Below are 144,179 nucleotides of genomic sequence, written 5' to 3' on the forward strand. Positions count from 1 at the left end.
CCTCTTGATCTTCTACCGTATTCCTCTTCTAACCTCGGACGTTGTGTGGGCAACGATCTTCCGAGATGAGAACCACCAAGCACCTTCTTCTTCCTTCTAGGTTTCGGCCACCAAAATTCTCCAAGAGAAGTAGAGGTCCGGCCACCACCACCAAGCTCCAAGGGATGCAAGAAAACAAAACCTCCTGTCTCTCTTTCTTCTTCTAGCTAGAACCGGCCACCATCAAGAGCTCCAAGAGGGATTGCCACCGGCCACAAGAAAAGAGAAGAGAAAGAAGCTAGGGCCGGCCACCAAGGAGGAAAAGAGAGGAAGAATAAAATAGAGTTGATCACCCATGAAGGCACCTCTACCCCCTCTTTTATAATCCTTGGTCTTGGCAAATAAGAAAATTTAATTAAAAACTTCCTTAATTCTTTTGCCATTAAAAAGGAAATTTTATTTAATTAAAAATAAATTTTCTTTTCTATTTGTAATGGCCGGCCACCTTAATCCCTTTAATCAAGGAAATTTTAATTCACACAAGAATTAAAACTTCCTTATTTGCTTTCGGAAATTTATAAAAATTTCTCAAATAATTTTTCCTTCATGGTGGTTAATAAAAGGAAATTTAATAAATTAAAATCTTTCTTTTAAACATGTGGATAAAAGAAAGTTATCTCTAAAAATTAAAATCTCTCTTAATTTGCAAATAAGGAAAGATATCAAATCTTTTCTTAATCTTTTGTAGAAACTAATAAAAGAGAATATTTAATTTTTAAACTTCTCTTTTAAATTATTATCATGGTTAAAAAGGAAAGTTTTTCTTAAAAATAAAATCTCCTTTCAATCTACAAATAAGGAAAGATTTCAAATCTTTTCTTAATCTTTTGTAGAAAGCTTTAAAAGGAAAGATTTAATTTTTAAACTCTCTTTTAAAACTATAATATCCACATAAGAAATAATTTTAATAAAAAATCCTTTTTAATATGATGTGGCCGGCCACCTAAGCTTGGGCTCCAAGCTATTGGCCGGCCACCTTAAGACCAACCTTTAGGCTTGGCCGGCCCTAAGCTTGAGCTTCAAGCTTAGCTTGGCCGACCCCTATTGGTTGGGTAAGAAGGTGGGTATGTGGTGGGTATAAATCTCTATATACAAGAGGCTACGATAGGGACCGAGAGGAGGAATTGGTTTTGGTCTCCCGATAAAATTAAGCATCCCGTGCTCGCCCCGAACACACAACTTAATTTTATCAATAATAATTCATTCCACTAGAGAACTATTATTGAACTACCGCACCAATCCCAAATTACATTTTGGGCTCCTTCTTATCATGAGTGTGTTAGTCTCCCTGTGTTTAAGATATCGAATGTCCACTAATTAAGTGAGTTACTGACAACTCATTTAATTAATATCTTAGTCCAAGAGTAGTACCACTCAACCTTATCATCATGTCGGACTAGGTCCACCTGCAAGGTTTAACATGACAATCCTTATGAGCTCCTTTTGAGGACATTATCAACCTAGTATCTCTAGGACACAGTTTCCTTCTATAATCAACAACACACACTATAAGTGATACCATTTCCCAACTTATCGGGCTTATTGATTCATCGAACTAAATCTCACCCATTGATAAATTAAAGAAATAAATATCAAATATATGTGCTTGTTATTATATTAGGATTAAGAGCACACACTTCCATAATAACCGAGGTCTTTGTTTCTTTATAAAATCAGTATAAAAGAAACGACCTCAAATGGTCCTACTCAATACACTCTAAGTGTACTAGTGTAATTATACAGTCAAAATAAACTGATACCTAATTACACTACGACCTTCTAATGGTTTGTTCCTTTCCATTTTGGTCGTGAGCTACTGTTTATAATTTATAAGGTACTGATAACATGATCCTCTGTGTGTGACACCACACACCATGTTATCTACAATATAAATTAATTGAACAACTACATTTATCATAAATGTAGACATTTGACCAATGTGATTCTTATTACTAAATAAATGTTTATACCAAAAGCTAGGCATTTAGTATACACCGTAACAAAATCATCCATGTTGAAATTAGCCTTGAAGACCGTCAAGCACTGACGTTAAAAATCGAGAGTCGCGCCGGCGACTATAAACTCTCCGGTCGGAAGAATCGTCGAGCTCCGACTTTTAAAAATCGAGAGTCGCGCCGGCGACTATAAACCCTCCGGTCGGAAGAACCGTCAAGCTCCAACGTTAAAAATCGAGAGTCGCGCCGGCAACTATAAACACTCCGGCCGGAAGACCGTCGAGCTCCGACGTTAAAAATCGAGAGTCGCGCCGACGACTATAAACCCTCCGATCGGAAGAACCGTCGAGCTCCGACGTTAAAAATCGAGAGTCGCGCCGGCGACTATAAACCCTCCGGCCGGAAGACCGTCGAGCTCCGACGTTAAATATCTAGAGTCGCACCGGCGACTTTAAACCCTCCGACCGGAAGACCGTCGAGCTTTGACGTTAAAAATCGACAGTCGCGCCGGCGACTATAAACCCTCCGGCCAGAAGACCGTCGAGCTCCGACGTTAAAAATCGAGAGTCGCGCCGGCGACTATAAACCCTCCGGCCGGAAGAACCGTCGTGCACCGACGTTAAATATCGAGAGTCTCACCGGCGACTATAAACCCTCCGGCCGGAAGACCGTCGAGCTCCGACGTTAAATATCGAGAGTCGCGCCGGGGACTATAAACCCTCCGGCCGGAAGACCGTCGAGCTCCGACGTTAAAAATCGAGAGTCGCGCCGGTGACTATAAACCCTCCGGTCGGAAGAACCGTCGAGCTCCGACGTTAAAAACCGAGAGTCGCGCCGGCAACTATAAACCCTCCTGTTGGAAGACCGTCGAGCTCCGACATTAAAAATTGAGAGTCGCGCCGGCGACTATAAACCCTCCGGCCGGAAGAACCGTTGAGCTCCGACATTAAATATCGAGAGTCGCACTGGCGACTATAAACCCTCCGGCCGGAAGACCGTCGAGCTCCGACGTTAAATATCGAGAGTCGCGCCGGCGACTATAAACCATCCGACCGGAAGACCGTCGAGCTCAGACGTTAAAAATCGAGAGTCGCGCCGGCGACTATAAACCCTCCGGTCGGAAGACCGTCGAGCTCCGACGTTAGAAATCGAGAGTCGCGCCAGCGACTATAAACCCTCCGACCGGAAGACCGTCGAGCTCCGACGTTAAAAATCGAGAGTCGCGCCGGTGACTATAAACCCTCTAGCCGGAAGACCGTCGAGCTCCGACTTTAAAAATTGAGAGTCGCGTCGGCGACTATAAACCCTCTGGTCGGAAGACCGTCGAGCTCCGACGTTAAATATCAAGAGTCGCGCCAACGACTATAAACCCTCCGGCCGGAAGACCGTCGAGCTCCGACGTTAAAAATCGAGAGTCGCGCCGGCGACTATAAACCCTCCGGCCGGAACACCGTCGGGCTCCGACGTTAAAAATCGATAGTCGCCGTATAAACCCTCGGTGGGAAGACCGTCGAGCTCGGCGTTAAAATCGAGTCGCCGGCAACTATAAACCCTCCGGCTGGAAGACCGTCGAGCTCCGTCGTTAAAAATCGAGAGTCGCACCGGCGACTATAAACCCTCCGGCCGGAAGACCGTTGTGCTCCGACGTTAAAAATCGAGAGTCGAACCAGCGACTATAAACCCTCCGGTCGGAAAACCGTCGGGCTCCGACGTTAAGTATCGATAGTCGCACCGGCGACTATAAACCCTCCGGCCAGAAGACCGTCGAGCTCCAACGTTAAAATCGAGAGTCGCGCCGGCGACTATAAACCCTCCGGCCGGAAGACCGTCGAGCTCCGACGTTAAAAATTGAGAGTCGAACCGGCGACTATAAACCCTTCAGTCGGAAAACCATCGAGCTCCGACGTTAAATATCGAGAGTTGTACCGACGACTATAAACCCCCTGGCCTGAAGACCGTCGAGCGGCGACGTTAAACGCTAGAGTCGTACCGGCGACTATAAACCTTCCAGCCTGACGAAAATACTAAAGAGGTCGGCTTATAAGTCGTTTGGCCGATTGGCCAAGTAACCAAAGGTACTTCGTGAACATTTATCGGGAATCCCATTTAAAGATGTGGGGGGCGTTCAGACGAGCGACCCGGTTATGTAGAATACTTCGTAAAACGATTAACGAAGATTAAAGAAGAGGGAGACGTGAACAGCAGTAATTTGCAAGCTGATCATAAGACACAAGAAAAAGATTAAGTTGCTGAAAATACGGCATATCTTCATTACGATTTAGGCCATTATGGCCGATCGAAAGGGTTACAAGGAGCACTACTCGAAAAAATCATAAACGGTCTTGGGAATGGAGGAGAGAAGCGCCACATAGTCTTCGACCGGGATAGTTGTGGAGTCGGGAAGCTGAGCCTTGGACTTCAGGTAGTCCATTGTGGCGGTGATGGCAAGCTCAAAAGCATTATACATCCGCTCGCATACTTTTTCTGAGAATTCGACCGAACGAATGTAATTTAGCCTCAAGGCGGCGACCCGGCCCGACTCAACCTCCTGGTATTCTTTGAGGGCCGCTCGGGAGGCGTCGGCGGCGACCTGGTGTTCTTGCAAGGTAGCTTCCAGCTTCATCACCACGTCCGATCGGGTCGCCTTCTCGCCGGCCAGCTGATCCATCGGCAAGAAGGCGACCCGATCTTCGACATTCTTCTTCTCCAGGTCGGCGATGGCCGTCTTCTTCCGATCGGTAGCCAGGCTAATTTTTCGGTCAAGTGATTTGACCTGTTGATCGAGTTCGGACAGAGTATGCGCCTGGTCGGCCATTTTCTTTTGCTCAGTCACCAACAGAGCTTGGGTCTTCTTGAGCTCTTTCTACAGCTCGGCGTAGGAAGGACCATGAGAAGGCGCGCCGCCCGAATTCCTAAACCACTTTAGCTCCTCGTCCACCATGGCCAGACGATTGGAGACACCGATCTCCTCCACCCATCTCTGACATAGGAAAGATTGTTAATAACCGATCGGAAAGAATGCGTAAAATACTTCATAGAAAACATACTTACCCCAGTGGCCTGCTGCATGTGGCTGTTGGCCAGATTGCTTAGTGGAATCATTGTGACGTGTGCCCGAGCGTCGGACCACATTTTGGCTAGGGGTCCCTTCATGGTGATCATGTGCTCGGGCGCGGTTGGCCGATCGGACTCGGGCATCAGCTCTTCGGTGGGGTGATGCAGGGAGACCCTGATGGTACGGTGCCGACCAGGAGTCGTCTGAGCGGAAGCTGGTGAAGGATCGGAGGCCGGCGCAAAGAACTGGGACAAAATGGCCGAACATTGGACTTAACGGGGAGCGGGCGGAAGGGCGCTGACAGGAATGGCCTCGAGAGGGTTCGCGGACGCATCCAGCTGAGATGGGGTCCGATCGGACGAAATCGCCTCAACTGCTGGGGCTTTGCCGCGAGAATCGACGGTGGTCCGCTCGGACGGCTGGAACGCGAAAGTAGCCGAGCGAAGTGGCGTCTCCGTTCGGTGCCTCTTTTGTCGAAGAAGGCGCTCTTCCTCCTGAGCGGAGCCTCCCTCCCAGACGGAAGGCCCTCAGCTGGAAGTTATGCCAATCGCCGGCTCCGGGAGAGAAGCTTGAGCGGCCGATTCCTCGTGAGTCCCGCTCTCCCCTTCGTGTGAGCCGACCGGCTCAATGCCAAGCGCCTCCATCTCCTTGGCAGCTGCGGCCTCGACCGCCGTCGCTTTCCTCTTCAAAATTTCGGCCATCACGGACTCCATGACAATGTCCACTCCAAAGGAAAAAGGAGAAAATTAGTTAGCAATCAAAATGAATGCACAAGTAAAATTCTTACCGAAGCCGCTCAGGAGGGGGGTCCTGATCGGAATCGGGCCAAATATGTACATCACCCCTTCAGGCAAGAACTTAGTGATGTCAAACTTCAGACCGGCTAGCATGTTGGCAGCGTGAAGATAGTCCGGTCGGGTCTTGAACCTCTTCAACTCAGGGGAGATTGGCGGTCCGACCTGCCACTGGTTTCGGAAAGCGCCCCGTTCGGGAAGACGAAGATAGAAGTAGAACTCTTTCCAATGTTTATTGGAAGAGGGCAGTTTATTGAAGAAAACTAAACCGGGCCGAGCCTGGAACATGTAAGTGCCTAGCTTGGAATGTTTAGGATAATAAAAATAATAGAAGACCTCCAGTCGGAGGGGAATGTTGTGGATTTTGAACAAGACGACAACGTTGCATAGAAGGCGGAAAGTGTTAGGGACTAACCTTCCGAGCGGAATGCCGAAAAAGTTACAAACTTCTACGATGAAGGGATGGATTGGAAAGCGCAGACCGGCTATGAACTGGTCACGGAAAACACAGAAAGCTCCGCGCGGCGGTTTGTGTGGTCGAGCGGAGGGGGAGGGTAAGATAATTTTAAAATCAGAGGGGATGTCAAAATTGTCCATCAGAATATCGACATCGCGCCGATCGAAGCGCGACTCCATGGTAGTATACCACGGGCCGAGGGCTTGGTCTTGAGGCTGAGAGGAACTGGCCATTGTCCGAACGGATGAAATCACAAAAGGCGAGAAGAAATGCAGATGATAGAAGGAAGAGGATGACAAACGAAACAGTGCCCAGAGGACCAAAACACGGGAAAGAAACGCAAAGAAAACACAAGAACCAAAGATAGAAAAGAAGAAGAACCTTACAGAGAAGAATGAAGATCGACGAGGAACACGGAATCGTCGGAAAGAGGAGAACCGAAGCTGCCGGAGCACTGAAGCACCAAAGGAGTTTACGGGACACGCGAAAGCACAAATGCGGCGAGGAGGGGGAGAAGGCGAAGGCTTTATAGGGTTGAGCCCGAGCGGCCTCCACCGTCGGATGCAGGTCACGGGAACCGAAGCACGCATCGGGTCGTCCATTTCAAACCGCCTCGGTCTCGTCGCTCGCGACGCCGCCGCCGTACGATGACGGCAGCAGCACCACATGACATTCGACCACTGGAGAGCATTTAATGAGCGCCTTCACGAGGCGCAGAACGCATGCCCAGCCTTAATGTCGAAGATTGGCACAAATTTTGAAAAGATCCGAGGAATGTCGGCATTGACTGAGGTCATAGCTATCCTCGTGGGGGTCGAGCGGAAGATAGTTTCGCAGACGCCGCTCAGCGTGACTGGCGGTCCAGTCAGTCGGACTAATCGCCTCCTTCGACTAGACTTGAAGGTCGGCGGTGGTCAACGACACGTGGGGTAGGGTCAACCGGCCGAACGGGTCCAAGCGGAATCAAAGACAACCCGACGGGGAGTCGGGTTTCCGACGCTCATGGTGAACAGGGTCGCTGGGCTGAGCGGGTGGCCCGCTCGGCCGAGGCGTAAAGCATCAATGCTGTGAAGGAACAGTCTCAGCCGAGCACCCGGTCGGACCGATACCTACGCCTGGTCGGATCGATGCCTGCCGAGCGGACGAACGCTCGGCTCAGGGAAAAAGGAGACAAGGACAAGGGGACATTGGGGAACATCATCTTCTGACAGCAGGCATATTCAACGACCAGGCCATACGTAGAATCGTACGACGGAAGGTTCTACTGTCCCATAAGAGAGGTGCTCAGACTGTAGCAGTATGGTGTCAGACATGCTCCTCTGGCAAACCCATGCTAAGGTATGGTACAGGACACGTGTACGCCTCAGTAGGTGTGCACAAGCCTCTCCACAGCTCTATATAAGAGCCCTCAGACTTCGCCGGAGGTACGCGATCTCACATCCTTGGAGCCACTTCATAGTTTTCCTCTTGCCTGATTTGAGCGTCGGAGGGTCATCGCCGGGAACCCCTTCCCGGTCCAACTTCCTTGTAGGTTCGCCGGAGTTCCATACGGCCGGTCGGAGATCCACATCACCAGTTCGGAGAGCGCCACGTGCCCAGCGTCCATCGATTCAGCATTCGGACAGGATCAATTATAGTTCTCGAATCATTTGAATTAGATACATGTGATTCATGTTTAAAAGGAAAGATGACAAAGTTACCTTTTTCTCGAAAGGGTGAACGAGTTGATGAGTTACTTGGGCTCATACATTCGATGTATGTGGACCAATGACAACTCATGCATTAGGAGGTTATAGCTACTTCATTACTTTCATTGATGATCACTCTCATTATGGGTATGTGTACCTAATGAAACACAAGTCTGAAGCCTTTGAAAAGTTTAGAGAATTCAGAAGTGAAGTAGAGAAACAACTTGGTAAAAATATTAAGATACTTTGATCCGATCGAGGTGGTGAATATTTAAGCCAAGAGTTTTTAGATTATCTAAGGGATATGGTATATTGTCTTAATGGACTCCACCTTATGCGCCACAACATAATGGTGTATCAGAAAGGAATAATCGAACCTTGTTAGACATGGTTAGATCAATGATGGATTGTGCAGATCTTCCCAAGACCTTTTGGGCTTATGCACTCATGATAGCTGTTTACTTGCTAAACAGAGTCCCAACGAAGGTAATCTCAACTACTCTATATGAGGTATAGACTAGAAAAAACCCCTTATATCTTATTTAAAGATATGGGGATATCCTGCTTATGTGAAGAGGACTATATCAGACAAGTTGGACGTCAAGTTTGATAAGTATTTATTTATTAGATACCCTAAGGAAACTAAGGGTTACCAATTCTATCACCCCTTGGAACAAAAAGTGTTTGTTTCAAAGCATGCTACCTTTCTAGAGAAAGAATGTCTCTTACAGGAAGCAAGTGGGAGTATGGTTGAACTTGATGAAGTTTAAGAGACTCTAATAAATACTAATGAGATGCCTAGTCAAGAATCATAACCGATTATGGCACAAACTCCTCCTAGATTAGGTAGGACATGCAATATTCCTGATAGATATGGATCTCTTGTAAGAAAATCGAATGATGTGTTACTCATTGAGGATGAGGAACCTACTGATTATGAAGAGGCTCTGAATAGCTCAGAAAAGGGCAAGTGACTTACATCCATGAAGTCGAAAATGGATTCCATGTACGAAAACCAAGTTTGAAACTTGGTGGATCATCCTGAAGGCATTACGCCTTTAGGGTGGAAATGGGTTTTCAAAAAGAAAACCAACATAGATGGTAATATTATTACCTACAAGGTAAGGTTGGTGGCAAAAGGCTATCGTCAAAGGCAAAGCATTAACTATGATGAAACTTTCTCACAAGTAGCCATACTTAAATCCATTCGGATACTCCTGGCCATATTAGCTCATCATGATTATAAGATATGACAAATGAATGTGAAAATAACTTTTCTTAATGGAAATCTGCTCGAGGATGTGTATATGACATAGCTCGAAGGCTTCACATCTGTCAACAAGAATAAAGTATGCAAGTTTTAATGGTCCATTTATGGACTAAAGTAAGCATCTAGGAGTTGGAATATCCATTTTGATGAGGTGATCAAATAGTTTGATTTCTCACAAAATCTAGACAAACCTTGTGTGTATCAAAAAGTTAGTGGGAGTGTAGTCATATTCCTAATATTACAAGTTGATGACATATTGCTTATAGGAAACGATGTGTCAGTTCTACAGTCAGTTGAAATTTGGTTGTCCAATATGTTCTCCATGAAAGACATAGAAGAAGTAACTTACATCCTCGAGATGAAAATCTATAGAGATAGATCGAAAAGGTTGCTTGGTCTTCCATAGTCGACATATATAGACAGAGTGCTAAAACAGTTTAGCATGTCTGAATCCAAGAAAGGTTTCATACCTATGAGGCATGGAATTCAACTTTCGAAGTCTATGTGCCCACACAGAAAAGATGAGAGGATTTGCATGGATAAGATACCTTATGTATCCGCAATATGATCTATCATGTATGTTATGTTATGTACAAGACCCGATGCATCATATGCTCTAAGTGTTACGAGCGGATACCAATCTAAACCAGGAATAGATCATTGGGTTGCTATCAAGATAATCCTTAAGTACTTAAGAAGAACTAAGGTTATGTTCTTAGTTTATGGAGATGGTGATATGACCATACATGGATATACAGATGCTAGTTTCCAAATGGATAAGGATGACTCCAAGTCCTAGTTTGGATTCATATTTATATTAAATGAAGGCGCAGTTAGTTGGAAAAGTTCCAAGCAAGACACTGTTGCATATTCTACCTATGAGGCAGAATATATTCTAGCTTCAGAAGCAGCAAAGAAAGTAGTTTAGATCAATAAGTTTATTACTGAACTTGGAATGGTTCCATCCATTGTTGAAGCATTACATGTTTACTGCGACAACATTGGAGCCATTGCACAAGCAAAGGAACCGAGGTCTCATCAGTAATCAAAACATGTGCTTCGCCGTTATCATCTGATCAGAGAAATCATTAGTAGGAAATAAATACAACTTGAGAAAATTCTCACTGAAAGGAATCTAGCGGATTCTTTAACAAAGGCTCTACCACAAAGCAAGTTTAAGAGTCATGTCTATGTTTACGATTTAGGACGCGGTGGCGATTGACTTTAGGTCAAGTGGGAGTATTAGAATTTGAGAGATATCCTAAGACAATCACTTTACAATTTTTATTTATTTATTTGATAAGTATAAATTTAATATTTGAGTGTATATTATATGTTTGATTGTCTTAAACACATTTAATGAATGTCTATAATATAATTCATAGTATGAGAGAATTTGTGATTATATCGCAACTAGTGATTATCTAAACATGTGTAAATAAGAATATATTGAAATTTTCCTAGTCATCAAATTGATGCATTCGGACATCTTCAATTCTGTAAGACTAGCACGAGTTATACATCTTGGTTCAGTCAAACAGTTGTTTTCTCACTGGCTAGAGACATTGGGATGTTGAGAGTTAAACATGAATGTTGGTTATGGTAACTAGTTCATTGGAGTGATTCACTGTAAGACTTCATATGGTTCTCTACATATATATAGATATGTCTATGAAATTCTTATTGTAGCATGAGTGCAAGTTTCCTTCGACTTGAGGTATACAAGTCATTTTGGTCATGGAGACTTATACTTTAACATCTTAACCAAGCATCTCATTGAAGTGTGAACCAGAGATGATTGGGTATAAGTTGAAGTGCCCAAAGGTGTTTGGATAGGCCACAGAGGTTTCACCGTTCCTTTCAAGGAGACGTATATCCTATCCACTCGTTAGGCTTATTACTCAAAGTCTTTGTCTAAGGCATCACATGTTAAGAGTGTGAGACTCTTGTACACATGTATGAGTAATTTGAATCCGTAGAATAAAGAAGCATTACTTGGGCTAGGTGTGACGTAGTCAGCCTAGAGGGGACAAGACACATAGACCATGTCTTGAACAAAGTGGGTATAAGATGAGTGAAAGGAACGAGGAACGACTCACTGTAGTTGCTAAAGATTTTAGAATTAATTCTAAGATCAACTATGATTTTTTGACTAATTGGGGATCATAATGTACTACTAGGTGTCACTCATGATCGTTCTATAATTAAGTAGTTAATTATGGATGACCAAGATAAATCAGAAACCTATTGGGTCACACACACTAACGAGTCTCTAAAAGACGTAAAACAAGTTAAAGAATAGGATTCTTAGATCAAGAGATAAATGGTTGGTTGGATCATACATAAGATAAATATGGAAATATTTATCGCAATGCAAGTGCTGATGTGCCACATCTCATATGGAAGAGTTGAACCATATTTGGTTTAATCATGAATTAGTCATGAATCAACTGTTAGTTAGAGCACTAGAGCCAATCATTTGATGATTGTATTATGGACTTATTGTATCATATTCTTATATATATAAAGGCATGTGTTTTGGTTATTATACTTACTTGTATTGGTGCCAAATAAACTAAGTATAATAGCGTCCTTGAGTAGACGGTTCTCACCAATATCAATCGATTAGTTGAACCGATAGTGAGATGATATACGGAACACTACTCTTAATCATTCCTAGTCGAGTATTAACATTCAGGGACAATGTTAATGCAATAAGACTAGCATGTAGGTCAACTCGATGACTTGATCTCACAAGTCATGGATATAGAGATATCAAGTTGACACATGGGTATGCTTTGGAGAATGTATACTGAATGACCCGCCATGAGAAAGTATCATGGATCGTTATATGAGTGACATATACTTTCTCATGTGGCTATTAGTATGACTACTAGTCCTTAGACTTGAAGTCACCATGGATCCCTACATAAGGAGTTATGTACTTTGGTTTCGTCAAACGTCACCCGTAACTGGGTGGACTATAAAGGCGATTACTGGGTATGTAACGAATTATGTAGAGGGATGTGAGTGATTTAGATGAGATATATCCCTCCTATATGACGGGAGAGACATCGATATTCTTGATAGAGTGAGATCACGAAGTGCATGGCCATGCCCAAACGAGTCAATATGAGATATTGAGCTCATTTGATTTAGTGTATCTACTTGGAGTTCAAGATTTAGATTGGTCAGAGGATGACACGGTCTATGCCTCACATTGATCAATCTAGATGTCTAGGATAGAAGGACACTTGTCATATATTGTGAGGAGTCACAATTAGTAGTCACAAGGTGATGTTGGATCTCAACATTCTTGTAACTTGGTAGTAATGATGTGTTGCTAGATACTGCTCATTACTTATGCTCCTAAATAGGTTTAGGGGCATTGCCAACATTACAAGAACCTATAGGGTCACACACTAAGGACAATTAGATGGAGATTAGGTTCATATGATGAACCAAGAGGATTAGATTCATTTGATGAATCAAATTGGATTAAGAGTAATCCTAATTGGGATAATTGAGTTAGACTCAAGTTAATTCATGTGTTCAATGAGTCTAATTTAGATTATGACTCATTGAATCAATTTAATTAAATGAATTAGATTCATTATATTAAATTGGCTTGAATAAATGGTTGGATTAGATCAACCATGAGAGAGATTAAGTCAAGTTTGACTTGACTTTATGCCACCTCATTGGTGAGTTGGCAAGATGTGGACCAATGATGATGCTCCACATCATCATGGTTACTTAAGTGTGTGCCACATCATGGAGGTTACAAGCCTCCTTTCCTTTTAATGTGGCCGGCCACATTAATTGTAAAGGAGTTACAATTGTGGCCGGCCACACATAGAGAAGGAAATTCATTTTTCCTCATTCAAGGCTATTCACTTCTTCTTCCTCCTTGAGCTCTCTCTTCTTGCTCTCCCTCTCCTATCTTGGCCGAACACCCTAGGTGCTAGCACACCTTGTTTGGTCCTTCTCCATCTAGTGTGTGCGTGTGGATACGTGTAGAGGATTGTCTACGTTGACAATCTTGAGATCCGACAAGCCGTTGGACTAGCGGGATAGCGAAGGGCATCGCATCGAGGGTAATACTCTTATCTATTGTAGATCTAGAGTTTGTAAACTTGTACTCGTATTTTATTTTATTTTTCTTTGCACGGATCCGGTGGCTGGGGCTTTTGGGGTTTCCGCGACGCGAAAAAGCGGTTTTCGCGGCCCGAAGAACACAACAGTGGTATCAGAGCCACGTGCAAAGACTTGTACGAGTTTATTTTTGATTTTTATGAAAAATATAGCTTCTGTGATTTTCTATAAATTTAGTTTTTTTATAGTTTTTATGGGTAATTTTCTCATAGAAGAGAAGTAGGCTTCCGCTACCGGGAAGATTTTTCCAAAACGGCTTGGTTTCGCCCCAAATCCTTTTGGGACAGCGGGCTAAGGCGCTGTAGGATCGCTAAAGAACCCTTACGATGGTTAGATCACGGGTAGGGGCGCTGCCCCTGGCCCCGCAAGGGGATTCGTTCCGTGATTGCGCCCGAAAATTGCTAAACGAGACCGTTGGGAATTTGTGATAGTCATGGCCCAAAAGACCCAATTGGATTGGAATAAATGTGTTGTAATTCATAATACGGCCTGCGTGCCGTGATGCGATGTGATTGTTGTACTTTTATTCGCGACCTGTGCGTCGTGCCTTTCTCTATTTTATATTCTTGTTGTAAATTAGTTTAGACTCGAATGTAACTCAAGTTTCAAAATTGTAATGTACAAAATTGAAGCCGTGGAAGGTCCACTCGAGACGGAGTTACGAGTAGGGCGCGAGCAACACAAGGTGGTCAAAGGGAGGAGCTTGAGAAGCTGTTGACCCTAGGTTGATCATCCGATCTTCTCATTGGCTTGAGAAGATCGTAGTAGGGCCATGACTAATCACGAATTAATTTAATTAATTTCTTGTGTATATGTGATGCATGATTAAGTAATTAATTAGTGCCTAACGATTAGATTAGATCTAAGTCGTGCACATGATGCACCCTTCGATTAGATTAGATCTATCGAGTATATCATACGCATCATCGTTTAGATTAGATCTAAATCACATCAACTCTAATGCCTATCATGCCGTGATACCTATCACTACCTCGATCACATGTGTTGTTGAATCTGCCAAAGCAGAGCAACACATATTATCTTGGTAGGGTACGGAGGGACAATCTTGGTCCCGCTTATCAACGCATGGGCGAATACAAACTCAATTAGATTGAGTATTCCTAGTTAACTCAGTTGGATCGAGTACAACTATAGGCATTCTTCCAATGGTTGGAAAGATAGGACATAAATCACATTTATATTAATTCTTGGGGGTATTAGCCAAAGCTAACTCAAGTTTTAATATAACTGCGGATAATTATCCTATAAACAAGAGTTGCATAGAGATGTAATTGGTAAATCGTTACCTACCGATTATACTAAGTCTTGGAGGTATTAGCCAAAGCTAACTCAAGGGTTAGTATGATGCGGATCTTGTCCCACATGAATTATAGAATTCAGTGGGAGCATCATTTAGTTAAAGGCCTAATAAAATGATTTAAAGAATATGATATTTATTTTCTGCATTTTTCTATTGTAGATAAACCATGACGTCGAATACGAACACCTTCTCTCTGCGTTCTGTCCTTGTGAAGGACAAGCTCAACGGAGCAAATTTCCTGGACTGGTACAGGAACTTGAGAATTGTTCTCACCCAGGAACGTAAACTGTACGTTCTGGAGCAGCCCATTCCAGAGGCTCCTCCTGCCAATGCCCCGCGAGCTGACAAAGATGCTTATAAGAAGCATCAAGATGATGCATTAGATGTGTTCTGTCTAATGCTTGCAACCATGAACTCTGAGCTTCAGAAGCAACACGAGTTAATGGGCGCTTACGATATGGTTGAACATCTTCGTCAACTGTATCAAGGACAAGCGCGGCATGAGAGATTTGAGATATCAAGGGCACTATTTCAGTGCAAGATGTCAGACGGGGCTCCCGTAGGCCCATATGTACTCAAAATGATTGGGTACATAGAAAACCTATAGAGGTTGAGATTCCCGCTTGGCCAAGAGCTGGCCACTGACCTGATCTTGCAATCCTTGCCGGATAGCTATAGTCAGTTCGTTATAAACTACAATATGAATGAAATTGACAAGCCACTGCCCGAGCTGCTTAGCATGTTAAGATCTGCTGAGCTGAACTTTAAGAAGGCAAAACCCCACTCTGTTATGATGGTTCAAAAACACAAGGGCAAGGGCAAGCCCAAAGGCAAAGGAAAGTCCCAAGCAAAGGGCAAAGGCAAGGCACTGAAGCCTAAAGGAGGAGTCGCCAAGGATGCTACCTGCTTCCACTGCGGTCAGACCGGGCACTGGAAGAGGAATTGCAAGGTGTACCTGGAAGATCTTAAGAAGAAGCGAAGTGAGACTTCCACTTCAGGTATATATATTATAGAAGTCAATCTATCTATTTCTTCATCATGGGTATTAGATACCAGATGTGCATCTCACATTTGTACTAATGTGCAGGCGCTGAGAAATAGCAGGGCATTGGCGAAGGGCGAGGTGGACCTACGCGTAGGCAATGGAGCACGGGTTGCTGCTGTTGCTGTAGGGACTTATCATCTATCTCTGCCCTCTGGGCTTGTATTAGAATTAAATGAATGTTGGTATGTGCCTGCATTAACTAAGAACATAATTTCAGTTTCTTGTTTGGACAAGAAAGGTTTCTCTTTTATTATAAAGGACAAATGTTGTTCAGTTTATTTAAAAGATATGTTCTATTGTAGTGCACCTCTGATGAACGGACTCTACATTCTAGATCTTGAAAGCCCTATCTATAACATAAATACCAAGAGGTTCAAGTCAAATGACCTGAACCAAACCTATCTCTGGCACTGTCGCTTAGGTCATATAAATGACAAGCGCTTATCCCAGCTCCATAAGGATGGTTTGCTGGACTCATTTGATTTTGAATCTTATGAGACATGCGAGTCATGCCTACTAAGCAAGATGACCAAGACTCCCTTTAGTGGGCACAGCGAAAGAGCGACTGATTTGTTAGGACTCATACATAGTGATGTATGTGGCCCTTTCAATGTCGCTGCTAGAGGCAGTTATAGGTACTTCATCACATTTACTGATGACTTCAGTAGATATGGTTATGTGTACTTTATGACACATAAGTCAGAATTATTTGAAAAGTTCAAAGAATTCAAGAATGAAGTACAGAACCAGCTTGGCAAGAGTATTAAGATACTTCGATCAGATCGAGGTGGAGAATACCTTAGCCATGAGTTTCGTGTTGGGTTTTTCGGGCCGCGAAAACCGCTTTTCGCGTCGCGGAAACCCCGAATCACCCAAAGCCGTAGATCCGTGCAAGGAAAACCGAACGAAATACAAATACGAGTTTCAAAATCTTTAGATCTACTCCTAGATCTATGTGTTGAGAACTTTACCCTTGTTGCGTGCCCTTTCGCGTTCCCGCTCTTCCAAGGAGTTGCCGGATCTCAAGACCGTCAAGTGCCAGTCCTCTAGAAGTATCCATACGGACACGTAGGTGGAGAAACCTCACACAAAAGGTGTGCTAGCACCTTGGTGAGATTCGGCCAAGCAAAGAGGAGAGGGAGAGGGAGAGCTTGAGGAAGAAGAAAGGAGTAAATGAGGAGTTTAATCAAAAATTCATTTCCTTTCCCTCACTAAAGTGGCCGGCCACATTTGGTTGTGTAACCCCCATTTCCACTTAATTACAATTAAGTGGAGGCCATTAAGAGGTGTCTTGTAACTCCCATGAGGTGGCACACCATGAAGATGTGGACCATTACCATTGGTCCACCTCTTGCCACCTCACAATGATGTGGCAAATGAGTAACCTCCACTCATTTAATGTGGCCAACCCACATTAAATGCAATGGAGGCTTGTAACCTCCATGAGGTGGCAAAACAAGATGATGTGGAACAATACTATTGGTCCACATCTTGCCACCTCACTCATGATGTGGCAAAGAGTCAAGTCAAACTTGACTCTTCCTCTTCCTCTCTAGTCAAGTCAAACTTGACTCAATCTCTCTCATGGTTGATCTAATCTAACCATTTGATTCAAGCCAACTTAATATAATGAATCTAATTCATTAAATTAAATTGATCTAATGAGTCATAATCTAAATTAGACTCATTAAATACATGAATCAACTTGAGTCTAACTCAATTAGCCCAATTTGGATTACTCTTAATCCAATTTGATTCATCAAATGAATCTAATCCTCTTGGTTCATCATATGAACCAAATCTCCATCTAAATGTCCTAAGTGTGTGACCCTATAGGTTCTTGTAACGTTGGCAATGCCCTAACCCATTTAGGAGCATAAGTAATGAGCGGTATCTAGCAACACATCATTACTACCCAAGTTACAAGAAATGTCGAGATCCAACATCACCTTGTGACTACTAATTGTGACTCCTCACAATATGTGACATTGTCCTTCTATCCTAGATATCTAGATTGATCAATGTGAGGCATAGACCGTGTCATCCTCTAATCAATCTAAATCTTGAACTCCAAGTAGACTCACTCGATCAAACGAGCTCAACATGTAATGTTGACTCATTTAGGCATGGCCATGCACTTAGTGGTCTAACTCTATCAAGAATATTGATGTCGCTCCCGTCATATGGGAGGGATAGATCCCATCTACATCACTCACATCCCTCTGCATAATTTGTTACATACCCAGTAATTGCCTTTATAGTCCACCCTGTTACGGGTGACGTTTGACGAAACCAAAGTACATAACTCCTTATGTAGGGATCCATGGTGACTTCAGGTCAAAGGACTAATAGTCATACTAATAGCCACATGAGAAAGTATATGACACTCATATAACGATCCATGATACTTTCTTATGGCGGGTCATTCAGTATACATTCTCTAATGCATACCCATGTGTTAGCTTGATATCTCTATATCCATGACTTGTGAGATCAAGTCATCGAGCTGACCTACATGCTAGTCTTATTGTATTAACATTGTCCCTAAATGTTAATACTCGACTAGGAATGATTTAGAGTAGTGTTCCCTATATCATCTCACTATCGATTCAACCAATCGATTGATATAGGTAAGAACCTTCTACTCAAGGACATTACTATACTTATTTTATCTGGCACTAATAAAAATAAGCATAATAACCAAAAACCAAATGCCTTAATATATATACAAGAATATGATATACATGAGTCCATATAATCATCAAATGATTGGCTCTAGGGCTCTAACTAACATTTCGTGACTACCTAGCTGAGTGTGGGATTCTATCCCAACTCACTCCTCCTGGAACACCACAGTGGAATGGTGTATCCGAAAGGAGGAATCGTACCCTATTAGATATGGTACGATCTATGATGAGTCATACAGATCTTCCGACATACCTTTGGAGCTATGCTCTAGACACGACAGCTTTTGTACTCAACCGAGTTCCATCCAAGGCCATGATAAAGACACCATATAGGATATGGACTGGGAGAGATGCCCAGGTATCTTTCATGAGGATTTGGGGTTGTGAGGCTTACGTTCGACGTCAAGTCTCAAACAAGTTATGACCCAAATTCGACAAGTGCTACTTTATTAGATATCCCAAGGAAACTAAGGGATATTACTTCTACATTCCCAGTCAGCACAAGGTAGTTGTGGCAAAGACTGGGGTCTTTCTAGTAAGGGACTTTGTTTTTAGAAAGACTAGTGGGAGTACGTTCGATCTTGAAGAAGTTCAAGATGCGAACAATAGCACTAAAGCCTCGATAGAAGTTGAACTGGAACCACAAAGTGTTGTGGATGATGTTGTTCCACAAAGAGTTGAGGAACAACAACCAGTTCAAGTAGATATACCTCTTCGCAGGTCTGATAGGGTACGTCGTCAGCCTGAGAGATACTCATTTCTCTTATCTGACCATGATGACGTTGTGCTCATAGATGATGAGCCTACCACCTATCAGGAAGCTGTGATGAGACCAGATTCTGAGAAATGGCTAGAGGCCATGAGATCCGAAATGAAATCCATGTACACCAACCAAGTATGGACTTTGGTTGATCCACCTGAAGGGGTAAAACCCATAGGGTGTAAGTGGGTCTTTAAGAGAAAGACTGACATGGATGGACTTATTTATAAGGGTCGCTTGGTAGCTAAAGGTTTCAAGCAGATTCATGGTATTAACTATGATGAAACATTTTCTCCAGTAGCGATGTTTAAGTCCATTCGGATCATGCTTGCTATTGCAGCTTACCATAACTATGAGATATGATAGATGGATGTCAAAACCGCGTTTCTGAATAGAAACCTACTCGAGGATGTGTACATGACACAACCTGAGGGGTTTGTAGATCCACAGCATACTAGCAGAGTATGCAAGCTGCATAGGTCCATTTATGGACTAAAGCAAGCTTCTCGGAGCTGGAATCTTCGATTCGATGATGCAATCAAATAGTTTGGTTTGATCAAGAATGAAGATGAGCCTTGTATCTACAAGAAGGTTGTAGGGGATATAGTTGTCTTCCTCATATTGTATGTGGATGACATACTACTCATTGGGAAGGATATCCTTTAGCTTCAGTCTATCAAGACCTGGCTAGGGAGTTGCTTCTCAATGAAGGACTTAGGTGAGGCATCCCGCATTTTAGGGATACAGATCTATAGAGATAGATCTAAGAGATTGCTTGGCCTAAGTCAGAGTACATATATTGACAAGGTACTCCTTTGGTTTGCCATGCAGAACTCCAAGAAGGGATTTCTGCCGATGTCACATGGCATGAGTCTTTCGAAGACTCAAGGTCCCTCTTCTAGAGAGGAGAGTGACCGCATGGATCAAATCCCTTATGCCTCAGCCATAGGATCTATCATGTATGCCATGCTATGTACTCAACCTGATGTCTCGTATGCTTTGAGCATGACGAGCAGATACCAGTCACATCCAGGTGAAAGTCACTGGATAGCGGTCAAGAATATTCTTAAGTACTTAAGAAGGACTAAAGAATATTTCTTAATATATGGAGGCAATGATGAGCTAGCTGTAAAGGGTTATAGTGACGTTAACTTCCAGACCGACCAGGATGATTATCGATCGCAGTCAGGGTTCGCATTTTGCATTAATGGTGGTGCTGTGAGCTGGAAGAGTTCAAAGCAGGACACAGTAGCTGATTCTACGACAGAGGTCGAGTACATTGCTGCATTAGAGGCAGCAAAGGAAACAGTTTGGATCCGCAAGTTCATCACTGAACTTAGGGTGGTTCCCAGTATCGCTGACCCTATTGAGCTCTATTGTGACAACAATGGAGCTATAGCACAGACGAAGGAACCTCGCTCACACCAGCGGACCAAACACATACTACGGCGCTTCCATCTCATTCGAGAGATTATCGAGAGAGGAGATGTGAAGATATGCAGAGTACCTACAGAGGCTAACATCGCAGATCCCTTGACCAAGGCTTTGGCACAGAGGAAGCATGATGGTCACACTAGGTCATTAGGGCTTAGAGCCTACACTGATTGGCACTAGTGCTAGTAGGAGATTGTTAGTTAAAGCCTTAGAGCCAATCATTTGATGATTGTATTATGGACTTATTGTATCATATTCTTATATAAATAAAGGCATGTGTTTTTGTTATTATACTTACTTGTATTGGTGCCAAATAAACTAAGTATAATAGCATCATTGAGTAGACGGTTCTCACCTATATCAATCGGTTAGTTGAACCGATAGTGAGATGATATACGGAACACTACTCTTAATCATTCCTAGTCGAGTATTAACATTCAGGGACAATGTTAATGCAATAAGACTAGCATGTAGGTCAACTCGATGACTTGATCTCACAAGTCATGGATATAGAGATATCAAGTTGACACATGGGTATGCTTTGGAGAATGTAATGAATGACCCGCCATGAGAAAGTATCATGGATCGTTAAATGAGTATCATATACTTTCTCATGTGCCTATTAGTATGACTACTAGTCCTTAGACTTGAAGTCACCATGGATCCCTACATAAGGAGTTATGTACTTTGGTTTCGTCAAACGTCACTCGTAACTGGGTGGACTATAAAGGTGATTACTGGGTATGTGACGAATTATGCAGAGGGATGTGAGTGATGTAGATGGGATCTATCCCTCCTATATGACGGGAGAGACATCGATATTCTTGATAGAGTGAGACCACGAAGTGCATGGCCATGCCCAAATGAGTCAATATGAGATATTGAGCTCATTTGATTTAGTGTGTCTACTTGGAGTTCAAGATTTAGATTGATCAGAGGATGACACGGTCTATGCCTCACATTGATCAATATAGATGTCTAGGATAGAAGGACACTTGTCATATATTGTGAGGAGTCACAATTAGTAGTCACAAGGTGATGTTGGATCTCAACATTCTTGTAACTTGGGTAGTAATAATATGTTGCTAGATACTTCTCATTACTTATGCTCCTAAATAGGTTTAGGGGCATTGCCAACGTTACAAGAACCTATAGGGTCACACACTAAGGAAAATTAGATGGAGATTAGGTTCATATGATGAACCAAGAGGATTAGATTCATTTGATGAATCAAATTGGATTAAGAGTAATCCTAATTGGGCTAATTGAGTTGGACTCAAGTTAATTCATATGTTCAATGAGTCTAATTTAGATTATGACTCATTGAATCAATTTAATTAAATGAATTAGATTCATTATATTAAATTGGCTTGAATTAAATGGTTGGATTAGATCAACCATGAGAGAGATTAAGTCAAGTTTGACTTGACTTGAGAGGAAGATGAAGAGTCAAGTTTGACTTGACTTTATGTCACCTCATTGGTGAGTTGGCAAGATGTGGACCAATGATGATGCTCCACATCATCATGGTTACTTAAGTGTGTGCCACATCATGGAGGTTACAAGCCTCCTTTCCTTTTAATGTGGCTGGCCACATTAATTGTAAAGGAGTTACAATTGTGGTCGGCCACACATAGAGAAGGAAATTCATTTTTCCTCATTCAAGGCTATTCACTTCTTCTTCCTCCTTGAGCTCTCGCTTCTTGCTCTCCCTCTCCTATCTTGGCCGAACACCCTAGGTGCTAGCACACCTTGTTTGGTCCTTCTCCATCTAGTGTGTTCGTGTGGATACGTGTAGAGGATTGTCTACGTTGACAATCTTAAGATCCGGCAAGCCGTTGGACTAGCGGGATAGCGAAGGGCATCGCATCGAGGGTAATACTCTTATTTACTATAGATCTAGAGTTTGTAAACTCGTACTCGTATTTTATTTTATTTTTCTTTGCACAGATCCGGTGGCTGGGGCTTTCGGGGTTTCCGCGACGCGAAAAAGTGGTTTTCGCGGCCCAAAGAACCCAACATCAATTTGGTTTAGTTATGAACCAAACTAAGGGGTTAATTGGCTAATTTCTGGTTAAGGGATAATGGATTGGATTTAAGCTTTCTAATCCAACTCATTACTGAGGATTATATATATAGGTGTAATTGGGAGAGAATTTGATATAAGTTTCATTATTTGGTTGATTAGGTTTTGGAAACCCAATCCTCCTCTCCCTCTTCCCTTCTCTTTTCCACCGGCCACACAACAACAAGGAGAAGTTTTCTCTTTGTTTCCATGACCATCACAAGGAAGAAATATCTTCCTTGTGTGCTTCTTTTCCTCTTCATCTTGATCCCTCTTCTTCACTTGTGGCTAGTAACTTCCGAAGGAGAGGCTTGTACTCAAGGAGTTATCTTGAGGAGCTCGGCGTATATACAAATAGAGACAAGGTTCGACTACAGTTGATTCCCTTCTTGTTACAGGTCATCCGTAAGGTACACCCAGCATAAAGATACTTTCCGTAAAAATTTAATTATGCGATCATGTTTGGCATATTATATCCTTATATGTGTGTGGTGCGTGTGATGTAATAATTTAGGAATTATTATTGTTTTATTTTTCACTACGTATGTTTACAAAACATGTTTTAGCATACATTGCATCGGGCATATCTCAACACATTGGTCCTACAGAAGCTCCCAAAAAGCACAACAAAGTGTATGTCATACATTATGCTAGAAAAACCTTAGATGATGCTCAGATCAACTATGCTACCATAGAAAAAAGAATTATTAGCAATTGTTTTTGCATTTTACAAGTTCAGATTATATTTGGTGGGATCAAAAGTGAGAATTTATACAGATTATGCAGCCATTCAATATTTGCTCAGTAAGAAGGATACTAAACCATGGCTTATCAGATGGATACTGCTACTTTAGGAATTTGATTTGGAAATTTGAAATAAGAAAGGGGCAGAAAATATGGTAGTAAATCATTTATCTAGAATGTGTCAAGATGTGCAAGGAAATATAAATGATCACTTGCCCATTGATGCCCCCTTTCTAGATTAACAGCTTTTATTAGTCAATAGCATGAATGTTACATGGTATGTAGATTTTGTGAATTATCTTGCTTGTAGAGTTCTCCCATCAAATCTCACCTCTCAACAGAAAAAGAAATTCTTAACTGATGTTAAATATTATGTGTGGGACTTACTCTACAAGAAGTGTGGGGATATAATCTACTGAAGATGTATACCTAAGGATGAAACTAAGAAAATCTTGCATCATTGTCACTCATCATCTTATGGATGACACCTTATAATTTTAAATATGACAATTAAAATTCTTCAAGCTGGGATCTTTTAGCCCTATTTGTTAAAGGATACATGGGAATTTGTGTTATCTTGTGATCGCTGTCAAAGAATAGGCATCTAAGTGACATGAAATGCCTTGAATTATATCCTTGAAGTTGAGCTCTTCGATGTTTGGGGAGTTGATTTTATGGGGGCATTTCCTTTATTGTGTGACAATAATTATATCTTAGTTGTAGTAGACTATGTGTATTGAGCCTGCCTGAATCGCTGAATCAACGAACGTTGGGCACGTGGCGCTCTCCAAGCTGCTGACGTAGATCTCCGGCCGGTCGTACGGTGCTCCGGCGAACTTGCACAGAAATCGGGCCGGGAAGGGGTTCCCGGCGACGATCCTCCGACGCTCAAGTCAGGCAAAGCTCGACAACAAAGAAGTGGCTCCAAATATTATAGAATGCGTACCTCTGGTGAAATGCAAAGCTCCTTATATAGAGCTGGGGAGGAGCTCAGGCACACATACCTAGGCAAACACATGTCCTCAGCCCATACCCCTAGTAAGGTCCTGTCAGCAAGCTTACCTGACACCATACTGCTACAGTCCAAGCATGCCTTCGATGGGACAGTGGAACCCCTTGTCGTCAGATTTGGAGTATGGTCGAATTATAAAGCATGCCCGCTGTCAGAATATGTCCTTTGTCCTTTTCTCCTTACTCCCTGTCGGGCGTCCGGCCGGCCAACACTTGCCTTATGTCCGGCCGGCCATATATAGTGATCTACTTGGGAGATACTCGGTGATGTGCTTTGTGGAGACTGTTAGCAGTATGCTACCTTATGTTTTCGGCTGAGCGTGCCATCCGCTCAGCCTTACAATCCTGTTCGACGAGCGTCGGAACCCTAACTCCCCGCCGGGTGCCTTTGACTCCGCTAGGACCTCGCTCGGCCGACCGGTCTCCTCTTCTCCAATCGGCCGACCGATCCCCTCTTCTCCAGTCGGTCGTTCGGCCCTTTGACTTCCACGTGGCGTTGACTTCCCTGAGGCGATTAGCCCGACTGACTGGACGATTGTTTCGCCGAGCGGCTCTTCCAAGAAACCATCCTCCGCTCGCCCTATATGGCGGTACCTACGGCCTCAGTCAACGCCACTATCCCCCGAATCTCCTCGGAAGTTGCACCAATCTCTATCATTAAGGCCAAGCACGCGCTCTGCGCCTTGATAAGGCGCTTATTAAATGCTCTCCCGTGGCAGAATGCCACGTGGCCTTGCTGCCGTCAGCGTACGGCGGCTGCGCTGCGGGTGATGGGATCGAGGCGGTTCGAAATGAACGGCGCGATGAGTGCTCCGATTCTCGCGACCTGGATCCAACGGTGGAGGCCGCTCGGGTTCCACCCTATAAAAAGCTTCGTTCTCTCTTCGCCGCACTATTGCTCTCGCGTGCCTTCAACTTCTCACGTTCCAGTTCCCCGACGATCTCCTTCTTCTGGTTTCGGCAATCTCCGGTGCTCTTTTCTTCAATCTTCCTCTTCGTTGCAAGGTTCTCTTTCTTTCCCTCTTTGCTTCCGGTGTTTTCTTTACATTTCCTTCCAAGTTTCCATCTTCGGGACACTGTTCTGTTGCCATTTTGCTTTTATCTTCTGCTTCGTCTTTTTTGGTTTCGTCCGCTCGGATAATGGCTAGTTCTTCTCATCTTGAAGACCAATCCCTCGGCCCTTGGTACACCACCCTGCAGTCACGATTCAATCGGCGTGACTTTGATATTCTGACCGATAATTTTGAAATCCCCGGTGATTTTGAACTTCTGTTAGTCGGTCCCTCCGCTCGGCCACACAAGCCGTCGCGCGGAGCTTTCTGTGTCTTCCACGACCAGTTTACTGCCGGTCTGCGTTTCCCTGTACATCCCTTCATTGTAGATGTTTGTAACTTTTTTGGTGTTCCGCTCGGCAGTCTAGTACCCAACACCTTTCGCCTTCTCTGTGTTGTTGTTGTTTTGTTCAAGATCCACAACATCCCCCTTCGACCGGAGGTCTTTAATTATTTCTATTGCCCCAAGCAGTCCGAGCCGGGCACCTTCATGTTCCAAGCTCGGCCCGGCTTAGTCTTCTTTAATAAACTGCCTTCTTCCAATAAACATTGGAAGGAGTATTTTTTCTATATTCGTATGCCCTATCAGGCCAATTTCCGGACCAAGTGGCAGGTCGACCTACCCCCCACTCCTGAGCTGAAGAAGTTCAAAACCCGACCGGACTACCTCCATGCTGCAAATATGCTAGCCGATCTGCGGCTTGACATCAATAAGCTTCTGCACGAAGGAGTGATGTACATCTTCGGCCTGAGTCCCATACGGACTCCTCTTCCGAGCAGCTTCAGTAAGAATTTTACTTGGGCATATACTTTGATTGCTAACTGATTTCTCTTCTGTCCTTTGCAGCGGACATCGTCATGGAGTCGGTAATGACCGGCATTTTGAAAAAAAAGGCGGCAGCACTCGAAGCCGCGGCAGCAAAGGAGATGGAGGCGCTCGACATCCAGCCGGTCAGCTCACATGAAGGGGAGAGCGAGACTCATGAAGAGTCGGCTGCTCAGGCCTCTCAGCAGAATGTGGCAAGCGGAGCCACCCCCAGCGGAGGACCAATTGTCCAAGAAGAAGGTTCCGCTCGGGAAGAGGGACAACCCGGCTCGAAGAGGCGCCGAGTGGAGACTCCACTCCGATCGGCTACGTCTGCCGTTCAACCGTCCGCCCGAGCTACTACACGTGCTCGCGGCAAGGCTCTAGAGGTTGAAGCTATTTCGTCTGACCGGACGCACTTTGAATGGGACGAGCCAATAGCCCCTATTGAGGCTATTCCGGTCAACACCCTTCCGCCCGCTCATCAACCAGTCCAACGTTCAACCATCCGATCTCAATTTTCGGCGTCGTCCTCTGATCCTCTTTCGACCACCGGTCAGACGACCCCCGGTCATGGCCGCACTGTACGGGTCACTCTTCATCTCCCGACTGAAGATCTGCTGCAGAGGCCGACCGCCCAACCGCGCCCGAGCACACCATCACCTTGAAGGGGCCCCTAGCTGAGATGTGGGCTGACGCTCGGGCGCGCGTCGCGCTGATCCCCCTCCGAAATTTGGCCAATAGCCACATGCAGGAGGCCACGGGGGTAAGTTCGTTTTCTTCGAAGTTTGGTATGCATTATCTCCGCTCGGCCACTAACAACTTCTAATTTTCTCTCGCCAGAGATGGGTGGAGGAGATAGTTGTCTCCAACCGCCTGGCGATGGTGGACGAGGAATTAAGACAACTGAAGGCGGCTAGCGGTCCGTCAGGCTCTCAAGGCCCTTCGTATGACGAGCTGCAAAAGGAGCTGAAGAAAGCTCAAGATTTTTTGGCGGCCGAGCAGAAGAAGTCGGCCGATCAGGCCCACGCCTTGGCCGAGTCCGAGCGACAGGTCAAATCGCTCGACACAAAAATAACCCTGGCCACTACTCGAAAAACACGGCCATCTCCGATCTGGAGAAAAAGAATGTGGAGGCTCGGGGCCTAGAGCAGAAAGTAAAGGAGCTGATGGACCAGCTCGATGGCGAGAAAGCAGGCCGCTCGGCTGACGCACTAAAGCATATAGACGAGCTGAAAACTCTGCAGGAGTCCCTCGACGAGTCTCAATTGGCCTTCAAAGAATACCAAGAGGCTGAGCCGAGCCGGGTCACCGCCCTGAGACAGAATTACATCCGCTCGCCCGAATTTTCAGAGAAGGTTTGCGAGCGGATGTACACTGCCTTTGACCTCGCCATGACCGCTACCACCGCATATTTGAAGTCCAAGGGGCAACTTCCCGAGTCCTTCGCCATCCCGGCTGCAGATCAAGTGGCGCTTCTTGACAATATCCCCAAGGATCTTTATGATTATTTAGAGTAGAAGCTTAAATGTAATCTAGCCGTTCGGCTATGAACTACCCCCTTTTTGTAATTTGGCTGCTCGGCCTTATTTTCTTTAATGTAATCTCCTTTTTCTTGCTGTTTCTTTGATATGATATCTCGAATGGAAGTTTATCTGTGTGCCGACCGCCCGCCTTTTATCACACTTAGATGCCGATCGTTCGCTAAATATGTAACGTTCCCCTTAGCAGAGATCGTTGGCTAGATACCAATGAAGACCTTCGGGTATAGAGCCGAGCGGATCGGATACAGGAGCGGTCGAACGATATTGACGCTTTGATAACAGAATTCCTTGGACACTTGCCGTCCTTATTGCCCTCTTCTGCTCGGAGGTTTTATAGACACCGGCTCGTCTCTCGATTTTTAACGTCGGAGCTCGACGGTCTTCCACTCGGAGGGTTTATAGACGCCGGCTCGTATCTCGATTTTTAACGTTGGAGCTCGACGGTCTTCCGCTCGGAGGGTTTATAGATGCCGGCTCGTCTCTCAATTTTTAACGTCGGAGCTCGACGGTCTTCCGCTCCGAGGGTTTATAGACGCCGGCTCGTCTCTCGATTTTTAACGTCGGAGCTCGACGGTCTTCCGCTCGGAGGGTTTATAGACGCCTGCTTGTCTCTCGATTTTTATCGAGCTCGGCGGTCTTCCGCCGGAGAGTTTATAGACGCCCGTCTCTCAATTTTTAACGCCGGAGCTCGGCGGTCTTCCGCCGGAGAGTTTATAGACGTCGGCTCGTCTCTACGCCGAGCTCGACGGTCTTCCGCCGGAGGGTTTATAGACGCCGCCTCGTCTCTACGTTTTAACGTCTTCCTCTCGGAGGGTTTATAGACGCCGGCTGGTCTCTCAATTTTTAACGTCGGAGCTCGACGATCTTCCGCTCGGAGAGTTTATAGACGTCGGCTCGTCTCTCGATTTTTAACGTCGGAGCTCGACGGCCTTCAAGGCTAAGTTGAACATTGTCGTTCGGCGAAGCTATTCGTCATCCTTTATCTTTTTGCTGCATGTATTACAAGTACATAGGCGACCAAAACGTATGCAAGATTACATCAGCGCACCTCTTACCCAGCTCGGTACGGTTGGAGATGATTCGCGCTCCATGGTCGATCCAGCTGCCGCTCATCTTCATCCTCCAAATAATAAGCGCCCGAGCGGAGCTTTTCGATGATTTTGAAGGGGCCCGCCCAAGGAGCTTCCAGCTTGCCGACGTCGCCGACCGGGTTTACTTTCTTCCAGACAAGGTCACCAACTTGGAACGATCGGGAAATTACGCGCCGGTTGTAATTTTGCTTCATCCGTTGTCGGTACGCCATCAGTCGGACAAACGCCCTGGCTTGCTCTTCTTCGACCAGATCTAGCTCCATGTTCCTCCGCTCGGCGTTATCATCATCATAACTCTGGATCTGGACGGACTCTAAGCCGACTTCGACAGGAATAACTGCTTCGCCGCCATACACCAGATGGAACGACGTGACGCCCGTGCCCTCCTTCGGGGTCGTTCAGATGGCCCATAGGACGCCTGGCACTTCATCCACCCAGCTTTCTCCCAAATGGTCGAGCCGAGCGCACAAAATGCGAAGAATTTCCCAATTGGCTACTTCGGCTTGACCGTTACTTTAGGGATACGCCACGGACGTGAAGTGTTGCTCGATGCCATAGCTTTTGCACCAATCTTCGAGCAACTTTCCCGCGAATTGCCACCCATTGTCGGAGATGAGTCGGCGGGGGATGCCGAACCGGTAGATGATATGTTGCTAAATAAACTTCTTGACCATCTGCTCGGTGATCCTGGCCAGTGGCTCGGCTTCCACCCATTTGGAAAAATAATCGACAGCCACTAGTAGAAATTTCCTCTACCCGGTCGCCATAGGAAACGGACCCACGATATCCATTCCCCATTGGTTGAACGGACATGACACGATAGCTGCCTTCATTTCCTCCGCCGGTCGGTGGGAGAAGTTATGGTACTTCTGGCAAGAAAGGCACGTCGCCACGGTCCGAGTGGCGTCTGCTTGCAGGGTTGGCCAAAAGTATCCGGCTAGCAGGATCTTCTTAGCCAGCGATCGTCCGCCCGGATGCCCTCCGCACGATCCTTGATGCACTTCTTGGAGGATGTACGCCGCGTCTTCCGAGCTTACGTATTTCAACAGCGGGCGGGAGAAGGCCTTCTTGTAGAGCTGGTCTCCAATAAGCGTGAACCGACCGACTCTCCTTCTTAATTGCTAGGCTGCTTCCCGATCGGATGGTGTTGCCCCCGATCGAAGAAACTCCATGATGGCTATTCTCCAGTCGCTCGGAAACTCGAGGCCTTCCATCCGATCGATGTGTGCCACTAAAGATACTTGCTCAATAGGCTGCTGTATGACGACCGGCGTTATTGAACTTGCGAGTTTGGCTAACTCATCTGCAGCTTGGTTTTCCGCTCGGGGTATCTTCCGGATAGTAACCTCTCTAAAATTGGCCTTGAGTTTTTCAAAGGCTTCGGCGTAGAGTTTGAGCCGAGCGTTGTTAATCTCAAAGTACCAGAGAGCTGCTGAGCGACCAACTGAGAGTCTGAATGCAGCATCACCCGTCCGGCCCCTACATGTCGGGCGGCCTGTAAGCCGGCTATAAGGGATTCATACTCTGCTTCATTATTCGTAGCTCTATAATCAAGCCGGACGGATAGATGCATCTTTTCTTCTTGGGGAGAAAGCAATAATACACCAATACCGCTCCCGAGCCGAGTGGCCGATCCGTCCACAAATATCTTCCACATGGCTTCGGGTTCTGGCCTTTGTACTTCGATGACAAAATCCTCCAAGGACTGCGCCTTTATTGCCGATCGGGGCTGGTATTGGATGTCGAATTCGCTTAACTCCGTTGTCCATTTAATGAGCCGTCCAGACGCTTCGGGATTCAACAATACTCTTTCCAATGGGCTATTCGTCCGGACGATGATAGTATGAGCCAAGAAATAGGGACGGAGGCGTCGAGCGGCGAGGACCAAAGCGAAAGCCAGCTTCTCGAGCCCAGTGTAGCGAGATTCAACATCTTTTAAAATATGGCTCAGAAAATATACAAGCTCTTCTCCGCTCGCCCTTACTAGTGCCGAGCCGACTGCTTGCTCGGTTGAAGATAAGTAGATACAAACTGGCTCACCCATAGTTGGCTTGGCTAGTACCGGGAGAGAGTTCAAATATGTCTTCAGATCTTCGAACGCCCGATCGCATTCTTCGTCCCAGTGAAATTTAGTGGCTTTGTGCAAGATTTTGAAAAAAGGTAAGGCCCGGTCGGCAGTCTTGGAGATGAATCTGGACAGAGCAGTTATCCGACCGGTCAAGCGCTGCACTTCCCTCAGATTTCTTGGGGGCGGCATATCTTGTAGGGCTTTCACTTTGCTGGGATTTGCCTCGATGCCCCGCTCGATCACTATGTAGCCCAAGAAACGCCCGCCCTTGGCTCCGAACAGACATTTCTGGGGGTTGAGCTTAACTCCATACCTCCTCAGCGTTCTGAAAGTCTCTTCCATGTCTCAAATAGATCGGCCGCTAGGACGGACTTGATGAGAATGTCGTCCACGTATACTTCCAGATTTCGCCCGATCTGCTCTTTGAACACTTTGTTCATCAATCGCTGATAAGTGGCTCTCGCGTTCTTTAGTCCGAACGGCATTACATTATAGCAATAGGTGTCGTCGGCTGTAACGAAGCTGACTTTTTCTTGGTCTTCTCGGGCGAGCGGCACTTGATGATAGCCTTGATATGCGTCGAGCATGCATTCAACTCGCAGCCGACCGTAGAATCCACCAGCTGATCGATCCGGGGCAGAGGATAAAAATCTTTCGGGCATGCCTTGTTAAGGTCCCGGAAATCGATGCACACTCTCCATTTATTGCCTGGCTTGGAGACTAGTACCACGTTCGCCAGCCAGCTAGGGAAATGGACCTCCCGTATGTGGCCGGCCTCCAAGAGTTTCTCGACCTCCGACCGGATGATTGCATTCTATTCGGTGCTGAAGTCCCTCTTTCTCTGCTTCACCGGCCGAGCGTCCGGTCGGACGTGGAGCTCATGCTGCGCTATACTCGGTGAAATTTCAGGCAGCTCGTGCGTCGACCAGACGAAGATATCACGGTTTCTCTGGAGGCATTTGATCACTTCCTCTTTCTGGTTGGCCTCCAGATCGGCCGCAATGAACGTTGTGGCCTCCGATCGGGTCGGGTGAATCTGCACTTCCTCTTTTTCTTCATAAACCAAAGAGGGAGGTTTTTCAGTTATAGCGTTCACCTCGATCCGGGGCGTTTTCCGAGCGGCATTGGATTCTGCTCGGACCATCTCAACGTAGCATCGCTGAGCCGCTAGTTGATCTCCTCGTACTTCTCCTACCTTGTCTTCTACTGGGAACTTGATTTTCTGGTGGAAGGTGGAGACGGCCGCTCGGAACTCACTTAGAACCGGTCGTCCCAATATGACATTGTACGCCGACGGAGAGTCCACTATGACGAAGTTTGCAGTCCGCGTCCTTCTGAGCGGCTCGTCTCCCAGCGATATGGCCAGCCGGATCTGTCCGACCGGCTGAACTTCATTGCCCGTAAACCCGTAAAGGGGAGTTGTCATGGGCAGCAGCTCGGCTCGGTCAATTTGTAGTTGATCGAAGGCCTTTTTGAACATGATGTTGACCGAGCTTCCTGTGTCAATAAAAATGCGGTGTATTGTGTAATTGGCTATTACCTCTTTGATGAGAAGAGTGTCGTCATGGGGGACTTCAACTCCTTCCAAGTCCTTGGGCCCGAAACTGATTTCGGGTCCGCTTGCCCGTTCCTGGCTGCAGCCGATCGCATGGATCTGGAGCTGCCGGACGCTCGCCTTCCTTGCTCGGTTAGAGTCGCCTCCGGTCGGCCCGCCAGCAATAATGTTGATCTCGCCTCGAGAAGTATTACTTCTATTTTCTTCTTCCCGAGCGGGCGGTCGGGGTCGTTCCCTAGACATCCGGAGATTCTCCCGCCTCGGAGAGCGATGCCGCTCGGGAGTCTGTTGTTGTCGCCTGTCAGCTATCGTCCGATCGACTTCACGAGACCTCTGTCGCCTGTCGGCTGATGGCGATCGACGACCGCCACTACTGGGAACGGGGTGGGCGATTAGAGGAAGACTCCGGCAATCCCTGGTGTTATGTGTGTCCGTCCGGTGGAAGGAGCAGAACATTGGGGTCCATTTCTTCTTTGGCTTGGTCCGCGCGGCAGCTATCTCTTGCACGTGGGACCTAGCATGGGGGGAGCGGATTGCTTCGGCCCTCGGTCCTCTGGGTGGCTGATGAGCAGCGTGCGGCTTCTTCTCGGCAGGAGGAGCCCGCTCGGTTGGAGTTTCTTTTTTCCGGGCCGCTTGGGCTTCCTCCACGTTGATGTATTCGTTGGCCCGGTGTAGCATGTGGTCGTAGTCTCGGGGCGGCTTCCGAATGAGTGATCGGAAGAAATCCCCATCCACGAGGCCTTGTGTGAAGACATTCTTCATGGTCTCTGAGGTGGCCGTTGGAATATCCATGGCCACTCTGTTGAACCGCTGGATGTAGGCTCGGAGCGATTCGCGGGCTTCCTGTTTGATGGAAAACAGACTAACACTGGTTTTTTGATAGCACCGACTGCTTGCGAAGTGGTGGAGGAAGGCCGTTCGGAAGTCTTTGAAACTTGAGATAGATCCGTCCGACAATCTCCGAAACCACCGTTGGGCCGATCCCGAGAGGGTGGTAAGAAAAACTCGACACTTCACTCCATCTGTGTACTGATGAAGAGTGGCCGTGTTGTCGAACTTACCTAAATGATCATCCGGATCGGTGGTTCCGTTGTACTCACCGATCGCTGGAGGCACATAATGCTTGGGCAGGGGGTCTCGTAGAATAGCCTCTGAAAATTGACGGTTGATCCGCTCGGGAGAGGCGTCCGCTCGGGGGGCTTTCCCTTTTTTGTTATCTCATCTTGGCATTTCATCCGAAGAAGATCCTTGATCACGATTAGTTGCTGCGGCTTCAGGAGGAGTGCGGAATAGGGCCCGATGGAATGCAACTGGGGCTTGCGGTGCTTCCGCTCGGCCGCCTGATGCTGATGTCGCTTGCTGCTCCGCCCGCTCGGCTTGTGACTTTTGTCTCTGTTCCATAAGCTTGGTGGCTCTTGTCTCGATCAAAGCATCGAGCTCCTCTGTGGAGAGCATCACCGAGTGCTGTCGTCCAGCTTCATCCATTGCTTCCGATTGGATGCAGGAGCGTTCCCACAGACGGCGCCAAATTGATCCTGTCCGAATCGCTGAATCAACGAACGCTGGGCACGTGGCGCTCTCCAAGCTGCTGACGTAGATCTCCGGCCGGTCGTACGGTGCTCCGGCGAACCTGCACATAAATCGGGCCGGGAAGGGGTTCCCGGCGACGATCCTCCGACGCTCAAGTCAGGCAAAGCTCGACAACAAAGAAGTGGCTCCAAATATTGTAGAATGCGTACCTCTGGTGAAATGCAAAGCTCCTTATATAGAGCTGGGGAGGAGCTCAGGCACACATACCTAGGCAAACACGTGTCCTCAGCCCATACCCCAGTAAGGGCCTGTCAGCAAGCTTACCTGACACCATACAACTACAGTCCAAGCATGTCTTCGATGGGACAGCGGAACCCCTTGTCGTCAGATTTGGAGTATGGCCGGATTATAAAGCATGCTCGCTGTCAGAATATGTCCTTTGTCCTTTTCTCCTTACTCCCTGTCGGGCGTCCGGCCGGCCAGCACTTGCCTTACGTCCGGCCGACCATATATAGTGATCTACTTGGGAGATACTCGGTGATGTGCTTTGTGGAGACTGTTAACAGTATGCTACCTTATGTCTTCGGTTGAGCATGCCATCCGCTCAGCCTTACAAACCTGTTCGACGAGCATCGGAACCCTAACTCCCCGCCGGGTGCCTTTGACGCTGCTCAGCCTTTGAACCGATCCCCTCTTCTCTGGTCGGTCGTTCGGCCCTTTGACTTCCACGTGGCGTTGACTTCCCTCAGCGGGGGGGGGGCCTCTTCTTATCGCCGGATCATGTATAAATGGGTAGAAGTCATAGCCTCTCCCACTTTCTGATGTGATCTCGCAAGCGCGCAGGCATCATCAACTAATAAAATTTATATAAGTTGATCCCACAAGGACTGAGGATCAAATACTAATTAGTTTTACACATCGAATTTAGCTAGACAGAATTTATAATTATTTGATTTGAGATTATCAACAAAAATATGAAAATAGAAGAAAGATAATTGAGGAAGCCTTTAATTCAAGAAGATGTTCTAGGCCTTCGGTTTCATTGTAATGGTGAATGTACGGGTGCAATCGACCCAGGTTTGATCGAATACGGTCATAGTTTTGATATATGTGTCAAAGAGTTTAAGTTAGACTTTCGTATGTGTTTGATTCATGCAGGACTTGGTGAAACACATGAGGAACTTGGTGCAACCAAGTTGTTGGAAAATCTTATCCTATAGCTTGAGCCCATGAGATCAGTAAAGGATGATGCATCCGAGGGACCGCCGGACGAGGAGCAACGAAGTGGAGCCGAGAGAAGTGAACTTCAAGGCAACACGAAGGATGGCATGGAGAGGAGCCGTAGGCTCGAGTGCATATGAAGGACAAGCGCCGAAGAAGAGGGCTTTAAAGAGCGACTTCGGAGAGGTTGAGTGTGAGTGAATGTAAGATCAATCGACTGGTGTTCCCACCAATTGACTAATCTAAATTCATGAAAGCACAGAATGATTTTGTGCTCAATGGTTGTGAAGACCAGTCGATTGGTGTTGATACTAGTTGACTGATACAAGGTCGTTAACAGAATCCTAGATTCTGTGAAGCGTCGTTGGTTGTGTCCAACGGCTACACCAGTCAACTAGTGCATGGACCAGTCGACTGGTGCTGAGATGAGTTGACCTTGTGTTCAACTCTCTCCTCTTATTTAAAGGAAGCATTGGGGCATGAAGGAGGTTACTGATTGTCATTGTAAAACTCCTAAATCATTACTCAAAGCTTCCAAGCCACACTCTTTTTCCTACTCTTAATCTCCATCTTGTAAAAGAAGAAGAGTACTTTGTGAGAGGTTGTACTCCAATGATAAGGAGTAAGCTTTAGCCAAAGATTGTTGGGGACTAATCCACCGAAGGATTGAGTGTTCGTCCACCTCAAGGACAAGCTGTGGAGTAGGAGCAAACAATCTCTGAACCATGTAAAAGGAAACGTGTTAGAGTTTGATTACTTTTGTATTGCTTTCTTTGTTTTAGTTTTATTCCGCTGTGTTAACAAATACATAGGAAAGTGATTTGGGGTAACGAGCTATTCATCCCCCCTCTTCTAGCTAGCCATCGATCAAATCAAAAGCATCTACATAACAAAGGGCTAATCCCTAGTCCTAGAATTAAGAATCTACTCTATATAAATAGAGTTACAACCATAAATCATGTTTAAACGACGATATATTTAGATACAGTTCAGAAATCAAAAATTTATAAATCATAAATTCAGATATAGAGAAGAAGAGTTTAGGCCCGATGAGAGATTTCTTCTCTGGATGCTCCCGACCCCCTTCCATGCCCAGATAGCATCAAATCCTCTTCAGATCAGCTTCTCAAATCACCTTGGAGCCCTAAGGTTATTCCAAATTGGGGATCCCTTCAAAAGTGTCAAAAGTAATGTTTCATAGGCAAATGGGTGATTGGCGTGACATGAGTCGTGTCAGGGGGCTCGAGCACCTATGTTGTGTTCGATGACTGTAGGGCATCTCTGGCCACGAGCCATGCCAGCAGGCATGGGTGCCCATGGCATGTTCGGCCGAGTGGAACATGGCCAGCTGAATGAAACGCGTCCCGTGTTGGTTGGCATAAGCCCTTCAATTGAGGTCGCCGAATGGGGCACGGCCAATGCAGGTTAGCACAGGCACCCATGGCAAAGGTGGGGCTTCCAAACTTGATCTTCAATCACCATTTTCACTCCATTTTATGCCCTAACAAAGGAAAATACACAAGAGTAGTTCTCTGAAATAGAAATATATTAAAGTGAAGCATAAAGATATAATCTCGTGAAATATATTGATGTGCGTAAATTATATATGTTATTTTATATCGTTTGACGCACATCTTTCTGTATTCATCTGACTATAATGTATGCCTTTGCATTCTTTTCTATCTCATTTCAGCATAATTTCATTTTCACTTGAAGAAGATCTCTTCCCCGTAGTGAGGAAAGCGAAAGAGTGGAGTGCCTAAGTCAAGTTCCAAAAGGTAGCCATGCCCAATGGCACGACCAAGGAAGCAAATGAAGACAAGTTGTGCCAAATGGCACGACCAAGAAGAGGAAATAGTGCAAGAAAAGGGGAGGGTGTGCCTACTTCCATAGCAGAGTTGGGTTTGGCCGTGCCCTAAGGCACGACCATGCCTCCAAAAGCCAGAAAATCCCAAGTTTTGAAGAAATGGTCGTGCCAAAAGGCACGGCCATTAGCTTGCCCGTGTTAATTTCCAGAGTAGAATTGAACCTAGTTGTGCCTTAAAGCACAGACATGCATCTAGAACAAATATTTGAAGGTCTTGCTGTGCTAAATAGTACGACCCAGAAGGAAGAAGCAGAGTAAGCTCTACTTTGGTCATGCCATATCGCACGGCCAGGGACCCAGAACCAGAGCTAAGTTGGCTCTGGCCATGCCAGATGGCATGGCTAGACACCCAAGGAATGGATTGGTCATGCCCAGAGGCACGGCCACCCCGTGCCTCACCTCTATAAGAGGGGCATTTCATCTCCCCCACAAGAGAGGAAGTTTGGTGGATGGGAGGAGAGCATCTAGGTTAAATCCTTGCATCTAAAGTCATTGTTTGGGTGATCCAAGGATGTCTTGCTACTCCATCCTCATCAGCACGCCAAGATCTACATCCAAAGGCTTAATTCGACATCAAAGGATGAGATTTTCTCCTCCTTCTCTTGGATTTCTGTTATTATGAGTCTTTGGATTACATTTCTAGCTATTATAGAGTAGATTTAAACTGTTCTAGGATGTAGGAAGTAATTGTAATGTGTGGATATTGTAAACTCTATTGAATTGTTCATTCCTTTGTTTGATGAAGTTGGTATGCATATGTTATATTTGATGAAATGCTTGTAAGAAGACTTTCTTTAAGGGTATGAATTTATCTATCTAGATTGCATTTCTGTATGCGTAGATCTCATTTCTGTAATAGATACATTGTTGTGTGTCTATATCTGGGTTTGAGCATGAACTTGAATTTTCATTAGATAGATGCATAGTTTGTTGTCTCTTCTGAGTGTACGCTCCGATATAGCTCAGCATGGTCTTAGGATACTTGTTTGGAGTTGAGTATCTAAGATAATTATCCTTCTATATGGAACGTTACCTCCTAAGGGAGAACAATTCTATGTATCGACTAGTCAATCACTTGACCTAATGGGCTTCCCCTAATCATATGCTACGTAAGTGACCTACGTAATCTAGAGACGTAAACCTAGGGGAGACCTTGTGACAGAAGGTACTCTACTGAAAACCCAGACTCTCTAGATTACTTCTTCACTTGATAGCATACTTGGTTACTGGCAAGGGAAGTACTCTGATACACTATCGCGGGGTTGTATTCAACAGTAATTTAGATTATCCTACAATCATATAAGTAGAGATCTAGGGAAGGATAAATTCATGGCATAATATTCACTATTATAATGAAACCAATGGCCTAGAACATTCACTGAACTAAGGACTTCCTCAATTTACTTTCTTTTACTTCCAAATTTTAGTTAAAAATCTCAAAATAAAAACTTATCGATTTTGTCTATATAAATTCGAAGTGTAAAACTAACTAGCATTTAATCTTCAGTCCTCATGGGATTGACTTATAAATTTTATTACTTGACGATGGTTGTACGCTTGCAATTTTCATACACATCATATATGCATGCAAAGTAGGTCCAAAGGTACATCAAACCATATCAAAAACCCTATATAAAATACGCACGTCAAAATCCCCCAAACCAATCCTTTGCTTATCCTCAAGCAAACATCAATATCTAAAATACATGTGAATAGTTCTCTTCCTAAACTTCAATAAACTCATCTAATTCTATCAAATAGTATCATTTGCAAGCGAAGGCTCTCAATCAGTTTCACTAATCCTATAGGCTAGTTACATGCTCAAGGCATGGTTTATTCCTAAGGCTTCAAATTCCTTCTTAGTCAAGTCATCATTATATCATGTTCTCAAGGTTTCCAACGTTAGGCACTTACCTACCATACGCGAGGTTCGTCCCCTCTTCCCAACATAAAGTCTCAAAGGCATGCTCAGTATTGAGAGAAATGGATAAATATTTTCCTAATAATCTAAATTGATCTCAAAGTAGCATTTTATCCTTTCCACCCACGAAAATTGTTCTCTATCCCGTTATTGCAACTATTTTCTGTTGGTGCAGTTTATACTAATAGTCTAACTCAGATTTTGATGAATGACAAGTTAAGTTAGGTATTGTTATGATCTAACTATCTTACCAAGTGTGGAGGGGATTAACTAGATAGGTTAATGTGTCGACCAGATATCTTATACAAAGTTTAGATAGGTCAATGGGCCAACCGGATATCTAGCAAGAAGTTCAGTGTGTCAGCACTCGACGCTTCCAGACATTCTGCTGGACATCCGCTTCCCGGCTAGTCCAGTCTTTCACCTGGTTCGCGACACCAGGAGTTTCCACCTAGGGTTACCACCCCCTAGGACTTTTGCCTGAAGCCATCGACCTGCCAAGACTTTCCGCATAGGGTTACCACCCCCTATGACATAGGATTACCACCCCCTAGGGTTTTCACCTTTGCCTAACCGCAGTTAGGACTTTCCTGAAATCCTCAAGCAGACTTGTTAGATTACAAAACGCCTTAATTTTGAATCCTATGTCATTATCAAAACACAAGTTCGATCGTCGGATGCTTCCCGCACCAACAATCTCCCCCTTTTTGATTATGGCAACTCAAATTCAAAGTTAAGTAAACAGATGACTAGATAAATACTTTTAACACAGGCAAATTTGCTAAGAATAGATAAACACATTTAACAAAGCAAATTTGCTAATTAAAGTTTTAGTGCCAACTATATGCTCCCCCTTAACTGTTGCTAATTAAAGTTTTAGTGCCAACTATATACTCCCCCTTAACTGTTGCTCCCCCTTTTATATTATTTTAAGTTTAAATTTTACATTTACAATACTCTCCCCCTTTGCCATATATCAAAAATAATCAAGAGTAGTCATTTTAAAAATAGCTAGATTTTGAGACCACTTATCAATCCCTTCTGATTTTTAGCTAAGTGAAAAGATGATGTTAGCTCTTTGGAAATTTAGTTTGCATTATAGAACTGTTTGGAGACTGTGCACTAATTTAAAAAGTTAGCTGAGTTCAACAAAGTTTTGAAAATTAAGATTGGAACTTAGCTTAGCTTTTTTACAAGTATTGAATTTTGAGAACTTAGCTTAAGTTTAAACAATATTTAAATATTAGGACAAGGAAGGAGCAAAGTATCTAAAATTTAGTTTTAATAAGTCAGTTGGTCCTTAAATCCAAGCATGGGTCAAGTTTAATAGATTGATTTTTAAGAGGTATCAGAGCCCTAAAGATCAAAACATGCTTAATCAGAAAACTGAGTGTCTTTTACCAACTGTCTAACCTTTAGCTACTTGCTGACTGCCTATAGGGCAACAGCTTTCACATGGTTAGTCAAGTCAAGTCAATTTGGTCCAGTTAGATTTGACTAGAGCTGGAGACTTGACTTGATTGATGTTTATTGCGTGTTTAACGCCCAGACTCATATCGATGCACAGATATAAGCATTCTTGAGTCGAGGCTATACCCTATGCATCTCACGTCGTTCTATGTTTTTGTAACAACCCACCCTTCTTACTTCTACTCTCTAAGGGAGAATGTCACCTAACTACAACTCTCTATCTAGTGTCACTGACGCTATTATTAGAGTCAGTTAGATTTATCACGGTTCAGAGGAATTCCTACCAAAAAAATTTCGGCAGAATCTCCCCTGTACCGGTGACCAAATCCATAATACACAAGATATATATACGCAGCCACAGGCGGCTGGAACTCATTTTTCACAACCACGCAGTTATAAAACAACAGTAAAGACAACCAACTATTTCACTCCACAAATAATTAAAGTGACTAAATGCATATGCGGAAATAAACTCAACTACAATCTCACAAACTTCATAATAGTGTTAAAGGAAAGAACTAAAACATAAACTCTAATCAAATAGGTCCTGCAAGTTTGATAATACTCTCTGGATCTCTCCATAGTCGCAGTCATCACACACCTTCATCACCACCACCATCCTGTCGTCTCCCTTCATATCTTAGCTTTTCCTTTATATGCGGTAGGAGGAAAAAGAAAAGATCTATAAGCGAAAACGCTTAGTAAGTACTAATCTATCTCACAAAACACGAAATGCATAAATGTAATGCAATAATACTGAAACTGAAATGCTAAAGCCAATCTGCATGTGCTCATGGTATACAGAAAATGAAACTGAATACTAACATGCTCACTATCTAACAGGATAATAAGAAATGAACACTGTAAGCTTAGAATTAAAAAAACTAACTTTTTATTTATTCTAAGCATAAAACTTATTATATTTTCTTATATCCTTGTAATAGAAATTAATCTTTTAATTTCTATCTTTTACTTTCTTCTTCTTTCTTTCTTTCTTTTGGTTTTCTTTTCTTTGGTTTTCTTTTCTTTGGTTTTCTTTTCTTTGGGCCCAGGCTTAGTACCATCTCATGCGCGTTCCCTAATAGGTTGGGGTTGCGAGCCACCAATCCTAAAAGAGCAGACCTCGGTCTACCAGGGCCAAGACCTCGGAAATGGTCACCTGGATTTGTTTAACGACAAGCTCTTGGATGTCGGGTACTAGCCTCTTGATTGACTTACTTGTTATCTTTCTTATTCTTTTATCTTTCTTATTATCTTTTATTAAAGATTGTGGGAGTCCTTTAAATATACTTAACAAGTATGGGTGTATAATCAACTAACCATGCTATATAACAGAATAAAACAAGTAACTTAAAGCTTACTGATCATGCTATAAGCTAAACTAAAGAAAGCAATTTAAAGCCTTTGAATCATACGGTGAAAACATGGCAAAGGATGCTATTTTAGTGCTTCTAAACATGCTGTAAAATCAAGTATGGAATGATTCTAATCATGCTATAAATAAAGCAAAAAGGAAGCTAACTTTGGGCTTTCTAAGTATGCTGTAATAAAAGCAATATATGTAACTCTACACTTTCTATCATGCTGTAGAAACAGAGCATGGAATGCTACTTTAAGGGCTTCTAAACCTGCTATTAAAACATGACAAAGAATACTACTTTAAGGCCTTTAAACATGCTATACAAAATAAGGTAACATGCTACTTTAAACTTCTTAAACATGCTATAAACGAAGCGTAAAGGAAACTAATTTCTTGGCCTTCTAAGTATGCTGTAAAGACAAGTATAGGATGCTACTTAGAAATTCTCATCATGCTATAATGGAAGCAAAGGAATGCGACTCAGGTTTTATAAGCATGCTGTCCAAAATATTTACTTATCAAACTTAAGTATGTACAACATGACCCTAAAGCAAAGAGGTTCATGAACAACATACGCTCAAGAATAAAATGCATACAATTCTAATTAGCACTAAACCATTCTACTTGCTCAATTAGCCTAGATGATACTTGGAGTTCCCTATGCAGGTCACGGCATAAACCCAAACTTCATGTGCAGGTCACGGCAGGTATCAAGGCTTCCTGTGCAGGTCTCGGCAGCACTCGGATGGCACCAAAAATCCACCCACTTCAACCCCGCAAGCTCAAATCATGCTATACTTAGGCTTAAAACCGAAATCTACAAACCCTAATGTTAAAGGATGTTGTTCGGCTATGAACAGGGCATGGAAAGGAAACAAAACCGAGCTTACAAATCTACACGGCAAGCAAAAATCCGAAAGCAACCATACCAAACGAAGCAACTCCTACCACAGGTGAGAGTAGTACTTACCCTTGCTCTTAGAACTTACAACCAGAGAAGAAAAGAGGCTTCTAGGGTTCGGACGAGACTCAAAATCACAGCGCCTTCTTCACGTCTACGTGCTCTCCACGTCAAGAAGATCACGAGAATGTGAAGGATTCTCGAAGACAACCCTCTGTCAACCGCCGAAGAAGAAACTAGGGTTTCTTCGGTTTCGCCCGAGAAGAAACGGCGCACGCGAGGAGGAGAAGGATCGAGAGGTTAGGGTTCGGGAGAAGGAAATAACCCATCTTATAATACTTAGGGCATTTCTGTTATTAACTACAACTTATATACATCTCGCTTCGTACTTGGTTAACAAAACAAGCGCAGCTCAGTTGATTGGCCGCGTCTAGTTAGGTCGGGTTCGGCCGGAGGTCACGGGTTCGAGCCTTACCTTCAACGATTTTTGTCAAAATTTCTTTCCTTTTGTAAACATACTAAAGGACCTCCAAAAATTATGTAAAAATACTCTAAAAATTCCTAAAAATCTCTAGAATATTTTAAAAGTATTTCCAAATATTTTTATGGACTTTTAAAACTCGAAATAGGGAAAATTGGGTCATTACAATCCCCCATACCTTATAAAAAGTTCGTCCTCGAACTTAGAATAGCTCTGGATACTTCTGTCTCATACTGTCCTCCCACTCCCAAGTGACTTCCTCGTGCTTCTGGTTCTGCCAGATGACCTTCACTAGTAGTACTTCTTTATTTCTTAGTCTCTTAACTGCTCTATCCACTATCCGTGTAGGTCTGCTCTCATAGCTAAGATCCTCTTGGATCTGCACTGACTGAGGCTGAATCACTTGGCTCGGGTCGTGAAGACACTTCTTTAGCATAGAGACATGAAATACATTGTGTATTGCTGACATGTCTTGCGGTAAATCCAGCTTGTAAGCTACTTTCCCAATCCTCTCTATCATCAGGTAAGGTCCTACATAGCGAGGACTTAATTTGCCCTTCTTGCCAAATCTCATCACTCCCTTCATAGGAGCGACCTTGAGGAAAACCAAATCTCCCACTTGAAATTCCAATGGCCTACGGCGCGTGTCAGCATAACTCTTCTGTCTGCTCTGGGCAGTCTCAATTCTCTGTCTAATTTTCTGGATTGCTTGAGTAGTCTCGTCTATCACCTCTGTCTGAATGCCCAGCTCTGCTTCCATCTCTTTTCTCTCTCCTGCTTCTTGCCAGCATATGGGTGATCTGTATTTCCTGCCATAAAGTGCTTCATAAGGTGCCATCTTGATGGTGGCCTGATAGCTATTGTTGTAAGCGAATTCAGCTAAGCACAAATACTTGCACCAACTTCCTTTGAAATCTAGCGCACAAGCTCTGAGCATGTCTTCTAAAATCTGATTCACTCGCTCTGTCTGTCCATCAGTCTGTGGATGGAAAGCTGTGCTGAACTTGAGTTTGGTGCCTAGTGCATTCTGAACGCACTCCCAAAAGTGTGAGGTGAAGCGCTCATCTCTATCAAAAACGATAGATTTAGGAACTCCATGAAGTCTGACTACCTCTTTAACATATAGCTGGGCCAACTGCTCTATGGAGTGGGACACCTTGATGGCTAGGAAGTGAGCAGACTTGGTCAATCGGTCTACTATTACCCATATCGCATCATATCCATTGGTGGTTCTTGGAAGACCTGTTATGAAGTCCATGGATATATCTTCCCATTTCCATTCTGGTATTGGAAGAGGCTGAAGAACTCCTGGTCTCTGGTGTTCTACTTTGACTCTCTGACATGTCAAGCAGGTACTGACATACTTAGCTACATCTCTTTTGAGTCCTGACCACCAAAATCTCTGTCTCACATCTTGGTACATCTTGGAAGAACCAGAATGCATGGAATATGGTGTACTGTGAGCTTCCTCTAGGATCTTCTTCCTCAGTTCCTCATCATTGGGCACGCAAATGCGACTCCCCTGATAAAGAATTCCGCTATCTGTCACTCTAAACTCTGAGTTGTCTTCTTTCTGTATCCCCTGCTTGATCTTCTGGATGTCCGGATCTTCGCTTTGCTTTCTCTATATCTCCACAAGAAATGTAGACTCTAAGGTCAATGCAGAGAGCTGTCCTTCGACAATTTCAAGTCCAAAATCTGACAACTCCTTCTGCAGTGGCAGGCCAATGATGACAAAGACGTCAGGGATGCACTAGATTTTCTGCTGAGTGCATCTGTCACTTTGTTAGCTTTGCCTGGGTGGTAGAGGTTCTCACAGTCGTAATGTTTGACCAGCTCCAGCCACCTACGCTGTCTCATGTTTAAGTCCTTCTGAGTGAAGAAGTACTTAAGGCTCTGATGATCTGTGAAGATTCTACACTGAACTCCATACAAATAATGTCGCCAGAGTTTAAGTGTAAAAACCACAGCTGCCAGCTCAAGATCATAAGTAGGATAGTTCTTCTCATAATCTTTGAGTTGTCTGGAAGCATAAGCTATGACTTTTCCTTCTTGCATGAGTACAGCTCCTAAGCCCATCTTGGAAGCATCACTGTAGATGTCGAAACTCTTGTCGCTCTATGGAACAGTCAGAATGGGAGCACTGATCAATCTCTTCTTTAGCTCTTGGAAACTCTGCTCACATCTATCTGACCATTCGAATCTCTTGTTCTTTCTTGTGAGGGCTGTTAGTGGAGAGGCTATCCTGGAAAAGTCCTCCACGAACTTCCTGTAGTACCCAGCTAAACCAAGGAAGCTTCTGATCTCTCTGACGTTCTTGGGTCTACTCCAGTTGTTGACCGCTTCCACTTTGGCTGGATACACTTGGATACCTTCTTTAGAAATTATGTGACCTAAAAACGCCACCTTTAACCAGAACTCGTACTTTGAGAATTTAGCATAAAGCTGCTTTTGCTGCAGAGTCTGTAGTACCATCCTCAAGTGCGTGTCATGCTCCTCTGGGGTCCTTGAATAGACCAGAATGTCGTCGATGAATAACGATGACAAATTTGTCAAGGTATTCTCTGAACACTCTGTTCATTAAGTCCCTGAGGACTGCAGGTGCATTAGTCACTCCAAAAGGCATGACTACAAATTTGTAGTGTCCGTATGTGATCCTGAACGTCGTTTTGGGTATATCTCTTTCTTTCACCTTCAGCTGATGGTACCCAGAGCGTAGATCTATCTTTGAGAGCACTGTTGCTCCTCTTTACTGATCAAATACATCGATCCTAGAAAGGGGGTACTTGTCCTTAACAACTACTTTGCTCAGCGTTCTGAAATCTATGCACATTAGCACAGATCCGTCTTTCTTCTTAACGAACAACTCTAGAGCTCCCCGGGGTGAATGACTAGGGCGAATGAAGTCTTTGTCAAGTAACTCCTGTAGTTGTTCTTGTGACTCCTTCAGCTCTGCTGGAGACATGTGATATGGAGCTTTTGAAATTGGACCGGTTCTAGGAACCAATTCAATCTCAAATCCATTCATTTATTGGGAGGTAGTCCAGGTAGATCTGCTGGGAATACTTCGGGATATTCACAGACCACCCGAACCCCCTCTTTCTTACCTTCTTTCTGTTCTTCTGCACTTACTTGACTGGGGCTCCAAGCTCCCTACTGTCTTGTCTTCTACCTTGGCTGGCTTGAACTCTATAAACCCCTCATAGTGCTTGTTGGTGATAGAACTCTTCATATAACTCTAACTGAAAATCTGCCCAGCTCATCTTATCGACTGCTCTCTTGGTCTTCATCCTCTCCCACTACATACGAGCATCTCCAGATAGGCAGAAAGAGGCGCACTTGACCTTCTCGACTTCTGGCCAATCAAGAGGCTCCATAGTGCTCTCTAGTGTTTTAAACCAAGCTTGGGCATCCCAGGGCTCAGTCGTGCCTGAGAAGCTCTCTGATTTCAGCTTCAGCCACTGTATAAGGTAAGCTTCTTGTCTTCTAGGTGCTGTGAGGTCTTCCAGGGCAGCTGGTGGAGTCTCAGTTACCACTGGATCCTCTGCAGTGACAGCTGGAGGAGGGGGAGGAACTGCTTGCTAGTTTGCCATCAGATTGGCAATCACTTGCTGCTGCTCTGCTACTTGTCTCTGGAGTTAGGCAACAACTTCAGAGAGATTGGGCTCAGTTAATCTAAGCTCTTCGTTCTCCTGATCTTGGTTCTCGGTACGGGGACATCCTTTTTCTTAACATCTAATTATGCAAATAAAAAGACTTGATATCTTCTCTATCCTTCCTAAATATACATATATATATATGGATCAAGAAAGGAGAAACAATAACTTCTATCTTACTTAAGTACTCATAAGAAATTACTCTGTACTGCAGTTAATAATAAGGAAAGCAAAATAAAGAAAGAATTTAAATACTTTCTCACTTGGAGACGGCGAGGATGATGCTGATATGTGTGTGATGCTGGAAAATGGAACACTGCTCTGATACCAACTGTAACAACCCACCCTTCTTATTTCTACTCTCTAAGGGTGAATGTCACCTAACTACAACTCTCTATCTAGTGTCACTGACGCTATTATTAGAGTCAGTTAGATTTATCACGGTTCAGAGGAATTCCTACCAAAAAATTTCGGCAGAATCTCCCCTGTACCGGTGACCAAATCCATAATACACAAGATATATATACGCAGCCACAGGCGGCTGGAACTCATTTTTCACAACCACGCAGTTATAAAACAACAGTAAAGACAACCAACTATTTCACTCCACAAATAATTAAAGTGACTAAATGCATATGCGGAAATAAACTCAACTACAATCTCACAAACTTCATAATAGTGTTAAAGGAAAGAACTAAAACATAAACTCTAATCAAATAGGTCCTGCAAGTTTGATAATACTCTCTGGATCTCTCCATAGTCGCAGTCATCACACACCTTCATCACCACCACCATCCTGTCGTCTCCCTTCATATCTTAGCATTTCCTTTATCTGCGGTAGGAGGAAAAAGAAAAGATCTATAAGCGAAAATGCTTAGTAAGTACTAATCTATCTCACAAAACTCGAAATGCATAAATGTAATGCAATAATACTGAAACTGAAATGCTAAAGCCAATCTGCATGTGCTCATGGTATACAGAAAATGAAACTGAATACTAACATGCTCACTATCTAATAGGATAATAAGAAATGAACACTGTAAGCTTAGAATTAAAAAAAACTAACTTTTTATTTATTCTAAGCATAAAACTTATTATATTTTCTTATATCCTTGTAATAGAAATTAATCTTTTAATTTCTATCTTTTACTTTCTTCTTCTTTCTTTCTTTCTTTTGGTTTTCTTTTCTTTGGTTTTCTTTTCTTTGGGCCCAGGCTTAGTACCATCGCATGCGCGTTCCCTAATAGGTTGGGGTTGCGAGCCACCAATCCTAAAAGAGCAGACCTCGGTCTACCAGGGCCAAGACCTCGGAAATGGTCACCTGGATTTGTTTAACGACAAGCTCTTGGATGTCGGGTACTAGCCTCTTGCTTGACTTACTTGTTATCTTTCTTATTCTTTTATCTTCCTTATTATCTTTTATTAAAGATTGTGGGAGTCCTTTAAATATACATAACAAGTATGGGTGTATAATCAACTAACCATGCTATATAACAGAATAAAACAAGTAACTTAAAGCTTACTGATCATGCTATAAGCTAAACTAAAGAAAGCAATTTAAAGCCTTTGAATCATACGGTGAAAACATGGCAAAGGATGCTATTTTAGTGCTTCTAAACATGCTGTAAAATCAAGTATGGAATGATTCTAATCATGCTATAAATAAAGCAAAAGGAAGCTAACTTTGGGCTTTCTAAGTATGCTGTAATAAAAGCAATATATGTAACTCTACACTTTCTATCATGTTGTAGAAACAGAGCATGGAATGCTACTTTAAGGGCTTCTAAACCTGCTATTAAAACATGACAAAGAATACTACTTTAAGGCCTTTAAACATGCTATACAAAATAAGGTAACATGCTACTTTAAACTTCTTAAACATGCTATAAACGAAGCGTAAAGGAAACTAATTTCTTGGCCTTCTAAGTATGCTGTAAAGACAAGTATAGGATGCTACTTAGAAATTCTCATCATGCTATAATGGAAGCAAAGGAATGCGACTCAGGTTTTATAAGCATGCTGTCCAAAATATTTACTTATCAAACTTAAGTATGTACAACATGACCCTAAAGCAAAGAGGTTCATGAACAACATACGCTCAAGAATAAAATGCATACAATTCTAATTAGCACTAAACCATTCTACTTGCTCAATTAGCCTAGATGATACTTGGAGTTCCCTATGCAGGTCACGGCATAAACCCAAACTTCATGTGCAGGTCACGGCAGGTATCAAGGCTTCCTGTCCAGGTCTCGGCAGCACTCGGATGGCACCAAAAATCCACCCACTTCAACCCCGCAAGCTCAAATCATGCTATACTTAGGCTTAAAACCGAAATCTACAAACCCTAATGTTAAAGGATGTTGTTCGGCTATGAACAGGGCATGGAAAGGAAACAAAACCGAGCTTACAAATCTACACGGCAAGCAAAAATCCGAAAGCAACCATACCAAACGAAGCAACTCCTACCACAGGTGAGAGTAGTACTTACCCTTGCTCTTAGAACTTACAACCAGAGAAGAAAAGAGGCTTCTAGGGTTCGGACGAGACTCAAAATCGCAGCGCCTTCTTCACGTCTACGTGCTCTCCACGTCAAGAAGATCACGAGAATGTGAAGGATTCTCGAAGACAACCCTCTGTCGACCGCCAAAGAAGAAACTAGGGTTTCTTCGGTTTCGCCCGAGAAGAAACGGCGCACGCGAGGAGGAGAAGGATCGAGAGGTTAGGGTTCGGGAGAAGGAAATAACCCATCTTATAATACTTAGGGCATTTCTGTTATTAACTACAACTTATATACATCTCGCTTCGTACTTGGTTAACAAAACGAGCGCAGCTCAGTTGGTTGGCCGCATCTAGTTAGGTCGGGTTCGGCCGGAGGTCACGGGTTTGAGCCTTACCTTCAACGATTTTTGTCAAAATTTCTTTCCTTTTGTAAACATACTAAAGGACCTCCAAAAATTATGTAAAAATACTCTAAAAATTCCTAAAAATCTCTAGAATATTTTAAAAGTATTTCCAAATATTTTTATGGACTTTTAAAACTCGAAATAGGGAAAATTGGGCCGTTACAATTTTTCAATCACAATCAAGGTATACCTAGGTGTTTGTGAGATGCTCTGGCTTAATTCTAGGGGAACATGATTTCTAGGGAGAAAACCTAGACTAAATTCAATTTTTGTACAATCTAAAAAAATTAGAATTTTGAAAACTGTTTTTCCTAGAATTTGAAAGACAACAATAAAAACAAGATAAGACACCTACTCTCAAATAAAACACATAAGTACTCAATAACATGTCCAAATAGTCTAAAAGCTCCAGGATACAAGTCAAAAGGATGAGTAAGATAGGCGGATCCAAGAGGTGAATGACATAGCCCAAATATCTAAGAAACAGAATCAAGCTGGTGGATCGTCAGCTAGAGGATCGGCTAGAGGCTGCTCGGGTGGTGGCTGAGGCTGTCCCTGACGCCGAAGCTCGCCTCGGAGAGATGCGAAACCAGCAACCATCTCGGATCGCATAGATCAAAGAAAGCGATGGCTATCTAGCATAGCCTGTCGCGTCTGAGTGGTCTGGATCTCAAGGCGAGTGAGTCTGTCCTCGACAGAGAGTGGTGCTGAAGATGAAGGCCCAGCGGAAGTAGAGGGTCCGGCAGAGGTGGAAGGATCTGTGAAAAAGTCCTCTGCCAGGAAATCGGGCCACTCCTCATCTGCATCTGGTGCGTCCTCGGCCTCTGGAGCACCAGGGGCAGCAACTGGTGGTGGTCGGCCCTTCCAGGCCAGAATCCCCTCGGTAGTGACCTCTGCCCCTGCTAATCTAAGGCTACGCTGACCGACCTCATCATAAATGGTAAGTGGGATGAGTACCCCTCTAGTGATGTCTATCCTAGAGCTGGAGAATATCTGGGTCAGGATATGACAATAAAGCATATGAACCACTCCAGATGTAACTGTGCTGGATGCAAGGATAATGTTATAAACATATGGAGGGCTATGTCTATGTCAAGGCATTGGGTGAGGGCGTACAAAAAGAACGAGTGGGACGGTCGCATCTTCGAGACGTCTCGAAATGATAAGGGTAGTATACAAGCTGTCAAGACTCTGTATATAGCATAATCCTGAACTCGAAGAAGAGTGGATCTGAACTCGGTCAGTCCCAAGGGTCTCTCCTCACCAAAGAAATGCATGTAGATGTCGTCTAATGTAATGTGTGAATAGGGATCACCAAAGGGTAGGGTCCTACTCGGGTAACATAAGAATGTACATTCGGACTCTCTAAGCTCTAGGCTGGTGCGAAGTAGGGAGGGTGTAAACTGAAGATCAGTACCACCAACTCTGGTGGAGTAGGTTTTATCATCAACCTTTTCAAGGTTGTGATAGAACTGGGCACACAGATCTTGGTTGACTGTAGTGGTACAGTCAACCAATTTATCTAGCTGATAGTGATTTATCATCTGAATAGTGGGTTGACAGTGTTGGGACAAAAATTCCTGACCAATATATCTAGGTTTAACTGACTCAAAGGTAAACCTAGAGAAATCAATCCTATGCTGTTCCGAGGGGAATCTCGGGTCCGTGGAAGGAGCTCTAGCTGGTGTGGTATCCACAATACGACGCTTCCTATTTTCGACATTATACAAGAAATATTGCAAAACTAGTAAAGAATGTAGGAAATAAATGATTGAAGAGGGTTTAAATTATACCTAGGAGGCATAGTTAGGAATGAAAGGGAAGGAATTGGGTAGAAGGCGCCTTGGTTGGGAAGGATCACAGGAAGTCGACTTGCGGCAGAACGCGGACGAACAGAGGCAAAACGCTTCTGTTCGTGGCAAAAAGAAGGGCTGAAGGCGCCTTAAAGAATCGTTAGGGCGCCTTTGGAGGCGCCATAAGGGGTTCCTTAAGGAGCCTTCAGTGGGCGGCGGGAAATTTCCCGCCGCTGCGTGAGGGCGCCTCCTCCTTGATGGAGGCGTCTTCATGTGCTACGTGTCCAATTCTTTTTTTTTTTTTTTTGAATGATTAAATTTCGACAAGGATGTTTTTTAATAATTTTGAAAATTAAGTTTTTAAAATAATTTAGAAATTTAAGTTTTTAAAATAATTTTGAAATTTAAGTTTTTAAAACAATTTTAAAATTTAAGTTTTTAAAGTAATTTTGAAATTTAAGTTTTTAAAATAATTTTGAAATTAAAGTTTTTAAAAAAAATTTGAAATTTAAGTTTTTAAAACAATTTTGAAATTTAAATTTTTAAAATAATTTTGAAATTTAAGTTTTTAAAACAATTTTGAAATTTAAGTTTTTAAAACAATTTTGAAATTTAAATTTTTAAAATAATTTTGAAATTTAAGTTTTTAAAGTAATTTTGAAATTTAAGTTTTTAAAATAATTTTGAAATTTAAGTTTTTAAAACAATTTTGAAATTTAAGTTTTTAAAGTAATTTTGAAATTTAAGTTTTTAAAATAATTTTGAAATTAATGTTTTTAAAACAATTTTGTAATTAAAGTTTTTTAAAAAATTTTGAAATTAAAGTTTTTAAAACAATTTTGAAATTTAAGTTTTTAAAATAATTTTGAATTTAAGTTTTTAAAATAATTTTGAAATTAAAGTTTTTTAAAATAAATTTGAAATTTAAGTTTTTAAAACAATTTTGAAAGTTAAAGTTTTTAAAACAATTTTGAAATTAAAGTTTTTAAAACAATTTTGAAATTAAAGTTTTTAAAACAATTTTGAAATATAAAGTTTTTTAAAACAATTTTGAAATTTAAGTTTTTAAAACAATTTTGAAATTTAAAGTTTTTAAAACAATTTTGAAATTTAAGTTTTTAAAGTAATTTAGAAATTTAAGTTTTTAAAATAATTTTGAAATTTAAGTTTTTAAATTAATTTTGAAATTTAAGTTTTTAAAATAATTTTGAAATTAAAGTTTTTTAAAATAAATTTTGAAATTTAAGTTTTTAAAATAATTTTGAAATTAAAGTTTTTAAAGTAATTTTGAAATTTAAATTTTTAAAAAAATTTTGAAATTTAAGTTTTTAAAGTAATTTTGAAATTTAAGTTTTTAAAATAATTTTGAAATTAAAGTTTTTAAAACAATTTTGAAATTTAAGTTTTTAAAACAATTTTGAAATTAAAGTTTTTAAAACAATTTTGAAATTTAAAGTTTTAAAGTAATTTTGAAATTTAAGTTTTTAAAATAATTTTGAAATTTAAGTTTTTAAAACAATTTTAAAATTTAAGTTTTTAAAGTAATTTTGAAATTTAAGTTTTTAAAACAATTTTGAAATTTATGTTTTTAAAACAATTTTGAAATTTAAAGTTTTTAAAACAATTTTGAAATTTAAAGTTTTTTTTAAAATAATTCAATTTAATTGTTAATTAACTTGATTTAACTCCAAGTCAATTTTCATAATTTAATTTCTTAATCATCTCGCCCGATCTAAGTTTTCAATCAGGGAATTCTATAATTGCTGTGAGATGATTTATTGTTGAATTTAAGGGTCTGGTTTAACTTTGTGTTAGATTCAGGTTTAGCTTTGGGTTCAACAAGTAAGCATTCTTTGGATAAACTTCTGGGTTATGGTGAGTCACAAGGAGCTCATTAAAGTAACCATGCCTTCAAGGTTTCCCAAATAGTCCTACCCATTGAACTTAATACTAATCTTTGGTCTAACTAGTTAAGATCCATTTAAGGGTAGCTTCGGTCAGTTCCACTTGGCCAAATGCACCAGGTCGAAGTCATATCTTCCTAGACATGTGATGCCCAAGCTTCCCTAACGTACTATCATCCAAAAACTTCACCAGTACTGTGGGTCAAGTTAAACCTAGCCCTTTTTAATTTAACCTTAATTACCCTACCGGGTAATCTACTCTTGTTTTACCCATTTCGGGTAGATTAGGTTCAGTTACCCTATCGGGTAGTTCAGTTGGGGGTGCCAGCTAGTCTGGATCCTCCATCTATCTTTGATTTTGATTTTTAAATTTTGAATTTATAATTTTAATTTCAAATTTTTAATTTGATTTTTAATTTTGAATTTTGAATTTATAATTTAATTTTGAATTTTTAATTTGATTTTGAATTTTGAATTTTGAATTTATAATTTAATTTCAAAATTTGAATTTTGAATTTTGAATTTATAATTTAATTTCGAATTTTTAATTTGATTTTGAATTTTGAATTTTGAATTTATAATTTAATTTCAAATTTTTAATTTGATTTTGAATTTTGAATTTTAAACTTTTAAGATCGTTTTTCTTTTAGCTCCCCCTGTATCATGACCTCGATATGGTCTATCGAGGTAATGTATTTGATCCTTCGAAACCCAGTATTGGCCAAGTCCAACTTGATTGATCAACTTGGATTTGGGGACCCATGCTTGGACTAATTTACTATTTTGTTTGTTTATTAGGGATAAATAAGATTTATATTTCTTTTTACTCTTATATCCTAGCCCAGTTCTATTGTAGACGGCTCTTTGTGTCCCAAGAATTAGGTCCAGATTCTTGGAGCCCAGAGAAAACCGTTCTAAGGTATTTTTTAAATCTTTTACCTGATTTTTCAACCTAGAATTTTCTTCCTCAAGTTTTTGAACTTGAGTCGAATTTCCAGGCTGAACTTGATCAGGTAAGAAATTAGTGTTAGTCACCTTTTTTAGGACAGCTACTTCCTTTAGAAGTGATTTAATCCTAATGTTTGATTTAGCTAACTTGCGTAATAAGTAATTAACTAAATTATTGAGCCTTGGAATACTTACAGTGGAGTCTGGCCCTTCGGAAACGGATGCGGATCCGTGGCTCTGCTCGGAGTCGGCCTCAGACTCGCTCTCGCTCTTGATGATCTGGTCCCGGGCCATTAGTGCGAGTAAACTCGTCTGATCGAGTTCGTCGTCGTCGTCCTCCGAAGAAGATTCGTTCCACGTTGCCTTTAGGGCCTTCTTTCTTCTTTGCTTTTTGGTTTCCTTTTGGTTGGGGCAGTTGGCTTTGATATGTCCTTTCTGGTTGCACCCGTAGCAGGTGACTTCAAACTTCACTTTCGAGCTTGGTTGGGCCTCCTTGGATTGAACTGCCTTCTTCAGATCTTTCTTGTTGAAACCCTTCTTTTTCTTGTAGAGCTTCTTCACGAGATTCACTAGTTCGCTGGTCAGTTCATCTTCTGAATCTTCTGAGTCGGGTTCATCTTCTGATTCTGGTTCAATTGTTCGTCTGGATCTTAGTTCACGTGTTCGACTAGTACCTGTAACCCAGGCAATACCTTCTCGGTTGGCTGTGCATTAGTTTGTTCATGAAGTTCAAATTCAGATAATAACTCGTCTAACTTTAAAGAAGATAAATCTTTGGAGACCTTGTAGGCATCTACCATTGATGCCCACAATGTACTCCTTGGAAACGAATTTAATGCGTACCTTATGACGTCCCGATTTTTGACTCTCTGTCCAATTGCATGAAGAGAGTTGAGAATGTCCTGGATGCACGCGTGAAGCTGGCTCGCCGTCTCACCTTCCTGCATTTTTAAATTATACAATTTATTAAATAATAAATATCTTTTACTTACTTTTGTGTCGGTGGTGCCCTCGTGGAGTTCGATCAGCTTCTCCCAGAGTTCCTTTGCAGTTGAAAAGGGACCGACTCTATTGAGCTCCTCCTTGGTAAGACCACACTAGAGAATGCAAGTAGCTCTGGCATCAGCTTCCACCTTCTTGATTAAAGCTGGTTCCCAGTCTTCGTAGGACGTAGTCTTGCCGTCTCTGTCAGTTGGTAGTTGTAGTCCAGTCTTGACGATCATCCATGTTTCGAACTGGCTTTTCATAAATGTCTCCATCCGTCCCTTCCAGTATCCGAAATCTTCTCCGGTGAAGAGCGGGGGACGGACGGTACTAAAACCCTCTTGTTGGGCCATTTGTAATACTGCACGACAAAAGAATACACAAATTCTGTTCCAAGACTAAGTCTTGGATTAGTAGTGCGGGAGAAAGGAAAAGAAATGACGAGCTTGAGTGGTATTGTACCAACTTCGAGCAAAACCGAATCGATAAAAATAATTAGAATTTAGCTATCGAGCTAATTCTAATTTTGACTCCGAAAGAAAAATAAGCAAAATACCATGAAAAAAATATTTTGAATGGTGGTTGCACCAATTCAAAACAACCCCGCTCTGATACCAATTGTTGGATCGAGATCGCACTAGAGGGGGGGTGAATAGCGCTCGCGGCTAAATTTTTTGAATTATCGGAATCGTTCGATTTAAAACGTACGAGTAAATGCAACGGAAATAGAAAAGACAAATACAGACAGAAAAACACGGAGCATTTACTTCGTTCGGAGCCTAAGGCGACTCCTACTCGAAGGCCCGCGATCCTTGATCGCTTCCGGTGGGCAACAACTATAAGCTCGATAAGAATTACAAGTTGAAGTACAATAAACGACAATAATTAATTATACCGACGATAAAGAAATGAAGATCCGGAGCTCCTGGTCGTCGGGCACAAGTAGCAGCACTTCGAAACGTTGTTTGGAGCAGCACGTAGCACTGGAATCACTTGAAACTTGATGTTTTGAAGTGCTGGTTGAAACCCCCTTATAAAGGGTGTTTAAGGCACCTTGAAGGTTGTTCAAGGCACCTCCATGCTGCCGAGTCTTCCGCGTGGATCAAATCTGATCTGGTCGAACTTCATCCCTTTAAGGCGCCTTATAACCTGCTCAAGGTGCCTTCCAAGGCGCCTTATACTCCCATGAAGGCGCCTTCAATGAAATTTCGCAGCCAGGTCAGCTTTTGCACCCGAGGCGCCTCCAAGCTCCATGGAGGTGCCTCGGATACTGTTCATCCGAGGAAAAACCCCATTTCTTTGTACCTGCAAGATGTGTTAGTCCCAAATAATATCCTGCAACACAAAGTTAGCATAAATAATAGAATGAATATGATAAGAATTGTTATGACAGTCTCCGGACTGTCCGGGTCTGACTTCGGATTTCCGACCGGAAACCCTAGGTCGACCCGACGCCTACTGTTCCCTCTACGGGGAACGCGTCCTCACCTACTCCACTCAGGAGATTTACCTGTTGCCAGTCGATCCTCCAGATCGACTGGACTTTTGCTCAGCACTCGACGCTTCCGGACTTTCTGCTGGACATCCGCTTCCCGGCTAGTCCAGTCTTTCACCTGGTTCACGACACCAGGACTTTCCACCTAGGGTTACCACCCCCTAGGACTTTTGTCTGAAGCCATCGACCTGCCAAGACTTTCCGCATAGGGTTACCACCCCCTATGACCTAGAGTTACCACCCCCTAGGGTTTTCACCTTTGCCTAACCGCAGTTAGGACTTTCTTGAAATCCTCAAGCAGACTTGTTAGATTACAAAACGCCTTAACTTTGAATCCTATGTCATTATCAAAACACGAGTTCGATCGTCGGATGCTTCCCGCACCAACAGTGTGAAGTTTATCTAGGTCAACGGGTCGACTGAACAGCTAGTGCGAAATCCAGATAGGTCGATGGGTTGATCGGATATCTGGCAAGGAAGTTTAGTTGGGTCTGCGGACCGAACAACTGGCAACTTGGTAAGTTAAGGTAAGTCACTGAAGGAGAGTGACCTTGTGAGGACGCATCCTGATTGAGGGACAGTGGGTGTCGGTTTAGGTTAGATACATTTCAGATCCCTAATTTGAGACCTTGACTAGTTACTAGTTTTCAGAGGACAGGAACTAATTCATACTGCTCATTATTATTGTGTTAACATTTATCTTACAAGTTATTATTTTGTTTATTGATCTAACATGGTTTTGCAGGACAAAGGAGCAAAATTACCTTCGGATGAATAGTGTCCGAAGGTGCCTTCAAGCTTGATGGAAGGCGCTTTCGTACTGTTAATAGAAGGCGCCTTCCATGGCTATGGAAGGGCGCCTTCCGCAGGATGAAATTTAGACTTCGTCGTGGATAAGTGTCGGGTTGTTCGGAATAGAGTTTTTTAGGTTGGAGGTGCCTTCAATGACTATGGAAGGTACCTTCCATTCTCTTTATAAGCCTGCTCACTCAAAGCTTTAATATAGAACACACATATGAGCTACTAAGCATTTGATTGAGCATCCGACTGCTTTTGCTTCTTGATGTTACTCTAGAAAGTCTGTCTGCCTTTGAGCTACGCTTCCGGGACGTCCGAATCATCTCCAACAGACTGACTACAACACACCGAGCTCTCCATTTTGTTGGTAGCCTTTTTATTAGTGGTGCATTCTTAATTCTATTGCTTTAAAAGGGAAGTGTAGGTTGCTACATTGTCCCTATTCTTGTACTCGATTCCCTCTTCCAGAGGTACCGGAAGAGGATTTAGTGGATTACCCATCGATAGGTTCGTGGGACCTGGGTCTTGGAGTAGGAGTCATTGAATGCTTCGAACCAAGTAAATTGCTTGTGTTCTCTTTGTTTCATTTTTGTTCGTCTATTTTCTTTTTCCGCTACGCATACTCGTGATTTTAAAACTAAGAAAATAAGTTTTTTTTTAAAACACATGATTCATCCCCCCCCCCTCTCACGTGCGTCTCGATCCAACAAGTGGTATTAGAGCAGGTTTTGCTCAGATTTGGTGCAACCACCAATCAAGCCGGGGGAGTTGTTTTTTCGCATTCTATTTGAATTGGTAAAACTTTACCTATTTAGATATTTTTTTTGTTCTATTTTAACTTGAGATTGGTGCAACACCTCTCAAATTCTTCTATCTATATATATATATATATATATACACGACCAATGATTTAGCGTCGCCAAAGGAATACTAGGCGCCCATCGACAACGTCGGAATTCCAATGGACCCGGAGAATTGGTATCCAGAAATGAAGAAAAAAACTCAAATTGATTTCAAAGAACTCAACACAATCCAGTGCGGGTTAACCAAGGAGGAGCTGAACCGCATCAACCCACACGAAAACTCCAAAGAACTATGGGATAAGCTCATAGAATTACACGAGAGAACCAACAACGTAAAGGTAACAAAGAGAGATTTATACTTGAATAAATTATTTAATATAAAAATACAGGAAGATGAGACCGCCAATCAGCTACACACAAGGATAAAAGATATCCTCAACGAACTTCACATAATCGGCCACCAGATGCAGAACCAGGATCTAATCAGGTATGCTCTAAATGCATTTCCTCGGAATCCACTGTGGGCATCCATCGTGGATGCCTATAAGATTTCGAGGAATTTGTCTAAATTAAAATTAGATGAACTCTTTTGTGAATTAGAGCTACACGAACAGACTAACGCTAAAACCGAGAAAGGTATTGCTCTTATTGTAGGAACGTTGAAAGAAAAATCTAGGACCAAACCGGAACCTGAAGTCAAGTCTAACCCAGACTCAGAGGATGAAGAATACCTGGTGAACTTGGTAAGGAAGATGTTCACCAAGAGAAAGAAGAACTTCACCAACAAGGACCTACAGAAGATCAACTCCACCTCTAACTCGAACAACAAGAATGTGACATGCTTTGGATGTAACAAGAAGGGGCACTACAAGACCGACTGCCCGAGTCTCAAGAAGAAGAAAGCTCTGAAGGCGACTTGGGAAGAATCGTCAGAGGAAGACTCAAACGGCGAAGAACCAAAGTACTCCAACTACCTCGCACTAATGGCATATGGACCAGAATTGGAGAGTGAATCGGAAGACGAGTCCAAACCTGAGTCGAGCCACGAGTCCACACTCATTTTCAAAGGTTCCGATGAGGTATATTTTGATTTAAGTAAAAAGTTTTTTTAAATCATTTCATGTTTAAATAAAAAATTAACTACTTCTGAAAATGAAATAATTGAACTTATCCAAGAAAATAATATACTTAAAGAACAATTAAAATCAGATCCAACAATTAAACCAATTCAACCTAAAATCCTAACTCAAGTTGCAAAACTTAAGGAGGGCAATCTCAGGATGAAAAGAGAAGTAGTCAAACTAAAAGAATTACTGGAAAAATTTACAATTAGATTCAAGTACCTTGACATGATACTTGGATCATAAAGAGCTGTGCATAATAAGACCGGACTCGGATATAAATCCAGCTCAACCAACAAAACTTTTATTTTTTTAGTTAACTAAAATAAAAAATCAAATTAAGGCTTGGGTTCCAAAAGCATGTCTAACCACGTAAGTAGGATTCAATCAATATTATATACCTAAAGATAAAATTTATTACATAAATCAAAATAAATCAAATGACTCTCCCTTAAATTCTAAAATTAAATCTTCAAAAATAAATGCAAATCAAAAGAAAAATCTTAAGTTAATTAAACCTAACTTAAATGAATACAACATAAACATAAGCTATAACCAAGTATACTACAACTACAAAACAAATCGACATAAACTCAAATATTCAATAATTCAGGGGGGCAACAAATTAGTTGACACCTCTAAAAATCAATAACTTATCCAAATGGGTAATTATGACTAGTCTAAATAGGGACAAAAGTTTAACTTGATCAATGGTACTGGTGAAGTTTTGAATCATAGTAGGTTAGGGAAACTCTATCTATGCATGTCTAGGAAGATATGGCTTTGACTTGATGCATTTGGCTTAGTGGAACTAACTGAAGCTACCCCTTACGGATCCTAACTTGTTAAACCAAGGTTTTATACTAAGTTCAGTGGATAGGACTATTTGGAAAACCTCGAAGGCATGGTTACTCTAATGATGTCCAGGTGACTCACTATACCTCAAAAGTTTATCCAATAAATGCTTATTTGGTGAGCTAAAGCTAAACTTGAATCTAACACAAAGTTAAATCAAACCCTGAAATTAAACATAACTCATCTCACAAAATTATAGGATTCCCTAATTAAAAACATAGATCAGGTGAAATCAATAAAAATTAAAATAAATTTTATTAAATTAATTAAACCCTAAAATCAAAATTGAATTAAATTAAAAATAATTTTAAAATCCTTTTAAAAATATTTTAAAAATTACTTTAAAATGTGTTAAAATTACTTTAAAAATGTTTTAAAAATTAATTTAAAAATATTTTAAAAATTACTTTAAAATGTGTTAAAATTACTTTAAAATTATTTTTAAAAATTACTTTAAAAATGTCTCTAAAAATTACTTTAAAATTATTTTAAAAATTACTTTTAAATGTTTTCAAAAATTACTTTAAAATTATGTTAAAAATTACTTTAAAATTATTTTAAAAATTACTTTAAAAATATTTTTTAAATTATTTTTAAAATTAGTTTTAAAATTATTTTAAAATTATTTTTAAAATATTTTTAAAATTATTTTAAAATATTTTAAAAATTACTTTAAAAATATTTTAAAATTACTATAAAAATTATTATTCCAAAAAAATTTTTAATAACTCCACAAGGATTTCAAATTAAATTAATAAATAAATCTAAATCTTAAAAATTCAAGATAATCTATCCCATTGATAAATAAATTCCTACTTTCTTTGTAGGAAACAAAGTGGATATTGGACATTGGATGTTCCAGACACATGACTGGAGCTCACACCAAGTTCACCCAACTAACTTACAAAAGCTTAAGAACAGTTGATTTTAGGGACAACAACAAACTCAAAGTAATTGGGATAGGTAATATCAAACTCAAAACTAACTTTATTGTTAAAAAGGTGCTATTAGTTGATGACTTCAAATATAATCTACTTAACATTAGTTAACTGTGTGATTCTGGATATAAGATTAGGTTTTTATCTTCTGAATACTTAATCAAGCACCTAAATAACCCTAATATAAACCTAAAAGGGTTTAGGAAGGACAACATCTATGCAATCAATCTAACTATCTCTTCACTCAAGTGTCACCTGACACAAAAAGAAAAAACTTGGTTATGGCATAGAAGAATGCCCCACATAAATTTTAGGAACCTAACAAAATTAAATGGTTTAGTTAGAGGCTTACCAAAATTACCCAACTTAGATGGAACAATCTGTAATCCTTGTCAACAAGGAAAGAAAATCAAATCAACCCACAAATCAACTAATCAAACTCAAACTAACTCAATACTAGAATTATTGCACTTGGACCTATTTGACTCTCATGGAATCAAATCTATAAATATGAGTCTCTATTGCCTAGTAATAATAGATGATTACTTAAGATTTATGTAACGACCACCCTTCTTACTACTACTACTACCTAAGAGTGACCGTTACTTAACTACTAACTCTACTTAACCGGTATGATTAAAATAACAAGGAAACCCTACCGAAAAATTTCAGCAGAGTCTCCCCTGTACCGGTGACCTTAAACTGACATACATACATAATATACACAGCCACATGCGGCTGGAACATGTAACAGACTCTCACGCAGTTTAATAAATCCAAAACAAAAGAGAACAACACCAGAAATCATCACACAAGATTACAATTCTTCTACTATGTCCTAATCACATCAGACATACCATATACCATCTCAAATACTAAAATGCGAAAACTTAATAATGAATTACAACTTCTTACTTCCAAATTTTCTTATCATCCTAAATAAAGAATTAATCTAAACAAATTCTTAACTAAGTCCCAAGGCTTCCATAGTCCTGGCATCACACATCCTTTGAACACCTCCTTGTCGTCTTCCCTTCTATATCTTTTCCTTTCCTGTATCTGCAGTAAGAGGAAGTGCAATCTATAAGCAAAATTTACTTAGTAAGCGCTATCTAACTCACAAAAACTCGATATGCATGTGAATATACTGAAAACTAAAACTGAATGATCAAAAGGAAAACTACTCGTGCTCATCTAATAATAAAGGAATCAAACAGGCTGAAATGCTAAACATGTAAAGCTACTCATGCTCTTCTAATAGCAAAGAACAGTAAACTAATCTAAATAACATGCTAGCATAAAAGAAAACTCAACTTGCTGATTTTAAAACAAAGTGAAACTTAATTCATCTGTTCTAAACTTATCCTTTAATACTTTATAGTTATGTAAAACTTGCTTTACTTGTTCAAAAACTTATACTTATAATACTTCAAAATAATAATCAACTTCTCTTGGGCCCGGCAACTGTGCTTTTACTTTTGTAACGACCCGACCCATTTGGCGACCCATTTGGCGCCCATTTGGCGACCCTCTGGTCGTCGACCATCGACCGTCGACCGTCGGCCGTGCAGTTACTACTAGGTTATCTAAACCTAGGGACAACTATGGGAGCCCAACCCAAGGACAACTGAGAGTCCAGCACAGTGCCACTGATAAAAGTAAAATACTTGTTATCTTTTAATACTTCTATATAATGCCTCGGCATTTTCTTTAACACCTTGTGTGCCAAAATCCCTAAAGTTTTGACTTTGGGATCTACTTATGGCCTTGGCCTTTTTCTTTCTTTTCTTTATCTTTCTTATACTTGTTCAAGTAAAATACTAGCCTCTTCAAACATGCTATAACAGATTAAAACAAAGGAAAACAAATCTGAAGTCTTTAGACATGCTACAGCAGAAATAAATCAAAGAAAGAAAGATCTGCATTCTTTAAAAGGAAAATTGCATACACTTAGAGAGTAGATGTTCATGATTGTTAAAATAGAGAAGAAACTAAAACTGCAATGCTAATAAACAGGGTTGATCATGTTTGTTAAAATAGCAAAGAAAACTAATACTATGTACTTAGATTCAAGGCTGTTCATGCCCTCTAAATAGCACAAAAAAGTCAAAACAGAAAATGCTAAACATAGGGTTGTTCGTGCCCATTAATGGCACAAAAAGATCTAAACTTGTATGCTAAATATAAGGGTTGTTCCAACTAGTTAAGGAAGCATAAGAAACTAAATCTGAAACTGAAATTTTATACTTAGATACAAAGTTAACAAAAGGAAAACTAAAGAGAACTAAATCTTATACTTGCTAAACTGCAAATTGAAAAGAACTAGATGCTTATAGGAATCTAAAATTCTACACTTCTATTAAATATGGTACACGCCTACTGCCAAAACTAAAGAAGTCTAAACTAAGGTACTATCCAATGCAACCAACTGCAAGTTCCAGATTAACCCATTTTATGCTCAAATTTCTTAAAATCATATAATGAATGCTGTGCCAAAATCCCTAAAACTAAGGGGGTAATTCCTCCTGGAACTGTGGCATGGCAGGTAACCAAAAGGAGCTAAATGCTCCTCACACCTATCCTCTTTCGTGTTCTTTTCCTCCATGAAAAATAGGAACCATCAAGTAATAGACAACCACTAATAATATCTATATATGTTGGCAGTTTAATTAGCAAAACAGCTTTCATGAATGTCATACATAGCACAAAACAGACCAAATTAAACTTGCTGAAGACTTAAAACAAAACTATATAAACTGATTTATTGCTTCAGCAGAATTGCAAGGAAGAAGGAAAAAGGAAGCCTGCAAATCTAATCCGTAACCTCAACTATTCTGTTAAGCAGCGCATTGACAGATTTTTCTGTTAAGCTCATGCCAATAAAAGGTGATTGCTATGTGCAACGGCAAGGAAACCAAAGAAGGAATTTCTACTGTAAACAACTCGCTACTGGAAACCTAAAATTCTAATTTTTCTTCATGCTCATTGCTTAGAACAACAAATTCCAAACTGCACAGCAACTCACGGCAGCAATATAAATTCCTTGCTCCCTACTTCATGCTTCGGAAAATAAACCATATGCCTAACTAAACATCCTGATCAAATCCGAAGCAAGCAACTCACGGCAAAAACCCTAAACCAACAATCATCACAGGAACAAAATTCAAAAACAAAGGGAATAGGAATCCGGAACTATCCTACTGCAGGTGAGCAGCGACTTACCTTCGTGTTCTTGGACTCACAGCCGAAAGGAGGCAACTAGGGCTTCGGAGGAGCTTCAATTCTCGGCTACCTCTTTGTGTTTCCAAGCTCCCCTCGTTGAAGTGGTCACACACGGATGAAGACCGGTCGGAAACAACCCTTCGCCGGCACCGGAGACCAAGCCCTAGGTCCCCTGCTGCGTCTTCGCCCGAGAGGAGTCGCGCCGACGCCGTGTGAGGAGAGGAGCAAAGAAGGGTTTCTCCTTTTAATAACCCGGTATTCTGTTAACTTCCTTAAATAAAATTTCCTACCTTTTCTAAACAGAACCGGTGGCTGGATCACTTGGTCAGCCGAGATTTGACCGAGCCAAAGGCCGCAGGTTCAAATCCCCAGCCGAGCCTTTTATTCTCCTTTTATTCTGCTATTAACTATTTCTTACTTAAATACAATTCAATCCTTATTTGATCAAATAATAACTACTAGCCCAGTTGGTTAGTCGGGTTTTGCTCGGGTCAGGGATTGCCGATTCAAGCCTCAGCTTTGACATTTTTTTGTCGAAACTTCTTTCATTTAGTAAAAATACCAAACGACCTCCAAAATTTGCATAAAAATATTCTATAAATTCCTAAAAATCTCTAGAATTTTTCTAAAGCATTTCTAGATTTTAATAAGGTCTTTTAGGACTCCAAATAATGAAATTTGGGGTGTTACAATCCTTGTAACTACCACCCTTCTTACTACTACTACACTCTAAGGATGACCGTTAGTTAACTACTAACTCTACTTAACCGGTATGATTAAGAATCACATGGAAACCCTACCGAAAAATTTCGGCAGAGTCTCCCTTGTACCGGTGATCATATTCAACAATACATGCAATATATACTCAGCCACAAGCGGCTGGAACACATATCAATCAACCACGCAATATAATAAATCCAAAATAAAGAAAACAACACCAGAAATAATCACACAAGATTACAATTCTTCTACTATGTCCTAATCATATCGAAATAACAAATACTATCTCAAATGCTCCTAACATAGCAAACGACAATGGAAACTAAAATAAAACTTCTTTCCTAGTCCCAAGGCTTCCATAGTCCTGGCATCACACATCCTTCGAACACCTCCTTGTTGCCTTCCTTTCTATATCTTTTCCTTTCCTGTATCTGCAGTAAGAGGAAGTGCAATCTATAAGCAAAATTTGCTTAGTAAGCGCTATCTAACTCACAAGATCACGAATGTGCATGTATACGAAAAGAACTAGAAACTATATGCTCTAAAAAGAAATTAAAGCATAAACATAACTGCTCATGTCAAACTAATAGCAAAGAAAAGCTAAGGAATCTACTCATGTAATTCTAATAGCTAATCATGCTACTTATCTAACAGGTAATCATGAAAACTACTCATCCACTAGATAAACATGGTAGAATAAAGAACTAAACTTACTGATTTTTAGAACTACATGAAACTTTATTTCATTTGTTCTAACTTAATCTTTAATACTTTATGTTTATGTAAAACTCGTTTTACTTGTTCAAAAACTTATACTTATAATACTTCAAAATAATAATCAACTTATCTTGGGCCCAACAACTGTGCTTTTACTTTTGTAATGACCCGACCCATTTGGCGGCCCATTTGGCGAACCTCGGGTCGTCGACCGTCGACCGTCGGCCGTGCCGTTACTACTAGGTTATCTAAACCTAGGGACGACTATGAGAGCCCAACCCAAGGACAACTGAGAGTCCATCACAGTGCCACTGATAAAAGTAAAATACTTGTTATCTTTTAATACTTCTATATAATGCCTCGGCATTTTCTTTAGCACCTTGTGTGTCAAAATCCCTAAAGTCTTGACTTTGGGATCTACTTAAGGCCTTGGCCTTTTTCTTTCTTCTCTTCATCTTTCTTATACTTGTTAATACTTCTAAAAGAATACTTCTTTAAAAAGAAACTGAAATGTTTAAGCGAATTCTAACTTTGAAATGCTTAGATAAACTGAAATTCCACACTTAAACATACTAAGAGTGAATGCTTAAACAAACTGAAAGGGAATACTTAAACAAACTAAGATTGGATGCTATAACAACTGAAACTGCTGTACTTGAGAAGTTCTAAAACTGTAGTTTAAACAGAAATAAATCTACATGCCATCTTAACAAAATAATTTGCATACTAAGATAACCAAAATGCTGCATACCATAAGCTTTAACAAAATCTGCATGTCAAACTTAATAAAATCTACGCTTGTAAGCTCGATAAAAATCTGTGTTAGAATATTAACTAAAAATCTACACTTGTAGCTCTAAAGGGGTTGTTCATGCTTAGTTATTCAACACAAAACTAAACCTATTTAAAGTCACAAGAAACCAGAGAAACAAAATGCTACAACATAGCTATTCAACACAAAGAAACTTGTTAAAGCTTGATACCCTTGAAAAACTTATACTTTTATAGAGCAGTAGAGATCTTTAAACATGTTACAACATGATCTAAACCGGTTTACTAAACCGTAAGCTCAAACCAGAAACTAAATCCACAGAATGAAAACTTAAATCTAAATCTGAACAAGTAGTAGGGTAATAAGGAAAACATAAGGGTAGTTCAACTGAATTGCTAACCTACAGAACTTAAAAAGAACCGAAGTTACAGTTAGAGAACTAATGCCAAAAAGGATCTAACAACATGTTAAACAAATGATAACAAAACAAAACTGCACTGTAGTAATTGTTCCCCCTGCTATGTGCCACGGCAACAAAAGAAAACACAAGATTTGCTAGCTTCCATTCAACCCGAGCATGCCCATCAAGTCACCAGCAACAAATCTGATGGAAAATCGCTACTGTAAATTCAAACCCTAATTGTTCTTCATACTAGGTGCCATGGCAATAAAAGAGAACGGAGATTTTGCTACTAGAAAGCTGAACCCATATTTGTTGCTCACACCCAGTGCCACGGCATCAATAGAACAAAGAAAATCCTATGATAACTTGTTCACAGCTGATGTTCTAATAGAGCAACGAAATTCGAAGACCTTAAATTACCCATTGATCCGACCATGCTCATCACGGTCACACAGAAAACAATTCAGATCCGGAAGGCCGAATACAACTGATCAGAAGCAAAGGAAACGTCTAAATCTGAAATGCAATCATAAGGCAGAAGAACCTAAATTGCATGCCTAACCTATACAAACTCTCCTTCTTTCTTTAGGGTTCATGGCAGTAAGCATCAAAACAAAACCCCTTAAAACCATGCTTCGAAATCTAAAAGGAATCAAGAATCTGAAACCTCAACATATGGCAGAAAACCAAAAGAAATCCCGGAACTACTCTTACCGCAGGTGAGTAAGCAACTTACCATGCTGTTTATTGGACTTACAACCGAGGAAGACCTTTAGGGTTTCGGAGAAACCGCAAGACTCGGCAATTTCTTCTCATCACCGCGCACTCCTCGACGGGGTTCTCGCGACGATGGGAAAAAACCCTCGGAAACACCCCTTGGTCGGTCGCCGGAGAGAAGACCTAGCCTCGGCTTCGTCTTCGCCCGAGAAGGAATCGCCGTCGCTCGCGATCGATGAGGGAAGAGGAAGAGAGGGATTTAGGGTTAGGCCAAAAACCAATATCAACTTATCTCTCTTATAGCCTAGCGTTTCTGTTATGGTTTAAGACCTAGTCATTGTAAATTTGTTTACGAAACATTCGCAGCACACTTGGTTAGCCACGGCTTGGCTCGTGATTGGAGTCACGAGTTCGAATCCCGCCGAACACCCTTTTTTTCCTCTTTATAACTCTAATCTTCCTATTAACTTCTTTAAGTAAGTTTGTTACCCTTTCCTAAATAGAACCGGTCACTGGATCAGCTGGCCAGCCTCTCCGCTTAAAACCCAGGTTGAGCCGGAGATCGCCGGGTCGAGCCTCGGCTCGGCCCTTTTTTCCGAAACCTTTTTTTATTAAAAGCTCCTAACTAGTACTTAAATGTATTTCATTCCATAATAGGTTAACAAAACATTTGCAGACCAGTTGGTTGGCTGAATTCGGTTAAGACTCGGGTCAAGCCCGAGGTCTTGGGTTCAAAACCCAACTTCAACATGTTTCTTTATTTTTTTTTTTTAACTTCTTCCTCTTGGTAAAAATACCAAACGAACTCCAAAAATTACATAAAAATACTCTATAAATTCCTAAAAATCTCTAGAATTTTTCTAAAGTATTTCTAAATATTTTAAAGCACTTTTAGGGCTCCTAATGAGGAAAACTGGGTCGTTACAATCCCCCATACCTTATAAAAAGTTCGTCCTCGAACTTAGTCTGGATATTTCTGTCTTATACTATCCTTTACTAGTGGTACTTCTTTGTTTCTTAATCTCTTAACTTCTCGGTCTCTATTACTCATCTCGCATCGTACCCATTAGTGGTCTTTGGAAGACTTGATATCTTCTCTATCCTCTATACACATACTTATGTATATGAATATAAGAGAAACAAAACTAAAATTATCTCTATTCTTTCTAAGCATATGTATCAAAACATAGAAAATTAAAACATGAATTTTCTTCTTTCCTAAGCACATATAAGCAGATACTCTATACTGCAAATAATAATACTGGAAATCGATAAATAAAGAATTTAAATACTTTCTTACTTGAAGATGGCAAGGATGGTGCTGATGTGTGATGCTGGAGAATGGGAACTGCTCTGATACCAACGGTAACGACCACCCTTCTTACCACTACTACACTCTAAGGATGACCGTTACTTAACTACTAACTCTACTTAACCGGTATGATTAAGAATCACATGGAAACCCTACCGAAAAATTTCGGCAGAGTCTCCCTTGTACCGGTGACCATATTCAACAATACATGCAATATATACTCAGCCACAAGCGGCTGGAACACATATCAATCAACCACGCAGTATAATAAATCCAAAATAAAGAAAACAACACCAGAAATCATCACACAAGATTACAATTCTTCTACTATGTCCTAATCATATCAAAATAACAAATACTATCTCAAATGCTCCTAACATAGCAAACGACAATGGAAATTGTACTCACCTGCGAGGCTTGTGCAACTGACTGTGAACATACACAGATAAAAATAATCAGAGCAAATAAGTATGTATCCTGTATGCATGTCAATCATATGCAGTCACCAAAATGCATCATCCAATATGCAACAATCACAATAAATAAAATCTGTGCATATGATGCAATATGACATGGTCACCCCTGACGCCAGTCAACCATCTCACACGCGATGGTGAGACCGAGTGGGTAGGGCTGTGACACCGTACACTCTGCCGTCACTACCCCTGATGAGTGACCGAGTGGACGGGATACTGTCGAAGTACACCTATCCTCCTACCTCAAACATAGTGAGGGAGCGCAATGCTCTCATCTCCCAGTACGCGATGACGGGGAGGGATCCCTGCCTGCTATCACGCTGCAGTCACACTACCGATGAGCGGACCAGCGGAGCACTACAGAGCAACTTCCATACACACCCTGGGTGCTGTGTCACTACCCATGCAGTGGTCACGTTGTGTGCAGGCCCGTGTAGCCGGCCGTTGAGCTCAACAATAATGGAGTCGTCAATCGCCCAGCATGTAATCATGCGGGATGGTGCATGATGCTACAGTATGTCATACCTTAACATAGCCTCCTCCGTGTATGTGTGTGCCAAAAGGTAAATGCATATATATAACCATGATATAAGCAGCATAAATCCAAGAACATCACATATAACAATGATATAAGTGTCATGAATCCAAGGACATGTATCAAGTAGGTATATCAACTAATCCAGTGGACAGAAACATTATATATACATATCCATCTCTGTAAACATACATACGCATGGTAAAAGATAAAAGCATCCAGTTGGCGTTCACTTAGCTACCAGGATTCATAAACTCTAGTACTTATCCTGGAGGTCTAGAGTTCGAATCCTAGGGAAGGCAAAAATCCACTGGCCAGGGGTGGAAAGACCTTGTGAGTAACGGCACACGCCCGAGGGTCGTCGGTCGACGATATAAGGGGTCGCCAGTTGGGTCGCCATTGTAGCCGCCCAAGGGACCACCAAGGGGCCGCCTAATGGGCCGCCATTGTGGCCGCCCAAGGGGTCGAGGGGTCGGGTCGTTACATGACCTACATACTAAATACAAGAGAATACTTAGGAAAATTTACCTCAAAAGTAGGAAAAAGAATCTTTGTAGGTTACTCATTAAATAGTAGAGCTTACAGAGTATATAACAAGGTTACACTAAGAATTGAGGAAACCATATATGTAAAGTTTGAAGAATCTACCTCGACCTTAGAACCAACTCATATTCAACCAATTAACTTTTTAAGAAGTAGCACAAGTCAAGGGGGAGCAAGTGAAAACCTAAGTCAAGAATATGAAGAAGAATATCAACCACAAGGAAATGAACCTAGTAGAACAATAAAGGTCAACCCAAACCATCCACTTGAACAAGTAAATGGTGACCCAGACCAAAGAGTCCAAACTAGATCAGCCCTCAGAAACCTAAGTCAAATATCTCTAATTTCTAAAATCAAACCCAAAACAATAGAAGAATCCCTACTTGATCCAGATTGGATTATAGCCATGTAAGAAGATCTGACCCAATTTGAGAGAATGAAGTCTGGAACTTAGTACCACTACTTGATAATAAAAAGGTAATAGAAACAAAATGAGTATTTAGAAATAAGCTAAGTGAAAATGGGGAAATTATTAGAAATAAGGCTAGACTAGTGGATAAAGGGTTTAGTCAAGTAGAGGGGCTTGACTATGATGAAACTTATGCCCCAGTAGCCAGACTTGAGTCCATCAGAATGCTACAGGAATCACACTTAACAAATGTAAAAAGAATTTTTAAATATCTAAAAGGTGTTGGTGTGGGAAGTATCCGACGATCGAACCTATGTTTTGATTATGTCAAAGGGTTCAAAGTTAAGGTGTTTTGTTTACTAATATGTTGAATGAGCATTGCAAGAAAAGTCCTAAGTGTACTTAGGCAAAAGTCCTAGCTGCAGTTAGGCAAGTGGAAAACCCTAGGGGGCGGTAACCCTAGGTCATAGGGGGTGGTAACCCTATGCGGAAAGCCTTGGCAGGTTGAGGTCTTTAGGCAAAAATCCTAGGGGGCGGTAACCCTAGGTTGAAATCCTGGTGTCGCGAACCGGGTAGAAGACTGGACGGGTCATGGACCGAACGTCCAGAATGAAGACCGGAAGACTCGAGCACCAAGCAAAAGTCTAGTTTGTCTGGATACCTGAACTGGCAAAAGGTAAAACTCTCCTGAGTGGAGTAGGTGAGGACGCATTCCCCGGAAGAGAGAACAGTAGGCGTCGGTTCGACCTAAGATTTTCGGTAGGAAATCCGAAGTCAGAACCGGACAATCCGAAGGCAGTCAAACATTTCATTTATTATATTTACTATGTACTAACTTTATGCTACAGGATATTTTGGGACTAACACATCTTGTAGGGACTAAAACACAAAGTTTGCCTCGGATGAACAGTACCCAAGGCGCCCTCCATGGAGCTTGGAGGGGCCTCGAGTACAAGGTAGAAGCTGGCTACGAAGAGAAGCTGGAGGCGCCTCCATAGGCATTAGAGGCACCTTGGACTATTTCTTGGAGGCGTCTCCATGGAGCATTGGAGGCACCCTCAGGCAAATAAGAGGCAGCGACGAGAGCTTATCACAGCGGTCAACTTGGGATAGTTTTTTGGGTTCGAGACGCCTCAATGGGGCATTGGAGGCGCCCTCAACGCCCAATAAAAGGTAGTCTCGAGGCAGCATCAAAGGCATCACCTTCTAAGTAATCCCTATGCAACGAGCTGCTAACGAGATGTTCCGACGAAGCTGTAACTTGACGCCGACGACCCAGAGCTCTGAATCTATAATTTTCTATTGTCGTTGGTATATTTAGTTGTTCTTTTGATTACTATACTTCATTTTGTAAACACTTAATGAATTTATAGTTGTTGCCCAACGTAAACGCTCAACGAAAGTGGACCTTGGAGTAGGAGTCGCCACAAGCTCTGAACCAAGTAAATATCTTGTATCTTTCTGTGTTTGTCTTTTAGTTTATTCCGCTACGTTTCTTTGATAAAGTTTTAAATCATAACGAATTAGCCACGAGCGCTATTCTCCCCCCCCCCCCTTCTAGCGCTTCTCGATCCAACAAAAGTAACACAAAATGTAGGAATTTGGTATCCAAGAACAACTAATTTTGAACTAATAGGTTACTCTGACTCATACTATGCTGGCTGCAAAGTAGATAGAAAAAGTACAAGTGGTGGATGTCAATTACTTGGACCATCACTTATTAGCTGGTTCAGTAGAAAGCAACACTGTGTTACTTTATCCACTACTAAGGTAGAATATATAACAATAGGAGAATGTGTTGCACAGTTGTTATGGATGATGCACACTTTAAAAGATTTTAATTTAAACTTTAAAAATACAAAAGTACTAATTGACATTAATATTAGCTCAATTAACTTAACAAAAAATCCAGTGCATCATTCAAGAACCAAACATATCAAAAATAGGCACCACTTCATCAGGGATCATGTCGCTAAAGGCAAAACTCAATTACATTGAGTCTAAGTCCAACTTAGCTGACATATTTACCAAACCTCTCCCTAAAAGTGAATTTAGCGATTTACGTTGACAACTAGGAATGTATTCTATAGAATAGGACTATTATTTTTAAAATTATTTTCAAATAATTTATAAATTCTAGGGTAATTTTTTTATTTTTCTTAAAATTTTCTTATTTTTAGAATTTTCAAAATTAATTTTAGGCTTAGTCTAGATCAAAACCATAGAAAGCATGTTCCTATAGATTTAGGACTTGAGCATCTCACCAACACATGAGGGCTACCTTGTTTGTGTATTGCCAAACTTAGAAAGGGGTGAGATACATAGGCAGATTGCCTAGACTTAAGATGCTTATATCAGTGCATCAAAACAAGTCTGGGTGTAAAATACAAAATTCATAGTAATTAGGTTAAGTAATCTGGTCTAGCCAAATACTAACTGGATAAAATGACTTCACCTGACTAACCAAGTGAACACTGCTAGCATATACTAGTCAATTAGTAACTAATGGTTAGATAGTTAAGGATAATTTTTAGATGATCATATTATTTTTTAATATCAGGTTCAAGGGGAGAATATTTAAAAATAATTTTCAAAATAATTTCTAAACATACTTTGAATAGATGTTTTCAAAAATATATTTTTCAGAAACTCTTTTTCAAAATGCTTTCTTTGAAAATCATTCTTGACACATTTTGAAAAATCACATGTTTTGAAAAATTCTAATCATATGTTTTAAAATTTGTTTTGAAAACTAACCACTTCAATTTTTGTAAACTGCTTTTAAAAGTTTCATTTTTGCAAACCCTAGTCATTTGAAAATTTCATTCCTTAAAAGTATTCCTTATAAATTTTTGAAAAAGTTTTATTTTTGCAAACCCTAGTCGTTTGAAAATTTCATTCTTTAAAAGTATTCCTTAAAAATTTTTGAAAAAGTTTCATTCTTACAAAACTTATTTTAAAATTTCCTCAAAACTTTTAATGTTTAAAGCATTTTCAAAATATTTTTTAAAACTTTCTTGTCCAAAGTATTTTGAAAAGCTAGTACCCGTTGAGTATTATTTTAAAAGTTTCTTAACGACTATTTTATGTAAAAATTTAAAATTTTTTAAACTCCCCCGATAACTCTAAAAATTTTAAAATTTCACTACTTTTTCAATCAGATCGAACAAGTTTTAACAAGTTTTTTTTTTTTGCATTGTCTTATTTACTCTTATTTTTTGATGAATGCCAAAGGGGGAGAGAGGACTAAGGATTAAATTAGCAAACAAAAGAAAAAGCAGAATAACTTAAATCCTATAAATGATCAAGACAATAAAACTAATTTACTCATGTTTTATTTTATGTTTATTTTGTATATTTTTTCCTAACTTAACTCAGGTTGTCATTTTATCAAAAAGGGAGAGATTGTTGGTGCAGTTTGGACTAACAGCCTCAGGTTTTGATGAATGACAAGCAAGTTAAGTTAGGTATTGTTGTGATCTAACCATCTTACCAAGTGTGCAGGAGATTAACTAGATAGGACAATAGGCCGACTAGATATCTGGCATGAAGTCCAGACAGGTCAACGAGCCAATCGGATATCTGGCAAGAAGTTCATCTAGGTCAACGGGCGGACCAAATAGTTGGTGCAAAGTTCAGCTAGGTCGACGAGCCGACCAGATAGCTGGTGCGAAATTTAGATAGGTTGATGTGCTGACAGGATATTTGGCAAGGAAGTTTAGTTGGGTCCACGGACCGGACAACTAGCAAGTTGGTAAGTTAAGGTAAGTCACTGGAGGAGAGTGACCTTGTGAGGACGTGTCCCGGTTGAGGAACAGTAGGCATCGGTCTAGGTTATGTCTATTTCGGATCCTTAATCTAAGACCTTGACTAGTTCCTAGTCCTGGGAGGACAGGAACTAATTCATACTGCTCATTATTATTGTGCTAACATTTGTCTTCCAGGTTATTATTTTGTTTATTGGACTAACATAGTTTTACAGGACAAAGGAGTAAAATTGCTTTCAGATGAACAGTGTCCGAAGGAGCCTTTAAGCTTGATGGAAGGCGCCTTCATACTGTTCATAGAAGGTGTCTACCATGGTTATGGAAGGCACCTTCCGCAAGATGAAATTTGGACTTCGTCGTGGATAAGTGTCGCATTGTTCGGGATCTAGTTTTTTAGGTTGGAGGTGCCTTCAATGACTATGGAAGGTGCCTTCCTTACTCTTTATAAGCCTGCTCACTCAAAGCTTCAATATAGAATACACATATGAGCTACTACGCATTCGATTGAGCATCCGACTGCTTCTGCTTCCTGTTGTTACTCTAGAAAGTCTATCTACCTTCAAGCTATGCTTCCGGGATGATCGAATCATCTTCGACAGATCAACAACAGCACACTGAGCTCTCCATTTTATTGGTAACCTTTTTATTAGTGTTGCATTCTTAATTCTACTACTTTAAAAGCGAAGTGTAGGTTGTTACACTGTCCCTATTCTTGTACTCGATTCCCTCTTCTTGAAGTACCAGAAGAGATCCTTAGTGGATTACTCATTAATAGGTATGCGCAACCTGGGTCTTGGAGTAGGAGTCGTTGAAGGCTCTAAACTAAATAAATCACTTGTGTTCTTTCTATTTTATTTTTGTTCTTCTATTTTCTTTTTCCACTATGCATACTTGTGATTTTAAAACCAAGAAAATAAGTTTTTTTTTAAAACACGTGGTTCACCCCCCCATTTCACGTGCATCTCAATCCAACATTTTCTTTTCTTTTTATTTTACTCAAATATTTATTGCATCTCAATTTTTTTCCATTTTCTTTTCTCTCTATTTTCACGTAGGATTTTAATTTTTTCCAAATGAGATAGCACAACCTGAGCATAATCCAGTAACTAAAATATTGAGAAAAGGATCACCTATGATCACCAAGGTACTAGTCCAATATGATGAATCATAACTATTGTACTAAATCTACCTTTCATAAATAAATCATAAGTGAAGTGTAAAGGTAAAACTATCAAATAGGCTTATGGTGAAACCAAATTAACTCAACAACACTATTGTAAAATTCTACTATAAAATAGGAAGATATGAATTACCAAAATTTGGAGGAGTACATTCACATGGCATCATCAAATGCTAATCATGTAAATCATGCTTCAAAGGATAATACCATGCATAATATGCTTCATCTCAATTCTAAAAGATCAACAAGTCTAAATAATTCTAATGTAAAATTAAAAATAAAATCTTACTGAATAAAAGGAAATGTCTAAAGCAAGTGTCATCCAACCATATTACAAAAGAAAGGCTCACCATAAATCTCAAAGTGGAGGTGGAGGTGGAGAAAAGGGGGACAAGGAGCCCTACAACTTAGTTTCATCATAATGCATTTCCATCCTTTGGAAGTGAACTATGAAGCCATCAAATCCACTAGCCCTAGTCCCTCCTTGTGGCTCTAAATATTGCCTCATGGCGACTTGTTCTACATGAATACTATCAAGACAAGAGTGAAAGTCAGAAAAATCATATGCATAAGATCTTATGGGTTGCTCAACATGAGAAAAGGAGGGTCTAGTTGGTAGAGTATGTAGCTCATCTCTAAATTCCGGCATCTCCTCTCTACCTAGTTGAATTGCGAGGGCATGAGGTATCTCAAAAGGGGGCAAGTTTGGCTCTCTAGCTTAAGAGATAGGTGGTATCCAAGCTAGCCTCAAATTTGCAGGGTTAGTTATAGTAATGTATTCAATATTGGGTAGTCTAAAAGGTGTCTGATCTTAATCACAAAACCAAATGAATCCCAATCATGGGTAATCATCCTAGCAGCTAGACACATCCCAATATCTAAACTTGAACTTCCCTTTACAATTTTCAACTCACTCAGGTCATATCCAAGTTTTTTAACAATATGAGTAATGAACCCACCAATCATTATTGTCCCTAAAAAGACTTTCCCAACCTTAACCAAATGAGACCCATAATCAATATCTCCTCTGTGCAGTATACACCATAAACATAAAAGTTCACTAAGTTTTATAACTCCTTCACTATCCCGCTTCTAAAAATGCTTTTGACCATCACTCTGTGGAGGTACCATAAGACGGAATTTTGAAGATGAGATGATTTAGCACTTAAGGGAGCATACTCAATTTTCCCAGTCAGTTCTTCCCAAAAGGTCATGGCACAAAAGTCCTTATGCATTCTTCTTTCTCCTTTATTAGGAAATATAAAATAATAATTAAATTATTTTAACGTTCATCTATAATCTTCATTAAACAACCTGAACATGATCTTTCCTTTATCACAACTCTTCCTGGTTAAGATTCCAACATCAAATAAACTCAAAAATTCAAGGGTAATCCTAGTGTAAGTGGACAACGAATACTCATCAACTCGTCCCAACTTACTTTATTGATCAACCACGTTATATTGTCCTTAATCCCTAGGACATTCATAACTAGATCATCTATGTACCTAGTGGGCCCAATCCTATGTTTAACAAGAATATCAAAACATACTTTATGAACTTCATCACAAAAAATAATGTCGTGTGGATTGTTATCCTTATCGTGTGCTTCTCCCTTCTCCTTCTCTTTCCCTTTCCCTTTGGAAGTAGAGGCTTCTCCTCGCCTTGTTCTTTTTATTTTCTCTTCAAGATCTCAAAAGGAAGAAGTAGAGATTTAGGGAAAGAGGAAGATGTGATCTCGTGAGGGGAGAGTGGAGGTGAGGTTTTAGGGCAAAGGAGGGGTTTGGGAATGAGGCCTAGAGGAAGTAAATGAATACTAAAGAGGGATTCTTGGGCGAGCATGGGTGGTGGTGGGCTACGGCACGAGTGGTGTTTACATAGGGTTTGCGTGACACAGGTTGTGCCAACGAGCATGGGCGCCCATGTTGCTTTTGGCCAAATCAATTTTTGTCCACCATGACCCTTGTTCTAGAACATGGGTACTTGTGTTACTTTGATAGAACTAACCATGAGTCATGCTGGTCAGCACAGGCCCCCGTGGCAGTCTCCAAACTTTTGGTTTCACTCTAATGTTCATTTGATGACCTGCAAAATAAAATGATTTTATTAAAAATACTTCAAAAGAAAAGATCAACGAATAAACAGACAAAAAACCAAGAAACAAAAAGCTTGGGTTGCCTCCTAAGAAGCACTTGTTTAAAGTCCTTAGCTTGACCCCTTTAGAACTCAACACGGAGCTTTTGGTTTAAAGGGGTTCCTCTCCCCTTCTCTAAGTGATCCAACTGGAAAATCTCTTCTCTTGATGGGGCTCTTGCTGGGGTAATTTACTTGTTGTACTTTGAAAATTCTATCTTAAGCTCAATATCTAGAGGCCTTTCAAGATGTCCCTCCAAATGATCAGAATTTCCTTCCTCCCCTTTGCATTGTTTATGGAAATCATTTGAAAGTTTGGAGAGATCAAACTCCAACTTATTGCTCCCCATCGTAAATGAGAGCTTATGGTTCTTCGTGACTATAGTCACCCTAGAAGTGGCTAAGAATGTCCTCCTAAGAATGATGGGTATGTGAGGGTCCTATTCCATTTCTAATACTACAAAATCAGTTGGCACAATGATACCACCAATTTGCATAGGCACATCCTCTAAAATTCCAAAAGGGTATTGGTAAGAATAATCAGCCAACTGTAGGGTCATGGTTGTAAACTTGAGGTCGCCAAAACCTAACCTTTTGCACATGGTAAATGGCATCAAACTCACGCTCGCTCCTAAGTCACAGAAAGCCTTTTTTATCTTTGATGAAGCATGGAATGGAAAAACTTCTTGGGTCCTTTAATTTATGAGGATGCTCATTTTGGATTATAGCAATGCATTCTTCAATAAGTGCAATGGTCTCATGACTCTCCTTTCTCCTCTTATGGGATATGATCTCTTGCATAAACTTTGTAAATTATGGCATTTGGTTCATAGTTTCTAATAATGACACCTCCACACAAATATTTTTCATCATTTCCAAAAAAATTTCAAACTCTTTATCTTATTTCACTTTTGCTAATCATTGTGGAAATGGGATAGGCAGTTAGTAGGTCTGAACTAGAGGCTTTAACAAAGGATCTTTTTTTGGCTCCTCGGACTTGCTTAACTCCTTCTCTACTACCATAGGTATTTCTAATGAATCATTTTCTTTATCAAGACTCTTTGGTGCATCTTTCTTATTTCCCACTAAGTCTTGCAACATCTTCCCACACAAATTCACTGCATTGTAATGTTTAACCAGGTTTATTTCTGGTTGCTCGAGAAATTTTCTAGGGGTCCTTGAAATGGAACTTACCACTTCACTAATTTGATTTTCTATCATTTTCATGTGATTGGTAAGTGTATCAACCAAAGTCTTCAATTCCTTGATCATGACTTCGTTATTGGAATGTTGTTGGCAAAACTTCTCAATGGCCTCAGATTATGTTACAATGAATTGTTCCATCATCTTTTCCAAGCTTGATTTTTGAGGTTGAGGTTCAAAATTTTACCCATAGCCTCCTTGATTTGAAAATTACCCTTGATTCATAAAATAAAAAAATTTTGGGTGGTTCCTCCATCCTAGATTATAGGTATTAGAGTAAGGGTTATTTGGGCTTGAATTGAAATTGTTTATTGTATCCACATGTTCAACTTGATGGCTTTGTATGGATGCCAAGGCTGAACAATTCTCCCCAACGTGTATGAAATTTCCACATAATTCACAAGAGAAAACAATGACATTTTTAGGGGTGATACTCAATGTGTCTAGGCATTTGCTTATCACATCCAATTTCACCACCATAAAGTCCATTTGATTCACTGAATGCATCCCTGGGCTTGCACTGGGGCACTCCTCTCATTTGCCCACTAATGATGATTAAATGCAACGCTCTCAATAATCTTCTCAGCTTCTTCAAGTGTTTTGTTAACTAATGCTCCTCCAGCAGTTGAGTCTAACAATCCTTTAGTAGTATAAAATCCCAATATAGAATATATGAATAATTAGTCATCTCTCAAGCCCATGATGTGGGCACTACTGCAGTAAGCTTTTGTATTTATCCCAAGATTCAAATAATGACTCCCCATCCTTTTACATGAAATTTGTAATAAAGTGCATCATGTGAACCGTCTTCCTTGAGGGTAATATTTGCTAAGAAATCTCAGTTCACATTGATCCCATGTTGCTATGCACTCCAAAGGAAGTGATGATAGCCACTTGGCTTTATCTCTCAACGAGAATGGGAACAACATGAGCAGGATAATGTTAGCAGAAGCCCCATTTTACTTTAATGCCCCATAGATTTTCAAAAAAAATTCTAAGTGCATGTTTGGGTTTTCCATTGGTGCTCCACTGAATTGGCACTATTGAACCATGAGAATGAGAGTCGGCTTGATCTCAAAATTATTTGCTTCAATTGTGGGCCATTGATGTGTATAATTTGTAAGTACACGATTGTCATCAAGTAATAAAACATATCGAACTCATAGGGATTGGATATAAGCACTAGAGACCAATCCAAGCGAATTAGCTAAATGATTGAGATTTGAGAATCTATGCACTTAAAGTAGAGAGAAGTAAAGTAAGGATAAAGAGAGAGAGCTAGTAAAGAGAATGGTTGAGGAACTTAGTCAAAGGAAGTGTTCTAGGAGCTCAATTTCATTGTGATGCTAATCAATGTACAAAGAATTACTTATTACCCATCATCTATCCTTATGCGCATGTAGGAAGTTCAATTCAATCACGGCAATACGCCGCGATGATTGTGACAGAGTGCTACCTCTATTAGTATCTTATGCTACCAAGTATGAGTGGCCACCTAGGAAGTGTGGTTAAAGGTATACCCTTGTCACTAGGGCCCCTCGGTCATACAATCACAAGGATGCATTAAACACTTAATAACATAGATATAGAAATAACTCACTAAGCCTAATACAATACTTCCTTATAGAGAATTATCCTCCCTTTCAAGGTGACACTCTAGACAATCTAGAGCATCCCCTCTACTGGGTGAATAAAATAATATAATCATTCAATCATACATGAGATTTAAGCATAAACACACCATACACACATAAGATCAAATGAATGCAAGGCATAAGCAATGCCATGTGGATAGAAAATTGGTAAATTCAAAGAGTAAATATCAATTACACATCACAACTACTCCCTCAATCCTAGAACAATGAGATCAACTCCATGAAAAGAGGAGATGAATTCAAAGACATTGAAATTGAAAGCATAAAAGCTAATCGAAAGAGAAGAGGGAGAAAAGCTTATCCGAGACATCGAGTGATCTTCAGATCCAATCCTATGCTTCTGGAGTTAAAGGAGATGATGAAAATGGATTTGGATCTTTGATTGGAGTGTGAAAAGGTGTAGATCTGGGCCAATATTGGTCTCCCAAAAGGGAGAGCCTTCCTCCCTTGAAAAGGGAATGAACTCCCCTTTTATAGAGTTGGGCATGGCCCTGAACACGACCCGTGTCACGATCATGCCTTTTGCCATGGCCAAAGCTTGAAGCTATTCTGCTAGAATGGCACGACTATGTGGTATGAACCGTAAGTGCACGGTTATGTCGTCAGTAATACAAAAGATATCGAACCCACAAGGACTGTTGATTAAGCACTAGTTAACTTCACACAACGAATTATCTAAACAATCGGATGGTCATTCACAAATGCAAGAGAGAGCAAGAGAAGGGAAGAAGAGAGAGAGATTGAGAGAAGATAGTAGAGAAGAGAGAGAGGAAAAGAGGGAATAGGGAGAGAAGGAGCGTAGGTGAATGAAGGATGATAGATTCTAGGATTTCAGTTTCATTATGATGTTAGTTAATGTCCCTATGCATTGTTCATCTACCTAACTCTATATTTATACTCATGTAGGGCTTCTAACTAGAGTCCAGTATAACCCCATAAAAGTCATACCGGAAAATTTACCCGAGTCCTAATGTCATTAAGTAAACAAGCAATTCTAGAAAGTCTGGTTAAAGGGTTACCGTCTGTCACAGGACCCCCAAGTCATACATTCCTAGAGTTATCTAATGTATTTCCTAATGGTAACACCGAAGTATCCACTCTAATTAGAATCCTAACAAGAATTAGTCCCTATGTTAAGATCTTTTGACTCTAGAAAGTGGGTACGTATCGATGTGCTCTATCACTAAGGGCATATATGTCTGGTTGAATGGGTATCCTCTGTCACTAAGGATCTCCCGATTATCCAATCTAGTAGAAATTTTAACATAGAGACAAAATTTTACAGATCTACATATTTACACCATTCACATATTTCGTCAAACACATAAAAGGCATAACACATAGAACATGATATAAACACTTCATTACATAAGAAAATGTCCAGATACATAGTTTATACATCACATCACATCATAGTTACTTCCTACATCGTAAATCTAGATAATCTACTCCATTATAAGGGATTACAATCCAAAGATGAAGAATAAAGCAAACTACAACTCAATACATGGAGATAGAGAGAAGAGATGCTTATCTTTGAAGCATAGCACCCTTGGAAGCGCTCCCTTACTCCAGAGGTGGACTGATCTTGAAGGAATAGAGGTGGATGAAGCCCTAGGATTTCCCCCTAAGGGGAGAACCCTTCCCCAAGGAGAGGGATGAAGTCCTGAATCCCAAGATGAGTCAAAGAATGAGGTTCTTGACCCTTTTATACCTCCTCCAAATTACCTAGGAAAACTAGGATTATAGGGATCCGGTAAACCAAGCTTTTTACCTATTAAACTCGGTTTTCTCATAATCTACCCTAAACAAAAGTTGTATCCCTTGAAATTATCTACAATATGATATTTGGATTGATCCTTGGCTCAAATCGAGCCCAAAGTTATGGTGGTTCAAAGTTTAGTTTGCAGACTGGGCGGAGGTCCTGATGAAGCCACGGTTTAGAGGCACGACCATGCCTTTTAGCATGGCTAGACTCTACTATCTCTCTATTGAACCTGAAGAAAAGTTATAGATCTTGAAGTTAGATATGTTTTAGTATAAAGAAAACTCGTAACTCTAACCGATCGCAAAGTTATGGCCATTTTATGATTGGTCTGCAATCTACCCAGAATTCAGTACGGCTCTGTTTTGGCATGTCATGACTTCGACTTCTTTGCCATACGACCATGTGGAATCCACACGGTCATGGTCTTCTTCTTCTCTGGCTAAAAGACACAACCGTGTGGGTTCACACGGCTTGGTCTTTCTCGGCTTTGGAAGAATGGCACGGTCGTGCCTTTTGGCATGGTCGTGTGTTGCCTAGTCACGGGAGATTGACACGGCCATGAGGGTTGACACGGTCAACCCTTGCTTTGCCTCCATGGGGGAGCATGGCTATGTGCTTTCACATGGCCTGAGCTTGATTTCTTCTAGAGTTGCTCTCTTGTACATTTTTACTCCATTTTTGCTCCAACTAGCATCCATTCAATCAAAACAGACAAAGAGTAGATCTCCAAATAGAATATAATGAAATTATGATATTATAATGAAATATGGTGCAATAAACATAGATTATGCTAATAAAATACAAGTAGATGTGCGTTAAAGGATGTATAAAAGTGTATATAATCTATACACATCACACTCCCAGGCTTAAGCCTTTGCTTGTCCTTAACCAAAAACTGCATCTAGACTTATGTGGTTAAATAATGCATCATAATATCTTGCAAGTCAATGTAATCCTATCAAATGATTTCATTAGTGAGCAAAATATAAAAGTTGTCTGAGTATGACCTAAGTAGCAGTTCTCTATGCTCAGGGCAATAGTGGCCTAAATTTGTCAAGTATCAATCTGTTAGCTAGAGCCCTAGAGCCAATCATTTGATGATTGTATTATGGACTTATTAAATCATATTCTTATATTAATAAAGGCATTTGTTTGGTTATTATACTTACTTGTATTGGTGCCAAATAAACTAAGTATAATAACGTCCTTGAGTAGAAGGTTCTTACCTATATCAATCGATTGGTTGAATCGATAGTGAGATGATATAGGGAACACTACTCTAAATCATTCCTAGTCGAGTATTAACATTCAGGGATAATGTTAATGCAATAAGACTAGCATGTAGGTCAACTCGATGACTTGATCTCACAAGTCATGGATATGGAGATATCAAGTTGACACATGGGTATGCAGTGGAGAATGTATATTGAATGACCCGCCATGAGAAAGTATCATGGATCGTTATATGAGTGTCATATACTTTCTCATGTGACTATTAGTATGACTATTGGTCCTTAGACCTGAAGTCACCATGGTTCCCTACATAAGGAGTTATATACTTTGGTTTCATCAAACGTCACCCGTAACTGGGTGGACTATAAAGGCGATTACTGGGTATATAACGAATTATGCAGAGGGATGTGAGTGATGTAGATGGGATCTATCCCTCCCATATGACGGGAGCGACATCGGTATTCTTGATAGATTTAGACCACGAAGTGCATGTCCATGCCCAAATGAGTCAACATGAGATGTTGAGCTCATTTGATCGAGTGAGTCTACTTGGAGTTCAAGATTTAGATTGATTAGAGGATGACACGGTCTATGCCTCACATTGATCAATCTAGATGTCTAGGATAGAAGGACAATGTCACATATTGTGAGGAGTCACAATTAGTAGTCACAAGGTGATGTTGGATCTCAACATTCTTGTAACTTGGGTAGCAATGATGTATTGCTAGATGCCACTCATTGCTTATGTTTCTAAAGGAGTTTAGAAACATTGCCAATGTTACAAGAACCTATTGGGTCACACACAAAGAACAAGTGGATGGAGATTAGGTTCATATGATGAACCAATTGGATTAGGTTCATATGATGCACCAAGGATTGGATTCGGATTAATTCAAATTAGACTTATTGAGTTAGACTCAATTAGATTCAATTGTTGAATAAGTCTAATTTAAATTTGATTCATTGAGTCAATTTATATTAATGAATTGAGATTCATTAGATTAAAATTGACTTGAATCAAAGGTTGGATTTAACTCAACAAGGAAGAGAATTGGTCAATTTTGACTTGACCAAATGGAAGTTGAAACATTAAGTTTGACTTGATGTATTGCCACATCATGAAGGTTGACTCATCCTACATGGCATGACTAACCTTGCCACATCATCTCCACATCATCAAGGGAGATCAAGAGGTTACAATCCTCCATTTAATGTGGTCGGCCACATTAAATGGGGAGTTACCCATATGTGGCCGGTCACATAATGAAAAGGGTTTTATTTTTTTTTTGTGGCATTGATGTGGTGTTGAATGCTTCTTCCTCCTTAGCTCTCTTCCTCCTCCCTCTCCTTTTTCTTGGCCGTGAGTTTCAAGGAAGAAACATGGTGAGTGGTTTTGAGTTTCATGAAAGAAAATAGAGTGGTTGTCACATAGAAGAAGAAGAAGAGTGTTCTTGTAATTCATCTTTTCTATTTTTCTTTCCAATCCCATCTGAGAGCCCTAGAAAGTGCTAGCACACTTGTGGTGCTCTCTTCTCCATCCTTGTGTGTTAGAGAACACACCTTGTTCGTGTGGATACTACTAGAGGATTGTCTACATTGACAATCTTGAGATCCGATGTATCTTGGACTTGCGGGATTACGAAAAGGGCACGCATCGAAGGTATAAAATATTTTTCCCTTTGTAGATCTACTGTAGATCATAGTTTGAAACTCGTACTCATAGTTTTGAAATCTATCCTTCGCACGAGATCCAGTGGCATGGGTGATTCGGGGTTTCCGCGACGCGAAAAGCGGTTTTCGCGGCCTGAAAAATCCAACAGTGGTATCAGAGCCACGTGCGAAGCGAGTACGAGTTTAGATTCGTATTTTTATGAAAAATATAGATCTATAAAATTTCTGTAAATTCATGTTTTTATAGTTTTAATGGGTATTTTTCTCGTAGAAGCGAAGCACAAGTGTTTCGGCACTTGTAGGCTTCCGCTACCAGGAATATTTTTCCAAAACGGCTTGGTTTCACCCCAAATTTTTTTTTGGGACAGCGGGCTAAGGCGCTGTTAGATCGCAAAGGAACCCTCGCGATGGTTAGATCGCGGGTAGGGGTGCTACCCCTGGCCCCGCAAGGGGATTCATTCCGCGATTGCGCCCGAAAACGCTAAACGGGACCGCCGGGAAAAATTTACTCATAAAATTGTAAAAATTATGAAAATTACAGAAAATTATGAAAAATATATAATTTAGAATTATATATTAATTTTGTGATAGTCATGGCCCAAAAGACCCAATGTGATTGGATTTGTGTTGTAATTCATAATACGGCATGCGTGCCGTTATGTGATGTGCGTGCTGTATTTTTTTTTATTTTATTCACGACCTGCGCGTCGTGCCTTTCTCTTATATTCTGGTTGTAAATTAGATTTATACTCGAATGTAACTCGAGTTTAAAAATTGTAATGTAAATTTTGAAGCGGTGGAAGGTCCACACGAGACGGAGTTACGAGGAGGGCGCGAGCAACACGAGGTGGTCAAAGGAAGGAGCTTGAGAAGCTATTGACCTTAGGTTGACCATCCGATCTTCTCATTGGCTTGAGAAGATCGTAGTAGGGCCATGACATAATCACAAAATTATTTAATTAATTGCTTTTGTGTGTATGTGATGCATGCTAGTTAATTAAGTAATTAATTAGTGCCTTACGATTAGATTAGATCTAAGTCGTGCACATGATGCACCCTTCAATTAGATTAGATCTATCGAGTATATGATACACATCATCGTTTAGATTAGATCTAAATCACGTCAACTTGTAATGCCTACCAAGCCGTGATACCTACCACTACCTCGATCGCATGTTGTTGTTGAATCTGCCAAAGCAGAGCAACACATACTATCATGGTAGGGTACGGAGGGACAATTTTGGTCCCGCCTTTCAACGCATGGGTGAGTACAACTCAATTAGATTGAGTAACTAGTTAACTCAATTGGATCGAGTTTAAACTATAGGCATTATCCAATGGTTGGTAGATAGGTCAAAATCACGTTTATATTAACTCTCGGGCATATTAGCCAAAGCTAACTCGAGTTTTAATATAAATGTGGATCTTGATCCTATAAACAAGAGTTGCATAGAGATGTAATTGGTAATCGTTACCTACCGATCATACTAAATCTTGGGCATATTAGCCAAAGCTAACTCAAGGGTTAGTATGATGTGGATCTTGTCCCACAAAATTATAAAATTTAGTGGGAGCATCATTTAGTTAAAGGCCTAATTAAATGATTAAGAATATGATATTTATTTCTGTATTTATTTCTGTTGTAGATTACCATGACGTCGAATACGAACACCTTCTCTCTGCGATCTGTCCTTAAAAAGGGCATGCTCAACGTAGCAAATTTCCTGGACTGGTACAGGAACCTGAGAATAGTTCTCACCCAAGAACGTAAACTGTACGTTCTGGAGCAGCCCATTCCGGAGGCTCCTCCTGCCACTGCCACGCGAGTAGACCGAGATGCTTATAAGAAACATCAAGATGACGCATTAGATGTGTCCTGTCTTATGCTCGCGACCATGAACTCTGAGCTTCAGAAGCAACATAAGTTGATGGGCGCTTACGATATGGTTGAACATCTTTGTCACCTATATCAAGGACAAGCAAGGCACTGGAAGAGGAACTCCAAAGAATACCTAGAAGATCTTACGAAGAAGAGAAATAAGATTTCTACTTCAGGTATACATGTTATAGAAGTCAACCTCTCTATTTCTTCATCGTGGGTATTAGATACCGGATGTGCTTCGCACATTTGTACTAATGTACAAGCGCTGAGAAATAACAGAGCATTGACGAAGGGTGAGGTAGACCTACGAGTAGGCAATGGAGCACGGGTTGCTACTATTGCTGTAGGAACTTACTATCTATCTCTACCCTCTGGGCTTGTATTAGAATTAGATGATTGTTGTTATGTGCCTGCCTTGACTAAGAACATAATTTCAGTTTCTTGTTTGGACAAGAAAGGATTTTCGTTTACAATAAAGAACAAATGTTGTTCCGTCTATTTAAACGATATGTTCTATTGTAGTGCACCTCTGATGAACGGACTCTATATTCTAGACCTTGAGAGCCCTATCTATAACATTAATACCAAGAGGTTCAAGTCAAATGACATGAACCAAACCTACCTCTGGCACTGTCGCTTAGGTCATATAAATGACAAGCGCTTATCCCAGCTCCATAAGAATGGTTTACTGGACTCATTTGATTTTGAATCATATGAGATAAGCGAGTCATGCCTACGAGGCAAGATGACCAAGACTCCCTTTAGTGGGCACAGCGAAAGAGTGACTGATTTGTTAGGACTCATACATAGTGATGTATGTGGCCCTTTCAATGTCGCTGCTAGAGGTGGTTATAGGTACTTCATCACATTTACTGATGACTTCAGTAGATATGGTTATGTGTACATGATGACACATAAGTCTGAATCCTTTGAAAAGTTCAAAGAATTCAAGAATGAAGTATAGAACCAGCTTGGCAAGAGTATTAAGATACTTCGATCTGATCGAGGTGGAGAATACCTTAGCCATGAGTTTCGTGACTATCTAGCAGAGTGTGAGATCCTATCCCAACTCACTCCTCCTGGAACACCACAGTGGAATGGTGTATCCGAAAGGAGGAATCGTACCCTATTAGATATGGTGCGATCTATGATGAGTCACACAGATCTTCCGACATACCTTTGGGGTTATGCTCTAGACACGGCAGCTTTTATACTCAACCGAGTTCCATCCAAGGCCGTGATAAAGACACCATATAGGATATGGACTGGGAGAGATGCCCAGGTGTCTTTCATGAGGATTTGGGGTTGTGAGGCTTACGTTAGACGTCAAGTCTCAGACAAATTAGGACCCAAATCTAGCAAGTGCTATTTTATTGGATATCCCAAGGAAACTAAGGGATATTACTTCTACATTCCCAGTCAGCACAAGGTAGTTGTGGCAAAGACTGGGGTCTTTCTAGAAAGGGACTTTGTTTCTAGAAAGACTAGTGGGAGCGCGTTCGATCTTGAAGAAGTTCAAGATGTGAACAATAGCACTGATGCCTCGATGGAAATTAAACTGGAACCACAAAGTGTTGTGGATGATGTTGTTCCACAAGGAGTTGAGGAACAACAACCAGTTCAAGTAGACATACCTCTTTGCAGGTCTGATAGGGTACGTCGTCAGCCTGAGAGATACTCATTTCTCTTGTCTGACCATAATGACATTGTGCTCATAGAGGATGAGCCTACCACCTATCAGGAAGCTGTGATGAGACCAGATTCTGAGAAATGGCTAGAGGCTATGAGATCCGAGATGGAATCCATGTACACCAACCAAGTATGGACTTTGGTTGATCCACCTGAAGGGGTAAAACCCATTGGGTGTAAGTGGGTCTTTAAGAGAAAAACTGACATGGATGGACTTATCTATAAGGGTCGCTTGGTAGCTAAAGGTTTCAAGCAGATTCATGGTATTGACTATGATGAAACCTTTTCTCTAGTAGCGATGTTTAAGTTCATTCGGATCATGCTTGCTATTGCAGCTTACCACGATTACGAGATCTGGTAGATGGACGTCAAAACTGCGTTTCTGAATAGAAACCTACTCGAGGATGTGTACATGACACAACTTGAGGGTTTTGTAGATCCACAGCATACTAGCACAGTATGCAAGCTGCATAGGTCCATTTATGGACTAAAGCAAGCTTCTCAGAGCTGGAATCTTCGATTCGATGATGCAATCAAACAGTTTGGTTTCATCAAGAACGAAGATGAACCTTGTGTCTACAAGAAGGTTGTAGGGGACATAGTTGTCTTCCTCATATTGTATGTGGATGACATACTGCTCATTGGGAAGGACATCCCTATGCTTCAGTCTGTCAAGACATGGCTAGGGAGTTGCTTCTCAATAAAGGACTTAGGTGAGGCATCCCGCATTCTAGGGATACAGATCTATAGAGATAGATCTAAGAGATTGCTTGGCCTAAGTCAGAGTACATACATTGACAAGGTACTCCTTCGGTTTGCCATGCAGAACTCCAAGAAGGGATTTCTGCCGATGTCACATGGTGTGAGTCTTTCGAAGACTCAAGGTCCCTCTTCTAGAGAGGAGAGAGACCGCATGGATCAGATCCCTTATGCCTTAGCCATAGGATCGATCATGTACGCCATGCTATGTACTCGACCTGATGTCTCGTATTCTTTGAGCATGACGAGCAGATACCAGTCAGATCCAGGTGAAAGTCACTGGATAGCGGTCAAGAATATTCTTAAGTACTTAAGAAGGACTAAAAAATATTTCTTGATATATGGAGGCAATGATGAGCTAGTTGTAAAGGGTTATAGTGATGCTAGCTTCCAGACCGACCAGGATGACTATAGATCGCAGTCGGGGTTCGTGTTTTGCATTAATGGTGGTGCTGTGAGCTAGAAGGGTTCGAAGCAGGACACAGTAGCTGATTCTACAACAGAGGCCGAGTACATTGCTGCATCAGAGGCAGCAAAGGAGGCAGTTTGGATCCGCAAGTTCATCACTGAATTTGGGGTGGTTCCTAGCATTGCTGACCCCATTGAGCTCTATTGTGACAACAATGGAGCTATAGCACAGGCGAAGGAACCTCGCTCACACCAGCGGACCAAACACATACTACGACGCTTCCATCTCATTCGAGAGATCATCGAGAGAGGAGATGTGAAGATTTGCAGAGTACCTACAGAGGCTAACATCGCAGATCCCTTGACCAAGGCTTTGGCATAGAGGAAGCATGATGGTCACACTAGGTCATTGGGGCTTAGAGTCTACACTGATTGGCACTAGTGCTAGTGGGAGATTGTTAGTTAGAGCCCTAGAGCCAATCATTTGATGATTGTATTATGGAGTTATTGTATCATATTCTTATATTAATAAAAGCATTTGTTTGGTTATTATACTTACTTGTATTAGTGCCAAATAAACTAAGTATACTAACGTCTTTGAGTAGAAGGTTCTTACCTATATCAATCGATTGGTTGAATCGATAGTGAGATGATATAGGGAACACTACTCTAAATCATTCCTAGTCGAGTATTAACATTCAGGGACAATGTTAATGCAATAAGACTAGCATGTAGGTCAACTCGATGACTTGATCTCACAAGTCATGGATATGGAGATATCAAGTTGACACATGGGTATGCATTCGAGAATGTATACTGAATGACCCGCCATGAGAAAGTATCATGGATCGTTATATGAGTGTCATATACTTTCTCATGTGACTATTAGTATGACTATTGGTCCTTAGACCTGAAGTCACCATGGTTCCCTACATAAGGAGTTATGTACTTTGGTTTCGTCAAACGTCACCCGTAACTGGGTGGACTATAAAGGCGATCACTGGGTATATAACGAATTATGCAGAGGGATGTGAGTGATGTAGATGGGATCTATCCCTCCCATATGACGGGAGCGACATCGGTATTCTTGATAGAGTTAGACCACGAAGTGCATGGCCATGCCCAAATGTGTCAACATGAGATGTTGAGCTCATTTGATCGAGTGAGTCTACTTGGAGTTCAAGATTTAGATTGATTAGAGGATGACACGGTCTATGCCTCACATTGATCAATCTAGATGTCTAGGATAGAAGGACAATGTCACATATTGTGAGGAGTCACAATTAGTAGTCACAAGGTGATGTTAGATCTCAACATTCTTGTAACTTGGGTAGCAATGATGTATTGCTAGATGCCACTCATTGCTTATGTTTCTAAAGGAGTTTAGAAACATTGCCAACGTTACAAGAACCTATTGGGTCACACACAAAAAATAAGTGGATGGAGATTAGGTTCATATGATGAACCAATTGGATTAGGTTCATATAATGCACCAAGGATTGGATTCGGATTAATTCAAATTAGACTTATTGAGTTAGACTCAAATAGATTCAATTGTTGAATAAGTCTAATTTAAATTTGATTCATTGAGTCAATTTATATTAATGAATTGAGATTCATTAGATTAAAATTGACTTGAATCAAAGGTTGGATTTAACTCAACAAGGAAGAGAATTGGTCAATTTTGACTTGACCAAATGGAAGTTGAAACATCAAGTTTGACTTGATGTATTGCCACATCATGAAGGTTGACTCATCCTACATGGCATGACTAACCTTGCCACATTATCTCCACATCATCAAGGGAGATCAAGAGGTTACAATCCTCCATTTAATGTGGCCGGCCACATTAAATGGTGAGTTACCCATGTGTGGCTGGCCACATAATGAAAAGGGTTTTATTTTTTTTGTGGCAATTATGTGGTGTTGAATGCTTCTTCCTCCTTAGCTCTCTTCCTCCTCCCTCTCCTCTTTCTTGGCCGTGAGTTTCAAGGAAGAAACATGGTGAGTGGTTTTGGTTTCATGAAATAAAATAGAGTGATTGTCACATAGAAGAAGAAGAAGAGTGTTCTTGTATTTCATCTTCTCTATTTTTCTTTCCAATCCCATCCGAGAGCCCTAGAAAGTGCTAGCACACTTGTGGTGCTCTCTTCTCCATCCTTGTGTGTTAGAGAACACACCTTGTTCGTGTGGATACTACTAGAGGATTGTCTATGTTGACAATCTTGAGATCCGGCGTATCTTGGACTTGCGGGATTACGAAAAGGGCACGCATCGAAGGTATAAAATGTTTTTCCCTTTGTAGATCTACTGTAGATCATAGTTTGAAACTCGTACTCGTAGTTTTGAAATCTATCCTTCGCACGAGATCCAGTGGCATGGGTGATTCGGGGTTTCCGCGATGCGAAAAGCGGTTTTCGCGGCCCGAAAAACCCAACACAATCCCTAAACCTAGTCAAGTCGTCATAGAATTGTGTTCCTTATGCTTCTAGCGATAGGCACTTACCTGCCACACGCATGGTTCATATCTCTAAAACTGCACAAGGTCTCAAAGGACTACTCGAAATCAAGATAAACATAATATTTATTTTTCTAGTAACCTAACTTTGTCTCAAAGGGGTATTATTAGTTTCCACTCATGATAATTATTTTTTATCCCTTATCCATATGATTTTTTTCTCTTTTTTTTTCCTTTTGGTGCTTTGAAGATGAAGCACTAACACAAATGCGAATATATAAATAAAAATGAAGGGATTTTGATTTTTCCAAGTGAGTTGTCATGATCTAAGATCATCTAGTAACCAAAATGTAATTAAGAGGTCGCCATAGAAATACAAATACTAGTCCAATTATATGAATCATGACTATTTTCAGAGTTATCTACTATCAAAATTAGGCATAGTGTAAAGAAATCCTAAAACAAGACCAATATTCAAATTTCTATAATAAAATCATTGCTCACTTCATGCTATCATAGATCGAAAAAGATAGATCACTAAACATACTAGCACTATAAGTAACCAATAAACCATATGAAATCTAGAATAAGCGTGCTAGTATTTTGCATTAAGGTACAAATAATCATGATGTGATGAATGATGCAACTAGTAAAAATTTTATTATGCAACAAGAAATGTGCAAACACTAAAGAATATGACAAACACTACACTAAACCCAAAAATCCCCCAAACTTAAACTTTTTATTGTCCCAATGAAAATTAGAAATAATATATGGAGGAGATTTTTGAAGTTAGAAAAGTTATCAAGTGATGAGCTCCAAATGGTTGACATTCATGTTTTGAAGATACTTCCCTATTTGTGAATTGTACTCCTCCACAACTTAGAATCTTACAAAAAGAAATAGATAAGAAAAATTAAGTAAAGGATATGAGTTATTATGAATAAAAAAAGAAACTAGAAATAACTAAAAACATAAATGAAGACAAGGAAGAAGAACTTGGGTTACCTCCCAAGAAGCACTTGTTTAGGGTCATTAGCTCGACCACCTCATTAGATTCATCAAAATTATGATCTTGGAGGGGTAAGATATTTTAACACCCTCTTAACAAGTGCTCTTATTATGGAGGGAGCTTTCATCAAAGGATATATAAAATTTCTGTCTACTTATACGTTCTTTTAGGTGGTCGAAGACGGTTTAGATTGAGCTTCCAATTTTTATCCTAAGTGAACTCTATACACCCAAAAGAAAAATAAATCTCCCACAAGCATGTTGTATAAGATAGAACCAGATCCATATCAAGATAAGATGAATAAGTAATAAAAATTGAATTACATCTAACAAAGTCAATTATAGGTACATCTATGAGATTTTCTAAAAGATCACAGTAATTACTCACCTTGCATTGCTGAAAGGTACCTGAAAGTTCCAAACCAGTGGATATGACTTCTTCTGGATCTTGTAGTGGCTCTAGCTCTGACCCAAATGGTGGTGCTTTTGAAAGTGGTGATTCTTGAGGATTTTCTTTCATTACACAAGTCCCTACACATTTATCATCAACCAATTCCATTCTTACAACTTCCATTGTGTCAATTGGTTGTGTGATCAAAGGAGGTGATTCTTGGGACATTTCCTCCATAGCACATGTTCCTACACTTTTATCCACCATATCATCATCATAAGTGGGGAAGAGTCCACTAACATCAATATTGTCAACTAAAGGATAGACAACTTCATTAGAAAAATCTTCATGAATTTGCTTTAACATCCGTAGAAACTAGATTCCTCGTTGAACCAATAGCTCTTTAGAAACTTGTGTTTTTGTCTTCACTTGATTGGGAGCAAGATTTTCCAAGTCTTGGGAAATCTTCCCAAAAAGTTGGCTCAATGTGTTGAGATCGATGAAGTCTATCTAGTGTTAGATCATCATGAAATTCTGACAGACTTTGAGATGCTTGAAAAGATTGATCAACACCATACAAGCTACTATAATCAAAATTTTGATGATCCATCCAATATTATAGTAGTGAGGTGGATCAGAGATCTACTGTTGAGATAGTAACTGCTCACTCTGCACCGGATTTAGCTAGGATTGAAGGTTCTGAATTTGATGATCTCTCCAATCATAGTCATAAGTATCTAGAACTAGCTCATAAGTATCTTGATATTGAGGTTGGAATAAGTACTGAAGTTCTGGAGTATTGGCAGTTTTTTAGAAGAAGTGACAAACAATAGATGGATGAGACGTGCTACCACACACTTCACAGAAGAACTCAAATTGATCATCTTTTGAATCATAATTTTCATCAATGGGAGATTTTGCTCTTGCACTCATGGGTGTGAAAAATTCTTTTGAAGACCTGCTTGACGTGTTAGTGCTCATGATATCTAGAAAAAAAAATTATAAGGAAAATAAAAAATGCAGAATTAAAGACAAGAAGGAAAATGCATAATGAAAAACAAGAAAGGAAATACGGGAATAAAAGCAAACAAATAAATGAAAAATCTATTAACAAGTCTAGAGTAACTTAAATGCTAATCAACTAATATTAATGCAAACAGTCCCTAGCAACGGCACTAAAAACTTATTACGAACCGCAAGTGCACGGCTATGTCGTCAGTAATACAAAAGATATCAAACCCACAGGAACTGTTGATTAAGCACTAGTTAACTTCACACAATGAATTATTTAGACAATCGGAAGGTTGTTCACAAATGCAAGAGAGAGAAAGAGAGATGTGAAGAAGAGAGAGAGATTGAGAGAAGAGAGAGGAAAAGATAGAATAGAGAGAGAAGGAGCGTAGGTGAATGAAGGATGATAGATTCTAGAATTTCAGTTTCGTTATGATACTAATTAATGTCCCTATGCATTGTTCATCTACATAACTCCATACTTATACTCATGTAGAGCTTCTAACTAGAGTCTGATACAACCCCACGAAAGTCGTACCGAAAAGTTTACCCGAGTCCTAACGTCATTAAGTAAAGAAGTAACTCTAGAAAGTCCAGTTAAAAGGTTACCCACTGTCACAAGTCCCCCTGGTCATACATTCCTATAGTTATCTAATTTATTTTCTAACAGTAACACTAGAGTATCTACTCCAATTAGAATGGAATAACAAGGATTTGTCCCTATGTTAAGATCTTTTGACTCTAGAAAATGGGTATGTATCGATGTCCTCTATCACTAAGGGCATATATGTCCGATTGAATGGGAATCCTTGTTGGATCGAATGAGTGCGATAGAGGGGGGGGTGAATATCGCGCTTTTAAAATTTTTCTTTTATTTTAGAAAATAGAGTCGTGTAGAGGAAAAGTAGAGAAAAAATTTAGTTACTTGGTTCGGAGCCTAGGTCGACTCCTACTCCAAGGCTCGCGATCCTTGACTACACCGATGGAAAATCCACTAAGATTCTTCTTCCTGAAAACCTCGAAAAGATGTAATGCGTACAGTATGTATGGATATAAGATAGTAACAATCCTATTATCTTATTTGAATTTAAGTGCAATACAAATAAAGTATACCGACAATCGTAAGTGAAGGTTGAAGCTTGGTCAGTACTTCTGGATGGAGTAGCTTGAAGAGTCGTAGAGAACTTGTAGCACGATCTGCTTGCAAAGAAGGGCTTTGATATGATCAGTAAGCGTTGTACGACCACAAACCTTGAGCTTCTTTTTATAAGATCGTCGATGTTCGGTCAACCGATCCCTGGGTTCGGTCGACCGAACCCGCTCCCTTCCTTCTGTGCTAAGATTCGCTGAGATTTGATCTTCGAGCATTAACTGATCTTTAATGGTTCGGTCCACCGATAACCTTGTTCAGTCGACCGAATGGTAAACTTCCATTCTCGCCGAGATTCACACTTAATACTTCATTAATGCTTTTACTATTCGGTCGACCGAACCTCATTTTCGGTCGACCGATTAGGCTGTGATACCATGTTTGTGAGCCTGATCTATTTAACCAAATTTGCCTGTTCGATCGACCGAACCTTTTTTTGGTCGACTGATAAAATGCCTTGATCGGTCAACTGAACCTCCTGTTCAGTCGATTGAACCCTTGGTAAAATGAAGGTTTCTAAGTGTTGGACGCGTGGCCGCTGACAAAGCCTGATTCTGAGTTCTGAGTCAAAAGTTATGATCCTTTGAAGTGCAAGGGGTCATATGATTCTGCAACACAAAGTTAGTTCGATATAACATTAGTATTCCTGCAAAACAAAGTTAGCACAGTTATAATACATGAGTAGTAATATGCATGAGTATAATAGTTAGGACTGTCTTGATCTCAACTTGGAAACATTCCCGGTTTCTTCAGTTGGATCAGCGACCTTTGGTTGTTCCCTTCAGGAACCCGACTTTACTGTCGCTCCTCCAGTTTTTTACCTCAACCTACCAGCCAAACGTTGGGTCCTCTGAACCTGTTTGGACTTTACTGTCTGACTATGACTAAGGCTTTCCTGATTGAGTAAATAGCCTGCACACTTAGCCAAATCATCAGATCATAACAAGACTTAACTTGAACCTTTGACAACATCAAAACTCATGTTTGATTCTGGTGCACCTTGCACCAACAATTTTCTCCTTTTTGATGTTTGGCAACTAAGGTTCATAGTGAAGTTTAAAATATGCAGAGTTAAGTAAAAAAGATTTTAACTCTCCCCTTAAGTTCAATAACTCTCCCTAAATTTACTATCTCTCCCCCATTGACACACATCAAAAATAGGGATAATACCAACCAACATATTTAAAGTAGTTCAAGAGTAAAATTAAGAGTTTGAGTTAGAAAAATCATTTGAAAATTTTTTTGAAAGCAAGGTTCTCTAAGTATAAGTTAGAAGTTATGTGATTGAATAATAAAAATAAAAACATAAAATATCTTTCCATGAATAAGTGTGACTTAAAGAAAGCATAAATTTTATTTTTGAAGATAGAAAATTTTCTAAGAGAAAATAGTGAACTAAGTTTTGAAATTAGTCTTTAGAGTTTTTTTTTTTAAAAAAAAATCCTAAGTCAAAATTTTGAGGAAGAAAGTTTGATGCAAAAGTTAAGTTTTGAAAGGCTGAAGCAAAATTTTATAATTAAGAACATTTATACTTTTTAGGAAAATAAGTGTATAATTTTGGAAATATTTTGGAAAGAGAATTTCGAAATATATTTTAAAATCCATAAGTCTAAAAGAAATATTTAACAAATAAGTTTTGAAAATATGAATTTTGAAAAAATCTAGGAAAGATTGGTCTTGAAATGATGTTGATGTTCCCCCTTAATTAAATAATAACCTAAGGTCCAAGTGGGATATGAAATATATGTTAGATCAAAGTTTTCGAATAATTTTTAATTTAACTAATTAATCTCACCATTTCTAAGTTATCAAACTAAATAAACCTATAGTTGTGTGAGATCATTCAAATTATTTTGGTAATTTGGTTAAATTAATACTTAATTAAAGTTTAATTTATGGTTAAAGTTTAAAGTTAATTTAATTAATGAGTAAGTTTGATTTAATTAATCAAATATTATTTGCTAAATTTGATTATCAAATTATTTAAGTTAAATTTAATTAAGGTTAGTTTTGAATTGAGTAAGATTAATTATTATTTAAATTTATCAATTAGGATTTAAATTAATAAAATAAGATGATTAGTTTAAGTTGTTGATCAATTTTAGATTTCTTAAAGCAAGTTAATAATCAATTGATTAATTTTAAATTAATTAATGATAATTTTGAGTTAAAATAGATTAAGGTCATTTAAACTTGAATTAATTTACGTATTAAATTAAATAATTAATTGATTAAGTTGAGAATTAAATTTGGATTAGTTTGAATTTTGTGTTAATTAGATTTGTAAAGTTAAATTAATTAAATTCAAATTAATTAATGATTTAATTATTAAATTAAATAAATTCGGCTTGAGATTAAAACTTTATTGATTTATTTAGTTTCTAATTTATTGTATAATTTAAAATTATTTAATTTAGAATTAATTAATTAAGGATTAATTTAAATTTGATTTTTAAGTTAATTATTTAAAACGATTTAATTAGTTTTGATTAACTTGAACATAATTAATTACAAATTTATTAATTAAGAATAATTGATTCATTTATTTATTAAATTAGATTAATTAATCAAGTTGATTAACTTATTTTAACTTTAATTATTAATTTCAGTTTTAAATAATTTGATTGATTAAGAGGTAATTAATTGAATTAAATTAGTTTTGAGTTAGACTGATTTGGTTTACATTATTATAATTGTTAGATTAGTTATTACTTATTCCAAAGATTATCATTTTAAGTTAGAGTTTAATTTTGAGATATTTAAGTGTTAATTTAATTTGAATTAAGTTTTAAACTTTAGTATTGAATTTAAGTCTAGATTAAATTTTATGTTGTGTAAGTTTGTTTTTATTTTTTATTTTTTATTTATTTATTTATTTTTATTTGTATTTTTTTACTTTAAGTTTTAAGTTTATATTTTTAAATTATAGTTTAAGTTTAAATTAACTAATTTATTTTTAAGTTTATTATTATTATAGATTTATTTTGTTTATTTATTAATTCATGTTTTAGTTTAGAAATTTCAAGATAAATTGTTAAACAAAATTAACTAATTAATTAGTGATTTCAAGTTCAATTAATTGATTAATCATTTAGTTTTGAATTTAGAGTTGATTTAATTTTCCTTAAGTTTACAATTTTAAGTTTTAATTATAATTTTAAAAATTAAGTTTGAGTTTAATTGAGTGTTAATTTAATTTTTAGTTTTAATTAGAATTAAGTTTTAAATTTTTACTTGGGGTTAAAATTAAGTTTTAGTATTTCATTTAGGTTTATTAAAATTTACGTTTTATTTATAATGTTTAATTACTTTAAATTTTAGTTTAAATTTATTTTTAAGTTTTAATTAAATATTTTAAAAATGATTATTGAACTCATGTTAGATTCAAACTTAGCTTTGGGTAAATCAAGCAAGCTTCCTAAGGATAAGTTTTCAGTTCAGTGGCAATGCATATGATCTTCTTGTGTATCAACGGTGGACCACTTGCTCAATACTTTCCAAAATAGTCCTGCCCAAAAAAATTAATACTAAGTTTTGATCTAACTAACCCATGTTTGACTGGGGTAGCTTCGGTCAGATCTACTAAGTCTAATGCACCAGGTAGAATACACAAGATTCGGCCTTGACATGCTTTCGACAAAGCTTCCTTGACGTACTATGATCCCAATCCATTCCGACGCTGTGTTATAGGGTTTGGTAAACCTTTTTAACTAACCGTTCTAAGCAGAAAGTAAACCTAACCCTAAGCATGTAAAGTTGGTTAATCAAGTTGGTTGAACCATTTTTCTATTTGCTCCCCTTGAGTCATAACTTAGATATGGTCTATCTAAGTAGTGAATTTGACTCTTAGGGATCAAATAAAGATTTAGTCTACTTGATTTGGTTAAATATATTATTAGAACCCATGCTTGGACTTGACTTCTAACATTTTGAATGATTAAAGACAAGTATGGTTTGTTTGTTTTATTTGATTTATAGTCGAGTCCTGATTTTTTGTACACCGCTCGTTGCGACCCAAGTACCATATTTAAACACTTGGATCCCGGTCCAAACTTTTCTAACATTTTCTTGAGTCGCTCAACTTGTCCTTTCAAGTTGGAATTTTCTTTCTCAAGTTTTGTAACTTGAGTTGAAGTTCCAACTTGAACATGATTAGTCGAGTTACTCAAGTTAACTTGCTCCTTAAGGTGGTATATTTCCTTAAGTAGCAAGTTATTTTGTTTTTCAAATTTTGTTAATTTTTTAAACAAGCATTTAATTACTTTCAACATTTCAGACTTCGAATTGAAAGTTACCTTATCGGGTCCTTCGGAAACGGATGCATATCCATGGCTTGTCTCAGACTCGTTGTCGAACTCTGACTCATACTCATTTTCAGACTCGAATTCGAATTCTTCTGTCCTTGCCATAAATGTTATATGACTCAAGTGCTTTGATTCTTGTTTTGTTTGGGGCTTAGCTTCCTTGTTTGGTCCTGCATACAAAACTAACCCTTTCTTGGTTTGACTCAAGTTAGTCTGCTCATGTAATGTTAATTCACAAATTAACTCATCTAATTTAATAGTAGAATGATCCTTTGCAACTTTATAGGCATCTATAATAGATGCCCATAAGGAGTTTCGAGGGAATGAGTAAAGTGTATACCTGATGATATCACGATTCTCAAGTTGATGGTCGATGATATGTAGTCCATTGAGGATGTCCTTAATCTTCATGTGTAGTTGGCTTGCCGCCTCACCATCTAGCATTTTAATATTTAGTAATGAATTTAATAAAAGATCATGCTTTATTACCTTTGTCTTGTTTGTCCCTTCATGTAGTTTGACTAACTTATCCCACAACTCTTTTGCATTTTCGAAGGGGTCGACTTATTTTAATTCTTCTTTTGATAATCCACATTGTAAAGTATTGAGTGCCTTTAAATCAATTTGTACTTTCTTCTTTATTTCTTCTGTCCATTCCTCTAGGTTGTTGACTGGTGATGTGTAGCCGCATCAGATAATGAACCATTGATCAATGTCTGTTTTGAGACAAACTTTCATCCTCTTTTTCCAGTATGGGAAATTGCTTTCATCGAATAGCGGAGGACGCACGGTCAAATATCCCTCAGATTGTGTCATTTGTTCTTGCACCAAAAGTTGAGAAATAAAAAGAACTTCCAAGACTCTCGTCTTGAGATTAGTAGTGCTGGAAAAAGAAATAAGAAAAAGAAAGAAAATTCTAAAAGAAAAATAGAAAAGGAATAAGTGAAAAGAAAAAGTTTTAAAAGTGCTTTGAAAAATGGTTAAGTAATTTCAGAGCTACAAGGCTCTGATACCAATTGTTGGATCGGATGAGTGCGATAGAGGGGGGGTGAATACCGCGCTTTTAAAACTTTTCTTTTACTTTAGAAAACAGAGTCGTGCAGCGGAAAAGTAGAGAACAAATTCGGTTACTTGGTTCAGAGCCTAGGTCGACTCATACTCCAAGGCCCGCGATCCTTGACCACACCGATGGGCAATCCACTAAGATTCTTCTTCCCGAAAACCTCGGAAAGAAGTAATGCGTACAATATGTAATGATATAAGATAATAACAATCATACTATCTTATATGAATTTAAGTGCAATACAAATAAAGTATACCGACAATCGTAAGTGAAGGTTGAAGCTTGGTCGGTACTTCTGGATAGAGTAACTTGAAGAGTCATAGAGAACTTGTAGCACGACTTGCTTGCAGAGAAGGGCTTTGAGACGATCAGTAAGTGTTGTATAACCTCAGACCTCTAGCTTCTTTTTATAAGATCATCGATGTTCGGTCGACCGATCCCTGGGTTCGGTCGACCGAACCCGCTCCCTTCCTTCTGTGTTGATATTCGCTGAGATTTGATCTTCGAGCATTAACTGATCTTTAATGGTTCGGTCAACCGATAACCTTGTTCGGTTGACTGAATGGTGAACTTCCCTTTTCGCCGAGATTCGCACTTAATGCTTCATTAATGCTTTTACTGTTTGGTTGACTGAACCTCATTTTTAGTCGACCGATCATGATGTGATACCATGTTTGTGAGCCTAATCTGTTTTGACAAATTTGCCTATTCGGTCGACCGAACCTTTTTTCGGTCGACTAATTAAATGCCTTGATCGGTCAACTGAACCTCCTGTTCAGTCGACTGAACACTTGGTAAAATGAAGTTTTTTGAGTGCTAGGCACGTGGCCACTGACAAAGCCTGATTCTGAGTTTTGAGTCAAAAGTTATGACCTTTTGAAGTTCAAGGGGTCATATGATTCTGCAAAACAAAGTTAGTTCGATATAACAATAGTATTCCTGCAAAACAAAGTTAGCACAATTATAATACATGAGTAGTAATATGCATGAGTATAACAGTTAGGACTGTCTTGATCTCAACTTGGAAACCTTTCCAGTTTCTTCAGTTGGATCAGCGATCTTAGGTTGTTCCCTTCAGGAACTCAACTTCACTGTCGCTCCTCCAATTATTGTTAGTTAGAGCCCTAGAGCCAATCATATGATGATTGTTGTATGGACTCATTGTATCATATTCTTATGTATATAAAGGCGTTTGTTTTGGTTATTATACTTACTTGTATTGGTGTCAAATAACTAAGTATAATAGCGTCCTTAAGTAGAAGGTTCTTATCTATATCAATTGATTGGTTGAATCGATAGTGAGATGGTATAGAGAACACTACTCTTACTACTCTTAATCATTTCTAGTCAAGTATTAACATTCAAAGACAATGTTAATGCGACGAGACTACCATGTAGGTCAACTTGATGACTTAATCTCACAAGTCATGGATATAGAGATATCAAGTTGACACATGAGTATGCATTGGAGAATGTATACTGAATGACCCACCATGAGAAAGTATCATGGATCGTTATATGAGTGTCATATACTTTCTCATGTGACTATTAGTATGACTATTAGTCCTTGGACCTGAAGTCACCATGGTTCCCTACATAAGGAGTTACATACTTTGGCTTCGTCAAACGTCACCCGTAACTGGGTGGACTATAAAGGCGATTACTAGGTATGTAACAAATTATGCGGAGGGATATGATTGATGTAGATGGGATCTATTCCTCCTATATAACGGGAGTGACATCGTTAATCTTGATAGAGTGAGACCACTGAGTGCATAGCCATGCCCAAATGAGTCAATATGAGATATTGAGCTCATTTGATTAGAGTGAGTCTATATGGAGTTCAAGATTTAGATTAATCAGAGGATGACACCGTCTATGCCTCAAATTGATCAATCTAGATGTCAATGATAGAAGGACACTTGTCATATATTATGAAGAGTCACAATTAGTAGTCACAAGGTGATGTTGGATCTCAACATTCTTGTAACTTGGGTAGTAATGATGTGTTGCTAGATACCACTCATTACTTATGCTTCTAAATGGGTTTAGGAGCATTGCCAACATTACAAGAACCTATAGGGTCACACACAAAGGGCAATTAGATGGAGATTAAGTTCATTTGATGTACCTAGAGGATTAGGATCATGTGATGAACCAAATTAGATTAAGAGTAATCCAAATTAGATTAATTGAGTAAGACTCGATTAAGTTAGACTTGAGTTAGACTCAAGTGAGGTTAGACTTGAGTTAGACTCAAGTGAGGCTAGATTTGAGTTAGACTCAAGTGAGGCTTAATGATGATATTCATTAAATTTTGAATTCAATGATAAATGGAATTCAATTTGAATTTTAGATTCAAATTTCAAATGAGTTTCAAAATGGTCATTTAATGAAGAATATTAAATACTCATTAAGGCTCATTAATGAGGCTCATTAATGATGATAATGAGCATTAAGTATTTTCATTAGATGAAAATACTTAAGCCATTTTTTACTCTTATTTTCATTATTGATCATTATTATTCCTCCTTGCTTCTTATTCTCTCCCTCTCCTCCTCCTTGGTCGAACACCTTTAGAGTGATAGCACACTCTAAGTATTTTCTCCATCTCTATTGTTCGTGTGGATACGTATAGAGGTGTGTCCACTTGAACACACTCGAGATCTGCCAACTTTTGGACGAGCGGGATTCGCGAAGGGCTTCGCTACAAGGGTAATCTCTTAACCATATAGATCTAATGTAGATCTAGGATAGAAAAACATGTACACGAAATTTTTTGTTCTTTTAATCTTCGCACGGATCCGATGGCATGGGATTTCGAGGTTCTCTCAACGCAAAAAGTGGTTTTTATGGCTCAGAACACCAACAGTGGTATCAGAGACACGTGCGAAGCGTGTACATGTTTTATTTTAATTTTTATGAAAAATTACAGATCTGTAACTTTCTGTAAATTTATAATTTTTATGTATTTTATGGGTATTTTCTCATAGAGGTGAAGCAACAAGTGTCTGGACACTTGTAGGCTTCGACTACCGAGAAACACCTTCCAAAACGGCAAGGTCTCGCCCAAAATGATTTGGGACAGCGGGCTAAGGCACTATTAGATCATCGTGGGACACTCGTGAGACGATTCATTTCGCGAGAAGGGGGCGCTGCCCCTAACCTCGTAAGGGGCATTGTGTTAGGACCAAAATGTAGCTATAGGGGGGGGTGAATAGCTCGTCGTGCTCCTCGTTGCTCTTCGATGCTCGTTTCTTCAATGATATGCAGCGGAAATACAAGAAACAAAACATACAACGCTAACACAAAGGATTTACTTGGTATCCACCTCAAGAAGAGGTGACTAATCCAAGGATCCACACACTCACTCACCCTCCACTATGAAAACTTTCCTTTACGGTAACTACCGAAGGCGGAGAAGCCTTACAAGCTCTCAGTACAAGAAGAAGGAAAGGGTAAATAAAATACAAGCAAAAGCTTACAAGTTTGCACATGAAACCCTAACCCTAACTTCTTCCTCACCTCTTGACTTGGATGTGCACCAGCACAAGCCTCCAAGAACCTTCAAGAATTGGCGATCTGAGCCTGAGAGAGATGCTGTGGAGATGTGGTGAAGATCAGAAATGGAAGCCGTGAGTTATGCCGAGCGAAACGATTGCCAACAGCTATATCCTGCGCCAACGGTCAAATCCTGATTGATTGGATTGCTCCCAAACGATCGGGGAGGCTTTGGATCGTTCGGTCGATCGATCTAGAGCGCCTCTGTGCTCTCGGGAATTGCCTGGATCGATCGGCTGATCGATCCAGGGCTTATCGTGTGAAATTGCCCTCCCAATCAATCGCCCGATGGATCAGAGGCTCCCAATCGATAGGATGATCGATTGGGAGGCTTTCTATTCGTGCGACATTTCTCCCCAATCGATCCACCGATTGATTGGGAGGAGGCTTGTTGCGAGGACTCTCCCAATCGATCGGCTAATCGATCCAGCCCTTGTTTTGCCCAAAAATAAGTCCAAAGTCCCCTAAACCAACATCCGGTCAACCATGACCTGTTGGTACATCATGCCTAACATCCGGTCACCCTTGACCTGCTAGGACTCCCTCAAGAAGTGTCCGGTCAATCTCTTTGACCCACTTGGACTTTTCTCCTCATGCCAAGTGTCCGGTCATCCTTGACTCACTTGGACTTATCTTCACCAGGTGTCCGATCAACCGTGATCCACTTGGATTTCCCGTGCCAAGTATCCGGTCAATTCCTTTGACCTACTTTGGCTTCCCAACACCAGATGTCTGATCAAACTTGATCCATCTGGATTTCCTGTGCCTGGCTTCACTCACCAGGACTTTCCTTCTGCCTAGCTTCACTCACTAGGACTTCTCATTTGCCAAGCTTCACTCACCAGGACTTTCCATACTGCCTAGTTTCACTCACTAGGTCTTTCACCTGGCTTCAATCACCAGGATTTTCCATACTGCCTAGCTTCACTCACTAGGTCTTTCACCTGGCTTCACTCACTAGGATTTTCCAGCTGCCCGGCTTCACTCACCGGGACTTTCACCTAGCTTCACTCACTAGGATTTTTCTTTCTGCCTGGCTTCACTCACCAGGACTTTTAGTCTGCCTAACCTCCCAGTTAGGACTTTCGCCTGGCTTCACTCACCAGGATTTTCCAATCAAGTATCCAGTCAACCTTGACCTACTTGACTTCCTTCACAATCTCACAACATGAACAATTACACCTGCAATCTCCATGTCTTGTCTCCATGTATTATCAAACATCGAAACTCAAACATCAAGACTCGAGCTTGAACCAATTCAAGCTCAGTCAACCAGGTCAACCTTAACCTAGGGAATATTACACCAACAATCTCCCCCTTTTTGATGTTTGACAATACCTTTTGTAAGTTAGGCTAATCCCATAGCCTGAACTTCCTTCATGCCAATATGAGAATGATGGTTTCCTTCATTCTCCTCCTTTTCTAGAGGGCAAACTCCCTCTTAGGTAATGAAGGCCTAACTTAACCACACATTCTCCCCCTATTGGTACACATCAAAAACTCTCCCCCTGAAGAGTTACCCAACGTTGTTGACAACTTCACTCGTTGTTCACAACATAATAACGAAGGTCCCATACCCTTCATTATTCAAAGCACTCATCCTTGAGTATATACCACTTGGTATATTCACATACGATTCAAATGAAGGTCTTATACCCTTCATTGTCATCAAATGCTCACCCGTGAGTAAACACCACATAAATAATGAAGATATCCACTCTTCATTACATTTAAATGCCCAACCTTGAGCATTTTAGCTAAAGAAGGTTAACCACCTTCCAAGGTGTATGAAAAAAAAAATTTCATGTCCTTAAAGAGTAACTCCCCTTAAAGACATGCACGTAACTTCTGTCATTGCACCAACAATGACTTGGACTCCCTAGAGCTTAGGGAAATCCAAATTTAGAGGTTTTGAGGTCCAAAGATGCAATATTGAAACCAAACCTCAACATAAACCTCTACTTAGTCTTCCTTGACCAATCCATCCTTGTTTTCATCATGAAAACTCCCCTTAAATATATACACATTGTGTTTTGAGGGGTTAGGAATGGTTACCTAGACTAAAGGTGGTTCAAAATGCTGAAATCAGGCTTTCCTAGCCAAAATCAGCATCCCCAATCGATTGGAGTTGGGTCCCAATCGATTGGAGTTGGGTCCCAATCGATTGAACCTTGCTGAATCGATCCACTGATCGATTCAGACTGTGTCGATCGATCAGTGGATCGATCCAACGAGCTTCTGCTCGCGAGAGATGCCTTCTCAATCGATCGATTGAGGCACTTCAATCGATCGGGTGATCGATTGAAGCTCTGACATTGCTGAAATTCACTTTCAGTCAATTTCAGAAACTCCCCAAAAATTCTAAAAAATGCGAAAAATTATGAAAATTCATGTAAACATTATTTAGGGCATATACTATCAAAGAAAAATAGTTTTCTAAGAAAATACTTCATATTTTTCAAGATTGACAAAAACTAGAAAACTTGTAAAAACTTTAGTGTTTTCTTCTTGTTTATGTCTAACTTTTCAATGATGAGTACTATCAAACGATAGTCTTCATCAAGGTTTTCCAAAAGTTTTTTAAAACCATTTTCAAAATCAATTTCAAACCATGTTCTTTGGCCTCAATGCACATGACTTGTACATTAGCTTTCCTAATGATTGGAAAACACATAACTATGTGTTTTGATGAACTTAAAACTCACAAGAATGCACTAACTCAACATCTTGAGTTTTGTTCATCATCCTAACATCTCACTTGTATTTAATGTGTATGAAACCACATACAAGTCACCTTATAGTTCTTAGTGAGATGTAAACTTTTGGTTTTGCCCTAATCTAGGGATCATGCATATCTACCAAGGTATTTTGAGGTTATGAACATCCACCAAGGATGTTATTTGTTAATAAATGTCATTTGTCCTTAAATTGCAAGGAATTAAAAAGGTGCATGATATGTTATGGCATACATCAAAAAGAAATACGTTTCAAAAGAAAATTTTCTATAACTACATGATGTATGTATGACATGACATGATATTTTTATGTTTTTAATAATAAAACATGAATGCAAAAATAAACATGATGTCATGACATATGATGGGCAAACAAAGCATGAAAAGTTTTAGCATTAATGAAATATACCTAGATTACCTATCTAAATATTCTAAAACCTTAGCTAAATCCTAGATTGCCCAATTTCATCAAGAAAATGCCAAACCCAATTTTGACATTTTCTTTGCCTTTTCCTACATTGTGCCAATTTAATTTAAGCATATTCCTCAAAATTTGGCACAAATTACTCTCTCAAAGAGTAACCAATTTAAGTTAAGGCATAAATTGCCTTTAATTTCCTAAGAACATACCAAAATCCCAACTTGGTAGTTCTTTTGATTTTCCCTATTTGTGTCACTTAGAATATCATCCAATTTCTCAAAATGTGACACATTTTACTCTTCCCAAGAGTAAACATATACCCCTTATCATTTTCAAAGGTTAATAATAACCTTGAAACTGCTCTCCGAGTGTCAAATTCATCAAAGTTGGGTTAACTACCCTTCTAATCAGAGTTGACACTCTCTAACCCATTTATGGGGTAGAGAAAATGCTCCTAGGAACCCAAAACCTATTGGTGCTCCTTGGATGATCTAGGTATTCACTAGGGATAACTTCCCTAGATACCTTCCTAGTGACCTTGTTAGGCTTCTTAAAAGCCTTGATCACCTTTTCTAGATCAACCCTAGGAATAACCTCCCTTGTGACCTTCTTTGTGATTTTCTTAGACTTCTTAGAAGTCTTAGTCATATTTGTTGCAAAAATACTCTTAGGGATAACCTCCCTAGTATTTTTGACTTGACTCTTAAACTTAGACTCGGTTCCATAGCTATATGGAACCCTATGGTAAGAAATTACATCCTTCTTAGCCTTGGGTTTGTATCCCAAACCTCTATGGCCATTGGATGACCTTTGTGCTCCTAAACCTAAGTTTTGTTCATTTTGCCCTTTTTGGATATTTTTCATCCTTTTTAGGGTCTTTTCTACCTTATCAAGTCTTGACCTCAAGACTTGATTTTCCATCCTTAAGTCCTTAGCTTTAGGTTTTTCAATGAATTCATGAGCATTTTTATTTCTAGACATATAACTAAAATTCTTAGTTTCCTTGTCTAGATTTTTATCTACCTTCCTAAACCTAGGTGTGGTAGTTTTAGCATGTAGAGCCACATGTTTTCTTTAAAACTCTCATACTTTCTATTCTTATGGTAAATAGCATTAAAATGATAAAAATTAGAACTAGCATGCTTTTTACCATTATTCAAGGGAGTAGGCTCAATAAATGATACCTTTCTTTTTACCTTGGAGGCTCCCCCTTGAGTTGTGCTTCCTCCATGAGCCTTGACCGCTTTCTTCCCCTTGGGACATTGGCTCCTATAATGTCCCTTTTGATTGCAAGAGAAGCACACAATGTGCTCCTTGCTCTTATTTGTTGTGGGGACGGTCTCCTTGGGCTTCTCCTTGCCCTTTAGTACAACTTGGCCCTTCTTCTTGGCCAACTTGGGGTACTTGCTCTTGTAATGCCCATGTTCCCTACACTCAAAACATACAATTTGATTTTTATTTTTAATTGAATTAGTTATACCTTCATGTGTAGGGATGGCATATGATCCTCCATTTGATGTTTCTTGATTTTTAGAGGATACATCGTCTTCTTCTCCATTTGACCCGGATGTAGAAGTTTCTCCTTCTTCTTGATCCGGTGTTACTAAAGGTTGCTCCCCCTCAATCCTAGAGGTGGAGGCTACTTCATCTTCATCTTGTACATGGAACAAGAAGTATGCTCTCTCCCTGCCCTCTTCAATGCATTCCTTTGAAAATGAAGTTTCTTGAACTTCTTCTTCGGAAGATGACCATCTCTCACCTTCGGAATTCTCCTCCTCTTGGTCTTGCTCCAATGAGTCACCCTCTTTGGATTTTTCTTCGATTGGTACAGTGAAGGGTTCTTCATGAAGTTTGGCCAACTTGCTCCACAATTCCTTTACATCTTCAAATTTTCCAATTTTGCAAAGAATGGTGCTTGGCAATAGATTAACCAATAATTTGGTTACCTTGTCATTTGCTTCGCACCTTTGGACTTGTTCTTGGCTCCATTTGCTCTTCTTGAGAAGCTTTCCCTTGGAGTTTGTTGGAGCTTCGAAACCTTCCATTAGAACAAACCATTGCTCTATCTCCATCATAAGAAAATTCTCGATCCTTGATTTTCAAGAATCGAAACTTGTAGAAACATATGGTTGAGGCACCCTTGTGTCAAATCCAAGACCATCTTGGAATTCCATTTGAAGTTGAGCTTGATGATGAAATCTTTGACTTGATAGAATTTGCTTCAACTTCTACACCCTCTAGCTTTGTTGCCCCTTCCGACGATGATTCCGGTGAAGAGCGGTCTGGCTCTGATACCACTTGTTAGGACCAAAATGTAGCTAGAGGGGGGGAATAGCTCGTCGTGCTCCTCGTTGCTCTTCGATGCTCGTTTCTTCAATGATATGCAGCGAAAATACAAGAAACAAAACATACAACGCTAACACAAAGGATTTACTTGGTATCCACCTCAAGAAGAGGTGACTAATCCAAGGATCCACACACTCACGCACCCTCCACTATGAAAACTTTCCTTTATGATAACTACCGAAGGCGGAGATGCCTTACAAGATCTCAGTACAAGAAGAAGGAAAGGGTAAACAAAATACAAGCAAAAGCTTACAAGTTTGCACACGAAACCCTAACTTCTTCCTCGCCTCTTGACTTGGATGTGCACCAGCACAAGCCTCCAAGAACCTTCAAGAACTGGTGATCTGAGCCTGAGAGAGATGCTGTGGAGATGCGGTGAAGATCAGAAATGGAAGTCGTGAGTTCTGCCGAGAGAAACGCTTGCCAACAGCTATATCCTGCGCCAATGGTCAAATCTCGATCGATTGGATTGCTCCCAATCGATCGGGGAGGCTTTGGATCGATCGGTCGATCGATCCAGAGCGCCTCTGTGCTCTCAGGAATTGCCTGGATCGATCGGCTGATCAATCCAGGGCTTATCGTGCGAAATCGTACCTCCCAATCGATCATCCGATCGATCGAAGGCTCCCAATCGATCGGATGATCGATTGGGAGGCATTCTGTTCGCGCGACACTTCTCCCCAATCGATCCACCGATCGATTGGGAGGAGGCTTGTCGCGGGGACTCTCCTAATCGATCCGTCGATCGATTGGGCATGAGCCAATCGATTGGCTGATCGATCCAGCCCTTGTTTTTACCCAAAAACAAGTCCAAAGTTCCCTAAACCAACATCTGGTCAACCATGACCTGTTGGTACATCATGCCTAACATCCGGTCACCCTTGACCTGCTAGGACTCTCTCAATAAGTGTCCGGTCAATCCCTTTGACCCACTTGGACTTTTCTCCTTGTGCCAAGTGTCCAGTCATCCTTGACCCACTTGGACTTATCTTCACCAGGTGTCCGATCAACCTTGATCCACCTGGATTTCCTGTGCCAAGTATCTGGTTAATCCCTTTGACCTACTTGGGCTTCCCAACACCAGATGTCTGATCAAACTTGATCCATCTGGATTTCCTGTGTCTGGCTTCACTCACTAGGACTTTCCTTCTGCCTAGCTTCACTCACTAGGACTTCTCATTTGTCTAGCTTCACTCACTAGGACTTTCCATACTGCCTAGCTTCACTCACTAGGTCTTTCACCTGGCTTCACTCACCAGGATTTTCCAACTGCCCGGCTTCACTCACCGGGACTTTCACCTACAGCTTCAGTCACTAGGGTTTTTCTTTTTGCCTGGCTTCACTCACCAGGACTTTCAGTCTGCTTAACCTCCCAGTTAGGACTTTCACCTGGCTTCACTCACCAGGATTTTCCAGTCAAGTATCCAGTCAACCTTGACCTCCTTCACAATCTCACCACATGAACAATTGCACCTGCAATCTCCATGTCTTGTCTCCATGTATTGTCAAACATCAAAACTCAAACATCAAGACTCGAGCTTGAACCAATTCAAGCTCAGTCAACCAGGTCAACTTTGACCTAGGGAATATTGCACCAACACATTGTCCCGCGATCGCACCCAAAATCGCTAAACGGGACCGCCAGGAAGTTGTGACTCGTAAAATCACAAAAATCAGTAGTAAAATTACAGAAATTATGGAAAAATACATAATTTAGAATTATGTATAATATTGTGATGGTCATAGCCCAAAAACCCCAATTGGATTGGATACATGTGTTGTAATTCATAATATGGTCTACGTGTCATTTTGTGTGTTTGTGCGTGTTGTATATGATCGTGACCTGCGTGTCGTGCCTTTCTTTATTTTATATTCCTGTTGTAAATAGTTTAGACTCGAATGTAACTCGAGTTTCAAATTTGTAATGTACAAAATTGGAGCGATGGAAGGTCCACTCAAGATGGAGTTACAAGGAGGGTGCGAGCAACACATGGCGGTCAAAGGGAGGAGCTTGGAGAAGCTGTTGACTCTAGGTTGACCATCCGATCTTCTCATTGGCTTGAGAAGATCGTAGTAGGGCCATGACTAATTACAATTTAATTAATTGTTTGTGTGTGTGTATGTAATGCATGCTAGAGTAGAGTAATTAATCAGTGCTTTAACGATTAGATTATATCTAAATCGCGTATATGATGCACCACGATTAGATTAGATCTAAATTGAGTATATGGTGCACATCAACAATTAGATTAGATCTAAATCGCGTCAACTCGAAATGCCTACCATGCCGTGATACACATCACTACCTCGATCACATGTTGTTGTTGAATCTGCCAAAGTAGAGCAACGCATATTATCTTGGTAGGATGCGGAGGGACAATCTTGGTCCCGCCTATCAACACATGGGTGAGTACAAACTCAATTAGATTGAGTAAAACTAGTTAAACTCAATTGGATCGGGTTTAACTATAGGCATTTTTCAATGGTTGGTAGATAGGTCAAAATCATATTTATATTAACTCTTGGGCAATTTAGCCAAAGCTAACTCAAGTTTTAATATACATGCGGATATTGATCCTATAAATAAGAGTTGCATAGAGATGTAATTGAGAATTAGTTACCTACCAATTATACTAAAGTCTTGGGTGATTTAGCCAAAGCTAACTCAAGGCGTAGTATGATGTGGATCTTGTCTCGCACGAATTATAGCTAGAATCTAGTAAATGTGGTTTGACCACGTCCATGACTCGATTCTACAAAAGTTCTATAATTCAGTGGGAGCATCATTTAGTTAAAGGCCTAATTAAATGATTAGTGGAATATGATTATTTATTTTCTACATTTTCTGTTGTAGATTGTCATGTCGTCAAACACGAACACCTTCTCCCTGCGTTCTATCCTTGACGAGGACAAGCTCAATGGAGCTAATTTTCTGGACTGGTACAGGAACCTGAGAATTGTTCTCACTCAGGAAAGGAAACTGTACGTCCTGGAGACGCCCATTCCCGAGGCACCTCCTGCCACTGCCACGCGAGCTGACTGAGATGCTTACAAGAAGCATCAAGATGACGCATTAGATGTGTCATGCCTCATGCCCGCAACCATGAACTCTGAGCTTCAGAAGCAACACGAGTTGATGACTGCTTATGATATGGTTAAACATCTTTGTCAACTATATCAAGGACAAGCAGGGCACTGGAAGAGGAACTGCAAATGATACCTGGAAGATCTTAAGAAGAAGAGAAATAAGATTTCTACTTCAGGTATACATGTTATAGAAGTCAATCTCTCTATTTCTTCATCGTGGGTATTAGATACCGGATGTGCTTCTCACATTTGTACTAATGTACAGGTGCTGAGAAATAGCAGGGCATTGATTAAGGGTGAGATAGACCTACGAGTAGGCAATGGAGCACAGGTTGCTGCTGTTGCTGTAGGGACTTACTATCTATCTCTGCCCTCTAGGATTGTACTAGAATTAGATGAATGTTGTTATGTGTCTGCTCTTACTAAGAACATAATTTCAGTTTCTTGTTTGGACAAGAAAGGTTTTTCATTTATAATAAAGAACAAATGTTGTTCAGTTTATTTAAATGATATGTTCTATTGTAGTGCACCTCTGATTAACGGACTCTATATTCTAGACTTAGAGAACCTCATCTATAACATAAATACCAAAAGGTTCAAATCAAATGAAATGAACCAAACATATCTCTGGCACTGTCGCTTAGGTCATATAAATGACAAATGTTTATCCCAGCTCCATAAAGATGGTTTGCTGAATTCATTTGATTTTGAATCATATGAGACATGCAAGTCATGCCTACTAGGCAAGATGACCAAGACTCCCTTTAGTAGACACAGCAAGAAAGCGACTGACTTGTTAGGACTTATACATAGTGATGTATGTGGCCCTTTCAATGTCGCTGTCAAGGGTGGTTATAGGTACTTCATTACATTTACTGATGACTTCAATAGATATGGTTATGTGTATATGATGACACATAAGTCAAAATCCTTTGAAAAGTTCAAAGCATTCAAGAATGAAGTACAAACTCAACTTGGCAAGAGTATTAAGATACTTCGATCAGATCGAGGTGGAGAATATCTTAGCCATGAGTTTCGTGACTATCTAGCTGAGTGTGGAATTCTATCCCAGCTCACTCCTCCTGGAACACCACAGTGGAATGATGTGTCTGAAAGGAGGAATCGTACCCTATTAGATATGGTACGGTCTATGATGAGTCACACAGATCTTCCTGTATCTCTTTGGGGCTATGCTCTAGACACTGCAGCCTTCAACTCAACCGAGTTCCATCCAAGGCTGTGATAAAGACACCATATAGGATATGGACTGGGAGAGATGCTCAGGTGTCTTTTATGAGGATTTGGGGTTGTGAGACTTACGTTCGACGTCAAGTCTCGGACAAACTGAGACTCAAATCCGATAAGTGCTCTTCCTTCAACCCTGGTATATCGGCGGATGAACAATTGGGATGACTTGAATAGATATCATATGATCGAACGTAACTTTCACCGACATCATATAGAATATTAAGACAAAAATTTTAAATACTTATAGTCGGAACAAGTAGAAAAATGGGCTATTTGAGAAGGATTTGGATGACACTTTAATTTTATCTCTAGGATTATTCGACTGTCTTACTTTGGCTACCAAATCAAAACTACATGTGGTTCAACTAAGCAAATTGAGTAGAAGAGTATTTTTTCCTTTTTTTGTAGGAATCCATATGCCTTCCAACAAATAGTATAGTGCCTGATTTGGATTTATCCTAAAAGTTATGAGTACCTTTCGGTAAATTGTGATCGTAAAAAACTGAGAGAAAAAACTTCATCAAATCAAACAAACGTTACGTTACAGAAGTCAAGTCAATCTAACGGAGGCCTAACTAATTTTAGCCCGACAACTTGGCCACAAGATATACTTCCGTTGACTTTGTAGAAGTCAAGGTCAATAATTAAACACATTAATTAATGATTTGATGATCACCAAATATCCATTATCTTTTTCTTTTAATTCATCCATGGAGTAAAGAGAACTCGAAGATGGAGATATCGGAAAAACTAGTTTGGGTGGTGAAGAACTACTTCTTGATTATCGGCGTGGCTGCCTGGTTCCTCATCCCCTACTCCCCCGACCTCCTCCCCTTGCTCCACCGCTACAGCTTGCTCATCCCCTTCGCGCTCTGGCGCTGCAAGAAGAAAGTCGCCGGAAGTAATGGCACCGTTGTTGATCCTCAAGCTGCCACGACGATCATCATCGCTCTTCAACGACGACCTGTTCTTCAAGCCGCAAGAGGAGGAGCAGCAGCAGCGAGAGTACTGCCATGTGGATGAGCCGTCGGCGGCCTCCCAAGGGCCGGCGTGGTGGCTCAGAGAGCCTGTGCTAACGGTGGGGAAGGAGGCGGCGGTGGCGGAGGAGGAGGAGTTCTCGTGGGATGGGGTGGAAGACTCGACGGCATGGAAGGGTGCTGATGTTTCGCCTTCAGCGCCGCCGATCGCCACCGCCTACTCCGCGTCCTTCTTCGACGAGTGCTGCGGCCCTCCTTTGCCGAGCAAGGCGGAAGGCGGATGGGAACATAACAAGTCGATGGAGGAGATTTGGAAAACGATCTGCAGGATGAAGGAGGAGAAGGGGAGGAGGAGGAGGAGGGTGAAGGAGGAGGAGGAAGCAGGCGGCGGGAGGAGGAAAAGGGAGGTTCCGGCGGTGAAGAAGGACGAGCTTGTTGGGCACGTGGATGCGTTCATCAAGAAGCAGCGCCAAGTTTTCGAATTCGACCTCCAGCGAGAGGAGTCGCCAGTGCAACGGCCGCGCCGCGCCGTGGAATTGGACCGGCGCCGCCAGCTTCCTCGGCCGTAGCACAACGCGTACGTTCCACAATTTCTCGCGTCGTCAAACAATTATTTTTTTTTTAGGCGGAAAAACAAAGACGACCCCATCTTATCCTTTTACCACTCATTTTATCAATAATAATAATAATAATATATTTTAATAATAAAAATATATTTATTTTAATATTTTTCTAATAATTAATATGATATTTTTATATAAAAATTCTTTATTAATATGGTTAAAATTATATAAAAATAATTAAAATCCCTTAAAAATTATTATAGCATCTGTTTAGTAGTTATTACATTATAAATAGCTACTATATATAATATTATAGTAACTATTTAATAGCTATTATAATAAATTTAAAATGTTTTTAATTAAGAATCGAATATCTATGAAGTTTAAATAAATTTGATAAAATAAATAATCAATTATTTATATAAAAGTATTTTTCATATAATATTTTTTATTAAATTGAATCTATTTATTTTAATACGTTATAATAGTTATTCCATCACTATTATAATAATATTAAAATAAAAATATGTTTAAATAAAAAATATATATATTGAAATATTATTTTAACTATTTTATATATAAAAGAAATATCTTCTTCACAATTTTTATAATTTAGGATGCTCCTTATTTTCTTAAAGTTTTCATTTTCATTTCAGTTTATTGTATTCGCAGGCAGGCATGCATTCTCGCATGATAAAGATATGCGTGCATTGGTAGATGTATATGTATATCGCTCACGGATAGTTGGTACATGCAACTCTGCGACTTCATACATAAATGTGTTTGTACTTAATTCATGGAAAATGGTCTTGTACTTCATAATTATAAGGAGAAGATGTTAATCTAAATGCCTGAAATATAGAAATATAAAATTTATAGTGATCTCCTATAGTAAATTTTGATTTTTACTTGTCATCGGAAGAATGATCACGAATGAATTAGAAAACTCTTCAAGATTCCATGAGCCAAATCCCCCTCTACTAGATGTTCTCCTTGTCGATTACTTGCTCACTCCTCTCACCTTTTGATTCTTTGAACGCCTCATATATAAAAGCGAGGAAGATGAAATGTCGCTCATAAAGGAGAAGGGTGAAGGGGAAGACACACTCTTTCATCTTCATAACTCTTATATCTCCCACTCGTCCAAGTCAATCCATAAAAACTAGTCACAAAGACTATATAAGCAAGGGCGCGGAGTCACAAAGACTAGAACAAAATACTAATTAATCACAAAGACCAAATAAGAACATCTAATCTATACTTTAGGAAAAATGGTTCATGCGACAACAAGCACACTGAGCAATTATTGCTAAGAAGATTGTTACACTTTGTATAGCTACTCTATAGAACGAATCAGAGACATCAATAATTTACCTTTACCACCAGATTAAATTATTTTCATTTATATCAATATGAACATTTCTAATCCCTCATAATGAGTATTATGTCAAGGGCATGTTAAATATTTAAATACTCGCAAACATTTTTATAAACAACAGAAATGGGTCGACCAGTGAATAAAATCAAAAGATGTAAATATATTTAATCTTCCTTTTTAGGTATAATCTATTCATTCTAATCAGTCACTTTCCTAGTTATGCTTCATAGATTGAATCACTTATAGCTAATAAGAAACATGCTAAAGTAGCAAACATTGATCAGAACTTTAAGTAGACAGCTAAATAGTCACTTACAGTAAAATTGAGATTAACTTATAATCTCAAAGGTCTCAGATAATAGAGAAGCAGGGATATATTCTTCTACTACCTTTACTATCGTCATAACACACGTGGTATGAATCACATGCTACGATCTTTTTCTCTTTACTAAAAAGAGCGCATATTTTTCTCAAAATTTAACACTGCACAGATTTCAATCTAGACATACCTAATGTCTAATCATGAATTCAACATATGAATTCCAATCTGACTTTAAGCAGATTCAGTAAATGGTGGATTTTTTACTCCGATCATTACATAAATGATCTCATCTTGATACAATTATCAGGTGACCTTAACTTATGGGTATGTCTCTATCACAGCTACATAAGTTGTCTCATAAGTAATAGTTTTACCTCTATTTATACTAAACAAATAGAAATGATTGTCTATGTGAGTGAACCAATCTCAACCTGCCAACATACTCATCGAGACTTTAATCCAACATGTAACAACATATATATTGAATAAATCATGATATTCTACAACATGTTGCATTTTACAAAGTCACAAAGACTTCCAATATCCTTGAAATGACTCATTAGTCAATGACCTAGTAAAAAGATCTGCAAGCATATTACATGTAGGGATGTACTCAAGATGTCACGCCCCATAGAGGAGTCTCTACCGACAAAATTTCGGCAACATCTCTCCGTATCGGTAGCAATCTAAAGCATATATACATATATCCACAAGCATAGTCATCAGCAATCTACAACAGCCCACACAGCTGGATAAAAACATAACCATGCAGTTTAATAGACAGCTCACACGACTGTAACATAAACACAGTGGAAATCACAAAATAACGAACATAAAACAAATCAAATAACTAACTGCAAGCCGGCCCGGCTTGACACAACAACCACATCAAATCAAATACAAGATATCACAAAGCTAAACTTCATAATAAAGATACAAATACAATAATAAGTACAAAACTAATAATGCAAATGGAAGTACTAATGGAATGAGAAGCTCGATGTGACATGGGACTTGCAGACAGGATTTCCAAGCGACTCCGTAAATCTTTTACCTGCTACCTGGAGAAATAAACCAGTTTACAGAGTGGTGAGTACTAAGACTCAACGGGTAATAGACAGATAGTGCATGAACATAAAAAAGAACTAGATATACAAAGGTATACAGTCTCATAGGGAAAATAACAGATACAACAGTGATATCATAATAAGTGTCCATACCTGAAACCATATCCTAGGCTAGTAATAAAAGGTCAGGTGTAGCAAAGACCTGTTACAGTACTGCTCATAACTACATGGGTAACATGTGAGGTATATACATATTACCAATAAGCAAACCAGTGTCTAAACTCATACCTCAGGTATATATCTCAACCTATGTGAGTATATTAGCATAAGTAAGCAACAGCAGTATAAATAAGCAATAGCAGCATAAGTAAGCAACAACAGCATAAATAAGCAATAACAGCATAAGTAAGCAACAACATCAGCTAGGGAGAGGGAGACCCGCTGATCGGAGTCGCTGGACACAAAAGACGACGATGGATCGACGACTAGGGCTTGGCTCAATGAGGTCTGTGGGCGCTGATGCATCGACCGACTCCTGGTCGGGGTCGTCGTTCAAGGAGGAAAAGATCGACTAAGGAGATTAAGGCAAAGGCAATCACCATCGGTAATGGGTTGAACAACGTCGACGAGATTGGCGACGCGCGTCGATGATCGGTAGTGGAATCGGGGAAATCTCGAGGCTCGGGAAGGAGGGGACGTTAACGGAGATGGGAGGAGGGAGTTGGGCGGAGAAAAAAAAAGAAGAAATGGAAAGAAATAAAACCTAGGTATTAATCCAATCAACTCCTTGCTTAATTGGGTAATTCAAACAGACTTTCACCTAGCTCCACCGATACATCCCCTCAAAATGAGTCATACAAACTCCGTTTAAATCCCGAAAAATGTCTAAAAATTCTTGAAAAATCCAATAAGATTATTTCTCAAATGACCTTATTATTTATTTATTATTTGGGTGTCGTATTTTACATAAGAACTTTTTCTTATCAATAATATTCCTTACAAAATTATACTTAATTTCTATATGTTTACCTTTACTATGATATTTGGGATCTTGGGAAAATACTATAGCAACTTGACTGTCACAAAACATTGTAATAGAACTCCCACTGTTCTCAGCTAACTTTAGATGTTTCAGGAACCTTCTCAACTAGACAACTTCTTGCACATCCGCTGCGTAAGCCATACAGCTTCCATTATCGACAAGGCTACACAAGCCCAACCATATAGCTTCTATTGTCGACAAGGCTACACAAGCCAAGCCACATAGCTTTCATTGTCAACAAGCCTACATAAGTCTACTTCTTTCTATTCCATGAGATGACACCACCATTTAGCAAGAAGTCATATGTGGATTTTCTATTTATCCGGTGGTAAGGACGGGGGACCCTCGTTGGCAGGAGGTCAACAATGCGTGGAGGTCAATGGTCAAGAGGGTCAACCCCAGGGTCAGGTCGAGCGGACAGATGTCACGCCAAGCGGACTGGCGGGCCAACCAAGCATCCGGCCGACCGGACAACCGGCCAAGGGTCCCCCGGACCGGACGAAAGACAGCCTGACCAAGGGTCGGGTTTCCGATGCTCAAGGTAAAAGAGTCTATGGCCGGGCAGACAGGCCGCTCGGCCGAGCCGCAGAACAATAAGGCGCAATTCCATCCGAGCACATGAGCAGGGCTTCCCCGCCCGGGCCGAGGTATGTGCATTCCCGGAGTCCATGAGCGTTGAGCGGCTGGTCCGCTCAGCCCGAGAGCAGACAAGAGCGCTAGGAGACAAAAAAGACAGCTGGTAACTTCATCCTCGAGATACCTGCCGCCGACAAACAGCATGGTCGGCGACCGAAGCGGACAGAGTATCGTACGATGGAAGTTTCCATCATCACATCCGGGATATGCTCGGACGATTGCGGAATGGCGTCAGGCATGATTTTCTGACACAACCCTACTGAGGTATGTTTGGGGAAGCGTGCATGCATCGAGAAGTGTGCCCGCACCTCCCCGGGGTCCTATATAAGGACCCCCAGACTTCAATGGAGGTATGCGATTCTCATCACTGTAGCCACAGTAACGTTACTCTACTTCTTTGTTGCCTGGCTTGAACGTCGGAGGGTCGTTGCCGGAACCCCCCCCCCCCCCGGCTCAGCTTCTTTGCAGGTTCGCCGGAGGTCCACCTCGACACCAAAGGACAGTGGAGAGCACCATGTCCCCAGCGCCTGTCGACTCAGAGCTCGGACAGGATCAAATTGGCGTCGTCTGTGGGAACACACCTGAATCCGAGCAGAGACGATGGAAGAAGCTGGACGCCAACTCATGGTGACACTCTTCCCCGAAGAGCTCGACGCACTCATCCAAGCACGAGCAGCCAAGATAGTTGAGCAACAACAAAAGGCTCAAGCCGATCGGATAGCTCAACAGGCAACATCGGCATCAAGCGGTTTGGCAGCACCAAACGACCGCCCAGAGCAGCTCTCAATATGGGGCCAAAACAAAGGGTCGACCGGCACTCAGGTCGAAGCCCCGCCCGCCCCGATATCGTTCCATCGGGTTTTGTTCCAAACGCCCTCGGAAGTCACGCAGGCCAACCTCGACCGGGGCTCTTCGTCCGATGAGGCGCCCCTCCGTGATGCAAGGAAGGGCAAGGCGCCACGGACAGACGCGTCCCCCGAGCGGATCAATAGACAATTCTCCAAGGCAATCCTGCGCGACCCACTACCACGACATTACGCGCCCCCGACGATCAGGGAATACAACGGGACCACCGACCCGAATAACCATCTGGGTAAGTTCGACAACACAGCCACATTGCATCAATATACAGATGGTGTGAAGTGTCGGGTGTTCCTCACCACCCTCTCGGGGTCGGCGCAACGATGGTTCCGGAGGTTGCCGGAGGGATCGATCGCAAGCTTCAAAGAGTTCCGCACGGCATTCCTCCATCACCTCGCGAGCAGCAGACGCTACCAGAAGACCAGCGTCAGTCTGTTCACCATCAAGCAAGGTGAGAAGGAGTCGCTCCGAGCTTACATCCAACGCTTCAACCAAGTGGTCATGGACATCCCAACAGTCACCTCGGAAACTATGATGAATGCGTTCACACAGGGACTTATGGACGCGTTCATCATAGTTTCCGAGGTGACCGTTGGGATGTCCATGGCCAAAACAAATATTGCCAGTCCGATCGGAAGAGGTGGCCAAAACTAATCTATGGTCAGGAGGAAGTTCGAATTTGCGAAGGAAGCGTACCGCGTCACCCTCGTCAAACCGGCTTACCATGGTCATATACCATAGGCCAGGAGAAGGATCAGAAGGTTGCGAGGTGCTAACCATCGTCGGGGTAGTACCGAGGAAGAAAGAACCGAGGGAAGAACGAAAGGGTTGACGGAGGAGGTCAGAACTGTATTGAACGGGCGCAAAGGCCACCGGAATGGAGAACACAGAAGAAGGTAAAGATAGGAGAAGGCTTACTGGGAGGCGAAGCGTGAAGAAGAGGGAGGTCAAAAGTTCGTCGGGGCGCAGAGGCAAGCGAACGTCGGGAAGATGGACACGAGAGGAATCACCAAAAGCACGAAGGCAAGAACGATAAAAGGAAGATCAGTGTCGGTGCTTCATAAACCCGGGGCTCAGTCACAACAACCGTTCGATCCAGGTCATCGAAAGGAACGTTGGCATCGGACCGTCAAATTTGAACCGACGTCTGTCCCATCGAAGCTGACACCCTCGCCGTACAATGACGGCGGACTTGCCAAGTGGCGAGCAGTGATTGGGCAGCATTTAATGAACATCATTACTCGCGCGTGGGCAACTTAATGAGGATTGGCATGAACTCCGAGGAGACCCGACGACTCCGACTGTCCTTAAAAGCGGTAGCGCGACAAGCGGCGAATAGAAATCAAAACTACTGAAGGCATAGCCATCAACTCGCCGGTCGGCCGAATGGACCTCCCTAGAGTCGAGCGGAGGTACACTTTCAGGAGTGGCAGAGTGGATGTCGCTCGACCAAACTTATAGTCCAGTCAGTCGGACTTAGTGCCTCCTTCGACTAGACTTGGGGGGAAGGCATGTGATCCGGTGGTAAGGACGGGGGACCCTCGTTGGCAGGAGGTCAACGACGCGTGGAGGTCAATGGTCAAGAGGGTCAACCCCAGGGTCAGGCCGAGCGGACAGATGTCACGCCGAGCGTATTGGCGAGCCAACCAAGCATCCGGCCGACCGGACAGCCGACCAAGGGTCCCCCGGATCGGACGAAAGACAGCCCGACCAGGGGTCGGGTTTCCGATGCTCAAGGTAAAAGAGTCTATTGCCGGGCGGACAGGCCGCTAGGCCGAGCCGCAGAACAATAAGGCACAATTCTATCCGTGCACATGAGCAGGGCTTCCCCGCCCGGGCCGAGGTATGTGCATTCCCGGAGGCCATGAGCGCCAGCGGCTGGTCCGCTCGGCCCGGGAGCAGACAAGAGCACTAGGAGACAAAAAGAATAGCTGGTAACTTCATCCTCGAGACACATGTCGTCGACAAACAGCATGGTCGGCGGCCGAAGCGGACTGAGTATCGTATGGTGGAAGTTTCCACCGTCACATCCGGGATATGCTCGGACGATTGCGGAATGGCGTCAGGCATGTGTTTTCTGACACACCCCTACTGAGGTATGTTTGGGGAAGCGTGCACACATCGAGAAGCGTGTCCGTGCCTCCCCGGGGTCCTATATAAGGACCTCCAGACTTCGACGGAGGTATGCGATTCTCATCACTGTAGCCACAGTAACGTTACTCTGCTTCTTCGTTGCCTGATTTGAGCGTCGGAGGGTCGTCGCCGGGAAACCCCTCCCGGCTCGGCTTCTTTGCAGGTTCGCCGGAGGTCCACCTCGACACCAAAGGACAACGGAGAGCGCCACGTCCCCAGCGTCCGTCGACTCAGAGCTCGGACAGGATCATCTATCATCAAAGTCTCCCACCCAATTTGCATCTATATAGATCTTCAGGCTCATTTTAGATCCTTGGAAATAGGTACAATAATTTATTATCCTTTTGAGATATTTTAATATTCTCTTCACTACTTTCAGTGTCTCGATCCTGGATTTAACTAGAAACATCTAACCAAGACAATAACATAGCTTATATCAGGGCAAGTACATAACATAGTGTACATCAAACTACTAATAGCACTAGTACAAGATTTTTTTCTTCATTTTGACTATTTCTTCAAGAGTCTTGGGATACAATGTTACAATTCGACATATTGAAGTGTTTTAGTATCTTAGTGATATAAGCCTCTTGAAACAAATCCAAAAGCCTTTTTAATTGATCTTTCCTGATCTTCACTCCTAAAATGCACTCAACTTCACTTCAAAAATAATACCCTTTATTTAGGTATATCCTTTTGCAACTAGTTGAGCTTTGTATCGATTAATCGATTCATCCACTATCCTCTTGATTTTAAGAATCCACTTATTCTCAATAGCCCTTCGGCTCAGAGGAGGATCGACTAAATCTCAAACTTAATTTTTTCTCATTGACTCCATTTCCTCATCCATTACAACTTTCTATTTTTATCTAACTGAGCATCTCAATGCTTCCTCGTTCGAGGTTCATTGTTGTCAACTGGGAGTGTCATTAATGCTTCATTCTCAATATCAAACCACTTCCAAGATTTAATCTTACAAACACTTTTTCATAAGTTGAGTTGTTGAGAAGTCAACTCATTACTTGGCAAATTACTCCCACAAGGTTGACTAGATTCAGGCATCTTTCGTGATTTCTCATTTGATGATAAAGAAACATTATCCTCTTCATTTATTGCAAATAAATCAATTATTTTATCAACTTCACCACTTATTGGGAATTTAATTTCAAGAAAAATACCATCTCTCGACTCTATTTTAGAGATGGTTCCATCTTATTGCTCACCAATGAAATATAACCCTTAGAAGTATTAGAATATTATACAAAAATATATTTATTACCTTTGGGTCCTAATTTTCTATATTTATAAGTCTTATTGTAAAATACGGTGCCCAAAACATAATTAAATAATAAGGTTATTGGGCAAATAATCTTATTGGATTTTTCAGGAATTTTTAGAAATTTTCTGGAAATTTTTCGGAGCTCGTTTGACATATTTTAAGAGGATCAATTATTGGGTTTAGAGAAAACCTGTTTAGAATACCCTTTTAGTGGGAGTTGATTGAGGAAACCAATTTAGGATTTAATTGATTGAACCTAAGTTTAAAACCTCACTTATTCCTTACCCGTGCCCTAAAAATTCTCCACACCGAAGCCTGCTTCGTCCCGATCTCCCCTCACCTCGCGACAGTGCCGATTCTTCCTCCTCCTTCCCTTTTCTCTTCGTGATGTTGCCAACCACCGCCCAGAGGACGATCGCCTCTCACTGATGCTGATTCTTGAGAGCCTTCAAGTGCCGGTTCCCGAGTGCTGCCTCTCGGAGTAACGCCGTCGTCGATCTCCACTGCCGACTCCTTCTTCCTTCAACCGACTGTGTCAGTGCCCTACTCCGCCGAAGGTCGATCACCTCTCCTTGATGTCGGTTATTGAGAGCCTCTGAATGCCACACGAGTGTCGTTTCTTGGAGCAACACCGTCGTCTCCCTTTCGAGGGTGTTCTTTCTCTTCGAGCCGAGCCCTAGCTGCTTCTTGTGGAGGCTGATTCCCCTCCTCATCACCAGATTTGGATCAAGGAAGTCCAGCAACGCCTTCTCACTAGATCTTGGAGTATTCAAGATCATCCTCCGGCCGTCCATCTGGTTCCAACACTAGTACGGGATCCTACTTCTGATCAGATGTGAAGTTTCTAGCAAGATTCGCAGATTTGATGATCGATTGATTGTACGTGGTTAGTTTAAAAGTGTGGCTTAAGAATTTGGGTTTAATTCCTTATTATGGTGGTATTAATTATGAATAGGGATGTTGAGGTTGAAGGGGGCAGCAGCTCCGCCATGTTCCAGCCACAAGTTTCTGCAGCGAATGTAGCTCCGGCCATCATTTTCCAGCAATGAGTTTCTCCAGTTGCGGGTTAATAATGGAGTGCTCAATTTCGATGAGTTTGGAAGTTGATTTCCATTTCTATGTTGGTTTGGGGATTAGGAATGATGGGTTGTAGAAATTGATTATGTTATATAGTGTTTTGGTTTGATCTCTTGTTGGTATTAGGTTGATATGGATTGGATCAGATTCTATTTGAGATGTTAAGATGTGATAACATGATGAATGAGTGATTAGCTATCTTAGATTAGATTTTTAGATGTGATTAAGGTGGATAAATCGTGCATGTTTGATCCATGATGCTAGTAGTTGATGAAATTAAACTAGATTGGATAATTGGCGTAGGCAAAGGAAGTTGTTTTAAGAATTGATTGGTGGATAAAAGAGGAACTTATCATTTAGTTAGATTTGGATTATTAGGTGGAATTAAACGGTTATCTAATTGAATTAGAATTGAGTTTTAGGTTTAGCTAGTTGTTGTATATGTAATTAGCTAAATATATTATGTGATCGCAGGACTTGGATTCGAGATGTGTGTCTCGACGTGGGATTAGTTTGTCACGATCGACAAATAAAGGCAGGTACTTCTTACTTTATCTCTTTAGCACATTAATCTTAGTGCATGAGCTATATGTTTAGATGACTACTATGTTTATCTTGACTCCACTCTTATTTTTCCTGTGCTTGATACTTCCACTCAATCTTTGAGCTACTCGTTTCTGTTTCTATACAGTCTCTCGTTGCTATCGATGATATTTAGCAGATACTATATTACTAGGTATCAGATACCAGATACCAGATGCCAGACATTAGATATTAGGTATTGGATATATAGACACCTGATACCATGTTTACATGCTTTGATTGCTATTTATTTACACACCTTACTGAGCACGCTGGCTTCATGTAGCATACATGTTTCTGTTTATATATATATGATGACTATTGCATTGTTCGCATCATGTCATTGCATGCATTGCCGACGATCTTGTCTCCCTTGTGGTTGAGACGGTTGTTGGCCAGGGCCACACGCTCGGCCACTCATGGGTAGTGGTAGCTTGGAGCGTGCCGCATGCCCTGTCATGCCCCCCACTCGCACACTCATGGGTAGTGTCTGCTGGAGTCGCGGGCAGCAGAGACCCCCGTCGCAGACGTAGCTATTAAGCTACTATGCAACTGTCCTCTCTGCCACTCGAGAGTAGTGGTAGCTGGAGTGGTGTACAGTCTGTCATTGTCCCGGCCTCTCGTCCATACTGGGGTCATGGACTTGAGGGGTGGCCGGGAGTGACCATCCGTACATACGCTGTTGTTATTATATCTGCTGGTTGTTTACTTATGCTGATGTTGCTTATCTATGCTGCTGTTACTAGCTTATGCTGTTGTTGCTTATCTATGCTGCTGTTACTAGCTTATGCTGTTGTTGTTTATTTATGCTGATATGCTTACATATGTTGAGATTTATACCTGTGATATGTGTTTAGATACTGACTTACTTACGGTCAACATGTATATACCTCACACGATACCATGTAGTTATGAGCAGTACTGTAGCAGGACTTTGCTACACTTTACCTTTTACTACTAGCCTAGGATATGGTTTCAGGTATGGACACTTATTATGATATCACTGTAGTATCTGCTATTTCCATACGAGACTGTATACCTTTGCATCTCTAGTTTGATTTACTATACTCATGCACTATCAGTCTATTACCCGCTGAGTCTTTATACTCACCACCCCGTATATTGGTAATTTCACCAGGTAGCAGGTAAAGGATTTATGGAGTCGCCAGGAGAGCCTGTCCGTCAGTCTCACATCACATTCGAGGACGATCTTTCGATTTTGGTATTTCTTACGCTATTTGTATTTTAGGTTTTGTACTTGTATATGCATTTGTGTTCTCTTGTATTTGGTTTGATATTATTGTGTCAATCCGAGCCATCTTGTAGTTAGTTGATTTGTGTTTTGTGATCGTGTTTGAGATTTCCGCTGTGTTGATTTTAGTACAGCCGTGTGGGTTGATTAATATATTTATATAACTGCGTGGTTGTGTTTATTTCTGTTCCAGTCGAGTGGGCTGATTATATAACTGCGCGGTTGTGTAGATGTATTCCAGCTGTATGTGGCTGATGTATATTGTATGTATGTATGCCTCAGATTGTCACCCATACAGGGGAGATGCTGTCGAAATTTTTTGGTAAGGATTCCTCTGGGGGCGTGACAATTTATTGGTATCAGAGCTACAGGTTTTATGAGGCCTATTTCTTGTATTTTGGTTTTCGTGATTTGGTTTCTTGATGTGACTTTTCGGGTTTTGGGACTAGGCAGCGACAGGATTCTCCAGGCTATAGGAGGTATGTTTGATTTTTGTTATCTTACATTTCTGTTAGTGCATGCATAGTTGTTATGTTAGTTATGTTATGTATTAGTATGCTTTTGTTAGTACATGTCCAGTTGTTTGTAGCATACATCAAATGTGTTAGGTCAAGAACTGATCACGGTTGACCCTACCAGAGATCAAGGAATACAGTCTCAGAGGACCTCTTTGTAGGAGATCGGTGGCCAGCTAGAGCTTTCTCCTTCTCGGTGGAGCAAACCTCTCACAAAAGATCTCTTCCTCTTTACAATGATGAACTTAGGTTTAGGAGGAAGAGAGTAGGCTTGGAAGCTTTTGGGCAATGACAAGGAGTTATTCAATAAGCATGAGTAACCTCCTTCAAGCCCCAAAGCTTCCCTTAAATAAGAGGAGAGAGTTGATCATCATATCAACTCATCTCGGCACCAGTCGACTGCTAAAACATGCAGTCGACTGGTGTTACCGTTGGAGGTAGCCAACGGCTACTTTCCAGCACCAACGGTCATATACCAGTCGACTGCTAAAACTTGCAGTCGACTGGTGCAGTCGACTGCTAAAACTTGCAGTCGACTGATCTACACCGACCGAATGAACAGAACCATTCTGTTCGCGCCCAGTCGACTGCACCAGTCGACTGCGCAGTCGACTGCACCAGTCGACTGCTAAAACATGCAGTCGACTGCTACAGTACTGCTACAGTAAACCCTAGAATTTATGTTTTTACTCCGAGTACAATCTCTCGTGTACTCGTACCCTCACCCTTACGACTCTTTTGATGCTTCCTTTGCAGCTTTACCAGAACCTTCAAGCATACTTTCTTTGGCTCTCGTCCCTCGGATGCATTCAAGCCTGCGGCTCGTCCCCAATGCCATCCTTCGCGTATGCCTCGAAATTGCTTCCCTCGGCCCTTGCTGCCTTGTCCACGGTCCCTCGGATGCATCATCCTTCACCGGACCCGAAGCCATCAACCTGAGTCGCATGTGTATCTTGCGAACCTGCACAACTCAAATACACATATCAAATACAAGGATGAACCTAACTTAAACTCTTTGACACACACATCAAAACTATGATCGTACCGATCAAAACCTAGGTTGATTGCACCAACAATCTCCCCCTTTTTGATGTGTGACAATATGTTTAAGTTAGGCATAAATATCAACATGAAAATTAGAAGCAATATGTAAACATGAAGCATAATACCCAAGCTCCCCCTTAACATATGCTCTCAACCATAATTTTCAAGTTTTGCACATAGTTAGGTTTTTAACTTAAACCTTTGCATTTCTCCCCCTTTGACACCATCAAAAATTGTACCAAACATGTATACATACTATGGTATCAATGTGGGCTTAAAAGTACCCAAAACCAGCTCGTGAAAGTGCTGGAAAACAGCTACCAGTCGACTACTATCTGTCGCAGTCGACTGTCACAAACCAACCCGAATTTCAGCATTTTACAGCCAACTTCAGAAATGCATAGAAAATTCTAGAAAATTCAAAAAATCATGAAATTTTGAACACATATTTCTTATAGTGTTATTTAACAAGGAAAAATATGTTTTCATGAAAATTCATCATATTTTTGAAGTTTTGATAAAAACTCAAACACTTTAAAAATCAATCAAATTTGTATCAATTTGAAACCTTGTTTTGCAATCATATGTTTCAAAATAGCTAAACCACAGTAAATAAATCATAGAATTGTTTTAAAAACATTTGAAATGTCCAACTATGATCTATGGGCAAGATGTCCATTAATTAAACATTTGCTTTCCCCATAGTTGGTCTATGATCACTAAAAATTGATACATTTCATAACTCATCAAAATGCAATAAGCATAAGTGAATTATTTGTATCATCCTAGTATTTCACATTTATGGTTAGAATATAGTTCAAGTCATTGTGAGATAAAGGTAACCTCTACTTAGTCCTATTGATCATGAATTTCTATCAAGGCTAAGTGCTCCCCCTTAAGGTCTCAAGTCAACCATTTTTCAAGGATTTGAACTATGATTTCATTGGTTGACTAAACCTAAAATCCTCTAACCCTTGAGGATTGATTTTGGCACCCAATAGAAGTTCTCTCTAATTGGGTTGACCAAGTACTTCTTAGGGATCCATTTCCTATCTATGGTCTTTGTCTTTGATTTCCCCCTAGCAAGTAGACAATGATAAGTCTTTTCATTATTGGGTTCATTGTATCCTAGTCCATTTTTCTTAAAACTTGCCCTTTGGCTTCCAATAATCATGTTTAAGGTATTTGAGCCAATTTCAAATTTTCTAAGGGCTATGGTGAGGTATTCTACCTTTTCCCTTAATTTCCTATTTTCCTCTTCTAAACATAAATCATTTGAACTTGTAGAGGAAGCATGCAAATCATCATCCCTAATAGGCATGGATTCTAATTTTTCTTTAAGCATGCAAATGTCATTTCTCAAAGATTTGTTCTTTCTTTTTACCTTAAATAAATCATCATTTGTGCTTGAAATAATTTTAATTAAAATATGGGGAGGAAGATTATGTACCTCACTTACCGAGAAGTTCGAATCCGAAGTTTGACCTCCCCCTTCACTTGAGCTCCCCTCTTCATCTTCGCTTGAGCTCCTTCCTTCTTCTTGCTCGGATGAGGTGGAGGCTACATCATCAATTCCCATTAAAGCAAAATTTACTACATGGTGCTCTTCTTCCTCCGATGATGATGAAGGATCATCCCATGTTGCTTTTAGGTTTTGAGCCTTCTTCCCCTTTTCTTTTGTCTTCTTCTCCTCCTTCTTCTTCCCTTCCTTCTTCTTCAAGAGAGGGCAATCATCTCTCATATGTCCCTCTCCTTGACAATTGTAGCATTTGATCTTTCTTCTTCTACTCTTGCCCCTTGAACTTCTCCTAGCATGTGATTTGTTAGAAGAAAAAGATTTAAATGCTTTTCTCATTTTTCTTACCATATATGCCTCTTGATCACTATCCATTGAGGCACTTGATTCTTCGGAGTCGGAGGATGGTGGGGATGAAGACTTCTTCTTCTTACCCTTTCCCTTGTTTGCCACAAGGGCTACTCCTCTTGATCTATTTCCTTCTCCTTCTAATCCTTCAACCCTTGTTTCGTGAAGCTCCATTGTTGAGAAGAATTCATCTAGAGAGCTTTTCTCTAGATCCTTTGAAATGTAGAATGAATCTACAATGGAGCTCCATGTCGAGTTTCTTGGGAATGCATTGATGGCTTTCATTATGATGTCTCGGTTGGAGAGCTTCTCACCTACACTTGTTAGTCCACTTAAAATTTCTTTAATTTTAGCATGAAGTGTAGATACCTTATCTCCCTTCTCAAGCTTTACATTATTGAGTTGAGTTCGGAGAAGATCTCTTCTTGCCAACTTAGCCTCCGATGTGCCTTCATGAAGCTCCACTAGCTTTTCCCATAACTCCTTGGCGCTTGAGTAGGTTCCCACCCTTGTTACTTCTTGTTGGGGAAGAACATTTAGTAGATGATGGATGGCTTTTGAATTTGCTAAATGTTCTTCTCTTTGCTTCTTGCTCCACCTTGTTTTCTCAAGTATCTTATTGTCTTGATCCCTAGGCACTTCGAAACCATTTTCCATGATTAGCATAATATCAAAATCGATTTCGAAGAATACCTCCATTCTCTTCTTCCACCAAGAGAAGTCCCCTTCGAATTTGGGTGGATGAATGTTTGAGCCGGCCATTGATGATGTTGTTCTTCTTGGCGATTAGTCCGTTGAAGAGCGTCCTTGCTCTGATACCACTTGTAGGAGATCGGTGGCCGGCTAGAGCTTTCTCCTTCTCGGTGGAGCAAACCTCTCACAAAGGATCTCTTCCTCTTTACAATGATGAACTTAGGTTTAGGAGGAAGAGAGTAGGCTTGGAAGCTTTTGGGCAATGACAAGGAGTTATTCAATAAGCATGAGTAACCTCCTTCAAGCCCCAAAGCTTCCCTTAAATAAGAGGAGAGAGTTGATCATCATATCAACTCATCTCGGCACCAGTCGACTGCTAAAACATGCAGTCGACTGATGTTACCGTTGGAGGTAGCCAACGGCTACTTTCCAGCACCAACGGTCATATACCAGTCGACTGCTAAAAATTGCAGTCGACTGGTGCAGTCGACTGCTAAAACTTGCAGTCGACTGATCTACACTGACCGAACGAACAGAACCATTCTGTTCGCGCCCAGTCGACTGCGCAGTCGACTGCACCAGTCGACTGCTAAAACATGCAGTCGACTGCTACAGTAAACCCTAGAATTTATGTTTTTACTCCGAGTACAATCTCTCGTGTACTCGTACCCTCACCCTTACGACTCTTTTGATGCTTCCTTTGCAGCTTTACCAGAACCTTCAAGCATACTTTCTTTGGCTCTCGTCCCTCGGATGCATTCAAGCCTGCGGCTCGTCCCCAATGCCATCCTTCGCGTATGCCTCAAAATTGCTTCCCTCGGCCTTTGTCCTTGCTGCCTTGTCCACGGTCCCTCGGATGCATCATCCTTCACCGGACCCGAAGCCATCAACCTGAGTCGCATGTGTATCTTACGAACCTGCACAACTCAAATACACATATCAAATACAAGGATGAACCTAACTTAAACTCTTTGACACACACATCAAAACTATGATCGTACCGATCAAAACCTAGGTTGATTGCACCAACACTCTTTTACCATACCACTAATGTTATTAATTTTTGTTATCACTAGTTTAGTAGTGGTTAGTATCTGCTAAATATCATATTGCTTCGGTTTGTGGAGAACCAATTTACTCATATTGCCTTGGTTCGTAGAGAACCGATTTACTCTTATTGACTTGGGTAGTAGAGGATTGATTTATCCTAGTTGGTTCGGTTTGTAGAGGACCAGTTTACTCTTGTTGCGGTTAGTAGAGAATCGATTTACTCTTATTGACTTGGGTAGTAGAGGATTGATTTATCCTAGTTGGTTCGATTTGTAGAGGACCAGTTTACTCTTGTTGCGGTTAGTAGAGGACCGATCTACCTTGGTTGACTTGATCTGTAGAAGATTGATCCGTTTTTGTTGGTGTAGATGGTAGAGTACTGAGTTAATTTTGTTAGTTTGGTAGTAAGAGACCGACTCACTCTATTTTATAGAGATTCTGATCCTTGGGTTATGTGTGCTGGTTAGATAACCTAAAAGTTACATTTGAGTTCATGACTTGTACCGACGGAGAATTGACTGAGTTAGCTGCATACCATTGCTGGCTTGACTAGCCTGTAGAGGATCGATGTATCTATTCCATGGGGACTTTGACCATGGACTGTATGTATCTGGTAGGATGACTTAGAGGGTACATTTGGATAGATGTCCCCACTGATGTGGAAAAGTATAGAGCTAGCTACTTAACACTTACGTGATACCTTTGTTATATAAGTGTAAGAAATGGTGAGCATATTCAGATACATGACTTATACTGATGTGGAAAAGATGATGTTAGCTGCGTATCCTTTACGTGACCAGGCATCACGTAGAGGAAGATGCAGAAGATGGTTGTTGAGATTAAAACATCACGGTGATCTTTGTGAGGTGTTTTCAGAGAGTACTTCTCTACTTCCTTTGGAAGCGTAATGGTTTATAAGGCGATGGTTAGTCGACTTGTCTAGCGTGCTTCCATGGGAGATCCTGACTCATGGACCGATCGGATAGGGTTAGATATCCTCGATGATAAACAGCTCAAGATCAGAGGGTCTTGAAGTTTATATGTAAGATCAGAGGGTGTTCGATCTTTTGTCAACAGTTATCGGAGGACATTTTACAGGTATGATTATGAGAGTTATAGAGATACTCTCTTGATGGGTAGAGTTTGTAGTTAGGAGGGTGAGTGACCATTTGGATTTTTGGGTCATCATTCCCTTACGGTGGATTTTGCATGTTTGAATGGATGAGATTAGACGTACTCTTTGGATAAGATTAGTAGAGTTTTATATACTCATGGTTTGACTGTATCTCTACCATTTGGAGAGTTGTTGGTCATCGATTAGGAAATCAAGGGACACCCTTAGATTTCAGTGTGACACACTTTTGGTAGGATGATGATATATTTCTACATCATGATAGTATATCATGATGATAATTGGTCCTTAGAAAAATTATCAGGTTCGATTGATGTTATGATAGGTTATTTTCTGATGATCTGTTAGAGGATATTGGATTTGGCAGTTTATTATTTGATGATTTATGGTTGGTGATTAGATCTTAAATCTGTTGTCGGTGATCTTATGGTTGAGTGTGTCTGATGTATTCGGCATTTCTAGGGTGTTTAGAGCAGTTTTCATTGACTTCATTATGATATTATGATCTATTTAAGATCTGAGGTGATCACGTACACTATCTTTGCATAGTTCTAGATATGTTTCGACGGGAACATCTATATGCGAAGTTCAGTAGTGCGTATTTTGATTGTCTTCTGTGAGATTTCTGGAATACATGGTTATCGGTAGGGGTACATTGTGGATCCACAGAAGATATAAACTGTTACCGGTGCGTAGTAGTTGAAGTTTGTACAAGAGACTCGTAGCTACCTTGGTCTGGCTAGATGTTACCGGAGATTAGATTAGGGTTTCTCTAGCGTTGTTATGTCGTTGACTTGACTATCTAGGAAGAGTGTCAAATTTTCCTAGATATATGCTTTTGAGACCAGTTTCATGAATTGAAACGAAAAGTTGATAACTGCACCGTTTTAGTTTCACCTTCTTGTGTAGACGGATTGATATTCTACACAGAAGTATTGTACGAGGGGTTAGGTGCAGTTCTGAAGCAGCATGGTCGAGTAGTACTATACTTTTCTCGATAGTTGAAAGATCATGAGAAAAATTATCCGACTCATGATTTGGAATTAGCAGCCATTATTTTCATGTTGGAAATGTGGTGACATCATTTATACGGGATTCATTGTTTCCGTGAGAGATTATGTGTATACCTGAGTTAGATCCGTTCCGGGAGCATGTTATGATGGATATTGTTGTGTGATTACCCAGGACATGGAGAGATATGATGCATTGGGAAATCAATGATTGGTTGATGAATTTGCTCTCTAGTTATTGATTTGTAGGATGGATTCTTTAGATCGAGTAGCAGGATTATATGGTGCAGAGATTACCAGACCTCAGGGTATATCTCTGAGTATTGAATTGGATGGAGATTCATGATTCACATCACGATAGTGACAGATTTTACAGTAGACATTATGTTAGGAGCTTTTCTTTAGATATAGATTGTGGTATGGATTTTTACCCTTAGTTAGATGGATAATTTGAGCGCTCTATACAGATGTTGAAAGATTTGATGATAGAGGATTTTGGATTTCAGAGATAGTTGACTTATCCACAAGTGGTTAGGTAACTGTATGGGCGTAGCGGAAGCGTAGTGAGCCCATAACCCACAGAGTCATCCTTTGAAGTTGGAGATTTGTTTATGATACTACGAGAGAGTAGTATATATGTTTACTGCTTAGTTGTTACCCTTAGATGAGGATTCTTGGGTTGAGTAGTAAATTTGAGGACCAAATTTTTATTAGTGGGGGAGAATATAAAATACGGTGCCCAAAACATAATTAAATAATAAGGTTATTGGACAAATAATCTTATTGGATTTTTCAGGAATTTTTAGAAATTTTCTGGGAATTTTTCGGAGCTCGTTTGACATATTTTAAGAGGATCAATTATTGGGTTTAAAGAAAACCTGTTTAGAATACCCTTTTAGTGGGAGTTGATTGAGGAAACCAATTTAGAGTTTAATTGATTGAACCTAAGTTTAAAACCTCACTTATTCCTTACCCATGCCCTAAAAATTCTCCACGCTGAAGCCTGCTTCGTCCCGATCTCCCCTCACCTCGCGACAGCGCTGATTCTTCCTCCTCCTTCCCTTTTCTCTTCGTGATGTTGCCGACCACCACCCAGAGGACGATCGCCTCTCACTGATGCTGATTCTTGAGAGCCTTCAAGTGCCAGTTCCCGAGTGCTGCCTCTCGGAGTAGCGTCGTCGTCGATCTCCACTGCCGACTCCTTCTTCCTTCAACCGACTGTGTCCGTGCCCTACTCAGCCGAAGGTCGATCACCTCTCCTTGACGTCGGTTATTGAGAGCTTCTGAATGCCACACGAGTGCCGTTTCTTGGAGCAACGCCGTCGTCTCCCTTTCGAGGGTGTTCTTTCTCTTCGAGCCGAGCCCTAGCTGCTTCTTGTGGAGGCCGATTCCCCCCCCCCCCCCCCTCCTCATCACCAGATTTGGATCAAGGAAGTCCAGCAACGCCTTCTCACCGGATCTTGGAGTATTCAAGATCATCCTCCGGCCGTCCATCTGGTTCCAGCACCAGTACGGGATCCTACTTCTGATCAGATGTGAAGTTTCTAGCAAGATTCGCATATTTGATGATCGATTGATTATACGTGGTTAGTTTAAAAGTGTGGCTTAAGAATTTGGGTTTAATTCCTTATTATGGTGGTATTAATTATGAATAGGGATGTTGAGGTTGAAGGGGGCAGCAGCTCCGCCGTGTTCCAGCCACAAGTTTCTGCAGCGAGTGTAGCTCCGGCCATTATTTTCCAGCAATGAGTTTCCCCGGTTGCGGGTTAATAATGGAGTGCTCAATTTTGGTGAGTTTGGAAGTTGATTTCCATTTCAATGTTGGTTTGGGGATTAGGAATGATGGGTTGTAGAAATTGATTATGTTATATAGTGTTTTGGTTTGATCTCTTGTTGGTATTAGGTTGATATGGATTGGATCAGATTCTATTTGAGATGTTAAGATGTGATAACATGATGAATGAGTGATTAGCTATCTTAGATTAGATTTTCAGATGTGATTAAGGTGGATAAATCGTGCATGTTTGATCCATGATGCTAGTAGTTGATGAAATTAAACTAGATTGGATAATTGGCATAGGCAAAGGAAGTTGTTTTAAGAATTGATTGGTGGATAAAAGAGGAACTTATCATTTAGTTAGATTTGGATTATTAGGTGGAATTAAACGGTTATCTAATTGAATTAGAATTGAGTTTTAGGTTTAGCTAGTTGTTGTATATGTAATTAGCTAAATATATTATGTGATCGCAGGACTTGGATTCGAGATGTGCGTCTCGACGTGGGATTAGTTTGTCACGATCGACAAATAAAGGCGGGTACTTCTTACTTTATCTCTTTAGCACATTGATCTTAGTGCATGAGCTATATGTTTAGATGACTACTATGTTTATCTTGACTCCACTCTTATTTTTCCTGCGCTTGATACTTCCACTCAATCTTTGAGCTACTCGTTTCTGTTTCTATACAGTCTCTCGTTGCTATCGATGATATTTAGCAGATACTATATTACTAGGTATCAGATACCAGATGCCAGACATTAGATATTAGGTATTGGATATATAGACACCTGATACCATGTTTACATGCTTTGATTGCTATTTATTTACACACCTTACTGAGCACGCTGGCTTCATGTAGCATACCTGTTTCTGTTTATATATATATGATAACTATTGCATTGTTCGCATCATGTCATTGCATGTATTGCCGACGATCTTGTCTCCCTTGTGGTTGAGGCGGTTGTTGGCCAGGGTCGCACGCTCGGCCACTCATGGGTAGTGGTAGCTTGGAGCGTGTCGCATGTCCTGTCATGCCCCCCACTCGCACACTCATGGGTAGTGTCTGCTGGAGTCGCGGGCAGCAGGGACCCCCGTCGCAGACGTAGCTATTCAGCTACTATACAACTGTCCTCTCGGCCACTCGAGAGTAGTGGTAGCTGGAGTGGTGTACAATCTGTCATTGTCCTGGCCTCTCGTCCATACTGGGGTCATGGACTTGATGGGTGGGCGGGAGTGACCATCCGTACATACGCTGTTGTTATTATAGCTGCTGGTTGTTTACTTATGCTGATGTTGCTTATCTATGCTGTTGTTACTAGCTTATGCTGTTGTTGCTTATCTATGCTGCTGTTACTAGCTTATGCTGTTGTTGTTTATTTATGCTGATATGCTTACATAGGTTGAGATTTATACCGTGATATGTGTTTATATACTGACTTACTTACGGTTAACATGTATATACCTCACACGATACCATGTTGTTATGAGCAGTACTGTAGCAGGACTTTGCTACACTTTACCTTTTACTACTAGCCTAGGATATGGTTTCAGGTATGGACACTTATTATGATATCACTGTAGTATCTGCTATTTCCATACGAGACTGTATACCTTTGCATCTCTAGTTTGATTTACTATACTCATGCACTATCAGTCTATTACCCGCTGAGTCTTTATACTCACCACCTCGTATATTGGTAATTTCACCAGGTAACAGGTAAAGGATTTATGGAGTCGCCAGGAGAGCCTGTCCGCCAGTCCCACGTCACATTCGAGGACGATCTTTCGATTTTGGTATTTCTTACCCTATTTGTATTTTAGGTTTTGTACTTATATATGCATTTGTGTTCTCTTGTATTTGATTTGATATTATTGTGTCAAGCCGAGCCGGCTCGCAGTTAGTTGATTTGTGTTTTGTGATCGTGTTTGAGATTTCCGCTGTGTTGATTTTAGTACAGCCGTGTGGGCTGATTAATATATTTATATAACTGTGTGGTTGTGTTTATTTCTGTTCCAGCCGAGTGGGCTGATTATATAACTGCGTGGTTGTGTAGATGTATTCCAGCCGTATGTGGCTGATGTATATTGTATGTATGTATGCCTCAGATTGTCACCCATACAGGAGAGATGCTGCCGAAATTTTTTGGTAAGGATTCCTCTGGGGGCGTGACACTTATCATGAATATAAGTAACTGACCTCAAGGTCTCAGATTACTCAAATATGATTTTTTGTCAATCCATCGTTCATATAAAGTAGATGGAATAGATTTAGAATACACTTAGTTAAGTATATAGGTTGTAACTGTTGGTGCAATCGACCTCCAAGGTTTTAATGTCAGACAAATATGTTTAAGTATGTTTAAGTATGGAACTTGATCTAGGGAAGTCCTAGTTGTAGGCTAGGCAAGGGAAGTCCTAGTTGGAGGTTAGGCAAGAGAAATCTCGGTAGATCGTGGAAGGCAGGTGAATAGGTCTGGAGGACCTGATCCCTGGGTAGCCGAATACTGAGGCAAGGGAAATCTCAGTATATCGTGGAAGCCAGGTGGATAGGTTTGGAGGACCTGATCCCTGGGTAGTCGAATACTGAGGCAAGGGAAATCTCGGTATATCATGGAAGCCAGGTAGATAGGTCTGGAGGACCTGATCCTTGGGTAGCCGAATACTGAGTCCTGATGAGTAAAGCCAGGTTGAGAAACCCCTAGGGGGTGGTAATCTTAGTCATAGAGGAGTGAACTCCAAGCAAGGTTGATCGAATGGTTTCCGGTCGACCGCGCGCGGTCGACCGGAGAAGCGGATAAATCTAGGTTTAGGTTTACCATTGTATTCTGCATTATTATTGTTGTTAGCTAATATAGTATTGCAGAAAATGTCTTAATGGATCAGGCGATCAGACATTGAGTAAGCAAAGTCCAAACATGTCTGGAGGACCATGTTTGGCAGGTAAGTTGAGGTAAACAACTGGAAGAGCGACAATGAGGTCGGGTTCCTGAAGGGAACAACCTAAGGTCATTGATCCAACTGAAGAAACCGAGAAGGTTTCCAAGTTGAGATCAAGACAGTTTTACTATTTAATATTACTCATGCATTATATATTACTATGCTAACTTTTGTATTGCAAGGATACTTTGTTTAACTCTGTGTTGCAGGTTCGGCCAGATCAGTCGACCGAATGTAGGGATCGGTCGACCGAACCAGGATGACTCAGCACAGGTGAGATTAATCAGCAACGATCAAAAGCAGAAGGAAGCTACACTGATCGGTTGATCGAACCAGAGGATCGGTCGACCGAACGATCAATATTAAAGGCGCAGTAAATGCAAATCACGGCAAATCTCGACGAACAAGGAAGGAGCCTATTCGGTCGATCGAACCTTTAATGAACAGTTAATGCCAAAGATCGAATCAGCGTCAGACTCCAGCCAGGAAGGAAGGGAGCTGGTTCGGTCAACCGAACAGATGGATCGGTCGATCGAACGACAATGACACTTATAAATAGGAGCTCGAGGTCTGAGGCTGGACAATATTTTTTGATCATCTCTCTCCTCTGCACAAGTTGATTGTGCTACAAGTCCTCTACAACTCTGCAAGCTACTCCGTCTAGAAGTACCGACCGAGCTTCAATTTCTACATTTTGTCGGTATATCATTTCTTAGCTTGCATTATATTATTTCATTAGTAAGATAGTAGGTTGTTACTGTTGGTGCAATCGACCTAGGTTTTGATGTGTGTGTCAAAGAGTTTAAGTTAGGCTTTCATATGTATTTGATATGTGTTTGAGTCTTGCAGGACTTGGTGGAACACATGAGAACTTGGTGCGGCCAAGTATGGGAAACTCATCCAAGGGCTCGGATCCTTGAGTCGGTGAAGGATGGTGTGGAAGACATCCGAGGGACCGCCGGACGAGGAGCAATGGAGTGGAGCCGAGGGAAGTAGACTTCAAGGCAGCGTGAAGGATGGCACGGAGAAGAGCCGCGGGCTCGGGTGCATCTGAGGGACGAAGGCCGAGGAAGAGGACTTCAAAGGCGACTCCGGAAAGGATGAGAGGAGTGAATGTACTGGGACCAGTCGACTGGTAATGGGACCAGTCGACTGGTAATGGGACCAGTCGACTGATCCAACTTCACAGAATGCACAGAAGCATTCTGTGCTTATCGGTTAAGGGGACCAGTCGACTGGTACATAGCCGTTGGCAGGATTTGGCTTTCTACAGAGAGCCGTTAGCTGGGTCCAACGGCACACCAGTCGACTGGTGCTTGGATCAGTCGACTGGTGTCGGGGTTTGAGTTGATTAATGATCAACTCTCTCCTCTTATTTAAGGGGAGCTTTGGGGCATTAAGGAGGTTACTGATGCTTGTAGTTTAACTCCTATTCTGTGCCCAAAGCTCCCAAGTCAATTCTCTTCCTCCTAATTCTAACTCCATCTTGTAAAGAGGAAGAGTGCCCTTGTGAGAGGTTTCCTCCACCGAGAAGGAGAAGCTTTAGCCGGAGATTGCCGGGGACTGATCCACCGAAGGATCAAGGGATCGTCCACCTCAAGGACACACCGTGGAGTAGGAGCATCATCTCCGAACCATGTTACATCGAGTTTGTTAGCGTTTGCATTCTTGTTTGTTTCATTGCCTTAGTTTTAGTATATTCCGCTATGAACTAACCCTTGTGTAGAGAAGAAATCGATTTGGGGGTGGCCTAGCTATCCAACCCCCCTTCAAGTCGGCCACCGATCCTCCAACAATTGGTATCAGAGCGAGAAAGCTCTTCAACGGACTAATCGCCAAGAAGAACAACATCATCAAATGGCCGGCTCAAACATTCATCCACCCAAATTCGAAGGAGACTTCTCTTGGTGGAAGAAGAAAATGGAGGTATTCTTCGAAACTGATTTTGATATTTTGCTAATCATGGAAAATGGTTTCGAAGTACCTAGGGATCAAGACAACAAGATACTTGAGAAAACAAGGTGGAGCAAGAAACAAAGGGAAGAACATTTAGCGAATTCGAAAGCCATCCATCATCTACTACATGTTTTTCCCCAACAAGAAGTAACAAGAGTTGGAACCTACTCAAGCGCCAAGGAGTTGTGGGAGAAGCTAGTGGAGCTTCATGAAGGCACATCGGAGGCTAAATTGGCAAGAAGAGACCTCCTCCGAACTCAACTCAACAATGTAAAGCTTGAGAAGGGAGATAAGGTATCTACACTTCATGCTAAATTTAAAGAAATCTTAAGTGGACTAACAAGTGTAGGTGAGAAACTCTCCAACCGGGACATCATAATGAAAGCTATCAATGCTTTCCCAAGATCCTCGACATGGAGCTCCATTGTAGATTCATTCTACATTTCAAAGGATCTAGAGAAGAGCTCTCTAGATGAATTCTTCTCAACCATGGAGCTTCACGAAACAAGGGTTGAAGGATTAGAGGGAGAAGCAAATAGATCAAGAGGAGTAGCCCTTGTGGCAAACAAGGGAAAGGGTAAGAAGAAGAAGTGTTCATCCCCACCATCCTCCGACTCCGACGAATCAAGCGCCTCAATGGATAGTGATCAAGAGGCGTATATGGTAAGGAAAACGAGAAGAGCTTTTAGAAAATTTTCATCTAACAAATCTCATGCTAGGAAAAGCTCAAGAAGCAAAAGTAGGACAAGGAAGATAATTTGCTACAATTGCCAAGGAGAAGGACACATAAGAGATTATTGTCCTCTCTTGAAAAAGAAGGAAGGGAAGAAGAAGAAGGAGAAGACAAAAGAAAAGGGGAAGAAGGCTCAAAACCTAAAAGCAACATGGGATGATCCTTCATCATCATCGGAGGAAGAAGAGCATCACATAGTCAATTTTGCTCTCATGGGGATTGATGATGTAGCCTCCACCTCATCCGAACAAGAAGAAGGAAGGAGCTCAAGTGAAGGGGGGGTCAATCATCGGATTTGGACTTCTCGATAAGTGAGGTACATAATCTTCCTCCTCATATTTTAGTTGAAATTATTTCAAGTACAAATGATGATTTGTTTAAGGCAAAAAGGAAAAACAAATCTTTAAGAAATGAAATTTGCATGCTTAATGAAAAATTAGAATCCATGTGTTCTAAGGATAGTGATTTGCATGCTTCTTCTTCAAATTTTTCAAATGACTCATGTTTAGAAGAGGAAAATAGGAAATTAAGGGAAAAGGTAGAATACCTTACCAACGCCCTTAGGAAATTTGAAATTGGCTCAAAAACCCTAAATATGATCATTGGGAGCCAAAGGGCAAGTTTTAAGAAAAATGGGATAGGATACAATGAACCAAATAATGAAAAGACCTATCATTGTTTACTTGCTAGGGGGCAATCAAAAACCAAGATCATAGATAGAAAATGGATCCCTAAGGAATATTTGGTTAACCCAATTAGAAAGAATTTCTATTGGGTGCCAAAATCAATC

General features: G+C 40.7%; 1 protein-coding gene across 1 annotated transcript; it reads left to right on the forward strand.

Annotated features, from left to right (window-relative positions):
- The first annotated feature begins 116,411 nt into the window (after positions 1–116,411).
- Positions 116,412–117,929, forward strand: LOC122019236. Its single transcript, XM_042576723.1, has 2 exons — positions 116,412–117,061; positions 117,720–117,929. Exon 1 carries the CDS (start codon positions 116,412–116,414, stop codon positions 117,051–117,053), a length of 642 nt encoding a protein of 213 aa, XP_042432657.1. The 3' UTR covers positions 117,054–117,061; positions 117,720–117,929.
- Positions 117,930–144,179: the final 26,250 nt, after the last annotated feature.

Source organism: Zingiber officinale, chromosome 9A (assembly GCF_018446385.1).
Source record: "Zingiber officinale cultivar Zhangliang chromosome 9A, Zo_v1.1, whole genome shotgun sequence".
Classification (NCBI taxonomy): Eukaryota; Viridiplantae; Streptophyta; class Magnoliopsida; order Zingiberales; family Zingiberaceae; genus Zingiber; species Zingiber officinale.

What these genes read in the sequence shown, in the direction of transcription:
- LOC122019236 (XM_042576723.1), top strand. Translation starts at nt 116,412, where the DNA reads ATGGCACCGTTGTTGATCCTCAAGCTGCCACGACGATCATCATCGCTC.